Source organism: Neopsephotus bourkii, unplaced genomic scaffold (assembly GCF_033783945.1).
Source record: "Neopsephotus bourkii isolate Nb327-2 ecotype Australia unplaced genomic scaffold, CSIRO-AGI_Nbou_v1 NB_616, whole genome shotgun sequence".
Classification (NCBI taxonomy): Eukaryota; Metazoa; Chordata; class Aves; order Psittaciformes; family Psittacidae; genus Neopsephotus; species Neopsephotus bourkii.
The window spans coordinates 2,018,652-2,126,957 of NW_026901116.1; the positions used below are offsets into that span (position 1 = coordinate 2,018,652).

General features: G+C 44.0%; 2 protein-coding genes across 2 annotated transcripts; one reads left to right on the forward strand and one right to left on the reverse strand.

Moving 5' to 3' along the window:
• Positions 1-1,081: 1,081 nt before the first annotated feature.
• On the forward strand, positions 1,082-77,743 carry DNAAF9 (dynein axonemal assembly factor 9). The gene is made up of 37 exons (XM_061351975.1): positions 1,082-1,194; positions 13,067-13,146; positions 19,899-20,018; positions 20,795-20,919; positions 23,619-23,715; positions 25,209-25,315; positions 27,933-28,010; positions 29,756-29,854; positions 30,944-30,999; positions 32,137-32,272; positions 33,854-33,935; positions 34,843-34,879; positions 36,663-36,750; positions 37,162-37,238; positions 37,512-37,556; positions 38,278-38,323; positions 38,664-38,775; positions 39,645-39,715; positions 40,578-40,628; positions 41,420-41,507; positions 45,163-45,266; positions 48,809-48,955; positions 52,679-52,767; positions 52,993-53,091; positions 53,360-53,477; positions 55,039-55,127; positions 56,575-56,733; positions 57,837-57,962; positions 59,907-59,944; positions 65,404-65,539; positions 65,891-65,977; positions 67,063-67,169; positions 67,874-67,948; positions 68,119-68,321; positions 70,260-70,325; positions 71,104-71,197; positions 72,659-77,743. Exons 1-37 carry the CDS (start codon positions 1,109-1,111, stop codon positions 72,769-72,771), a joined length of 3,531 nt encoding a protein of 1,176 aa, XP_061207959.1. The 5' UTR covers positions 1,082-1,108; the 3' UTR covers positions 72,772-77,743.
• Positions 77,744-89,709: 11,966 nt separating this feature from the next.
• Positions 89,710-105,933, reverse strand: LOC133211501 (kyphoscoliosis peptidase-like). Its single transcript, XM_061351898.1, has 7 exons — positions 105,772-105,933; positions 102,140-102,788; positions 99,513-99,630; positions 98,731-98,848; positions 97,732-97,923; positions 96,373-96,563; positions 89,710-91,974 (listed from the first exon to the last, which is right to left on the reverse strand). Exons 2-7 carry the CDS (start codon positions 102,755-102,757, stop codon positions 90,656-90,658), a joined length of 2,556 nt encoding a protein of 851 aa, XP_061207882.1. The 5' UTR covers positions 102,758-102,788; positions 105,772-105,933; the 3' UTR covers positions 89,710-90,655.
• Between the last annotated feature and the right edge of the window lie 2,373 nt (positions 105,934-108,306).

The following is a 108,306-nucleotide window of genomic DNA, read 5'->3' on the forward strand; positions in this document are numbered from 1 at the left end:
GTGGAGGGTAACAAGAGAGGGGCTATGGGTGGTAGTGGGGGTGCTGGTGACTCACCTCAGATGGGATGCAGTGCTTTTGGGGTACAAGGATGCAGGGAATGGTAATTTGGGATGGGTTTACATAGAGGAAGTAGTGCTGGGGAGCACACTGGGGTGCTGTAGGGTGCTTGGGAGAGGCCAGGGCACAGCACCCCATGGGGCCTGAGAGTCTGGGGCAGTCCATGGGGCTCATGTCACGTCATCCCATAGGGTCCATGGGAGCGTCCATGGGATCCATATCACATCACCCCACAGGGTCCCTGAGGATGTCCATGGGAATCATGTCACATCATCCAATAGGGTCCCTGGGGGTGTCCATGGGATCTGTGTCACATCACCCCATAGGGTCCCTGGAGGTGTCCATGTGGTCCATGTCACGTCACCTCATAGGGTCCCTGGGGGGCTCCATGTCACGTCACCCCTCAGGGTCCCTGGGGGGTTCCATGTCACGTCACCCCATAGGGTCCCTGGGGGTGTCCATGTGGTCCATGTCCCATCACCCCTCAGGGTCCCTGGGGGGTTCCATGTCACGTCACCCCATAGGGTCCCTGGGGGTGTCCATGTGGTCCATGTCACGTCACCCCATAGGGTCCCTGGAGGTGTCCATGTCCCGTCACCCCCCAGGGCTCGGCGGACTCGGGCGAGCTCACTCACAGCGCAGGGGCGGTTCCGGTGGGGGCTGGCCGCGCCCATGAGCAGCGATGGGGGGGGGCACAGAGGGGCCGTTGGAACGAGCGCTGCGAGGGGGTGTGAGCAAGGAGGCAGGAGCTGCGCGAGCCCACGCCTCATAGAGGGGGGACCCAACCGAGCCCGGCCCTGTGTGTGGCCGCAGCTGTACTCTGCCGCAGAAGCCTTTCCGTTCTTCCTCCGTGTGAGACCCGCAGTAGCTCACGCTGAACGCTGCGCTGCCGGTGAGGGGAGAACGCGGGTAGCAGCGTGCGGGCTGTACCTCCGGTTCCCCCCCGCTTTGCGCGGTGGTGCGGTCCGGGCGGGGCGCGGCTCAGCTCCCGCAGTGCTGCCGGCTCCCTCTCATCTCCTCCCCTCCCGCCGCCGCTGCATCCCTGTCGCCATGGCGCTGTGCGGCCGCTCCGCGCTCCTCCCGCCGGCCCCGCGCCCCGCGCCGCGGAGACCCCGAGCCGCCAGCGCCTTCCTGAGGTAACGGGGGCCGGGGAAGGGCGGTGAGGGAGCGGCGGGGCTGACAGCGGAGGGCCGGGCGTTGGGCTGCATTGGAGCGGGGTGGGGTCGGGCGGTGAGCGGTGTGAGGGAGGCTGGAGGGGTTGAAGGGGCGGCATGGAGCGGGGTTGGGGTGTTAAAGGTGCTGGGGTGATGTGGAGGTGTTGAGGGAGATGTCGGGGGTGTTAAGGCGGCTTGGTGGGGATGAGCTGGGTGCTCAGAGCTGACGGCTGTGAAGGTGGAGACCGGGAGGAGAATAGGATGTTAAGAGCGTTGATGGGAAGGTCGAGTGGGTTAAAGGCTATGGAGGTGCTGGGGTAGGCTCGAATAGAGGGGTTGGGGGTGTTAAGAAGAGGTTTTGTGGCTTGCAGGGGCCATTGTGTCGTTTTGGGGGTATTGCAGGGAGATTTGGAGGTATTAAGGAGGTTGGAGTGGTTATGAGGGCTGGAGCTATGGGGAGAAGGGATGGGACGTCATTGGGGGAGCATAGAATCCCAGTCTGGTTTGGGTTGGAAGGGACCTTAAAGCACCTCCAGCTCCAGCCCCTGCCACGGACAGGGACCCCTTCCACTGGAGCATCTTGCTCCAAGTCCCTGTGTCCAACCTGGCCTTGAACGCTGCCAGGGATGCAGAGGGCACCTGCGAGAGAAGGGTTGATGGCCTTGAGGGGATGGCAGCAGGGGCCTGGCTTGACCCTGTGGCTGCAGGGCTTGTGGAATCCTGAATCCCACTGGAGAAGGGTGTGTGGGAGGCTGGGATGGAGCAGGGGGTGACAGGGGGACAAAAAGGGAGGTTTGAGGACTTTAAAGAGGGGCTGATCTGGAGAGATGGGCTTGGGGGGTGTTAGTGTAGGGAGCGAAGCCTGGGTCTGGTTTGGTAGGGAATGGATATGGGTCCACCTTGGAAGCAGGGAAGAAGGGCTCTTGAAAGGTAGGAATGCTGAAGTAGGGTAGGGGTAGAGATTTGGGAGGGGTGGAGGGATTATGGAAGGAAAGGAGATTGTATTTGTGTGGGCATCACTGGGTGGCTTGTGAAGAGGGCAACAGAAATAGAGGGGATAGAGCTGGACAAGAGGTGGAGTGCGGGATGTGTTAGATGATAGCCTTGGCTCGGTGAGATCTCAGGTGTCAGCTCAGGTATCCTTTGGTTGCTAGAGCTCTATTTCCTCCTAAAGATTCAAGGTGCACCCTTGTGTGTGTTAGGCCACAGTGTGTACCTGAAGTGTCTGAATAGAAACAGCCTCAAGGTGTGCCGGGGAGGTTTAAATTGGGTGTTAGGAGCAATTCCTTCCGCCAAAGGGTGCTCAGGCATTGGAACAGGCTGCCCAGGGCAGGGCTGCAGTCACCATCCCTGCAGGTATTTAAAAGATGTGTAAATGTGGTGCTTAGGGACATAGTTTAGTGGTGGCCTTGGCAGTGCTGCGGTTGGACTCAGTAGCTCCGAGGTCTTTTCCAACCTAAACGATTCCATGGTTCTGTTCACAAAGAACAACCCAGGAGCTGAAGTGCTTGTTGCTTTCAATAGTTAGAGCACAATACGTGGAAGTATTCACCAGCGTGAAGTCAGAGTAACTGGGAGATTGCATGTCCATTGCCTGTCAATTGCAGCCAAGCAGTTGGCTGAGCTACCTGGCTATTAAAGTGGGTCTGTGTTTGCTGTAGATTTTGAATTAAAAGACAAAACATAAAGGTTTTTCTTTTATATATATATGTGTATATATATATATATATATAAGAAGGGAACAAAAGCATTTACATTTCACAGACAATCTGCCTGTGCAATGAGAAACCCAGCCCTGAGAGAGAAATGGAGGGCGTCTGTTTGAAATGCATGAACATGGCTGTTCTGTGGTGGTTGTGCTCCTTCTCTGCCTGCAGCTAGAAACTGAATTGCTCATAAGGGGGCAGGAAGAGTGACCTTTTCAGGGAATTTTAATTTCACTGACTAAATGAACCTTGTTTAGAAGGAGCTTAGTATCTGTTTATAGCTGGAAAGCATCTATAAATTCGTGATGAGTAATGAAACACCAAGATGGTAAAACCAAGAAGAGCTGAAAGGGAAAATGGTTTCCACTCAAACCCCTTTCTTTACCAGTGATTTTTGTAATCTGAGATCCTGTTTCAGAGTTGACATGAGAACATTCAGACTCTGTGAACATCTGCAAGCTTTCGAGCTCCACAGGGAGATCCAGGCAGCATCTGTACTTTGGCATGTTTGCAAGAGGCATGTCAGCCATTAATTCTTTTTCCTCCTCAACATTTGTTCATGTGCAGTTTTGGGGGTGGTTTTATTTTGCAGGCCAGATGGAGGCAGGGAGACCAGTATTTGCAATAGCTTTCCCAAGCAGTCACCAGATAGCAGGCACTTAATAAAAATAACTTAGAACAAAACAATCCCCCTTTTCCCTACCCCCTCCAAAGTCCCAAACAGGAATGGAAAAATTCTGAAGACTATATAAAGAATAGAGATAATTCTTGGAGTTCTTCCACATACCTCAGAGTTTTGGTCTGCCATATGGTGTGTCAGGAGCTGGCGTTTACCAGAGCGATCCTCAGCGTTGTAGCAACACAAGAAAGAATGGGTTTAGTAAATAAAAAGGAACTGAGAGATGCCTGTTGTCCAAAAAGGGGATGGCTTTTTAGAAGGTGATGTCATGTTTCATGTGTCTTTGTTTAGTGGGGAGCATTTTCCTTAAGAATACATGCATTTCTGAACTTAATTTATTCAATGCTTTTGCTATATATCACCATCTAAAATCAAGGTGAATCTGTTTTATTTCATAGTGCACCCACCCGATTTTTCATTACCTTTACTTAGAGCAGGCAAATCCTCATTAGTTACTCACATTGGCAGCATAATACAGATTAATTCTCACTGTGTGTACAAAGTGAATGCTTGGGTTAATTTTTATGTTGTCTCTGCCTACATGCTGAATATTATCACACTCAAATCCATTCTGGTTTTAATCACATCGTGGTTAATTGTGTGGCTTTTCTCCTGTGGCTTCAGAGGAGCGGTTAGGGGGTGTTTGGGAGGTGGTACAGGGCTGAAGAAGTAGTTGTGGTTTCCCAACCAGTTTTATTAAGGGACACATCTGTATTGAAAGATTAACGGTTTGTATCCATGTGTTCCTTGTGTAATTATGCCGAGGTTCAGGATTTTGTAAGAGAACAGTTGCACCAAGCTTTTTTTTTAAGAAACAAGCTGTATTTAAGCCTTACAAAGAGAGAACTAATTGAACTTGCTGAAATACAGGAGGGTAACAAAGAGAAATAGAACCCATTCCTTGAATATAGATGGGTTTCTACAGTGTTAGGGACATAAGTAGCCTGTTGAGTGCCAGGCTAAGGCAAAAGAGGGATGTGGGACTGGATGGTTGATAGGAATAGAAAGGTAGAACGAGTGCTTGTGAAGGAAAAGCTGCCAAAAGAGAGGAGCAGAGCCATCGTATTAACTGAGCTGCCTATGGTGCTTCAGCAGGAAGCTTCACCCCTTTGTGATCCTTCAGTTTGAATGGATGGCATATCATCTGGTTTAGGGTTTTGTGGCTACAGTGGTTGTAGTCCAGCAGTGGGCTCTGAAAGTATATTTAGTCTTAAGGCACTGCAGCTTAACTTCTGATTTCTGCTGAAGTGCCACATGCTTGCTTTGTCTTTCTGATCAGAAATGGACTGATAGCAGAATAATTACACTTCAGCTGCTGGGCTTTGCTACTGTTTCAGATATTTTCTTGGGTGATAATGTTGTCATTCTTGCTAGTGTGCTGCAATTTAAGAGAGTGAAAACACAGACCTGGTGTTTGTAAATCAGCCTGTGGGAGAATGCATCAAAGCTGCAGGTCTAACTGGTGTGTATGTGTCTGTAGGTGATGGGCAACCTGGCATTTGGTTGCGTCTATGGAGGAACTTCATTTCGTAGAGGAGCCATTCTTTGATTCTGTGATTCATTTGCAGCCTATTAGCTGGTGTTGAGGTCTGATCTGGAGAGAGAATTTTTACAAGGGCCTGTAGGGCCAGGCCAAGGGGAATGGCTTCAACCTGCCAGAGGGGAAACTGAGATGAGCTCTTAGGCAGAAGCTCTTCCCTGTGAGGGTGCTGGCTGAGGCGCTGGCACAGGATGCCCAGAGAAGCTGTGGCTGCCCCATCCCTGGCAGTGTTCAAGGCCAGGTTGGACACAGGGGCTTGGAGCAAGCTGCTCTAGTGGACTGTGTCCCTGCCTATGGCAGGGGCTTGGAACTGGACGAGCTTTAAGCTCCCTTGCAGCACAAACCAGTCTAGGATTCTGTGAGTTGCTTATAGCAAGCAAGTCTGTGGAAGGGGTGCACTATTCAGTGTGGTTATATAAAATACCAGCACGGATAGTGGTGTTCATCTTGAATAAATAGTGCTACTGTTAAGATGTGCTGAAGTGCCAAAGATCTTGAAGAAACTTGTAATTTGCAAATAGAATCAGGCAGTCCCAGGTGTTTAGTAAACAGAGATCCGTGCTTGTTCCTACATGCTTTGAGGTGTCTGGATTAGAGTTGAATATTACTGTCCATTTCAAGTCAAGAAACAAAAGATTTGGTCCTATAAAATGCATGCAGCATTGAAATGTCTTCTTTTATGTCCCCTTTTAATATTTGCTGCTTACTGTTCCTAAACATGGCAAGTGTTTTTAAAGTTGCTATATTTCCTATTTATAGTCTGTATGTGCAATTTAGAGAAATCTTGGAAACAGCAGGAAAACTGTCATGTATTTTGAAGTTACTTTTGTGAGCAGTAAAACAGTTATTTTAGAGAGCTAAGGGGGGAAAAAAACAATCAACCAGACCCCAAACTATGTATGTTACTGTTCAAGCTAGACAGCAGTTTTCAAAGGAACTCCTTTAAAATGGAATTCCAAGTGTCTTGGATTCAGTCTGACTTCTTGTTTCTCTTTCACAAATACATTAAGATGGTGATAATGTCAAAGCGTGGGAAATCCTGGCCTTTAATGTAAGCAGACAGTAATAATGTCTCTGTTAGAAACACTGAGGTCAACAAAAGGCTCATGAAAAATAAACTGGATGTTTTGGGGCTGGAGTGGAAACAGATGGTGGTAGCAGCAAGTTAACGAGAAGTGAGATTTGGGGGGTGGGGGGGGTGGGGGAAATAAACTCTTTCAGCTTTCCATTTTATTTATTTTCCAGCTTTTTCTTCCTTAAATCAAGTCCTTTATGTTAAAACCAGTGTTCAATCTTGTCAACGTAAGGCTTTGCCCAAGCTGGCCAGGGCTGTCCCGTGTTTTTCCTCTTGTTCACTGCTGTTTCTCAAGGCTTCAGCGCGTGTGGGGTTTTAGAACTGGAGTCTTTGTGGGGGAGGAGCGTAACATCTGCCAGTATGGAGCAAAACCATATTCAGCACAGTGCAGTCACATCCTTTGTCAGCTTTGTCAACCCTAGCTGCAGCCATCCCAGCCGTATGGTAAGCCAGCCGTTGGGAATCCATCGGGAATCACTCCAGGATCAATGCTGTTATCATTGCTGCTGGATTACAGTGTCAAGGAAAGGAAGCTTGCACGCAGGCTAAATGCTAGCAACACTATATACAGAACCTATATAATGGCATTGTGGAAACATAAATAATATGAAAATGAAAATACTGTGGGGTATAATGTAAAAACTAATTCGTTCTTGATTGAGAAAGGCACAGTTGTTAATGTTGTGTTATTTGCCAACACACAGGGGTTGCAGCACCATGTCTGTTCCTAAGCTGTGACAGACCAGCCTGTCCGTAAAGCCAGGTACTTTGCATAATGAGCATGAAGACGTGCGAACAGATGAGCACTAATTCTTAGAAGTTAATGATTGTCAGTTATCTGCCCCCCTTTATTTGGCTCTAGTCCAAGATGAGCAGAATATCAAGTACCTCAATATCTGGTTTCTTAATTTACCCAAGTACATGTTATTGCCAGATGCTACCCCAAAGGGTGGCTTTGCTTTCTGTGCTGCCTTCAGCAGCTGTAGGGTCAGCTTGCTGATGTTTCAGTGGTTGAGTCTAGGATTCTATAGGGTTGTCTTTAAATTCTTAGGCTATGGTTAATTTGGATCCTTAAGTTGGTCTGGCTTGACACATGGCTTCGAGATTGGTAGTGCAAATATGAAGGCAGTGCGAATCATAGGATAGTTTGTTTTGGAAGGGACCTTAAAGCTCCTCCAGCTCCAACCCCTGCCACGGGCAGGGACACCTTCCACTAGAGCAGCTTGCTCCAAGCCCCTGTGTCCAACCTGGCCTTGAACACTGCCAGGGATGGGGCAGCCACAGCTTCTCTGGGCACCCTGTGCCAGTGCCTCAGCACCCTCACAGGGAAGAGCTTCTGCCTAAGAGCTCAGCTCAGTCTCCTCTTGGGCAGGTTCAAGCCATTCCCCTTGGCCTGTCCCTACAGGGCTTTGCCCCAAGCCCCTCTCCAGCTTTCCTGCAGCCCCTTTAGGCACTGGAGCTGCTCTGAGGTCTCCCCTTCAGGAGCCTTCTCTTCTCCAGGCTGCCCCAGCCCAGCTCTCTCAGCCTGGCTCCAGAGCAGAGCTGCTCCAGCCCTTGCAGCATCTCCATGGCCTCCTCTGGACTTGCTCCAACAGCTCCACGTCCCTCTTGTGTTGTTGCCCCAGAGCTGGATGCAGGACAGCAGGGGTGGCTGAGCCATCACTTTCAGCACTCTGGGCTCTTACACTAGCATAAGACAATGTAGAAATCGCATCTTACGTTCTAAAATGCATGCTGGGCAAATTCTCGCTTTGCCTGCTTCAACTTGTAAAGCCAACCTCACTGTCTGTGGTTCTCATTGGATAAGTAGCCTGCAGCTCATGTCTTGTCCAGGTCTCACTGAAGTCCAGGAGTTTGGGGCTTCCTAAGGAGGGCTTCAGTTGTGTTTTCAAACACAACTAATGCAGATTTTTCAGCAGTAAGCTACTGTAAAACGTGCTTATGGCTACGTATGTGGTGAATGTGGAGGCACATCTTCCAGGAAAGTGAGTTTATGCTGTTCTGTGGAGGTTTTTCTTCATAGTTTCCCTTTGAAATTGAGTTAACTGGGATCAACTGAAAAGTCAGTGCTCTTCTCTTGGTGGGGTGCTTGGTTTGGAGGCGGGAAGAATCATGGATATTTGTTCCCACCACAGTTGCTTTGTTTTTGTCAGATGACTGCTTAATGCGAAATGTAAGAAAATGCCATTTTTCCCCTCTCTGACTTTATCCGCAGCTTAGCCTGTATTGTTTAAAGGCATGTAGTGAGAATTCTAATTATTCTCCTCACCGTTTCTGAATGCTGCCTTTTTCCAGCCACAGAAGTCTTCTGTTCTTAATGTCAGCCTTTGAATATAATGATTTATACACACTGGAAATGATGTTGAAAATATTTTAATCTGTCAAGAAGCTTTTCTAAAGATTTCTTTCCCAGGAACTGCTGTAAATGAGGCAAGGAGACATTTTCTGAAGGCTCTTTAATATTAAGATTGAAATAATCATCTTTATGGTCATAAATGTAATGAAATAATGAATATATAATCTGCTGTGTGCTTTTTCCTTTTATGTCTGGACTGTCTCCTTAAGGAAATGTAGCATCAATATTCAACTCACTTGGGCCTGGAGCCCAAGTGTGTTGGGGAAGGGCTGAGGGACCTGGGGGGTTCAGTCTGGAGAAGGCTCAGGGGGGACCTGATGGCTGCCTCCAACTGCCTGACAGGAGGATGGAGCCAGGAGGGGCTGGGCTCTGCTCCCAAGGAACAAGGGATGGGACAAGAGGAACCGGCCTCAAGCTGCACCAGGGCAGGTTTAGATGGAGCTGAGGACCAATTCCTGCCCCAGAGGGTGCTCAGGCATTGGAACAGGCTGCCCAGGGCAGAGCTGGAGCCACCGTCCTTGTAAGTGCTCACACATCATATAGACGAGGCTGTCAGTGCCAGGGGCTAGTGGTGGCCTTGGCAGTGCTGGTGTAAAGGTTGGACTTGATATCATCTTCAAGGTCTTTTCCAACCCAGTTGATTCTATGATTCAGATTTTTTTTAGCAGCTTAATCTCCGAACTTTATGTATTTTTAAGGGGTGCACCAGAGTTATATCTGTGAAAGATGCTGGAAGTGGCTCTAGGAGAGGAAAATTCCTAATCTTAAATTGAAGCTTAACGAGGGAAAGAAATATCCAACCCGCAACAAATATGGAAATCCTTTCCTCCCCTAATTTCTCTTCCCCTCTCCCCTCCATCACAGTTTACTCCAGCACATCAGAAAATACTTTCACAGAGCTCTAGAAGACAAAAACATGGATTTTGCTTTGTTTTTGTCTGGTCTTGTTGCACAGGCTCGTAACACTACTTTTCCTTTTAAATGAGAAACAGATTTCACCAGATTTCCCTTTTGTTGGAGCTTCTAGTGTGCATTAGAAGTTGAAGATCTTAGGAATAATTTACATTATATCATGATATTTTTTAAGAAATGGGAGCATCTTTCCCCATGAATTTCTTACAAGGAGTTTCTGTACTTGTTCTTTCTCAAATCAAGTTCTAACTGTTCCTTTCTTTTAATAGTGCTAAGGGGGAGAATAATAGCAAAATCAAAGTGTATATTCATGCAGTGTTTATAATGCATAAGAGGTTTTAAAACCACCTTACAATCCAGCAGAACCTGTCTTTGGCTGGTGAATAACTTAAATGTGCCTCGAGAGTGAAGCTGAACACAAGTAGTAAAGGGATTGTTGTATCTTGAGAGGAGTTGAATGAAAATCTGCCTCCTGTGCCTGCAGCTTCAAATCCTTCATGATAGTTTTTTCTGATGACAGTTTCTTTTCACTCTGAGCAGAAGCAGGAAGATGCATCCTCTGGTATGGTAATTCTTTTAATAAAACTCTGCTTGCTGTGTCACTGGGGATGTCTTTGGACATGCTTTGGCACAGTCATCTTATTCCAGCCTTCACATAGTTGTAGAAGTGTGGGCTTCTCTTCAATAGAACTCTGCAGGGAGGTTGAGGAGCATTTTTCTTCCATCCTAGCTTTATACATAAAGCTGCTTCCATTTCATGTTTTTACAGAGGCTGTAGCAGTTTTCCTTGCCAACATCTGATCCTTAAATAACTGTAGATCTGTTTGCATATGGAAAAATTGACCAAGTCAAATTTGTTTATGCCCACAGTGAAGAGTCTAGGAAGTTTTTCTGCTCTGTCTTGCTTGCCGTGGTGGATAATCTGTCACATAGCTAGTCTGGGGCCCTGTTTAGTGGTGGGATGAAAATCTTCTGGAGTAAGATATAAAATGTTAAGTTGGGATAGCTGTGAGACTCAGGTTTTTGTTAGGTTTTGAAGAACTAATATTTAAAGATGCTAAAATGAGAAGCATGAAGTTGAATGCTTCTTTTACAGACTTCATAGTGTCACCTACATGAGCAGCAACATCTGAAAATACCTGAATCAGTGTCTTAATCATAGAATCCCAACCTGGTTTGCATTGGAAGGGACCTTAAAGCTTCTCCAGCTCCAACCCTTGCCATGGGCAGGGACCCCTTCCACTGGAGCAGTTTGCTCCAAGCCCCTGTGTCCAACCTGGCCTTGAACACTGCCAGGGATGGGGCAGCCACAGCTTCTCTGGGCACCCTATGCCAGCGCCTCAGCACCCTCACAGGGAAGAGCTTCTGCCTAAGAGCTCATCTCAGTCTCCCCTCAGGCAGGTTCAAGCCATTCCCCTTGGCCTGTCCCTACAGGCCCTTGTCCCAAGCCCCTCTCCAGGTTTCTTGTCAGCCATTATCTGTGTCTTTAATTTGTCTCTGTATCTAAGACTGGATTGGAATATCTATTCACACATACAATGGGCTGTGATACAGTACAGCATAAAAGATTAATTGAGAAATTTCAGGCAAAAAAAGAATTGAGAAATTCAGGCATCAAATAGGCAATCTAAAAACCTGGGGTGGTTTGCACTGATTTTGTATTTCCCATGAAAGCATCTTCAAATGTTTGTGTATTACAGTGGGTGTTCAAACTGTGCTTAGATGAGCTATAATGGAAACCTTTGGGGTTCAGTCTGTCTTTCAGAGGAAGTAGAGCATGATCATTTTAGCCTTACTGAAAAGATTGATTTGCTTTTTCCATGGCTTAGCTATGAAAATAGGAATACTTGTTGTTTGTTTGAGCTGATCATAAATTTAGCTCTGTTTAAGTGTTTCTGCAAGAGACATTTGTTTCTTAGAGCTGAACAGCTCTTAGTTGTATAAACAACACCGTTACAAGAAGACACAGTGATATCAGAGGGGAAGTTTCTTGCCTTCTCTGTGTATTAACACAAGCTCACAAAACGTTGCCTAGAAGCACAAATTATGTTGCTCACTGTCTGGCTGTTGTAGCTGAATGTTTTGCCTGGCTTAAAGACACGTATTGGCCAACTGAATTTAACTTTATATAATCAGCAATTCATTTTGTTATGACGATCTTGGCAAGCTTTGGTATTGTTTCATTTCTTTTTATTGTAGATTGTTACTGAAGATCATACTTTGGGCTTTTAATTTTCCCTGACTGTTCGTTTTAGAAAAATATAATAGATTTAACACAGAAATAATACATGAGAGAGGTGACATTCATCACAGGAAAATTATCTGGATATATTTCATGGAATTCCAAACTGGTTTGGGTTGGAAGGGATCTTAAAGCTCATCCAGCTCCACCCCCTGCTACGGGCAGGGACCCCTTCCACTGGAGCAGCTTGCTCCAAGCTCCTGTGTCCAACCTGGCCTTGAGCCCTGCCAGGGATGGGGCAGCCACAGCTTCTCTGGGCACCTTGTACCAGCGCCTCAGCACCCTCACAGTGAATGTTATGATTTAAAGTTATGATTAAAATTGTATGATTTCCTTGTGTTATTGGAGTTGTTTTGAGCTGTGGTTTCATTTCTGATCAGAAACCCACAAGTTCACTTTATTAACTTGTTTTGCAGACAAATAATTTTTTTTAAAGGTGTTCAGCTCTCCTGGATTTTCGCTTTTGTTGTGTTAAATGAGAGTATTGACTCTGTATTTTTCATTATGGACTAAATAATGTTCTAGAGAGTAATGGCAGATGTGATGAAGAACTATAGCACCTGAGGCTTAAATAGAAAAGAAAATCCTCTGGTCAGGAGATGTCTCAGGGTGCTTGCTAAAATTTCTTCCTCTTGTCTGTCTGAAAGTTCCCTTGGTTCTGCATTTATGTATGTGCTTGTGACAGTGACAGGGGGACCTGTTCAAGTCGTTGTACTGGTAAACAAAAGCATCACTGGGACACTGCAGGTTGCATGACACAGGCTTTAGGAGCTGAGGATTTGGGCGAGACCCTGCAGGTTTGTGAGTGCAGGTAGAGTCCTCTGTGCCTTCCCCCGTTCTTCCCTACACAAATATCACACTTTGATCTTGTCTGGGGCGTGACTGTATTATGTACTTACACAGGGTGGAAGTGGTCTGATGGTGCTGAACTGACCTTTTGGAAACTCCTTTTGGGGTGTAGGAGCTACTCAGTTTCTTGTCAACTTTCTGCTTGGGCATCACCTACCCCGTGTTGCTTTTCTTCTCTCATGGAGAAAGGAGCGTTGCTGGCTTGGTGACAGGAAACTTTTGCTGAAGGTTAGATACGAACAGGGTACTTGGCTTGAAGAGATAGTTACAGGTTCTAATCTTTCAGGGCTTCGTATTTCCTCTTTTAGTGGACAAAAAGTAGTAATGTGAGAATGGTTTACTATGGTGTCTAAATGTATTTCACACTGAAGAGACCCAAGTTGAAGTTTGTCCACTTAGTTTATATAATAAAGAAAAAAAGCAAGGTCAGCTCTTTAACATACCAAACTTGAGTACTCCAAAGCACTGACCTTAAGTTTGAATTCTCTTTTGCAGCTGCAGCCGCCTTCGAAACATTCAGAGCATCCTGACACAGAGCAGCAAATCTCAACCTGATGGAATCCTCTGCATTTTAGGTTAGTTTGACTTTTCTCTCCTTTTATTCTGACTGTACTGATAAAGATACCATGAGTTTTAGAAAGATGATTATCTCTTCCTTCCCCAAGGCCCAGCTCTGTTTCTCAGTGAATGGGCAGTTGTTGGATTGGCACACTCTTTTCTCCCTACATTATTCTTAAGCCTATTTACTAATTTCAGGCAGATTTGCTACAATAGTAAGAACATCGACATTATGAAGCCTTATGAAAATTCAGTGGCTGGAGAGATGAGAGAATCTTCATTAATCTCTAAATTGAAGGAGAGGTGGAGAGAATTTAGTCCATATCTATTTGGAGTAAACATTGAGCAGTCTAGGCAGTGTTTGCTTTCTGGCTGGTGCTTGGCATAAAAGCTCAAGACTGAGGGCACTTGTGTTGGAGCTGGTTTCCCAATGGAGGCGGGGAAGTGGAAAGGATTAGAAGATGCTGAGGTTAAGGGAGCATAGAAGAGACAGAGGAGCACCAAGGGTAGGGACCGTGGTGTACAGAGTGAGGTGGTGGCTGAGAAAGAGATACAGAGAGGGGGTGAATAATCAGCAAACTGGCAGAATTAACAAAACCTGAATTAAGGGGAGGGACTTCTTGCCTCAGTAATTCAAAATGCACTTAGAGCTGCATGGCAAATCTGGGATGCAGTTATGAGTCAAATGGTGGCATATACAGAGCATTTATGTGGTTTCAGTCCTTTGTTTCTTCTGGGGTTGGGGGGAAGGAGGGATATGAAATCCAGCTGCATGTGCAAATAGCCCCTAGGAAAGTAACAGTTTTTTTGTACTGCTTTAATATCATTTCTGTATGTCACATTGACTTGTTTCTTATTATATAATCACTATCAAGATATTAAAGGATAAATTAAGGAATGATGATTGAAATTCCGTAGAGAAAAGGACTAAGGAGTGATTGTTTAAATAATGTGTTACAGTTAAAGGTGGAGAAATCTAGTGTAGCCTGAAAGTGTGTAAAGACATTAAGAAATTGAACAACAGCCTTGGTTTTTTGGGTGTTATTTGGGGTTTTTGTTATCTTTTTTAACAATGTAGGAACAAAACTTGAAGAAACTCCTTTAATGCATGGCAAAGAAGTTGTAAATGTGTGTAACTTAGTTCTCTTTTGGTCAATGCTAACTGTGTGACATGACTGTCCCTATTCTCTAGGGTAAGAGTTTAAGAAGTCTTCAGCTCATTAGTAACCTTAAATCTAGGCCTGTAAGGTCACTATGTCAACCTTCCAAGGAAACTTAATCATATAGGGTAACGTAGAGTCATAGAATTAACTAGGCTGGAAAAGACCTTTAAGCTCATCCAGTCCAACCATTCCCAGCTCTGCCAAGGCCACCACTAACCCATGGCAATGAGGGCCTCATTTCCATGGTGTGTGAACACTTGCAGGGACGGTGCCTGCAGCCCTGCCCTGGGCAGCCTGTTCCAATGCCTGAGCACCCTCTGGGATAGGAATTGTTCCTCAGCTCCATCTAAACCTGCCCTGGTGCAGCTTGAGGCCGGTTCCTCTTGTCCCATCCCTTGTTCCTTGGGAGCAGAGCCCAGCCCCTCTTGACTCCATCCTCCTGTCAGGCAGTTGTAGGCAGCCATCAGGTCCCCCCTGAGCCTTGTCTTCTGCAGACTGAACCCCCCAGGTCCCTCAGCCGTTCCCCATCACACTTGTGCTCCAGACCCTGCACCAGCTCCGCTGCCCTTCTCTGGCCCCACTCCAGCACCTCAATGTTTCTCTTGTAGTGAGGGGCCCAGAGCTGAGCACAGGATTCAAGGTACAGCCTCACCAGTGCCCAGTACAGGGCAGAAAGTCACTGAGCTGGTCCTGCTGCCACACTGGTGCTGATACAGAAATAGTATACTTGGGTTTTGCCTTTGATGCTAGTTGAATTGCATAACATACATCAAGTTGTGCCACCTCACCACTGATACCGTGGTATTTCTTGACTATTGTTAACTCTGAAGCTGCACTAAGTCCCAAACAAAGAATAGTCGCTCAAAACATTGTGCAGCTCTGGGAAAGTATTACAGGAGAAAGGAATTGCTTTATGTAATCCTCAGTTTAATGTGGAATGTTTAAGTCCATGCATAAGACCATAGCTGTTAATAAAGAAGCATTTCTGCTATGGAATTATAGGAAGTGTGTTTTGTTACTAGTCTTGTGCTTTGCACTAATCTCTTTTATCACCCACCAAGGAACTGTTGTTGCCTAATCTAACCTGTCTAATATAGGCAGCAGGATTTTTAGCATAACTTGTGATTAAGCAGGCATGTTACTGTTACAAATGCATTAAATCTGTCTTCAAATGCTACCTTCAGGTGACAAAGAATATGTAGTCTTTTTTTTAGTTTTAGTCCTGTTGACTTGTATGGGAAACATAGGCATAATGGTGTTTTTAGACAGTCAGTGCATGTTTCGGTTTCACTTGTCTGTCTTTAATGACCAAGAGTTAACGCATTTCCTTCACCCCAACTTTTATTTAACACATTGGACTGTGAGATCAAAACAATATAAACTTCTATGGCTTTGCTTCAAGGTGGTTAATATTTACACTGAAACTGAAAACAGCACTGTGAGATTGCAGTGAGAGATGACAGTGGACTATAAGTATTGATACCTTTTATCCTCCCAGAAGGGCATAGGAACACATTAGGGGCTCTATCAGTAAATCTTTATCTTCTGTTCAAGTATGACTATTTCTTTAGATACCTTTTTGGTATTTTCCCCTCCATTATAATCCATCCCCCACAGAGCTCTTGCTCAGAGGATGTGGGAGAAACCTCACCAGCGTTTAGTACATTACACTGATTGCTCATCCCATTCCCTTTCCGAATAGAGACTATGTTAATGACTGTTGTGCCACTTAAAATCATAGGATGACAAAGTGGTTTGGGTTGGAAGGGACCTTAAAGCTTTTCTAGCTCCAACCCCTGCCACGGGCAGGGACCCCTTCCACTGGAGCAGCTTGCTCCAAGCCCCTGTGTCCAACCTGGCCTTGAACACTGCCAGGGATGGGGCAGCCACAGCTTCTCTGGGCACCCTGTGCCAGCGCCTCAGCACCCTCACAGGGAAGAGCTTCTGCCTAAGAGCTCAGCTCAGTCTCCCCTTGGGCAGGTTCAAGCCATTCCCCTTGGCCTGTCACTTCAGATGGCAGTTTCACAGCTGCATATTGCGTTTGGGGCAAATCTCTAAAGGTGATGTGTCCATTCTGCAGCCTCACCATCCTACTGCCTCCCTGGCGTCCCTGGAGCTCACGTGCCTGTTCAGTGTGTAATGGAACAACTGTTCTTTGTTTCCATACACAAGGACGTGTCAGGAGTGCATGGCTGGGACAAAACCCAGGACTCTTTACCTGCAGGCTGTGTTTATGTCAGCTTAGCAGCTGTTATATCTCAGACATAAGGGATGGCCGAGCTGAATACATCTTGCTGTGCCAAAGGGGAGTCTCAGCCTGCCCTTAGACCACTCCTTTCCTCTCTTTACTCCCCACATGCATTTTACATCAGTGCTGGTGGCTGATATCTTGCATCTGCTTCACTTTACTGAGCAGACAAAATTTCTTCCCCTCCTCTCTGTATTTGGCCAAACTCATTTCCTGCCAGTTTAGCAAACTGAATAGGGTTGGGTGAGCCCTAACTGCAGGAGAAGGAGCGGGAATGGCTCTTTGGACACCAGTGGGCTGTTGGACTGAGCCATTGTCTCGCTAAACCCTTGTGATGAGTTGGGAACAGGCTGGGAGTTACTAAACTCCTGGCTCAGCTGGAGGCAGGCGTGGGGGTTTCCTCATTAATTCCTCCCCATTGTTCCATGGAGGACTCCTGATATGCTTCTGGAGGTATCTTTGTCATTGTTTCATTTCCTGTTTATTTTCTGCTGACTGTATCTGTTCATTTAACTCCATATGTTTCTGTAGAATAGTATTAAAGCCTCAGTATGAAAGCTGCTGTACTGAATACTTAAAACCCCAACCAATCAAACCTACACAAACCAAGTGTTCTTCAGAGTTAATGCCTTTCTGGTAAGCTAAAGAGAAATGAAGGCTCTGGGGAGATCTTGGCACCATGTTCCAGTATTTAAAGGGTGGCTACAAAGAAGACTTTTACAAGGAGTCCCATGGAAAGGACAAGGGGTGATGGGCACAAGTTACTGCTGGGGAGATTCCAGCTGGACACAGGAGGAAAATGTTTCCCAATGAGAACAGTCAGCCATTGGGATAATCTCCCCAGGGAAGTGGTGACTCCCCAACACTGGACACTGTTAAGACTGGGCTGGACAGGGTACTGAGCCATCTAGTGTAGGTGATGCTTTGCCTAGGAAGGTTGGACCAGCTGATGCTTGAGGTTCCTTCCAACCTTGGATTCTAGGATTGACCTATCACCTTGCTGTCCCTGAAAGGGACTGTCCTCATTCCTCCTTTGTGCCAGATTATGTGCTCATCTGATTGCCTTCAGAAGTTGCCTCAGGCAAGTAATCAGTAAACCAGATTATCTTCAGGACATTGTATGTGCTGCTTTCTAAGGCTAGAGCTGATTTCAAAGAGGCTGATGTGTTTAAATGGAGTTCCCTGAAACAATGGGACAGTTGCTTCCTGGAAGAACTGAGTCTCCAGTCCTGATTATAACTAAAATCCCACCTAGAGACAAGGGCATTAGGACCACTATTAGTGCACTGAGTCCCAGTGAAATCTAGATTATATTTCAGCCCCAGTTTTCACGGGTTGGGAAACATAAATAAAGTAGGGACAGTGTGTTTGCTTCTTCTTTCTCTTTTAAACTGTATTTCTGAGTTCCCAGATCCAGGGCAGTCTGGTTATGCAGAATACTGTTGGTACAGCAACAGCATAACATTGCAGCAGGGGTTGAAAATGAGTGACTGGGATCTCTTTAGCTGAGTCTTATTGATTCGGACCCGAGTTGTTAATGGGCTGCTGAGGCTCTTGGTTCTCCCTTTGTCAAGGGATGCCCATGATCACACAGAATTGTGTCTTTTGTAAAGAGCATGCTCCAGGGATGCATGTATATATATATATATAGAAATGGAAGATCTGTGCTAGAAGTTAGGGTGGCTGATTTTGTCTCTTCTGTAGCCTCACACCATGTATTGATACCTTGGAGTATACATGAGTTCTCCAAAGGCCAGTTAATAAGCAAACAATGAAGTTTATTAAGATGTGGGATTCAGTAGCTGGATGCAGGCATGGCCTCTGGTTAGTACTTTAAAGCTGAAAGGTAGCATAAATAAAGGAATATCATTAGGAGTATCTAGGATTTGTTCCAACTTCTGCTAAATTCAGGTGACTTGAGTACTTTGGTTTCCGATGGTAGTCCTGAAACCCAGACATTCAGGCTGTGTTATTACATTATCGATGTACTGATCTTGCTTTGGACAGTGGAAACAGACCTTAACTTGTTGGCCACCAACCAAATGTATCCTAATACTACTTGGTAGGAAAGTTGACGTTACTGCTTATAAGATACTTTGAAGCTGTCGAGACTGGTGACCTCTGTCTGAGGTGGATGTCAAGGATCCTGCTTTATGCATAGCTTTACTTGTGGAGAAAGCTTGATTTATTCCAGTAGATTTAGGAGCTGTGACTGTCTTCCAGAGAGATGAAAGATACTTCCTGAATCATAGAGAACAGCTTGGGTTGGAAAGGACCTTTAGATCATCCATTTTCACCCTCCCTGCCATAGGCAGGAATGCCTCAGTCTAGACTGTGTCACCTAAGGCTTTGTCCAGCCTGGCCTTGAACACTGCTAGGGATGGAGCATTTACCACTTCTGTGGGCACCCTGTGGCAGCGCCTCACCACCCTCACAGTGAAGAGCTTCTTCCTTATATCCAGTCTAAACTTCCCCTGTTTCAGTTTGAACCCATCACCCCTTGTCCTGTCACTACAGTCCCTAATGAAGAGTCCCTCCCCAGTATCCGTACAGCCCCCTTCAGATACTGGAAGCTGCTCTGAGGTCTCCATGCAGCCTTCTCTTCTCCAGGCTGAACAGCCCCAACTTTCTGAGCCTGTCTTTATATGGGAGCTGCTCCAGCCCCTGATCATTCTTGTGGCCTCCTCTGGACTCGTTCCAACAGTTCCATGTCCTTCTTTTTTTGTGGTGTGCTTCCTTTCTTCTAGCATTTATCTTCTATCTCTTCACGCTCCAGATCTCCAAGTGTTCTAGTTTGATATTCCCAGGGCCCAGAAAAGGCTTTCCTTGGAAGCTGCTCCTCTACCATTTGTTTTGTCAGAATACCTTTTCATCATTTGTTAGAAAGCCTCACTGGCTTTCTGGTGACTCAGGGATTGCACTCTAATACCGATAAGATAATGTTTAATCATGTATTCCAAAGCAGGAGATTTAGGTCACAGGATTAGTTTGTTAGGAAGCTTCAATCAAGAACATATTAATTACAATGCATCCTGCACCCACACAGATGTTGAAGTTTGAAATGCTAAGATAAAATGGAACTTTAGTTGATGCAGAGCACAGCACAAAACTAGACTTAATGTTTTTAAAGCAATGCCCATGGATTTAGGTCAAAAGTGGAATTCCAGTGTGTGGCAATGACCTTGCAACAACTCCTTTTTTTCCTCTACCCTGTTTTCCCAGGGTGTTCATGTCTTAAGTTCCCATTGACTGTGTGAGGGAGTTAATACTGCTGTTTTAAAGGTTTTTTTGTGAAGGAGTTAAACCTTCTCAGGTGTAGCTGGGACACGTAACACTTCACATGGTTTTGCTTTTGCAGGAATAGATAGCCGATACAATGAAGGCTGCAGGGAACTGGCAAACTATCTGCTTTTTGGCTTGTATAACCAGTATAACAACGACTTTGAAAGAACTGAGTTTCCTGAAGAAGTTCTGGATGGTGAGTAATGTACTCAGACCTGTTCTTCAGTCTTTGTGGAAGGAGGGTGAGCAGAAAAAGAGGCAAAACTACAAAAAATGAAGATAAGTCTTTAATTGTGTATATATGTCTGTAAAACACTGCTGAAGAGCTCTTGTTTGTAAACATGTACCCCCAAATGTTCTAAATCTAAACAAATCCAGCCCATGATGAGGAGCCCTACTTCAGTCATGGTATGTACAAACACGTGTTAGCAATGACTGTGTGATCGCATCTCTGGAGTTCTAGAATACTTGAGCTCTTTTTTGCTTTAACATGTCAGCTTGTTTCTGTAACATTTGGAAGGTGGCAATCACCACGATCATAGATTATTATTCCCTTACATGAAACTTTGAATATCTACTCCACAGTTTTAGTTGGAATAACCTAATGTAATATCAGGCAAGAGCAGCTCTAGTTTCCAGCTGCATAAGTGCTGTGTTCAGGACTCCTCACTGACACTCTTGGCTTCTCAAAGGAGAGGCTGATGCAAGTTCTGTGCAAGACTTCAGAATAAACCCACAATTGTTCAGAACAGTAAGAAATGCCCTTGTGCTTAGAACTGTATGTGATTGCCAGCTGTTTCTTGTTCTTTTTGTAGGGAATGTGTATTCAAATAGTTAAACCATTTTCATTCATTGAGGTACAGCATAGGAAAAATGTTTTCTCTCCAGTTTCTGTGAGGGGTTTTTTAATGCCCGTCTAATTTTGTTGATGGAGGCTTGATGCTGGAATAATATTGCTTCTGCTTGTTACAGATATAATCATATTGATAAAGCCTGACAGTGTCCATCTGTACTGTAACCCTGTGAATTATAATCATCTTCTGCCATATGTGGCATACTGGCGGAACTTGCATTTTCACTGTCTAACTGAAAATGAGGTAAGTGCAACGTGAATACAGATGAGATTTGGTAATGAATTGATATTCACAGTGCAACTTCTTTGTAACATTCCTTCCTGAATGCTTTTTTTTTCCTCTTTTCTCTTCGTTTTCATACTCAGCAGGGGAGTGATCTGTGTATTAATGGATATTAATCATTTTACTAATGTGTGCTAGAAGAATATGGTTTTAATACTTTATGTTTGTTGGAGCATGAAGACAAATATGCTCCCCTCACCCACTAATTACTATTGTTTTGACATGAGTCAATGATCTTTTAATGAGGAAAAACATGTGAGTTGTGAGAAATGCAGACTCTGAATCAACTATTACAGTTGACAGTGAGATTTCCAATGATGGCCTTCTTTGCTACCAAAGTAGTGTTTTAATGTGGTGTTTGCCAATAGTTCATAGAACCTTATTAAGATCATCTAGTTCTAGCCCCCAGCCATGGGCAGGGACGTGTCACCCTAGACTGTGTTGCCCAAGGCTCTGTCCAGTCTGGCTTTGAACATTGCCAGGAATGGGGCATCCTTCCTAACAGTAAGAAAGAGTTTTATCTAATCTGAACCTCTCTTGTTTTAAATCATGTCCTTTGTCACACATCCTGCAACTGGAGTCCATTGTGAAGAACCTGGCTTCACCGTGTCAGTAACATTTCTGTGGATGTTTCAAGGCAGTTAGGAGGTCCAGCCATTGCTTCCTTCAGGCTTGTAGGATGAGTGCTTCAACCCTTGTGGTGTCCCTCCAGTGAACTTGCTCCACAAGAAGAACCAATGTCTTGCTTGTACATGGCTCCCAAAACTGGATGCAGTATTGTAGATAGACTCCTATGAGTGCCTCATAGAGGGGGATAAGATCTTTAATATATGAACTGCAGAGCTACAGGTTAAAGCATGCCACAGCAAAATCTGAAGCCTGGCTTCACAATTCTTTTCCGATGCCAAAATCCCTACTGAAAAGGCAGATCTTAAAGCGTAACTGGATAGTGGTAAAACACATGCATTTTGGAATGGAGAACCACACACCTTGCTGTTTGTGAAAAGGAATGGAAAAGTTTGATTTCTGAAGCTGAAAATACATTTACTTCATTGCTGCTTCTTCTGAATGAGCTGAATGATGCATTCCCAGCCACATTCCTAACGTATAAGTATTGCCAGGTTCCTAGATTACTTCTGAAAGAGAAACAAATAGCTATTGCTGTGTTAGGCTTTAAGTGCATCCTGTTTACAGGAGCATTGTCTGTAGTGGCCTTTAAGATTGGTTTTTTTCAGTGATAAAAATAGCTTTTGCTTGCTTTTATAAAAATGAAACCTAAAAAGCTCAGGGGTCATAAAAATAAAGCAAGCAAATGCCGTACCTGGCTCTATGCACCTCTTGAACCTGGCAAAATCTTCAACATCTCCTTTCTTTCTTCTTTTTTACTTCTTGGAAGAAACCCCCTATTATTAGCATATTTCAAAATAGCCAAATAAGATAAAGTACTGAAATCTGATGAATATTATATAAGCTTTCTGGGTGTCATGGCTGTGTTGTTTATGGACCGGGCTGTGTTTATGCAATCTGAGGTAGTGAGCAAGCCTTTAGCACCCTGCCAAAACCCAAGGTCTTACTCTAACAGCATTTTAAGCCTTGAGAAACTGGCAGTTGTTTGGGGCTTGGCTTGGAACTGGAACTTTGATCTGACTTCCTGGGATTGAAGAAAGAACGTATCTTGGAGGAACTGGGGCTGCATCTTCAATTCAGGCTTGTCTTAAAAGAGCTTGTTCTTAAAATAACTTGCTGGGTGTACCCTGAAGCTTGCAAGAGTTATATACAAGAAGTTTATAATTGGGTAATTTGCCTTGATATTAAGTTCAGAGCACTGTATATAGAAAAAGGAAGAAAGTAAATAGACAAAACACCACTACCTTCTGATCTTGTTCCAGAAAGCAAATGACTCTTGAAGTACCCAGTGGGCCTCAGCCTGTTGGTTTCAGACTTGCTGCGAAACTGTCCCTTTCCAGATAAAAATCATCAGTTTTAGGTTTTTGTTGTGTTCTAAAGATGGTTTTTGTGCGATTTGGCTCTTCAGTCTAGGTTTTACACTTTTCTGAGCTGTAAGTATGATACTTGTGCTTTGCTCCTGCTCTTCAGTCTACTGAAGTCTTCAGACAATTTCAGTCTGCTACTGGTGTGAAACAGCAGTGTAGTGGTGTTCCTTCTTTCCTTCTCCTTTTCCTATATCCATCTCTCCCTCAGACAGCAACTGCTTCTCTTTGCTTTTTCTGTGACCTGAGGAATATCTTTCCCCATGAAATGTGGCAAGTTTTTTGTGCCACGTCAGTTGGCATCCTGAAAATATCTTTTATTGTTTAGAAGTTGTCCATAATCCAGTAGATGATATTGAAAGACTTCACCAAAAGCTGAAAATAAAGTATATCGTAATGCCTTCATATAACCTTATTGAAAACCTTGCTCTTAAGTTTGGTTTTTAAAGAACTATTTCCATTGGCTTGAATAAATCACTGCTCTGATGGAGTTTCCAAAGTAGAGACTAAAGAGGTTCTTAAGCTTCTGGAAGCTCTAGGTGATATTTTAGTGGATTATGTGACACTTGCTATGTAATTGAAACAGTAGAATAAATATCCTCTTTTCTGCAAAACCAACAATTAATTAGGCATGCCTAATCACATGTTCTTTTCAATTACTTCCTTCAGTATGAAGATGAGGAAGTTGCAGAGGAATTCAAGATTTCCAGCTTTGTAGACATGGTTCGGGATTGCAGTCGCATTGGCATTCCATACAGCTGCCAAGGTAGGGTGGCTTGGTTTCTGCTCATAGTGTTTTAAGTGCTCTGCAGCATGCAAATCAGCAGCTTAGAGAGTGAATATTTCCTTGCCTTTGGTAAGAAATAACTATTAGTGTGTCAGTAGTTGCCTTTGAGCCTCTTTTTACTTAAGAGTTGAATTCCTTTCTGAAAAATGGAAGCTTCATCTGGAGGGTGAATGCTCACAGCATGACTCAATTTGCATTCAGAGAAGTGTGTTCTGCTGCTACACAAGTTCTCTGTTCAGATGGGCGCTCCAGATAAATACTTCTTTATGTAAGGAGAGAATAAACATTTCGTTATGCAAGGTTCCTTTTTTAGCACTGAAAAAACCAGGACTGCACGACTTCCTGTTGTGATCTCTAGCCAGCCTCACAGCCCCAACAGTGTAATGTTGCATTGTTCAGGGAGGTTTGCAGTACCCCCAACGGTGAATAATGCCAAAGCAATGCGGTACTTGTATTTCACAGTGCAGCGTGAGCATGTGGGGCTTTGTATGATTTATTGTGGTGAGGAACCTGAGTACAGTAGGTGAGAGGCATATCATAAAGGAAATGACTTTCTATTTTTGAATCATGGCAGTTCAAAACAAGCTGATTCAGTTTTTTGGTTCTTTTCTGTTTAATTCCTAATTCTTCATTGCATCTCTTGAAGAACGGGTGATAAGCTCTGACTGCCTGAAAAATCACTAACAGGTCAGAGCGTGGGGGAAGGATGGCAATTCTTTGCTGTGAAGTACCTCAAGAAGGTGTGTGGGATGATCACACCTCACTTCAGATGGTTTATGGCTGCACTGATGAGTACCAGGGAGAAGGAATTTCCTCTCCCCTAACTTAAAATTCTGATTAACAGAGGGATGATGGCTTTAACCTCCCAGAGGAGAGACTGAGCTGAGCTCTTAGGCAGAAGCTCCTCCCTGTGAGGGTGCTGAGGCGCTGGCACAGGGTGCCCAGAGAAGCTGTGGCTGCTCCATCCCTGGCAGTGTTCAAGGCCAGGCTGGACACAGGGGCTTGGAGCAAGCTGCTTCAGTGGAAGGTGTCCCTGCCTGTGACAGGGGTTGGAGCTGGGGGAGCTTTAAGCTCCCTTCAACCCAAACCAGTCTGGGATTCTATGATGATGACAGTATTTTAGGGCTGAACATCTGAAGAAATTGGGGTAAGCAAAGATCCCTGGTTTTTATCTTGAGTTTTGATGGGCACAGTTTTTCTAATAGTGTTGGAATGAGATTCGCAGAGACAGGATACCCTGTACTAGACTGATGGCTGGTAAAAAGGCATATAATCTGGGGTGTAGAGAAAGAAGTTTCTAGAAGCTACATACTTTACTAAACCCAGTTTTTCATTAGAGACTTTTAAGTTCTACAAAGACAGGATAACTGTGATCCTTTAGTAGAATCTCAGAACAACTCTAATATCACACAGCAAGTTCAACTGCCAGTGTTTGTGAGATGATGTTAAACACAGCAACATTTCTTTTTCAGGTCATCTGCAGATCTTTGACATGTTCATTGTTGAAAAGTGGCCAATAGTGCAGGCGTTTGCACTGGAGGGAATCGGGGGCGATGGCTTCTTTACAATGAAATATGAAGTGAGTAGTTACCTTTGTCCTTTTATTCCATTCGCATTCTGAAGCAAAAGTTGACTCATGGGATTACTTCCACTGGAAAGTACTGTTTGAGATCATCTCATCCTGACTCACCACTCAAGCTTCTAAGTTGGGTGATGTTTTTAAGGACCTTAGGCAGCTGAGTTCTGAATGTGCAGGGATGGGGACACCACACTTTTGCTGAGAGACTGTTATGAGCTGCACAGCGCTTGGTCCTGGCTACACAGTGATTGTTTGGTCATTCTCCAAGCCCCCTGTTGGGATTTAGAACTTCTTTCCTTATTTTCTAGAGCCTCCTGTATCAATAACAGAAAACACTTCTTTAAACTCAGCTACATGGGTATAGATCTTCAAGAGCAGTGCAAAAGAAGCTGATTAGATTGGTTAGTGACCAATGCCTTGAGATAAACAGGGAAAATAAGAAGTGACTGTGTTTCTTATGTCAGTTTTGACACAAGAGATGCATCTGCTTCTCTCACCAACATTATTTATTGTTAGGTCATCACATCCTGCTGAATAGGGCAACACTCAAGGTTTTGGATCATGTTCCTAGTTTTCATAATGGTTTGCTGTTCCATTCTAAGCCACTTCTGTCGCTTGACTTGCTCATTGATTAATTCAACTCTAGCAGCATCTTCAGAGGACAGCTTTGTATTTATGTACTTGTTTGAAGCTTCCCTTATTTAATTTTCTTGGACCTCTGTCCCAGAAATGCAGATGTCCTATTTTTCTTGTCACTCCTCCATTTTCCAGCCAGAATGTTCTTTGTCTGGCTTCTGACAACTGGAAAAGCCCCCAGGGAATTCATAGTACCATTGTTAAAAGTCTCATCACATGTAGTACTGTACATGCTTGCTCTGTAATCTATTATATGAGTGGAAGTGTGCCTTTCTGAGCACTGTACTCTTCACATTGATACCTTTCTTCATCCTTTTTTAATTCATTCTACTGCTATTGATACTTTTCTTAATGCTTTTCTTCTTTTAATTAATTCCATCACCAGTACTGTAATCATCATCTTGTATCAACCTGTCAATGCTTTAACTTATCTATGTAACTTATAATACTTTAATGGTTTTAATCAAACCATTAAATACTAAGCACAAATAGATGAGCATCCTTGTTGTGGTTGGCCTAAGTATCAGTAGCCTCTGAAATGAGTCAATGGAAATTTGACTGTAAATTCAAGAGTTGTTTGGGTCTTTAATCATCTTTGCCAATTCCCTTCAGCTGCTTTGAGGAAATGCAATGACATTCGTAAAGACAGAGCCTCTCCTATTAAACTGTGGGAGTTGCTTCTGTCTTTACAGCATTCTTGAAGGATTAAGAAGGAGCAATGAAAATTCTCAGTATCTAAGAGTAAGCCTTTTAGCTCTAGCACTTCAGCCAGTTCCAGCCCGAGTTGTTGCTTTCTGCCCCCTTAAAATCATAAGGGCATTTCAAGTGGGAAGTGGCATTCTTGACTCTTTACGTAACTGTTTATGCATGGTTGTCTGGTAGGCAGCTGCTGTATGTCACAGAAGGGGAGGAAAAAACAGTCTATGGGAGGAAGTACATTTGGGATCACTGTAAATGACCTATAAGTGAAAACTGCCATTATTAAAAGGGGGTGTTCTCAGTGCAGTTTTAGCTCCTCAGACAGACTTCCCCTCTGCTGTGCATTTTGTGCTGCTAGATTTGAAGGTAATCTAATGAGCCGTGCAATAAATGTGCTTCATAAAATGTGCTTTTGTTACGCTCTGTAGTATTTAGACCACAGACGTGGCTGCCCCATCCCTGGCAGTGTTCAAGGCCAGATTAGACACAGGGGCTTGGAGCAAGCTGCTCTAGTGGAAGGGGTCCCTGCCCGTGGCAGGGGTTGGAGCTGGATAAGCTTTAATGTCCCTTCCAACCCAAACCACTCTGGGAGTCTATGATAACTTACTCTGTTTTTTTTCAGTGCTTTAAGGGCTGTTGTTCTATTACTCTTGCTACAGAAATCAGAATTGCTCAAGATGCTGTAATTCAGACAATATTAGTGTGCCATTAGGTGAACTTTTAATCAAGTGAGTGGTGGGGATTCTGTGAATGCAGAATTTATTCAGGGTTAAGTTTCCCTTAAGAATATATTTTGGAACAGTGTTCTCATGCATTGTCTCACTACTTGGAAAGAGGTATTGCTGGTTGCTAAGTTCAACCAGCTTAGCCGATACATTATGCTTACAGAAAGAATTGCCTGGTGTGGAGGACAGCTAGCCTTAGAATCTGCTTCTTGTCTGTCTTGTCTCAGAAAACCGATCTTTCCCTTTTGCTTGCACCAGCTGATGCTATTCTTTGCTCTTAACTCAACTTGAAAAACTCTGTGAGATGATTTGTTTGAAAGGTGGAAGCAGAACTTTCCACATGGAACCCTCACTGAGGAGATGGGTCTTGGAAACCAGAGCACTGACATCTAGTCAGTTGTTTTGGGGCCAGTAGTGTAAAAATAGTGCTGAATTCAGTGTTAAGCAGGGCTGTTAGAGCGGGCAGTGTGCTGCAAGTTTGTCTGTGTGGCTTAAACCCGAATCTGTGCCATTCTTCAAGGTGTTTCTCACAGCAGCATGTTTAAAATCTGTTTCAGTTAATGGATGTCAGCGTTGATTTGTGGAAAACATACAGCAAGATGGATCCTGTTTCCTTGGAGGACCTGCTCTTTGAGGTAATGCAGGTGAAATACTCTGAATCAGCTGCTACTCTGTTCGGGTAGCTGCAGAGCAAAACTGATGTGGTTTTGTTTGCTTGGTTCTAATAGTGCTTATGGACCTAATCTACTGGCTCTGCGTAGTGTTGTTTGTAGGGTCTCTTTCCTTAAATCTATCATAAAATCTACAAAAAACTAGAATAGCTTGTCTTGGATTCCTGGAATTTCTTAATTTGCCTGAAATTCTCCTTAAAGTATTTCTAAATAGCGTGTGAGTAGTCTTCAGGTCATAGGATTATGTACAAAGAACAGACTGGTGGTATATTTGTGTGGGTTAATCCTCCTTCTGCAGCAGGGGTGGGGGGTAAAATCCACTTTAGCATACAGCCATTCTTCCCGGAAAAACCACTTCTCAGGATCGCTTTAAGTGGGTAACAGTGACACATAGTGGCTGAACTGATGCTTTGTGAAATACCAACAGCCAGTGTAAAGTGATTCTTCCTTTTAAAGTGATGCTCTGATCTCAGTGCTGGAGAAGAAAGCAATGTATGACTATTGGTACATAGGATTTTGTTGTTCATTTTTGTTCAGTTTCTAGCTTGGCAGAAAAATAGGATTTTAATATGCAGGAATTTCATCAGTAAGTATCCTTTGTGAATAAAATACTGGTAGTTCAGCCCAATTTGGTTGTTTTGTCAATTGCTGTCATGAAAATTAGAATATCATACAGCTTACAAGGCTGTCAGTCTAAACAGTCCCTCTCTAATACTTCACTTCCCTCTTCCTGTGGAAGTGGGGTAATGTTCAGGCCTTTTCTTGTACTTGGTAAGTCAACCCTGAAACAGACTTCTTTATCCTATTTTGAAGTGTTGAACCTGAGAGTCGTTAAATTGGCTTCAAATTTTCTGGGAAAATAAAGTAAAAAATGGGGTTTTCATACAACTTTGGTTTCACAGACATTGGTGATTTCAAAAATGACTTATTTTTGCAGTGAGTGTGCTCTTCTAAGTTATATGTGACAAGTAACTGAAAGGAAGCTTGAGAGCAGCCTAGTTCTATGAGGCTCCTGCTTTATCAGCATGATGCAACCTTTCTTCATTGATGCTTGGATTTTTATGAGTGCAGCTCTTACCTGTAATCGCCTTCTTGTTTTACTCTGCTTCAGTGAGGTGTTACAGATATTGCCTTTTCCACTTACCAATGGTCTTTACAAATGCAGATGAAGAAATATGACTGTCTACCACTTGTGTATCATGAGCTCCTGCAGTTCCCCATCCTGTTGCTCACTTTCTGCCCATAAGCTCATTTAACATCAGATACACAATATTGCAGAACCAGATACAGACCTAAAAATCAAAACTTAAAGTTGTCCACGCATTCAATTTGGAGATCTTAAGGGGAAACAGGAGGTTGGAGTTGGGAGTGATCTCAAACCAGTGTATTTCCCTAGGTTAAGAGCAGATAGTGCAAAGCTCTGGTCATTGCTTCTCTCCTGCCTTTTCTGTCTCCCAGAAAAACCCAACCCATAAACAAATAACCACACACACCTAAAAAAGACCCCTAAAACTCAGCAGAAAGTCCTTATCTTTTAAATCAGGTTTATCTTCTTGTACTTTCTGTTTCTTTGGGCAGGCTGTACTCTATACTACATAGTGAAATGTAATCTGTGTTGTTGTAAAGTAAGTTGGGTTAATTCAGTACAACCTGCAAACTCCTTTCTCTGATGTAACACTTCCCTTAATGTTGACTATTTTTTCTTGTAGGATTTAATGATTTTTGAGCACCAGTGGACCAAGTTTTTTGCTAATTTTGATACTGAAATACCTTTCATTCTGGAGCTGTCAGAATCTCAGGCCGGGGAGGTAGGCCTCCTTCAGTAATCCTTTGAACCCTCATGCCATCCTCACACAAGGAATAAGTATTCAGCATTGTAGTTTCTGGGTTTTAGTTTCTTATTCTCCCTGCCCCACGTCAGCTTTTATAGTCTGGGAACAGAAACCTGTTGTGTTCCTTTTCAGTTCACCATCCCACCTTATCTATCCATGGCTTAGCGGTGCCCGGTGTAATTCAGTTGAGTGTTTGTTCATTGATGGTTAAATTTAGTTGATGGATGTCTGCACAGCAAATACCTGTTTGTAGATAGATTGACTTTAATTTGGTGGAAGCTCTGGTATGTGCATTTCCAAACAAGGCTGCATGTGTCAAATCTCAAACATAACTCTGGGACTCCAACACAAGAGGGATTGTGGAGCTGTTTGAGCGTGTCCAGAGGAGGCCATGGAGATGCTGCGAGGGCTGGAGCAGCTCTGCTCTGGAGCCAGGCTGAGAGAGCTGGGCTGGGGCAGCCTGGAGAAGAGAAGGCTCCTGAAGGGGAGACCTTAGAACAGCTCCAGTGCCTAAAGGGGCTGCAGGAAAGCTGGAGAGGGGCTTGGGACAAGGGCCTGTAGGGACAGGCCAAGGGGAATGGCTTGAACCTGCCCGAGGGGAGACTGAGCTGAGCTCTTAGGCAGAAGCTCTTCCCTGTGAGGGTGCTGAGGCACTGGCACAGGGTGTCCAGAGAAGCTGTGGCTGCCCCATCCCTGGCAGTGTTCAAGGCCAGGTTGGACACAGGGGCTTGGAGCAAGCTGCTCTAGTGGAAGGTGTCCCTGCCCATGGCAGGGGTTGGAACTGGAGGAGCTTTAAGGTCCCTTCCAGCTCGAACCAGGCTGGGATTCTATGATAACTGATAGTAACATACAGCATGGGTGAAAATAGCACAGTAATTTTTTGGTAGTGGCTGTTGCTTTTTAATTATATATGAGACTTAATGGTGTTTGGATTTGTTCATAAAAGTTTAGGAGTTTTCTCAGAGAAGAATAATTTAGGTTTCTTCTTAGTGATAGTGAAAATATATCATGCTTTTTGTTCATTTACTTGCTCATCTGTTGTGTTTTTTTTTTTCTGCTTCACAGCCTTTCAGAAGTTATTTCAGTCATGGAATGATCTCAAGCCATATAACAGATAACAGGTATTGACTCATTATTCCCTGTGAAATTGTGCTGCTGTCACTAGTACCTCTATGTTATTTCTATATCTCTGATGCTATAATGATTTTAATTCCTTTGGGACCATCTCAGTAGATTGCATCTCATCTTTACATAGGGAAAAAAAATGTGCAAAGGCATTTCTGGGAAGGATAAACCAGTTTTTAATGAAATTTAGCGCTGCAGTTATTACATATAGAACATCAATATGTTTGAAACAATCCACTTTGTGCATTCTAGTATGATCAGTGTCTTCATGGTCAGATACCTGGTCCTTTCTTATGTGGTATTCTGTGATCTAAACAAACTCATGATCTTACACAGTTCAGTTGGTCCTATTTGTATGATGGTCTTCTGTGATACTGTTGGTCCTATTTATGATACTCAAACCCAAGCAAAATATGAAGGTTGAAAAAGTCAGTATGCTTTTGTTTGTCACAACATGCACAAGAACCAGTGCTTAAAATAGGGTCGTTAAAACCTAAATCTTAGCCAGTATAAGCTGAGAAATGCAGCTTTATTTTATTTCAGCATAAAATAGTAACTGAGAGAGGAAGGTTGCTTGTCCTGTGTTGCAAAACCAAGACTTCTGCTGTTTTGAGCTAAATAAAGGTTGCTTAGCTACTTGAATGTCTGCAGATTCCTCTTTATTTGGAATTAAACAGTGGAGTTCAATGTCCTTCATTGTTTTCAGCATCCTATGTTGTTTGCATTTAAATAATGAAAAGAAAGACCTTGACCTCTGCAGCTGAGTCTTGGGCCCAAAGCCAGAACTGCAACCAAAATAGTTTTGCTTAGTTCAACAATATAGTCATTTCAGGCTTTTTCAAGATGGTAAATTTTCAACTAGTCAGCTTCTCAAGGCAATTTACATTAAAAAAGAGAGGAAAAAAAACCCTTCTAATAGCATTTGGGAAACAGCCTTGAGATATTTAAAGCAGGTTTTTCTTTGGAACTTGGTCTTTTTGATGAAAACTTTTCTACAACTATAGTAAACTGCTTTTGTCCTACTCTCCTAAAAATCCAATAGTTGGTCCATCAGACTTGAAATCTTTGATTTTATTTGTTGTTTGTAAGTTTTCTTTGTATATCATGGTGCTGATCCCCTCTTTCCTCCTTAGCCCTAGCCGGCAGCCTTTCGTCCTGTTCGGTAGCCACTCAACTAAGGAAAACTTGAACTCTGGTAACTTTAATTTTCCATCAGAAGGACATCTGGTTCGAAACACTGGTCTTGGGGGAAGCACTGCAAAGCATATGGTAAGGCTTCTAAGTAGTTATCTGCTATGTTGAAGTAGTGTGCGTTTTCGCTGTATGCTTTTTGTGCCCTTAAAATGCTTACCTTCCCTGAGTTAAACACCCGTTTCTTCTTAGTATATACAACCACGTTACCTTAACAAGCAGTTTAAGGGACAAATTTCTTATTTCTCACTTTTTCCAAGATATATTATGATGGATGTTAAATCAGGGATCCCTGAATGAGTGAAAATACTATTTTCCCCTATGAAAAGACAACTTTTTATGTGGTGCTGTAAATATGTGGGATGGGGGAAAGGTTTTCATTAGGTCCTTTGTTCTAGCATTCCTTTATAAAGTAAAAATCATCCTGAAAGTAGCATATGATGTGCTCAATTCTGACACACAGAATCTTATCTTAATCAGCATTGTTTAGCCATTTCTTGAAATAGTCACGTTTTGGTAATGACTTTGTGAGTAGACACAGGGTACTTGTGTGTATCTACATTTCCATGTGTGCTTCAGCAACTGAAGAGTTCATGAAACTCTGCAACTCTTTGTGGTGTTCAAAAGCAATGTTAAGCTCAAGTTGTAAGATTAACTTGTTTCCATTTTCAAGTAAAAGCTTAGTTTTAAAACATATGATGAGGTCGATGGCTTGTTGCACGTAACTGGGGAAGCGACCCCAGGGAATTCAGATCCTCTGCCTGGCTGGGCTGGGTGCTTCAAGAAGGTAACTCACAGCGAAGGAGGAGAGGTAGCGTGGAGTTTGTGTTATGTAGTTCTCCCTGTGAGCAATTCCCATGGGCTCCGGGAGTGTCCATCAGTTGTGCGAGTCCAGAGTCTGTGCTGCTGAGGAGATGGATGCGGTTGAGTACAGGTCATCGTGGAGTGAGAGTATGATTGAGGGAGTGAGTTTATGATCTTGTTGTGACAACATTTCATGCGGAGATGCCTTAGGGCTGGATGGACGTGGGTATTCTGAACACTGCCTGTGTTGAGAGCCTGAGAAAGGATTGGTTTAGCATCCTGGTGAAATCTCATCCTTCATTTGCTACTCTATTTCTGTAAAAACACTTCAGATTTTGCTTTTTCTTTCCATGTTAACATTCCCATTAAGACTATTTGATATCTTCCATAATGCAAGTACAGTTTTATTTTGATGTACTTGCTCCGCTGTTGTCCTCAGATTCTGATGTTGTTCTTAAAAAGGTGGTTTATTTACAGGTACAGGTGATACTGTTTTAATAGGGTGTCATGAAAATAGTAAATAAGACCAAGTGCAAGCATAGTTTTGGGACCCTGACACACTTTCCTCTTCATGAAAAGAGCAGTTGACGTAGGAAATTGAACACACATTAACGCTTACGGAAGTCAGAGCTCATCTCCTTTCCAAAGTCTTTCAACCATTCAGGTCAAGTCAAAAGTGAAATATTCCTATGAAAACGTAAGTTGCTTTTTTACACTCCAGTTCAGTCTGTGTTGTACTCTTCCTGTAGTATGTCAGTGGTTAGAAGACTTAAGGGGAACTTAGCTGGTGGTTGGTTATGGCACCAGTTTGTTTTACTAAGGTCTTTTTGTATCTCATTACTTACTGACGACTAGGTAGTGCAGTGTGTATCTCCAAAGGGACCTCTGGCTTGTTCAAGGACCTATTTTTTTGGAACCACTCACATTCCTTTCCTGGGTAAGTACATTAAAAATGCCAAGCAGTGATCGAAGGCTGTTATTCTCTTTGATTACTTAAATCTGTAGCAATTAAAACATGGCTTTGACTCCTTTATGGTATCATTAGGGTATGGAGTGGTAGGTAATATGTAGTTCTGTATTAGTACATGAAACCATCATAGATCACTGTTCCTTTCCACATGCTACCTTCCAGTGTGAAAATCTCTCAGAGCTGAGTGTGCAGGCCTTTTACAACTACTACATAAATGTTTAAGTCCATTTTCCATACCTGCTAATAGAAAAACAGTCCCCCAAAATAGAATAATTCAAAGTGGTAGTTGTCAAATAAGCCTGCTTTATCTTTAATTTGAGAATATAATTGAGGATTTTTATAGGATAGAGAAAATTCTTTGATTTTTATCCTCTGGTTTGGGTCCAGTGGAGTGTGTTATAACAACTCTCTTCCCTAATGAAAACAAGCCATGTGAAATCTTTAAAAGCAATTTTCTTACACAGTTCAAATGCCTGCAGGAATCCATGGATAAAGTCAGTCTCCTTATCTTGAAAACATATCCAGCTCAGAAAGTATCTGAAAAGAAGATGTTTGGGGGCTTGCAAAATGAGAGGAATTATGGCATATTATGCTCTAGTTGTGCTTTTTCCTAGGCATCAAGGGATGGGAGACAGGATCTTTGTTCTGACCCAGTGCAGCTGATTTTAGGGGATGCAGATTTTAGTCTTGGCTGCGAGATGTACTGTCTGTACTGACACAGCTTAACCTGTGCTTGGTTCTATTTTAAATCTGCAGTTGTATAAAATACTGGCTAAATGTCATGTAAGATACTCAGCAGAAATGTTATGCCCAAGAAGGTCTGTGTAAATGCTTCTGAAAGTGCTTAAACCAAACACTTTTGTCTTCAACACAGGAAATGACAACGAGATCCACAAGGAAGCTGAACAAATGTAAGCTGCCAACTTTGTATTATGGCTTAATTCTTCACTCTTTACCTGGTGGCAGTAGGTCAAAGCTGCTTTTAGTCAGCAGTGGCTGTTGGCATTTGCAGAGCTACACTTTGATTTAGCATCATGTGAATATTAGAGGGCCTCAGAGGCAAATTGCTCATTGAGGGTTTCAGTGGAGCAGACTAGGAATTGTTAGTGTGATGTTCCTTCTACTGTACAGCAAAGTATGCAAGGAAATATTAGCAAATTTTGTTTGAATTCTTGTATCTTAACACTTAAATGGCTTTAAAATATACTTTATATATACTAAGGGGAAAGTATCTGTAACTGAATGAGAGAATGTTCCACTGATAGAAGTCAAAGTGATTTTTTTAGTTTCAATTAAGGTAAACAATGTGTTAAATTTATAATGGCTAGTAAAAATGCCAGCAGGGAACACTGAAACTTGTAAAGAAATTTCACTGTATTAAAGGATAAAGTAATTTCACTGTATAAAGGATAGATAGAAGTTAACTTCTGAGTTCTTCTATTAATAAGCAGCAAAGCTCCAGCACATTTTAACCTTCGCAAAACAAGACTTTGTTTATCCATGTTGATGTCCACTTCTTTGCATGTTGTAGATACCTGTCGAGCTTTAAGAACGTAGTGGATAACCTGCTTTGGTACTGCTCTCAGTCTTGATAAACCGGACCTTTCCTTAGAGATTTTGTCCTCCTTGCTCATTAGGATGATTTTAGGAGCCTTTTTTTGCTTCTGCAGTGGGGCAGGATAGCAAGAGATTGAAGATGTGTCAGAGGGAGCTGATGATGGTTACCTTTCATGCTAAGTACTGTTGACTTTTGGCAGTTGTGATGTGGTCCTCAAAGGCAAAAAAGTGAAGTTACCAGACCGCCCTGGCACAGGTTGCCCAGAGGAGGTGTGGCTGTGCCATCCCTGGAAGTTCATGGAGAGGCATTGGTGCATTTTGGGCCATGTTTGGGAGCCTCAGATCCTTCTTTCCATCCCTCAGAAATGCTTTGCTTATGGTGCATATAGTTTAAATGATGTATGCTTCTCTCTCCTCCCTCCCTCAACATCTGGCAGTTGCAGAGGAGCAGTGAGAGGAGTGAAAATTGGGGGAATTAAGACTGTTTTGTTGATCTGCTTGCCTTTGTGTTCCAAAAGACTGGTTTGCTTTGGTATCTTTTTCTTTTGACATTGCTGAAGGTGCTTCAATCTGTTTTCCAATTTTGCTTTGTGGAACGTGGGGCTCCCATTCTGTTCTTGTTGGAGTATTTAGGATGTGCTCCTCAACACAACTGCCACGAAAGTCAACAATAAAACATTGGTTTTTTTCCTTGATTGATGAGATCAGGGATACACTTGTGCCACGAGGTTTTTCCCCCAAGATATTCTGTAATTCAAGCAATTTAGTTGCTGTAATTCAGTTTATTTTACTTGAAAAGGTTGAATATAAAAGTATGAGGGTGCTGAGGTGCTGGCACAGGGTGCCCAGAGAAGCTGTGGCTGCCCCATCCCTGGCAGTGTTCAAGGCCAGATTGGACACAGGGGCTTGGAGCACCCTGGTCCAATGGAAGATGTCCCTGCCCGTGGCAGAGGGTTGGAGCTGGATGAGCTTTAAGCTCCCTTCCAGCCCAAACCATTCTATGATTTCTACACTTAATTCATCAAGGACCCCTTCAATATAGGAGCTGTGTTATGGGAGGACAACCAGCTCCTTTAAAACAGGGGAGGAAGAAAACTCTATCTGTCTAGTAAATGTTGTGTTTGTATCTCTCTTCAGTACGCTGTTGTCGCAAATATATACTGCTGTTGTAGAGGCTGTGCTTGCTGGCATTGAGTGCTATGCTAAAACTTCCACTGAATCCAAGGTAAATGAAGCACCCATTCTGTACACTGTCCTTGTTGATTTGGATTGCTTGCAATGTAAGATTACATGCAAACCAAAAGAAAACATAAAATAGATGTTTCCATCAGCTTCATAACGTTAATGGCATTAATACTGTGGCCTCCAACCAGTGTCTGAATTCTGTTTAAAACAGAGAAATTTCAAAACATACCTAATTTTATCCATCTCCAATTATTTTTCCATCCTTCATGAGTTTTCACAACCTTATAGTAAGGAAAATCAGTTACGTGAAAGAACAGATTTTAGCCTGGTGCATCAGTGTGTTGTTGTCTAGTATGTGGTCTCCTGTTTACCATATGGGTACTCCTGTGGTGGCTGGGATTTGGGAGTGTAGGAAAGGAGATTTTATTCTCTATTTCCTTTTTTTTTTCAGGCCAAGGAAGTGGCAGAGCAGATGCTAATGTCTGTGTTTGATACCCTTCATTTAACCCAACTTAAAACAGCACTGCGGTATGTATTATCAAGTACTTATTGGTGTATTGTGTTGATGTATTAGCTTCGTTGAGGGGAAAACGTATGTCAAATATTAAGTTTAAAATGAACTTGCCTGGCTGCCAAATACCAGGAGTTTGCTTTTTAAAGCCATTATAATAACTCCATTTATCTTTTCCTCCCTTTTTTAATCGCTTCAGCGGTTATTTTGCTTTAAATCTATTCTTGCTTTTCTTACATATAGAAGAAATATAAACTCCATTTTTCACCAGTACAATTTCTCTTTTACAGCTCCAAAATCACTTTTCAAATTCAGGCTGTGAATAATCTTGGCAGGTTTGTATCATCATCTTACACTTCTTGTTATGAATTAGTGGGTTTAATACAGTAATAAGTTTCTTTTTCTTGTCTTGGAACTTCTGAGGAAACATTGCATTGGTTATTTCAGGCAAGATGTTCTGAATGGTTCTGTGTATGAGGCAGTTTAATCATTTCATATCTGTAATCCTGTGCAATCTTAAAAACATCTAAAATATCTAAACCAACTGGGCAAATCAATTTTATTTGCTGTTAGTGAGCAGAAGCAGCAGAAACTTAAGAGTTTGCTTCTAACTTAGTTGATACCATAGAGTCATAGAATATTTAGGGTTGGAAAGAACCTTAAGATTGTCCAGTTCCAATCCCCCTGCCATGGGCAGGGTCACCTCACCCTAGACCATGTCACCCAAGCCCTGTCCATCCTGGCCTTGAACACTGCCAGGGACAGAGCATTTATCACTTCTTTGGTCAGCCTGTGCCAGGGCCTCACGCCCCTCTCAGTAAAGAACTTCTGCCTTTGATCTAACCTGAACTTCCCCTGTGTAAGTTTGATCCCATCACCCCTTGTCCTGTCACTGCAGTCCCAAGCTTGTGTTTTTTTTAATCCCCATCCTGTGTAATTGACTGAAATGGCCTACACAATCAAGAGTTTATTTGAAAAATGCAATAGCTTTTTTGGCTGCTGTGAAGTGGCTTGATGATCTAACCTTTAAATATTTCATTATCATTACTCTTCTAGAATTACTCCATTAGATAATGAGGACAGCCTGAGTTTGATTAAAACGGTAAGTAAGCTGCTCTGTTCTGATCATACATTTTATTAGAGAATTGAGCTGAAATGGCTTTGTTTTTAATGGGACATGCTGAAGTTTTTATCTGTGTGAATACAAATATAAGGGAGAGATGAGAAAGATTCCAGGTACTGAAACAAGGTAAGATTGAGTTTAACAGGACGTCAGGCAATGCAATTTAGAATACAATATTAACATAGAATACTGATCTCAGACTTTCCACCCAATTTAAGAGTGTTTCAGGAGATTTAAGACAAATGGATTTTGTTGCTTCAATTGAATGTTTCAAGTTGTGCTTTCTCTTCCTTTCTCTCCAACTGTTTGATTGCTATAGGCGTCGATGATGGTATTTGACATTCCAGACTTGCTCACAGGAAAAGGATGCTTGGGATCTGTTGTCTTTTCAGAGTCCTTTCTAACATCCCAGATACAAGTAAAAGAAAAAGGTACCTATTTTAAATGCTAATACCCGTGTTGCAGTTCTGACAGCTTTGATGTGATGGAAGAGCAAAAGGGCTTCCGATTTTTACTACTATTAACATTATGGTTTTAAGGCTTTGGGTTCGTTAAAAGTGTGTTAGCTTGAATATCTTAAGTGTCAGGTTTCTTTCATTTCACTTAAAAGACTTCGTGGTTTATGGCTGCTTTGTGATACAGCAGGGCTGAGGTGTGAAAAATTCAAGTGTAATAGCACCCTTCCTGCGTTTTCTTCAACCTTAGTCACTGTTTTCTACTGTATGAGGAATTTCAAGTAGCTCTTTTCCATCCCTTTTGTAAGACTCAGTTTATACAATAGGTTTTAATTCCAGTTGCTTTTTATTTGGAAAAGATGAAACGGAGGTGAAAAAGGATATGATTTTTAGGAAGCTTGGGTTTGGAACATTGAAAATACAGGATACTAAGGAATTTCCCTAACTTCAGACAAATGCATTATCTCCAGGTTGTTTACATGTGACAAAGATATATATTGGGGTTGTCTGAGTAATATGTATGAACTCTTGTATCCAGGCAGGCTGTGGGTTTTTAACCACGGGAGTTGGAACACTCTTGCTAGGGAGGAATGCAAAGGAAGAAGCTATATGCTAAGACCAGAATAAAAGCAGGGTTTCTTTAGCATCATGTAGCAGCTCTGTGCATGTTACAGACCAAGACCAGGAGCTAGCCTGCTGTGAAAGCTTCATTTAAACACTAATATGTCCTTAAAATGATTTGATGGTTTCCTAAAGGAATTTCAAGTCTTCAAAGTAACTCATTTAACAGTCTGGAGGATGTCAGTGGTATTACACTACTTTGCTTTTCATTTACTCCCCTGCAGATGGCAGCATTAATTCAGAAACCAGCCACATAATACTGACGGCACCAATCCCAAGATACGCTTCTTGGCTGGTTAGTACACCAAAACTTCTTTGAGTTTCTTCTATACATACAGATTCACAAATGAGAGCGTGTTATAGAAGTATGGATGTATGAGGAAAAAAACGGAACTTGGGCATTGAAACATAATATTACTATATTAATACTATCCTGACTTTGAATTGGGGCATGGAGTGAAAAACTAGTAAGTAGAAACAGGCATCTGGTTTCATTCACAGCACGAGTTTTAAATTATTTCATTTTCACCACTTCAGTTTTTTAGCTGTGTAAAGGCCTGGGTGTTTTTCAAGTACACAGTGTGACTTGTGTTTATTGTGGATCACTGCAGTGTCTGCCCCAGCAGAGAGCAAGGGCTGCTTCCAGACCTCTGATGTATTATGCTGCATTAGAGGTGTAATTCGAATGAGTTTTACGAGGTTAGGCAACATTGTGCCTTTGGCAATCCATATTTAAACACTTTAAGAGTAATAAAAAATAAGACTGAATGGAATACTCTGTGTCAATTCAATAATATTTTAGTCTTCAATGGGGAATATTCCCTTGAATTTCAAGGCCAGGTTGGATGGGACTCGGAGCAACCTGATCTAGTGGAAGGTATCCCTGCCCATGTCAGAGGGTTGGGACTGGAGGAGCTTTAGGGTCCCTTCCAACCCAAACCAGGATGGGATTCTATGGATGTGTTTCAAGGAACTCCTTAGGCCCCAGGGTAACACAGTAACAAGAGCACTGAACTGGCTGAATCCCTCTACTCTCAGGACTTAAACTGTTCACAGTACTGGTCTTGTTTGCCTTCCATCTTCTTTAATGCTTTTTATTTAACATCAGACTTGCTTTATCCACTAATAATACAAATGGAAACTCTTTCTGGCTGCAGGTTGAAGATAGTGATGTGAAACTGTCTGAAAAGGCACAGCATATATTGAAGGTAAAATGAATTCTTTTTGTTCAACTATAGAAGTTACACTTGCAAGAGCCAGTGGTTGGAAAATCTTAGCTGCTAGTCATAGTGGCTTTTATTATGCTTGTTAATCCTCTTCTACTTGCCTGTTCTACCCTGTTTCTTTCGAAGTTTGACCTACCCAAAAAAATACACAATGGGTGTAAAAGTTTGAGTCATTTCAAAGAATGATAAAACCCAGGAGCAGAAAGGGTTCTACTAAGGCTTGGATTTCATGGAAGTCTTGCTGAGTATTACCCATACAGCCCATGTGTTCCAAAAGAACACCCCAAACTCAATGCCATTCTAGATGCAACTTTCTTTTAACTTAGTTAGCATGCTAAATGGCTAAAGGAAAACACTGTAAGCACTCTGAAAAAGAAAAGAATTTGGGATCTGGGAACATCTTAAACCACATGAGTTTCACATTTGTGGTTTCATTTGTGGTTACCAGGAATCTTCATTATGAATAGATTTATTTTCCTGTTATATACTTTTAGTTCAGTGGATTGACAATCTAAAAACAAAAAGCTATGCCTTGTGGTTGTGACAATAGCTTGTAACTTAATAGCTACTGGCATAAAATGGGGAGAGGGGTGTCATTTGATAAATGATCCTTTGACGTTCTGTCTTTCACTAGTATTTCTGTTTAAAAGTTCTAACAGATGCTGGTTAAAAAAAAGTCTTTTCTCTTGAAGCAAAAGCATGAGAAAATATTCCTGCCTGGATTACAGTCCTTGATCCATTCTGTGATTCTTCTGTTTGTGTTTTCTGTTCAGGAAGACAAATCTTTTCTGGGCACTTTACTCACCGGAGGTGATGGAGCATATATTTATTCTAGCAATCCACAAGCCAAGCCTGCAGAAGGTGAGGTGTGCTTTATTGTTTTAAGTTGATTATGGAGTTGTTCACCTTGTCCTTGTTTTGTGTTTGTTTTGTGTTTTTTTAAACATGAATGATGCAGAGCTTTGGGATTTCACACGTCTGGTGAGCCTACCTATTCTGTCTTAAGCTTTCTTTCCATTTGCCTTTACAATTCTCTTGTAAAACTCCATGTCTTACTTTTGTACCCAATCTCTGCTTAGAATCATAGAATGATTTAGGTTGGAAAGGACCTTAAGGTCATCCAGTTCCAACCCCCTGCCACGGGCAGGGCCGCCTCACCCTAGACCATGTTGCCCAAGGCTCTGTCCAATCTGGCCTTGAGCACTGCCAGGGATGGGGCATTCACCCCTTCTTTGGGCACCCTCTGCCAGTGTCCCACCACCGTCACAGTAAAGAACTTCTTCCTTATAACCAAACTGAACCTCCCCTGTTTCAGATTGAACCAATTATCCCTTTTCTTGTCGCTACAGTCCTGATGAAGAGTCCCTCTCCAGCATCCTTGTAGGCCCCAAATCACTAGCTCTAGAAGAAGGATTCCTACTAGGGCCATAGGCTTGCTTTTCGAGGCACATGGAATTCTCACATGATTGACAGTGAGGCTTTGCAGATCTAGAAGATGGCATTTTTTTCATAGTTAACATTCAAATCATGCAGAAACTGACTGGTTCTGTCCTTAATAGACCATGTACCATATGTTCCTTGCCTTTTCTGTACCTTCAGGAACATTAGGTTGGAAAGATAGGGCATTACAGTAGTGACAGGATGCCGTGGGCTCCCGGCTCAAGAAGCGAAGACAAATAGGTACCTTTTGGGCAATGTGACATGCTGCCTGTGATGTAGGAGGAGATTGGAATGATTTCTTTCTAAATTTATTTATGGAGTTGTGTTCGTTGCTCCTAGCAAAGCCTCCTCCTGGAGTTGCCGTGCTGTCCCAGGTTTTTACCATTGTCATTTTCATTTAGGAGCTGCAGTGCATGTTAGCGCAAATGCTGACTGTGTTATTATAGAAACCCAGACTGGTTTGGGTTGGAAGGGACCTTAAAGCTCATCCAGTTCCAACCCCTGCCACGGGCAGGGACACCTTCCACTAGAGCAGCTTGCTCCAAGCCCCTGTGTCCAACCTGGCCTTCAACACTGCCAGGGATGGGGCAGCCACAGCTTCTCTGGGCACCCTGTGCCAGCGTTTCAGCACCCTCACAGGGAAGAGCTTCTGCCTAAGAGTTCATCTCAGTCTCCCCTGTTCTGGCAGGTTTAAAGCCATTCCCTTTGGCCTGTCCCTACAGGCCCTTGTAAAATGCTTGGACTTTGTCCTTTTCAAGTTCAGTCAAGTCACTGCTTTATGACACAAGATTACTAGCAGCAGTCTTAGATCACTCCTCCTCTTTAGGTCCTTCAAGAACTTAAAAGTGACATGAATATCACAGTAACTAAAGACAATTTGGGAGGTCTTTTGGGAGGGGTTTCCCTCACTCCACAGCCTTGTATGCCCTGCTTTGCCTTCAGCCAATAGATGCTTCTTAAGGCATAGTATTTTTATATTCCACTGTACAGGGAATATGCAGTTGTTACAATACTGCTGTACTTCATAAGAGAACTAATAGATCAGGTCTTAAGGAGAGGCTCTTCACCATGAGGGTCGTGAGGCACTGTCACAGGGTGCCCAGAGAAGCTGTGGCTGCCCCATCCCTGGCAGTGCTCAAGGCCAGGTTGGACACAGGGGCTTGGAGCAAGCTGCTCCGGTGGAAGGTGTCCGTGCCCGTGGCAGGGGTTGGAGCTGGAGGGGCTTTAAGGTCCCTTCAACCGAAACCATTCTTTGATGCCATGGTTCCATGAATACCTGACATTTAAGCGCTCAGATAAGCTGACGATCTTTACAGAGAAGCCTCCAGCTTTAATGTTTTTGCAACAGTGCAATGTAGTCTTGAGGATAAATAATGATGTACAAGGCAATTAAAAAGCAGCCTTCACAGAGCACAATTTGCTTTTGCTCTCTTTGAACAGATTTTACAGAAAGGTTAGTGCAGAATAATGTATTTAGCTATTTTGCAATACAGTGCTGTGGGCACATAATTCACTCAGTAAATAACTACAGAATGGTGAATTACTGGTTGGCTTGGTATTCTTGGCTTGTGGAAACTGGCTCTATGTGTCCTGGTGGAGCAATTTCCCTATTTTGGGGAGATCTGTGAAGTTAAAGTTTTGATAACTCTTGGGCTGGAGAGGTGTAAGTAGGTGGTATAAGGGCTATGATGTAACACTTCAACGGGGGAGATATTCTCTTAGGTGTCAAGTGCAAATGAACTTGATCTCGTTGCCTTCCATGTACAGTGCAAGACAGTTTGCTGTGCTCTAATTTGGGCTTGCTGAGGTTGCAGCTATGTAGTCTGGCAAGGATAGGTGTAGAAGGTACTGCCAGACAGGCACTCATGTTCTCTCCCTGTCACTTGTGTCTGAATGTGACAAGGTACGCATTCGTGACTAAAATGCATCAGAAAAGCTCAGGCTGCTGAATCTTTTCCTTTGTGTGTTAATATATCTGCTCTGTTAGGGATTTTTGTAGGACGAACTGAACTAAGTCAATTAGTCTGAAACTCTCTTTTGTGATTAATCGCTTGTGATTAAACGTACAAGTAGTATAGGAAGTTCTTGATACAGTCTGCTGGCTCCCATGTTAAAGGAAACTGGGTTAGTTTGGATTAATTAATATGGTTTTGGCTTGCTTTTCTGTTACAAAAGAATGCACATCTCTGATGAGGCCCGGGCACAAGTTGCCCAGAGGCCAACAAGAAATCTGGAGAGGGGCTTTGGACAAGGTCATGTAGTGACAAGGGGGAATGGCTTTAAGATTAAAGAGGGTAGATTTAGCTTGGATCTTCGGCAGAAGTTCTTCCTTGTGAGGGTGCTGAGGCGCTGGCACAGGGTGCCCAGAGAAGCTGTGGCTGCCCCATCCCTGGCAGTGTTCAAGGCCAGGTTGGACACAGGGGCTTGGAGCAAGCTGCTCCAGTGGAGGGTGTCCCTGACTGTTGGAGCTGGATGAGCTTTAAGGTCCCTTCCAACACAAACCAGTCTGGGATTCTGTAAAGATTCTGTTTCATATCAAACTCTTTTTCATTAAAGTGAAGCCTTAATAGTGAACAGTTTTGAAGACCTTATTCTAAGTTGCCATTTCAAGAGGGAAAAGTCTGAGTTTCTTTATTATTTCTTCTGAGCGTCCTTTGGTCGATGAGCTACATGGGCAGTCATGTTTAGCTACATGTTTTAATTACTTCACTACCTGGCTTTGCTTTTGTTCTAAATGTAACTCTGAGCAATGCCAGTTCTTTTCCTCTTGTACAAGAGGAAACGGCCTCAAGCTGCACCAGAGAAGGCTTAGGCTGGATATTAGGAAGAGTTTCTTCCCCCAAAGTGTGCTCAGGCATTAGAACAGGCTGCCCAGGGCAGTGCTGGAGTCACTGTCCCTGGGAGTGTTCACACACCGTGTAGATGAGGCCCACAGTGCCATGGGTTAGTGGTGGTCTTGGCAGTGCTGGGGAATGGTTAAACTAGATGATCTCAAGTATCTTTCCAACCCAGGTGATTCTGTGATGCTGAAATATTGAGATATAGCTAATCTGATATTTTTTCTTTCAAATTCTAGGCAAAGTGTACTTCTTTTCAGATGGCATTCTCTTTTCTGATCCCCACCATGGCAGCATTTCCATTTCAAAGAACCATATGAGTTCCATTTCCTTCTATGATGGGGTGAGTATTGCATTTGTTCTTACTGTCATTAATTTTTCATCAGTTTTTAACAATACTTCTTTAGGGTACTAGCACAGAGCTTCAATTTCAGTTGCAGTTCTCCAAGCATTAAAGTGTGATAACTGACTCAAATCTCCACGCTTTTAATATTGATTAGCTTAACCACTTAGTGATGAACTGAACTGTAAGGAGGATGGAGTTTTGTATTAGGCTGAGTTACCAATGTGTTCTTAATAGTGTGGAAAATGGCTTGTTATTAAAAATTGCAGAACATAACATTCATAGAGTATTGAGCAGTTTTAGGTGATGGATAGCAAAAAGTTCAAGCATCATGGAGTCATGTGTGGTGTTGGAGGGTGAAATGCTGCCTTGTATTCAAAATACATTTAACCTTCAGACAAAAGCTCGTGGCAGTGTATTACTTATCTCTGGAGAGGTCACGAGCGGTGTCTGTCTACTGTCCTAGAGCCTTGTGTAACTGACAGGGTGAAGGGACTGACTGGTTCATGCTGAGAAGTGAGAAGAAAAGGCCTGTTCCATGTAATAACACATATTCTGAGTTAGGGGTGGACTTTGGATGCTCCTGTGGTCAACTTTTATCACTTGGCCAACTTGCCAAGCTAATGTTTTGGTCTTCTGGCTTAGTGGGAATTGAGAATTAGGCTAAAGATGGCAACTCATCTTATTTTTTCCTCTCTTCAAGGCAGACACACTGGGTTAGCTATCACTTTTTGAGAATGGAAAAGACATTATTTTGGTTGGTTATTGTTTCCTAAGCACTGACAAAAAAGCTCTAAAAATCTCAGTTTCCTTTGGTTTCTATTTTCTTCAGGTACAGTATTACACATTTGTTCAGTGACCTCCAGAAAGCATTGTGTTGCTATGATTTCATCATCTAACGGAGGAAACCAGTAAAATACAATCAAAGTGTGTGATTCCATTGATATGAAAACACAACAGTGAAGAGAATCTTACCTTAGCTGCCTTTGCTTGTATATGATATTGATTGCCCCGTGGTAGTTTAAGAAGCTATTTTAACATTGACCTTCCTTCTATTGTTTGAGTCAAGACACTCACTTTCATGAAACTAGCTATTTATGGGGCCTGGCTATCACTCCTGAACTGGTGCCAGATTTTTGTGTAAAGCTAAACCTTGACAGAGAGCATTTGATTGTTCAACTGACTTGGCATAATACAAGGGTGGAGAGCTGAAAATGTTCAGAGGTGACAGGAGAAGAAGGGTAATTGTTAGTCTGCTTTTTCCTAAAGTTATTGGAACAATATTGATGGAAAAGATAGGCTCATTTAATGCTAGGATTAAAGTAAAGGGTACAAAGGCTTTAGGGATTCAAAGGACAGTTTCTTAGCTGCTCTGTCTCCATGCCTGCTAGGTACTTCTCTTTTTAACTTGAAAATATCTGCACTTCTGCCTCCAACACATGCTGCAGGCTTTCTAATCTGAGAAGCTGGGCACCTACCTTCTGCTTGAGATCCTGAAGTCCGTGGAGCTCATAGACCATGAGAGCATGGAGGACAGGGTAGATTCCTCACAAAACTGTAATATGACGGTCTAAAGCAGAAACCATCCCAGTCTTAGCAGAGTCACACATAAATGACCCATCTTGTAGGGCAGCACTATTCAGGCTTAGCACCAACCATCCTGGGAGTGAAAGAAAACCCAAGAGGCTCCATTGCCACCCAGTCTCCAGACTCCTGGGTTTATTTGTCTATCTTCTGTAGTTGTTCCTAAAATCATGGAATCCTACAATAGTTGGGGTTGGAAGGGAGCTTAAAGCTCCTCCAACTCCAACCCCTGCCATGGGCAGGGACCCCTTCCACTGGAGCATCTTGCTCCAAGCCCCTGTGTCCAACCTGGCCTTGGACACTGCCAGGGATGGGGCAGCCACAGCTTCTCTGGGCACCCTGTGCCAGCGCTTCAGCACCCTCACAGGGAAGAGCTTCTGCCTAAGAGCTCAGCTCAATCTAAGTTCAGTCTCTGTAAACTGTATCAAGGCATCTTTACTGTGTAGGGCTTAAGATGCCATGTGCTTAGCTTTAAGGTTTTACTCAAGACCAAGTATTTCAGCTTGTAAATAACTGATTCCAGCCCTCATTTTGGCCATTTATTAAGTGAAGAAATATTACTGAGTAATATTTAGATTTCACAACAGCACTTAACATCTTGTAAAACACTGAACTGGGTTTTTTTAACCTAGTGTCCATGAGGATTATTGCTGCTGCTTTTCAGCTTTTTCCAATTTATGGAAGCCTAAACATTTTCTAGGAGGAGGAGCACACTGTTGGGCACTTCACATGCAGATTGCAGCATGGATGAGTTGGCCTTTTAGTCACTTCTTATGAAATCTGTAAGCTGTCCTGCAGGATCCGGGATCTGAGGACCATGTTCTGAAAACCATTTCTTCTTAAAAGAAATTGTTCTCTTATAGGAGAACATTTTTGCATGTTCTTCTGTAGCCTCAATGACTTTGAGAGGATTACTTCTATAATTAATCCCTCAGACAGGAAAGGGTTGAGATTCTCTTAGCAAATGTCCCTGAATTGATACCAGTTGTTATGTAAGTGTTCCCCAACTTGTGCTTTTTCTTCTCTAAAGTTAGTAAGTTGAGTTCTTTGCTCACTTCTCCTCTTTAAAGGGAGATGGATGTTGCTCAGTTCTGCTTTGAACTCTGCTTTCCTGGGATGTTTCATTTTGCTCAATTGTACTGTTTTTCTACTACTTTGGTGTGAAAATAGCTACAGGTCAAAGCTTAAGCATAAATTGCTTCAGAGTTGCATATAAATGCCCATCTTGAAACCCAGAAAACAAAGGGTTCTTGTTGTTTTATTAGACCAAAAATGGGACAACCAGAGTTTACTGTTACTAAGGGAGAGTGATCGTGAGGGCTTCAGCTTTCTGTTGGTGAAGACATGATTCAGGTGAAGAAGCAATAGATTTAGTAGAACTTGTGCTCATTAAAGAATGAGAGGAATGGGATGCTTCCAACTTGCAGGTGACCTACACTTCAAATTACAGGCCTGATAGTTGAGTTTCATTGCAGTATGGCTCCTTTCAGGTCAGAAACTCAAGAAACGATAGAAAACCCAGTTTGCAATAGCACCATAACATCCTTCTAATCTTTTTAGCTGATATTGAATTCATTCTTCCAGGGTATTCGTGTCAGAGATGTGTAGGTGTAGATGAAGGTGGCTTTGTTGTGAAAGAATAGCAGAGGAAAGGGCTCAAGGTCTAGTTTTGGTGGAGGGAAAAGAGTAGATGTTAAAATGCAAGCTTCTCTTTTTGAGGCAAGACAAGACTTAGGTGCTTAAGACAATCTCAGATGCTTTCTTTAAAGCTGTAAAGTAGAAAGTGAGGATTCCTGTCAGAGGCTACAGTTGGTCCTTCTACTGCATACCTGTGCTAATGAATGTTAGGTCTTTATGCATGCCTAGCTATGACTGTAGTAGTTATGATCTCTGCTGTTTCATGTATTAAGCCTTTTTTTCACTTTCAGTAACTGTTGTCCTGTTTCTTCCTTTTCCAGGATTCAAGCAGTATTGTTGCTGCTCTCTTCATAGACTACAAAAGCTCCTTGCTTGCTCATCTGCCAGTTGAATTCCATACCCGAGATAACTTCCTGATGATTGCGCTTTTCCCCAAAAGAAAGATTTATAAAGCTTTTTATTCACAGGTACAGTAATAAAAGATTGGTTTGGGTGCACAGGGGGGGACCACACGATTATTCTTTGTGTTTCAGATGAAGGGTGAATTTGTTGATGTCTGTCTTATCCCCTTCTTTCAAATGTAGTTAATTTCTCTATTAGTTGAGCCACTAAATCTTGTCACTAGGTAAGTAAATACAGACAAGCTTAAAATTCAAGATGTTTCTTGCATCAGTCTTCCCAAGCAAAACCTTTTCCTATATCTCAGCTTTTCCTGTGCTCAGTGAACAAGAAACAGCATAGAGAGGAAAATGGGCAGTTAATAGTGAGGAAGCATCAAGTTAGGAAATACATTGAGAACCTCCTCTTTGAAGCTGGATGGGATTTATGGAGGGTATTGAGAGAAATGGCTTGATGTGATTTTGAGGCTGCCTATCTTGTATATAAAATCAGGGTGTTGCAGGAGGAAGGACAGCTACAGATAACTTTTTCAGTAGTGGTAGATAACAAGGGCAGTAGCCATAGACTGCAGCTTCGAAGACAGAGACTGATTGTTAGGAGGAGCTTTGTGCAGTGAGTGGAACAGGTCACCCAGACAGTGAACAACCCCTTTGAAGTCATGGTTGATCTGTATTGCCATCAGCAGTCCTGGGTAAGAGTGGAAGGTGGGTCTGGAGACCTTCAACCAGGAAGTCTGATTCCCTGCGTGACCTAGAGCATCTGCCTTGCTGACTTGATATTGTCATGGACTGGACTTGCCCTACCTGCCCAGTCTTTCCAATGCCTAAAGAACCAACAAGAAGGTTGGAGAGGGGCTTTGGAAAAGGGCCTGTAGGGCCAGGACAAGGGGAATGGCTTGAGCCTGCCAGAGGGGAGACTGAGATGAGCTAGAGGAGCTTTAAGGTCCCTTCCAACCCAAAGCAGTCTGGGATTCTATGATTCTATGGAGCATGATTGCTCTTCATCTTAGGAACTTGCATGTATGAGAAACTTAAACTTATGTATGCATTTCTAGTGATTTTGTTGCTCGTTAAGCTTAATGCTCTCCATGTGCTTTCATTATGTCTTCTGAAGCCAGTGAGTGCTCTAGCAGCTTGTTTTCTAGTAGTTGCATTTTAAATGTAGCACTGGTGTATAATTGGCTACAGCAATTGTATGTAGTGGCAGAGTTTCTATTGTGTTTTTTTGTGGTTAGACACATTTGGATCGTGATCCTTAGGGAAGTTTTGTTTAGGTCTCTAAGTATCCCATATGGTGTTGTATTATTCTCTGAGTATATTGGCTTTATGCATTGTAATGCAGAGGCTTTTAATAAACATAACTTTATAACAATAGCACTTTTGAGGAAACGAGCCTGGAAATTTTAGGGCTTCACAAGGGGTTTGGTGTATGCTCCTGACACTGGACAGGGAAAGACCACCTAGCTCAGTGAGTAGTCCCCACTGCTAGCATTAATGGTACCATAACATTTCTGCTCCTTCTATTTGAAGTGTTTAGAATCCTCCCACTGTTCCAGTGTGTGAGCGGTTGGAAATGGTTGGTTGGTTTGTTCTTGAATTTTCAGCTTATTTTATTGGGTCTGCTTTTATATATTTGGGTGTTTTGTGTCTTTTCCAATTGCTCTACCAATAGACATCCTTGAGGTAGTCAGAAATTTCGGTCCTATTCTTTCTGACTTATTTGGCTTAATAAAACTAAATCCTTTTACTGTATGCTTACAAAAAGTTCTGTTTTCCTCTAATCACTGTAATACTCTTGATCTGTTTTTTGGCTGTAGATACTGTGTGTAGTATCTGAGATGAAGGTAGTTGTGTCTTGTACAAAGGCAATATAGTTCCCCCTTCTGCAGATGTTCAGAGATACCCTGGCTGTGCCTTTACTCTTCAGTGGCACTTTGAATTAATGGAAGTGCTCATTTTTTGACCAACTCCTTCAGGTTGTTTCTTTTGTACTACCAACTGATACTCCATCTGATTCCAGAAATGTTTGAGTGCTCATGCTTGCTTTCATCCTTACCTTCCTCCTATTCTTTCTGCTTCTTCCATTCTTCCTGTTAGATGTATATTTCTATGAAGCATCTCCTTACTATGTTGACTTGTCTCCCACCTTAGTTCCCCAGAATGCTCTCAGTTCAGTCTATGCCAGATTCATTGCAAATGGTGTCACAGGGCATTCCTTAAGCAACTCTGCTGGTGAATATCCCTATCCTCCTGCTGCTTTTCTTCAGTGCTATTTAGTCAGTGTTACGTATTTCAAGGCCAGGTTGGACGGGGCTTGGACCAACCTGGTCCAGTGCAAAGTGTCCCTGCCTATGGTCAGGGGTTGGAACTGGATGAGTTTTAAGGACCTTTCCAACCCAGACTGTTTTAGGATTCTGTGATATATTCTGTAGTTTTATTCACTTTCTCTAATGCCACAGCAGCTCTTTTCTCCAATGTTCATTTAGTTACACAAAAAGGAGCAATTCATTTCCATTGTGCTCTCTCTGTCTGACCTGTGTTTTCCCTTCTAAAGAATACATCCTTCTGTTGACCACTCCTTATCATCCTTTGTAGGCATTTTCCTTCATCTCTTTTGTGTGCTTTGAAGTGGTTCTTTGGTTGGTTGCGTGCATCATTCTACGCAAGCAATAATATCTTTGTTAATAGAAAAAGGTGATTTTATTTTGATGGGGTTTTATCTCAGTACCCTTGTGTTTAGGATGCTGATTTGTTAATGGAAAGCAGTCTTTTCCCCCATAATTGTTTTGTCTTGCAGCAAATTATTGTGAAGAATGACAATGGCTGTTGCCTTTACTTATTAAAAGAAGGGAAATACCGAACACTTAAATGACTGTGTGATTCATCTGAATCTGATTTCTAGGTTCAGAGTTCCATTCATATTAATGTGACTTGGCTGGAGCAATAGGATGTGAGCCAAATCACTGTTCCCTAGCAAAATGAAGGGCTCCCTTTTCTTTTGCAAGGAAATAGAATTTGTTCTTAAATTTCTAGAAATGGTTGCTGCAAACTTACCCCATGAAATTACAACACTACTTAGACTAATTCTGCTCCTGCTGTGTACAGCAGTTGGATGTGTTGGGCTTGTTCAGCCTGGAGAAGAGAAGGCTTCAGGGAAACCTTAGAGCAGCTCCCAGTGCCTAAAGGGGCTGCAGGAAAGCTGGAGAGGGGCTTGGGACAAGGGCCTGTAGGGCCAGGCCAAGGGGAATGGCTTGAACCTGCCCGAGGGGAGACTGAGCTGAGCTCTTAGGCAGAAGCTCTTCCCTGTGAGGGTGCTGAGGCGCTGGCACAGGGTGCCCAGAGAAGCTGTGGCTGCCCCATCCCTGGCAGTGTTCAAGGCCAGGTTGGACACAGGGGCTTGGAGCAAGCTGCTCCAGTGGAAGGGGTCCCTGCCCATGGTAGGGGGGTGGAACTGGATGAGCTTTAAGGTCCCTTCCAACACAAACCACTTTGGGATTCTATGATTCTGTGAATGCTTTTCAAGGAACCCTTTTGTTCCCAGGGTAGTTAGACCATTTCAGTAAAGTTACTTTTTAAAGCAGTTTCAGTGTAACCAAAGAGAACCTTACAAAATGTGATCTGTGGAGACTTCTTCCAGATTTTGACTTGTTGCAGCAAAACCAGTATTGCAACATACTTAATGGCTAGTAAAAATGCATGTATTTATTTAGGGCAACAAAACCAATTCCTAAACAAATTCAACCCAGATTTTGCAGAATAATGGCACTTATGCATAGGTCTGGTTTGTTCCAGGTTTTCTCTTCGTGGCAAAACCAGGCAAACTCAGGATTATCTTTAAGGGTTGTTCAGGAAGAATTCCTGTCTGTGGATCAAAAGAGAATGTAAGTTCATGCCACTAACTGCAGTGCAATTGTACATTAACCATGTGCTGCAAACCGTAAACTGCTGTCACTCACTGAAGGTTTTAATGATGCAAAAAGGAATTGTTGCAGTCTTAGTGCAACACCGGCTTTATTTTTTTTTTGTACTAGTTTTGTGTGATTTAAAGAAGATAAATGTCTAGGTTTCTCCTTTAACCAACCAGTTCATTACTTTGCTTGTTTCAGGCATTCCAATGTTCAGAAACTGTTTAATTCCTTGCCTTTTCCTTCTGGAGAAAGATGCAGGGAGCTGAAACTGTCTGCTGCTCTTCCAGAACTGGACAGGTGAGAAATGATTTTTGGTTTTAGGACATCAGAAATAATACTAAATTATTTTGGTAGATGTATTGTTCCTCCAAAAATTGCTTATTAAATAACTGTCCTTAGATACTTTTATTGTGAGATGAATTATTTTGTCTCTAGGAATCCTCTGTTTGACCTTTTAACAATCTTATTGTTAAAGACAGTTAAAAACCGTTGGGAAATCACTAAAATATGAATGAAATCTTCTACTGTTGATTGTAAGAAAATGAAATTTTTTTGCTTTTGGAAGGTTTGTGCAACATTTTACAGTCAGCAGCATCAGTCACAAGCCAGTCATGAGAGCACATCTTCCTATTGTACTGCAGCAGTCTGACATCATTCCTGACAGCAAAGCAGAAAGTGATAAGGTAAGGAGGCAACTCAGCAACACTTCCTAACCCTAGTATGAAATCTGTGGCTAATGCTCTGTCATCTGTTGCAAGTAATGTAGTAAAGTACTGATATGTGTTTAGCTTCCTTCTCCACTACGACCAGTTCACACTGAACATTCTTCAAGTCTATTTATTAGAATAAATTGCTCTGCTTTCCTGATTACATTACTAAGTTTTTTCATTGAAACAGTCTTTTGGAAGTACTAATGGTCCTTCAGCCTGATAAATCAGAGGCAGCAAATGAGGCACAGTTGTTCGAGTGAGCATTTTTCTCTCATGTCCAGAGAGAGTGAGCCCTCGAGCAGTAGCTTGTTTTTATGAATTGCTGAATAATTTAACTGAATTGTTCTCTGGAACATTAAAGTCCTTTAAATAGCATAGAGATAGCACATGATATTTAACATTTGCTGATATTATCTGTAGAACACTCGGTTCTCTATAGGGGCAACAACAATTGTCAAGCTAAAGGAGTGCTTTAAATAGCATTTTCAGAGAAAAATGCTTCCTGTTAACTCTCCAACATTTGAAATCTGCTGTAAGCAAGAAAACAGAGTAGCAGGAATGCAGTTCCTGTCTTTGTAGCAATATGGTGATAGGCTACCTGGGGTCTAGCACAGAGACCAACCATACTGACACTTAAATGAAGTATAACGTAGTAAACTCTTATGAATGTTTTAAAATCTGTTTTTAAGGTTGGTTTAACTGTGTTCTGTATGTTTAAAATTAAAAGACAGGTCTTTATGTAATACCCATACCAAATTCTACATAACATACACTTAGTACTCTGATTTTTCTGGGTTACTTCTCTGTATCTATTATCATGAATACTCATTTTCTGTGTGCCTTCTGAAAGAAATTTGGAGGGTAGGATACAAATACTCTGCAGATGGGTATCTTCAGATATCCTGTATTTAGAAGCCAGGAAGAGGTAATTTGTCTGTTAGGAGCAGGTTCATACGCAGTGTGATGGCTGGTTAGCAGTGTGACAGAATTTCTTAAGCCAGGTTCAGCACAGAGAGCTGTTTTCGCCTACTCAAAATGCAGCTTTGATGAAACAAAGGAAGTTTGCACAGAGGAAGACTGGTTCAGTGTTGCAAACCTGGAGTTGCTCTTTGTGTTTGACAAGGCTGTTTCACATTCACCATCCCTTTTGAACCCATTTTGCTCAAGTACTGTTCTCTGTATTTGAATGTACCCTTTTCTTCATAGCAAACATAACCCATTTGCTGTCTTCTGCAGTGTTTTCTCTGACATTTGCAGTAATACTTTCATTGCAGACTACATTTTAATGTCAAGTTTTTCATAATGCTGATTGCTGTATTTGTTAATTATCCTTTCACTGTATTAAAGGTATGAAAACCAAGATAAAACATCCTCTAAAGCCATGCATACCTGAGTAATTGCATAAACACAATTACAGTTCTCTATTATCTTGCTGTTTCTGTGTTTATTCTTAAGGTTTTATGTGTGTATGATCATTGTAACTCACTTCTGATCTTCAAATTACCCCCCTTCTCACCTGGTCCCTGTCTTTTAGGTGGTTATCACCATTATAACAGGTCTTCCAGGGTGTCGTTGCAGTGATCTGTGTGCTTTCCTGGTGACTTTTAACAAGGAGCGTGGCAGGTTTGTACAGTTCTGGTTTTACAGTCCAAAGTACTGGTCATACGAATCACTAAAGAGTTATTCAGCATGAAGGACATTAAGCTATTAATATTTCTTCATGTTGTTGATGTCTTTGTTTTATATCCCAGTTCTAATTTGTAAACAGATGTGTTATAAGAATAAATTCAGTAACTATTATGAGACATCTTAACTTAGTTCTGCATGCCACACTGTAGGGTAAGGTTTATTCAGTTCATTTAACTGTTATTCCAGGTAGATTTACCCTTAGATTTTAGGTATTTAGACAAGAAAAATAGCACAGGAGATGGGGTATTTCATGTTAAGAATACCACAGGTATTGCTGTAGATTTGTGATGTATGTCTGGAACTATCACTGATCCTACAAACAGTTGGAATCATAGGACCACAGCCTGTTTTAGTTTGAAAGGGACCTTAAAGTTAATCCAGTTCCAACCCCCTGCCATGGGCAGGGACACCTTCTACTAGAGCAGCTTGCTCCAAGCCCCTGTGGCCTTGAACACTGCCAGGGATGGGGTGTTCAAGTTAAGAATAATCTTAGAAGGGCTGAATGAATCCTGCCTTAAGCAAGTGTGGAAGCCCTCACAATTTGAAGGAAACAAGTGAAAAGCTTCCATTTATTGACTTGTGGCAGAGAGTCTAAAATGCCTTTTTCTTGGAAGAAAGGCTGCTACCAGTCCTTACCATGCATTGTTCTTAATCTGACCTGGTTTCTATTCTACGATAGCAGGAGATACAATCAGGACATGTGTTGTATGGCAATAAGATAAATATGGGGTAGGAATTTGCAGTTCTGTGTGTTTAATACAGCTTCTGGAAAAGAAGAAAATGAATAAATTCTTATCCTGTTAAATCTTACAGCCAAACACTATAGTGTTTAATCTTTGTGATAATCTGGAGTGGAGGTTTTTCATGTTGCTTTTAACTCAGTGTCTTGATATTAGCAAGTTGATTCAGGGCAGTTTTGTGGTTCTGTTTTTAGGGCAGACATAAGTTGACTTTTGAAGGTTCTGTAATAATACATCTCATCATGTTTTCCTCCAAATGTCAAGGTTACCTTTCATTTTTGCAGTGAAATACTTTCATGCCCAGAGCATTTGAGCTGGGTTCACGTACCTTTTTGTTTACTGCATCACTAACAATGGTCAGAATTGCTCATATGATGAGCTGCTTGAAGATGCTGTTGAACATTGTTTTATTAAGAAACAACAGCAGAAACCCCACAAAACCTCCTGTCAGTGATGTAAAGAATGTGCTTATGCTGGAAATGATAGAAAGCCAAGTAAATTCATTTTTCCCATGTAGAATAAGAGATACGGAATTTCAGGGCTTGTTGAACGTATTTTTGACCCATTAGTTCAAAAGAAAACGAAAACAGTGCTATTATGTCATAAAGCATAAACTTCTTCCCTTGTGTTCTGTTCTTCAGGTGGATAGTTTATAGGCAAACTATGGATAGTCCTGAATGCTTCAGTGCAACCCACTTCCAACGTTACCTCTCCAGTGTCCTGGAGGCTCAGCAGAACCACAGTGTCCGTCAGTCTGCTTATACTAAGAAGAAGAAGCGTCTCTTAGTGGTCTTGCAAGGGTAAATGTTTGAAGCTCTTTGAACTGTTGTATAGAATAAGGGAACTTCTATTCCCTTCCTTATTTCCAAGGCACTTCTAAACTTCTGTATCACTTTGAGGCAGGCAAATTTCTGTGCTATAGCATAGCACTCAGCGACGTGTGTTTTACACATGTACTAAATTCAGCTTTTCTACAACCTCTTAATTTTATTCCTTGTTACTCCATTGCAATAAAATTGTCCGTAGTCCTCCTTTGGAAGGAAGGACTGAATTTAGTGGTTCTTCCCTACTGGGGAGATTGACTGTGATTTTTGACTTCTCAAAAGAGGTCTTCTTGCCCTTTCTAGCTACATAGTAGGCTGTTGCTAAATGGAACTTTGTTTATTGGTGCAGCTCTGTGTGTTTTGCTTTTGGATTTGAGGGCTTTTTCCCCCCAGAGGTCCTAGGTAGAGATCAATTTGCCCTTCAAAGGGTGGTGAGATTTCTTCATGCTGGTTTTCTGTTTTCAGAGACTGCTACAGTACTGACTGCCTGTCTTTAAAGCCATAGATTTAGATGAAGGCAGTAGAATCACAGACTGGTTTGGGTTGGAAGGGACCTTAAAGCTCCTCCAGCTCCAACCCCTGCCATGGGCAGGGACCCCTTCCACTGGAGCAGCTTGCTCCAAGCCCCTGTGTCCAACCTGGCCTTGAACACTGCCAGGGATGGGGCAGCCACAGCTTCTCTGGGCACCCTGTGCCAGCGCCTCAGCACCCTCACAGGGAAGAGCTTCTGCCTAAGAGCTCAGCTCAGTCTCCCCTCGGGCAGGTTCAAGCCATTCCCCTTGGCCTGTCCCTACAGGCCCTTGTCCCAAGCCCCTCTCCAGCTTTCCTGCAGCCCCTTTAGGCACTGGAGCTGCTCTAAGGTCTCCCCTTCAGGAGCCTTCTCTTCTCCAGGCTGCCCCAGCCCAGCTCTCTCAGCCTGGCTCCAGAGCAGAGCTGCTCCAGCCCTCGCAGCATCTCCGTGGCCTTCTTTGGACTTGCTCCAGCAGCTCCACGTCCCTTTTGTTTTATTTCTTACTAGATGTTGGAATGTGTCATTCTGTTTCTCTGAAACCATATTTCTTTTTTTTTTTTCCTTACAGGTATACTGATGTTATTGATGTTGTGCAGGCTCTGCAAACTCATCCTGACCCAGATGTGAAGTCTTCCTTTATCATTGGAGCAATTAATACTTGTGTGGAGCCACTGAGTTGCTACATGGAACACAGGTATACTTTAAATATATTAATTAGTTTGAAAATGGATATGTAAGTTTGAGATGACTTTTATAATAATTAGAGATATGATGGTTAAATGTCATTGAACTGCCTTCAATCTCTAGGTAATCCGTCTCGGATGAGCTTTGAAGTGCTGTTTGGTTTATAAGGATGACACTTGGTTTTCACCAGGTGTATGATACATAGTAATAAAAGTTTGGCTTATGGAAGAATAAGCACAGATTGTCATTAGCATGCTGCTTAAATTTACCTATAATGGGTAAGGACTTCAAAATCTGGATAGTTGACTGTCCTCTTGTGTGCTTTTAAAAATCATTCTTTTTATGATCTTTATTTAAGTATGATTGAAAATTGAGATGTGATCTCAGTTTAGGTTATCGATTGTATCACTGCTTTTGGGTATTAAATGAAGACTTTACAGATTTAAAACATGGAAGCAGTCCCAAGTTTAGTGGAAGAGAATGACAAAGCACGGAAGCAAAAGAATTGCAAGTATTGAAGTCTGATATCCTGGGTTACTGCAGAGGCAGAGGGTGGGGAGGAAACAGTGGCAAAGCCAAGTCACTGACATTTTAAACAGAGTGGTTTGGTTGCTGTTTCATAGTATATATTCAGCAAACATGGAGCTAATTTCATAGATCCATCTCTAAAATAGTCATACTCAAGTTTTGCAATTATGCCCTTCAAATGATTTCATAAAAGTAAGTTAAAGCAGTTACAGTTTTGGGAGTTCTTAGCTTCAATTCTGTTTGTGCTAAAACCGTGCTTCACAGCATAGAGGTGAACTCACCAATAACTTAATGGAAGTGTGTTCCCTAAACTTCCTAGCTGTTTTTAGAACACTAACCAATGTGCTTCTTGTGCTTTGCACTACTCAATAAATAGATGTTATTTTACTGCTTTTTTTGTCTCCATTACAAAGACTGTAAATAAATAACAACAATTACATAAGGTATTGGTGAATTGCTGCTGGAATGGTGCTTAAACTTCTTCATTCCTAAATTATAGGAAACACAAGTTCCATTTTTAGGTTTTGGGGGTATTTTAAGCTTACTAATGTGTTACTGTTCATGGTACTGAGTAGTATTTACAGCAGTAGTAGCCTGCAGTCCTTTGACTAACATTGTTTGTCTCCTCAAGTGCAGTAGCAATTGAAGGAAGAGGCTTAGCTTATGCCATGGGCTATTTGTGTCTCGCTTTGAAGTTTCTCCTGATAAGAACTTACCAAGTAGCCACATACTGCCAACGACAAACCTTTCAGTTGGGAAGCTTTGGCGAGTTCACTGTGAGAATCCAGAAGAGTGATTTTAATGATTGACTTGAGACTTTGCAGTCAGGAAAGTCAATATCCTTTCCTGTCTCAAAGTTCATTACTGTAGAGCTTCAGCTCTCTCATGAGCCTAGGATGGAGCTCTTCCCTGTGTTGAATAGCACACCAGGGCAGGCAGAGGTAGTTGAAGAAGGACTCTGCAGCTTTTGTTTGCATGGTAAAGCTCATAAAAATAGTTGTCACTTGTCTGACACGGTACCAGCAATTGGTATGATGTGTACAGAAAGTATTGTGCACATAGAGCCCTTCCATAAAGAGTTCCCAGCATGTCTGGAAGGCACAATTCTTTAGGACAGCTGAAAATTCCTATTGTTTTAGGAGGAATTGAAGTAATGTTGAAGCTTTGCTGTCTTCCTACAGTACAGAATGGATTGTGTGGTGGGAATTAGCTCTTAAATGCATTAAAGAATTAAAACCATCTACAAAACTTAAGTTTTGCAAAACTGAAAGATGTAACCTGTGGGGATGTTCCAGTTACATGGAGTGAGGAAAGGGAATATGAAAATGGTTTGGATACGAAATCGTTAGCTGTCGGTGTCCAAATGAATGTAAATGCTTTACTTAATAATATCCATTCTTGATACATGAACTTCTGCTTTCTTTAGGCTTCTTTTTCCTAAGTTCTTGGACCAGTGTTCACAAGGTATGTGTCACTTCTCTTGACTTTGAGCTATACAGAACAAGTAGCTGAGCCATATGGCCAAATAAATACGCTGTAAATGCATATAGTCAAAGGATCATAATAAACTCTTGGAGGTAAGAACCATCTGTGCAGAACAGACAATCTCTGCCTACACTATTAAACATCACAGCCACCTGGAGAAGATGTAAGACTCTGGAGCATGATGCATTTTGGTTGTCCTCATCTGGAGGATGGGCTTCTTAAGACCATGAGTTAAGCTGCTTATCTTGAGCTGCTGTAACTCATGCTATGTTGTTAATTTAGGAGGAAAATGGACTGGATTTGAGTTCTAACATCTTTTGGGGCAGCATGAGGAAATGGAGCTTTCTTTTAATTTCTGCTATTTTAGAAAGGGGAAAAATGAGCTGCTTACTTTGTTCCCCGTATCCTCCTCTTAATGCAGTATAGAGGATCCTCACAGTGTTCATTTGACATTGCAGCAGACAAAAAAGCTCAATTGCAGAAGAGCTGTTTCTTATCTGTATATTTAGTTTGATATCCTGACTCTGAGATGAACCATTGGCTGCACCACTCTCCTTGTCAGGCTTGGAACTTAGAGCTGGTGTTAGTCTAAGTTGGGATATCCTTCCTCCTGACACATCATCAAATAAGTTTCAAGAGCAGAAGCAAATTCGACTCTAGCACATTTACAGTTGTTTTTAACACTTGTGTAGCTGATTCACAACATTAAAACCACTGTGTGGGATCTGTGCATATATACGAGAACAGATCTCTCCAGTCAGATAATCCTTATTTTGGGCAGAGTATAAGCTGAGGCTGAAACTGGATAGACCAATAGCAGTCGAGTTGGTTTTTAGTCACTATTAGACTGCAGTTACTGCAGCATGACTTGCTGATCTTACACTCACATCTTCCCATGGTGAACTGCAGGGCTGCAATTGTTGTGTTTGTATTGAAATGCAGTTGTCAGAGTTGGGTGCTGCACTTTTCTGGTGCCTGTTTAGATTCCTTAGTGCTGTTTTGCTGCCAGAATTATGCCACCTTTTATTCATGAGTGAAGGGAGCCCAAAAGTATGAAGTTGTGAACAAGCACGAGAGTATGTAGGTGCTATTGTATAGATCATAGAATCATGGAATAGTTAGGGTTGGAAAAGACCTTAAGTTATCCAGTTCCAACCCCCCCTGCCATGGGCAGGGACACCTCACACTAAACCATGTCACCCAAGGCTCTGTCCAGCCTGGCCTTGAACACCGCCAGGGATGGAGCATTCACAGCTTCCCTGGGCAACCCATTCCAGTGCCTCACCACCCTCACAGTAAAGAACTTCTTCCTTACTTGAACACTGCCAGGGATGGGGCAGCCACAGCTTCTCTGGGCACCCTGTGCCAGGGCCTCACCACCCTCACAGGGAAGAGCTTCTGCCTTAGATCTAACCTGAACTTCTCCTGTTTCAGTTTAAACCCATCACCCCTTCTCCTGTCACTGCAGTCCCTAATGAAGAGTCCTTCTCCAGCATCCTTGTAGGCCCCCTTCAGATACTGGAAGGCTGCTATGATCAGTGTTTTATTCTTATTTGGAGAAAAATCTTGGTGCTACAAATTGGGGAACTGTGCTATAACTGGGCTATAACTATCATTGTTATAGCCATGGGTGAAAATGAAGAGAGCAGGAGAAGGTTGAGAGTGAAGAATATAACAAATAATAACTACTGAGAAGTTCATGGTACACAAATGCCCTTTTTGGTTTATGTCAGAATAAAACCAATAAATACTCAAATCTATCTTCTTTTCAAGTCCATTTGTTCAGACCTGATTGGATGAGCATTTGTCATTGTTCAAGGAGGAACTAGAAGCAGCTTAGAAAAAGCATAGCTAATTCTCCTATGGTCCAAGGACTGAAAGAAGGGAATGATATTGGTGGTTAGAAGAATATTCTGGCGGTGAATGGTTTATGCATGTTGCAAGGTTTTGTCATCTAGTTTTCAGATACAAGATGTGACATTAGATAGCCCAGAGGTCTGTTTGTGTGAAGTGAATTGTTTCACATGAATAGAAGCAATTTTTGTGTAAAAAGTTCTAAGGGGAAAAGTATGCTTTGAACTGGGATGGGGTCTGCTCTTAAACCTTCCAGACAAATGCACAATTGTATCACAAGTGAGGTAGATAATTTACTTCTGCATAATCAAGAATTCATTTCTGATGCAACAATAGCAATATTTCATAGGATCCTGGAATCCCTGGTTGGAAGGGACCTCAAAGATCATTGTGGTCCAACCTTTCTAGGCAAAGCATGACCTACACCAGATGTCCCAGCACCCTGTCCAGCCCAGTCTTAACGATGTCCAACACTGGGCAGTCACCACTTCCCTGGGGAGATGATTCCAGTCGCTGCTTGTTCTCAGTGTGAAGCATTTCCCTCTTGTGCCCAGTTGGAATCTCCCCACCAGTACCTTGTGCCCATCACCCCTTGTCTGACTAGTGGGACTCTTTGTCCAAAGGGAGACTCCGTCTGCTTTGTATGCACCATTTAAATACTGGAACATGGTGACCAAGGTGTCCCTGAGCCTTCTCTTCTCCATGCTGAACAGTCCCAGGTCTCTCAGCCTTTCCTCACACATTGCCCAGCCCTTGGATCAACTTTGTTGCCTTTCTCTGGACCCTTTCTTCCCATCCACATCTTTTTTGTACAGCTGGAACCAAAACTGAACCCAGTATTGCAGGGATGGCCTGACAAGTGCTGAGCAGAGTGGGATATTTAGTGAGGCATTCACTTTGAGAGATGTTTATCTTACTGGCTTTGTGTGTTTTGAACCCCAGTAACTACCTGGCAAATTTTGGGAGTGAGCATACTTTCAGCCTTTTGCTGCTGCTTTCCATGTCTGTTTATTGCATGGCTTTCTCTGTGCTGAAGGGGTACCTATGCATGTTATCAACATGACATCATTTTACATGAGTTGCACTTTGCAAAGCCACAAGACTAACAGAGACAGAGGAGGATCAGGGATGACTGATCAAGCCTTGAGCAGAGTGACCAATTTTAGCAGTTTTGCTTTGTCTCTCCTTTGCATACTTGCTTAAACCTTCATAAAGATCTTGCCAGCTGTGTGCTGTAATTTCCTTTTGTCTCCAAATATCTTTTCCTCTTCTTTTTCTTGCACAGAAGCTGTAAGATGACACCTCACTAGTCTAAGTAATGTACATGCCTAATTACATTGGCATCTCTTGTGTATGAAGTTGTTCTGCAGATTTAGACATCACCGTTGTTAAATATACCCATTGTACATTTAGGAGCAAAGAGGATCTGCTATTCCTATAAACCATGCTTACTTTAAATCTATCCCTCCTGTTTCTATAGTGCGTCTATTGAACATGCGTTCCCCAGGCTGCAAATACTGCTTTCTTTACATGAGTATATAAATAAGGAATTAAACAGAAGTGGGTGGTCTTCAAAATGCCATAGAAACAGAGGTGACAGTGATAATTTGAATAGAAGAGGTCGAAATTATTTGTTACTGAAGCTGTGTAGGCACCTTCCAGTTCTCAAAGCTATTTTTCTTCTGGATTACACTACCCGTGTTCAGTTATCATAGACTGTTGCTTGCCAGCACAGGGCCAATTCTTGATCAATACTGGCACTTGCCAGATTTATGCATAGGTATGCATGGAGCTGAAGCAGGTTCCCTGGCTCTGAGTGTCTTCTGTTACTTCCAAGCTTTGTGTGGGAGTTTATAAGCAAGAATGACAGCTGGTGCCCAAAAGCTGTTCCCTTAGACAAGCACAAATGAAGCAGAGATTGGTGGAGAAAGAGCATAGGTGGTGAGCATGAGACAAGGTGCACAGGCTTCTGATTTCCTCAATGTTTTCTGCCTTGTATCTTTTCCTTAACTGTAAGCTTTGCCAGCTTAGTCCTTGATGAATTACCTGGTGTTTCTAACTGTAAATGCTTCACAGCATTTATGTCACACAGTCCTTTTGCTATTCTGTGCCAGCTTCAAATGCCTGAAGGAGCTACAAGAAAGCTAGAGGAGGGGCTTTTAACAGGGGCCTGTAGGGACAGGACAAAGGGGAATGGCTTTAACCCACCAGAGGGGAGATTGAGATGTGATGAGAAAGTATGTTTTTAATTAAACATGACCTTTAAATCAATATCAAGTTTGGGGATATTAAGAAAACCCCACTGCACACATAGAACACCTACAGTGTGGTTGTTGATTACCTTATTCATACTTCCCATCTTAATTGCATGGTGTACATAATTATTTCAGGCATATGTGTGACTGAGAGTTCTATGCGTGCTTGTTGCTGTTATCCTCCCACCCCACCTCTCTCAAGAGCAATTGTGTAATAGAGAAAACATGGATATTTCCAAAATTGGATTGGAAACTTCTGGGGGAGATGAAAAAAAGGAGAAATATTAATGAAGGAAGCTTGCTATTATTAAAATTCTAGCTTGGAAGGGTCAGTGATGCAAGTGACAGTGACTGGGAGGATGCGGTGTAATTTAGGTACCCCAGAAACATTTGGTAGAGAGATTTCTGCGTTGTGCAGCCTCTGCAAGAAATCGTGTACTTTAGTGACTTCTGTAAAGATAGGGAATAACTCTAAGGAGCGGGTCATGAGATGAGCTTCATCACACATTCTGCTTTGAATAGTGATGAGTTGAGCCTGGAGAAGACTCCAGAGCAGCTCCAGTGCCTAAAGGGCCTACAGGAAACCTGGAGAGGGGCTTGGGACAAAGGCCTGTAGGGCCAGGCCAAGGGGAATGGCTTGAACCTGCCCGAGGGGAGACTGAGCTGAGCTCTTAGGCAGAAGCTCTTCCCTGTGAGGGTGCTGAGGCGCTGGCACAGGGTGCCCAGAGAAGCTGTGGCTGCCCCATCCCTGGCAGTGCTCAAGGCCAGGTTGGACACAGGGGCTTGGAGCAAGCTGCTCCAGTGGAAGGGGTCCCTGCCCGTGGCAGGAGGTTGGAACTGGAGGTGATTCCATCTTCAAATCTTGGAAAGCTTTTGCTTAGGAAGAGTAACCATTGAAAGAGATTTCAATGAAATCGTTGGCACTAGGTGCAAGGTGAAGGCACACTTCAGTCTGAAAAAGCTGAGCCTTTTGGGGAAATGGGGCTCAGGACAAATAGTGATCCCATTGTTTTTCTCTGTTATCTTTTTTGATGTCAATCCTTCTGTGTATTGAATTTGCCAGAGGCTTTAAATCTTAGTGTTTTTCGTTAAACTCTTCCTCAAATTGATTCTTGTATGAACTTACTGTTTTAATTAATTGGTTTTTGTGATTGATTGAGTCTAAATTGCTTCTGTTAGATGAACCATTCCTTGCTTGTTGTCTCATTAGTAACTTTAATGTAGTGAGATGGAAGGAAAATAAGAGGAGAATGTTACATCACGTAATTGTTTAGCAGTCACTGTTGCATACCTGACTTCTGTAAACCATCCTCTGATCTCCTTCCACAGGCCTGGTGAGTAACGTGGTTTTCACAAGTCACGCTACCGAGCAGAAGCATCCACTCCTCATGCAGCTGCAGAGCCTCATCCGAGCAGCAAATCCTGGTGTTGCCTTCATCTTGGCTGAAAATGGAGTTGTGACTAGGTAATGTTGATCACTGTCCAGTATTTGTCACTTGGGGCAGATTGGGACACTTAGAAACCTGTATTCTCTTGTTTTACTCTGGTAACTTACGCAAAGAAGATTTAAATTCTTCTCAATTGCTTCTCATGCAAAAGGCATCTTCCCTTTAATTTATAGTCATATAAATACAGGTTTTAGGAAACTTATTTTGTTAGCAGAGTATGACTTACGTTACTGTCACACTAAGGGAAAAATACTCTTACTGGGACTAAAATACTCTTTACTGTGACTAATGCTCTGTTTTATGTAAGTAGCATACAGATAGCAGCCATTTTATTGAACTTAAGAATCTTCATCTTTATCTCTTCATAGGAATGAGGACATTGAATTAATTCTCTCAGAAAGCAGTTTTTCAGATCCTCAGATGATGAGAGCTCGGTATTTGATGTACCCTGGCTGGCAAGTATCTAGGCTGAGAACTATTACAACTATTTTTCTAATTAACTTGAAGATTAAAAAGTCTTACTAACTTAATTTTTATGTTTTTATCAAGACTACTCATTTGGAACAAGCAATAGCTTTATAAATCACTTTTAAAAGAGAGCTGATGAGTTTGCTTAGTAGATACACGATTGCTGTCCTTTTATGGGGAAAAGGATCCTTTCTGGACACCATTTAAATGAATGGCAAAATTACTGTTGCTTTTCAGAAGAATAGAAAAGAACCCTCTGGGAATAAGCTGGGAAGGATTGGGATGGGTGAGGTCAATAATGACTGGAGTAATTTCATTCTGACAGCTATTCAGCCTTACTGGAATGAACTTGCTATGTCAGCCTAGCTATTAACGGGACAATTATTCATAAACCCCAGCAACGTTATTGACAGTCTTGGCAGAGGTAGAGGCCACAGTAATACGTGGTACCAAGCTTGCCATTTAATACTGAGTGATATTTTGCATGGTTCAGGGTTCTTTACACATCTTGTTGCAGTTATCTGCGCTGCACCTATTTGGCAGAAAATACAAACCTGTCAGGCTTCATAACTGCTGCCTGACTGGTTTCTAGTTAGGTTTATAGTGCTGGAAGCACGATTTATTTACCATGCCTTGCCAGCCCTCTGTGTATGTGTATCTTTATTCATAATGCTTGCTCAAAATTGGATGCAAGTAAAGCACCTGAAGTAAATTGGCACAAAACTCTGGATGTCAGAGCTGCTTGTGGATTGTGGGAGCCAAAGGGAGAGGGAGAAAGAAAGAAAAGAAAGTATTTAAAGCTTTTAGACAACAGTTAATCTATTTGATAATCATAGAATGGTTTGGGTTGGATCATCTAGTTCCAACCTGCTGCCATGGGCAGAAACACTTCCCACTAGACCAGGTTGCTCAAAGCCCCATCCAACCTGGCCATAATATGCAAGAATAGTATGTAGATAGTATGTAACTAAAGAAAATGGCAGCAAAAAGAGCATCATTGGAGTCCTGGGTGCTTTGAACAACCTAATAGTGTTAATATCCCAATAATAACACAATATTATTTGTCTTTAAGGTATGAAGGCAAATACGGAGCTGGGTCTGTCTTCCCTCCAATGGTTCAGATCTGTGTATGGTTTAACCGTCCTCTAGAAAAGACAAGATTTGTGACCAAATGTAAAGGTACAGATGAACTTTGACTGAGTTGATTGAAATCCAACTTGGAAATACTGATGAGTAGAGGGGAAGGAAGGCACTGACGTAGCACAGTTATTTAATTACTGCTGAAGTAAACTTCTAATTGAAAATTCAGCTTTCCTTCCTTCAAGTCCAGTAAATCATCCTCTTTAGTGTCTGCTCTGGGAAAATGACCCATGATTTTGTTCAGCTGAGAAGCTAATTTAATTTGGGGTTTCTAGAGACACTTATCTTCATATGTTAGCTTTTTATTTTGTGTTTAATTTTATTTGGTGGTGTTGAAATAGTTTGTAAGCGACCATTGGCTTCTACATTTTATACCAAATAATGCTTTGTAGTTACTAGAAAATAGGCTCAACACCATGTTAGGCTGCTAGAATAGATATATATAATCATGCCTTTCCTTCTTTCCATAGCAAAACAGTGTTAAGGAGCACCAGTTTACTTTCCATACACACTGTAAGCCTTCATTAAGCCAAACACGTGGTATTTCCCACCTACCCCATAGCAAAGAAATGAGAACGTATAGAGATTCCTCCTTGGAATTAATAGAGATGTTGTGTAGTGGGGCTCTGGAGGGCACTGCAGCTTTGGGATGTGCGTTAGAGACCTGTAGTATAGGTCTGACCAGAAGCTACACCAAGAAGGAAAATAAGTGAGATAATCTGTTTGTCTTCTGTTTCAAACAGCGATTAAGTCATTGCTCAAGCCGAGTCCTTTCTCTGGAAACATTTATCACATCATGGGCAAAGTTAAGTTTTCAGGTAAGGGTAAATTACTACGTAGGCATTGTCTTGTGATTGCATCTCTCTCTCTCTATATATATATATGAACACTTTTTAATGGACTGTATTCTTTCTACGCCAACGTGTTGATGTTAAATTAGATCAGCATTTATCAAGACGTTTTCTTTCTTGCCTCTTCTCCTTGTTAGATTCTGATAAAGTGATTGAAGTCTGTCACAACACATCATCTAATTCACTAAGCCTTGTGCCTGTTCAGGAGGGGCCAACTCCTCCTGATTCAAGAGGTGATAACAGAGACTGCAGCAGTCAACAGGAGTGCTTCCTTGTGTTCGTTGGCTGCTCTCTTAAGGAAGAGGATATAAAAGACTGGCTCAGAGAAACAGCAAAACAGGTTCGTGGGCATGCTTATGTTTGTTGAGTGTGATCTATTTTGTATTTCTTACCAAGAAAAGGAGGATTCTGAGTGTCTGGATGAAACTTGAGGGGGTTTAAAATCTCCTTTGTCCTCTACCAAGGTGTGTATGATTCCAGGGTGTAAATGTGTTTCAGAAAGAGGGGTAATAGTTTGCAAATGTGCATTGTAATTTGTGTATTGTTTTAATATCTGCTACAGCTTATTCATGGATTGAGCTGCTCTTGAACACTTGAGCAAATGGAGTATGTCCAGAATAAACACAAGATGATTTAGCTGAGACGTGATTGCCAAAAAACTGAAGTGTAGTATGAAATAAATCTTGAAGTACCTGAACGCTGCAAAGCTGAAAACTTGTTTTGATTCACTAAATTAAACCTTATTGGAATTAATCCACTGAAATGGAGGGTAGTTCTTTTCATTTTTGTCTGGCTTAATTTGTCAAGTGTGCAGCTATGTAAGACTTTTTCTGCATGGCTAATGTACCCAGGCGATAGAAGTTGGAGTAGCAAACAGGGAATATGCACATCCTAAGAAGCCTAGAAGGCATATTTTGCAGCTTTGGTTCTTGCTAACTTCACATTGTGAGCAGTACAACCTGACCAAGAGTGCAGGACAAGATGGTTCACTGCTACATAGCCAGGTAATAGCAGCAGGCGTTACATTCACCAGGCTGCCCATCAGGGTCTTAAGAAGTGAGTCCTGATTCAGAAATACACTTGACAGAAACTGTTCAACCATGCAAACAGCATATTTTAGCATTCCGGTTGGAACATGAGCCTCTAGTTCCAACTGTGCCTTTTGGTGATGCCCATTTTGGAACATGTATTACTTAAAATGCTCATGGTTACTTTATGGTTTAGGATTTGCAGAGTATCTCTAGAAAGTTGTGTAGGAAGGGAAAAAGTTTCCTCCACATCTTTGTTGGAGTTGTTTCTAAGCATCTTCAGGTTCTTCCCTCTGTTCTCCTGGCAGGTTGTTACTTGAAGTACACATTTTCTGTGATGGTATCTCATACTCTGTACATATCACATGGGTAATAGAGGGAGAGAAATGCTTTTGGCATTTAAGGAAGCTCACTATGCAATACTATTTTAAGTTTATGAAAACTTGGAGCTAAAATGCTATCTCAAGTGTGAAGCTGAGCAGTTGAAGACTACAAATAGTCTTTGCACAGTCTCACTGTTCATGGCTAATTCAGGGTTTCAGATTGTTCTGAGAATTACTGCATGCTACTTGAAAGAAAAGAGGTATGAAACTCCTCAGACTAAAAACTAGGTTGCTTTTCTGTTCCTGTGCCAGTTTTCTTCACTTTTTGCAATAAAGCTTTATTGAGATTTTTGTTCTTTAAGGTACTTTTAGAATTTGACATTTCTACAAGTGCTTTATGTAGAGATCACTTGATTTGTACTTTTGTTTGCAGAACAAAGTTAAGTGCATTGATGTAATTGAATAATTCTCACTAGAAACCCAATTTTATAATACATGCTATTAAAAGGAGTAAGTGTATGCTGGGCTTGAGCGTAATAACATGTTGATCATAGATTTCACTACCATTATGTGCAATTTTAAGAAAGAAATTTTCTGGTTTGTGGTTTGGGTTTTTTGTTTGTGTTTTAAATGTAATGAAACTGTAGGATTACATTGTCACTCAGAAGGTGTGTGTGTGTATATAGAATCATAGAATGGTTTGAGTTGGAAAGGACCTTAAATCCCATCCAGTTCCAACCCCTGCCATGGGCAGGGACCCCTTCCACTGGAGCAGCTTGCTCCAAGCCCCCGTGTCCAACCTGGCCTTGAGCACTGCCAGGGATGGGGCAGCCACAGCTTCTCTGGGCACCCTGTGCCAGCGCCTCAGCACCCTCCTTATCTGTCTGTCTGTGTATCTATCTAACTGGGGTCTAATTCTTCATACAGAAACCTCAGAGAAAAGCCCTGAAAACCAGAGGAATGCTAACCCTTCAGGAAATAAAAAACATTCACGTAAGTAGAAGCAATTAATAGCAAGCCTTTCTTTTGGCTTATTTTCTTTAATATGCATTTGTATGATAGAGCACCTCCCATACCTGCCATAACAAGTGTGCTAAGCATTAAATTATTATGGCACTTACTGTCTGTTGATATACTTGAAACACAACTGAGGCTGTCCAGGAGGCATTTGAGATATAAATCTTGGTGTTATCTCAGAGCTTCAAGTTGGCTTCAAGTAGGAGGAGATGCTATAGAATCATCACAGACTGGTTTGTGTTGGAAGGGAGCTTAAAGCTCATCCAGCTCCAACCCCTGCCACAGGCAGGGACACCTTCCACTAGAGCAGCTTGCTCCAAGCCCCTGTGTCCAACCTGGCCTTGAACACTGCCAGGGATGGGGCAGCCACAGCTTCTCTGAATGGTGGACAAGTGCATGCTTTTCGTTACTATAATGGTCTTTCCCTGTGTTTTCTCCCTTTGCTGTGCTGTGCAGGTTAGGATCCCAAATGCCTAATCCTGCCCTCATCAACTGGCTTTTGGTTGTAAGAGCTGGAATTGGTTTCCTAAGAGTTTGGCATGACTATGGGTAGTGTTGCTGCCCAGAACTCCCTTAGTCTCTATGGTTGTCATTTCTCATGCTGTCTTTTATAGCCAGGAGCTATACCTTCCTCCAGGGCTGTTAAAGTCCTTCTGCTGAGTTTTTCTTTTATCTATTTAAGTTTGTTAGGACTGTCTCTAAGCAATTCTGAGCTTTAAATGTTTGATGTATGCTGTATTCTTTCTTAATATAGGTGAAACGCCACTTGGATCCACTTCCAGCTGGTTATTTTTACAACGGGACCCAATTTGTGAATTTTTTTGGTGACAAAATGGATTATCATCCATGTATCCTTTAAAATGGGGGGTTCTTTTTGGTGAGGGCTTTTAGGTAGGCAACAGGCTATGCAAATCTGAAATGCAGAGTGTCTAAGCAGATGATATGGTAACGAGCCAGTTTGATTTGCAGGTGGTAATGTGAAGTGAAAAGTTTAGTTCCTTCAGTCTGTGCATGGCTACTTGCCATTCCGAGCTAACTGTTAAAACACTTCAGAGATAGGATCTAAAAAGCAGAGTAGAACCAACCAAACAATTCCCCAACTGTACATGAGCTCACACAGAGCATAATTTATGGACCACAGCTTGTCAAAGAAATCCTTTTCAAGCCAAATAGTGCTGTAATATTGCATAATGCCTGGTCATGACTAATAAAACTTCCAAATGAATATAATCTTGTGTGCAGGCATGTGCGTGCACACACTCAAGTCAAAACAATGGGGGTTCTTTTAGGTTTTACTACAGAATCCTGTTCTTCTGCCACGTATTTTGTGGTGAAGCTGATCTTCAGTGATTGCTCTCATTTTGTATGAGGGAAACCTTAGTGGATGCACTGCAGGAATGTTCTGAACAGAGTGTTCAGTTAGGTGGGGAGGTGCATCTATTTGTTATCACTTTTAAAACTCACTTAATCAGGTAAAACTTCATTTTAAAACCACTTCAGCATAGCAGTGATTTACTGACCAAACTGTGGCATATACACACTTGTAAATGCGCTGTCCTTGCTGGTCTTGCTTGGTGTCAGTGGACAGAGCATGAGCTAAAGCTGAAGTAGGATCTTCTGCATTTCTTTCCAGAGATTTGGCAAGAAACACCAGAGTAATACTAATGTTCCAGTGGATTCCCATTCTCCTTTCTTGTTTTCGTAACTTCCCATTGTTTTTTGTCTTTGTTTCATTATCGTTTTCAAATTTGGTTTTCTATTCCAAGTTTACTTTTCACTTTATCTTGGACAAACTTCACAAAAATCCAAGTGGATTCTGTGATTCTGTTTTGGAATAAGAACAAACAGTTGTTTTCTGTGTCTGGTGGGACAATTTTAACTTCGAAACCACCTCCTACTCCTGGTAGAGTGTCAGAAAATAGTCTTAATAGTGCACTTTGACTTCAGTATGCACCATCTTGGTGTCTGGCAATAAAAGATACAGGCACTGGTTGACCACTTTGGGATGATTTGAATGTGGGGCAGAGATTTTTCAACTTCCACTTAACCAAAATAGTTGTAAGCATCTGCCAACCTTCTGTAGTTTTGCTGTTCTTATAGTCTTCCTCTTGATTGGGAAATGTCTATTGTGCAACTCCATTATTTCCCAGTAACACAGGGTAGTTGTGGTTAGGTCTGACTGTGGGACTCCCAGAAAGTAATACATTGGATTTCTGCTTTCAGTAAGTGTTCCTGAACTGATACCTCTTTCCAACCTGTATGTTCTTTGCTATCTGTATCAATGTTTCTCCTTAATGTTTCAAAATCAGTGATGGACCAATTCATGAACGATTACTTGGAGGAAGCCAACAGGGAGATAGAGAAGTACAACAGAGAACTCGAAGAACAAGAGTATCATGATCTCTTTGAGCAGAAGACATAAGCATGTGTATTGGGTGCGTTTTCTGAATCACCTACTGTCAGTAACCAAAAATGCTGTTGTCCTTGCTAGAAAATTAAGTGTAATGACAGTTTTCAGCACTCCTTTTGAAACTTAAAGAGATCATTCCTGTAAGGTTGGCATTTTAATATGGTAACTGCTTAGCTGTTTGTACTGTCAGGTTTGCTTCCACTTCACCTTAATTCCAGACTGTAAAAAGCATCACTTGGAATCTCTGGCTAGTAGTGGAAACTTATCTAAAAGAAGAAGAAGAAGAAAAGAAGCAAAACTGTATTTCATAATAGGTCAGAATGTAATAATGGAATTGGTCTGTCATGCAGGTAATCAAACCACTTTAATCTCTGGGTGTCCCTTGAAACTTGTTGCACAGGAGCAGTGGGATCAGTATGTGGAACTGGGGGATGTTCCTAAAGCGAGAAATGGGGGGAACATTTAAAACACTCGGAAGAGTACCCAATCCCACAGCTGTTATGGTGTTCCCTAAGCGAGAAATGGGGGAATGCTTCAAAAACTTGGAATAGTGTTAATCCCACTGCTGTTACAGTGTTCCCAAAGCGAGAAATGGGGGAATGCTTCAAAAACTTGGAATAGTGCTGATTCCACAGCTGTTAGGTTGTTCCCAAAGCGAGAAATGGGGGAACATGTAAACTCAAAGAGTACCTAATCCTGCTGGTGTCAGGGTGTTCCCAAAGCAAGAAATGGGGGAGTGCTTCAAGAACTTGGAAGAGTACCTAATCCCACAAGTGTTATAGTGTTCCCAAAGCGAGAAATGGGGGAACAGTTAACAAACTTGGAATAGCGCTAATCCCACTGTTGTCAGGGTGTTCCCAAAGCAAGAAATGGGGGAATGCTTCAAAAACTTGGAGTAGTGCTGATTCCACAGCTGTTAGGGTGTTCCCAAAGCGAGAAATGGGGGAACAGTTAAAAAACTTGGAATGGTGCTAATCCCACTGCTGTCAGGGTGTTCCCAAAGCGAGAAATGGGGGAACAGTTTAAAGACTTGGAATAGTGCTAATCCCACTGCTGTCAGGGTGTTCCCAAAGAGAGAAATGGGGGAACACTTAAGAAACTCAGAAGAATCCCTTAGTCCCACTGCTCTCACAGTGTTCCCAAAGTGAGAAATAGGGGAACCTTTAAAAAACCTCAGAGTGCTAATCCCACAGCTGTGAGGCTGTTCCCAATGCGAGAAATGGGGGAAACAGTTAAACTCAGAAGAGCACCTAATCCCACAGTTATCACAGTGTTCCCAAAGCGACAAATGGGGGAATACTGCACAAACTGGGAAGAGTGCCTAATCCCACTGCTGTCAGGGTGTTCCCAAAGCGAGAAATGGGGGAACACTCAGGGATCTGTGTTTTTCTGAGGCCCTCATGTGTCTCACCCCCTCTACACAGTTTGAATCTGCAGCTGAAATTTTGGCTTGTCTAAAGCAAAGATGTTCATAGATTTCAGGGTGAAACGAGGTAAGTGGAGAGATACCTTGTTTTCTACCCAGTTATTGGTGGGCTAGAAAACACATGGCATGAGTGCTGGTAATCTGCAACTTGCTGTTGCTTAGAAGCCTATCTCTGAAGGCTTATTTCAGCACAAGAAAACTTGAGCAGAGCAAGAGACAAGGGAGATTCTGAAGCTGAAGATTTCCTTGTTATGAAAGTGACTTATTTCCAAAGGTAAAAAATATCAGAAGATGCACTTGAAGTATGGAAAGAACTTGTTTGGGAAGCTTTCAAAAGAGTTTGCACGTTGTAGCATTTCACTAAACTGATGCACCTGGTTTTAAGTACTTTACAAGAGAACCTTAATAACTGCTAAATAATATAATAGGAATTCTGGCAACTTGTCCTTTAACCTAATTTGCTACAAATTTCAGTGAGATTTCATAGCTCACCACTGAAGGATTATAAGGTAACCCAGCAGCTACTTAAAGGTAATTATTGAAGCCTGTTTGAATAATCAGATTATTGTAGCCATGCTGTGTGTTGAGAATGTAATCCAATAGTCCAGGAGGAATTCTTTATTTTCATATTCCTTTGCCTTAGGAACAGCTCAATCTGTTAATGCGACTGCAACTTTTTAGTCAGATGTATGTAATGCGGTAAGAAGTGGGATGAGTAATTCCTTACAGTACACTTAAAATACTTGTAACATGCCCATGCAGTCCCTTTCTGTGGCAGGAAAATGGGATTTAACTCCTGCCATCAAACCTAAGGCTAGATATAGTTTTATGCTTTCCTTAAGAGATGTATTTTTTACCTTTGGAATATGAAATGGCTGAAATTTCAATAACTGAAACACCTTTTCAGGTAGACTTCCAGTACACGTTGCTACTAGCTGGCTCAGCGCCTGCGCTGTGGTAGTTGCACAGCACAGAGGTGGAATTCCAGGTGCTGCAGGTTGGGATCTAGCTGTTGATAAGGTTTCGTTCCTAGCTTTCCTTCTAGATTTAAGAAGCTGTCTGAATTTAAGAGTTAATTTTCGTTTTGATTTTGCACACCACGAGACTTTATGAACTACTTGTATCCTGTTCAAGTACAGTTAAAAGCCAGCGGTTAGTTTGTGTTTCTAGGCTTTGTGGGGTAACCCATATTACAGGTATAGAGCATCATGATAAGGCTCGTGAGTTTATCTATGCATGGCTATACTTTAGTCTTAAGATACTGTAGTGCCTAGTAGATAAGTGTAGCTAGCAGTGAATTGGGGGGGGGGTGGGGGGGGGCTAGCAAGTGGTTTACAAACTAAGTACAATTGGTTGCATGTAACTATTGATTGAACCAGGATTATTAGAATAGAAAATCCTGGTCGTAACACTGCAATAAAAAGGGGCATTAGAAAATTCTTCACAAATTCTAGTTCTTTACCAGTAAACTTAGTGTAAACCCAGTGTGCTCCTTTCCAGTCCAAGTTATCTAATCTGCAAAGCCATATTTCTAGACTAGTGGTATGACTATGTAACATCAGAAGAAACACCAGTGATTGGGACCATGGGCATGTCAATGCTTCGTCCCAACTCCTAAGTCAATATCAGAGTAGATTTAAGTGCAATTGACCAATAGATGAAGATACTGTAGCTTATTTTGCTCTGCTGAACTCTTTTTAAGAACTCCTGTTTGTGCAGCTCTCAAAAAGAAATGTTGAATGGGGCTGATGCATCCGGGGCTGGTGGAACAAGTTCTGTTGAATTAGGAGTTGCCCTATGAACAAAAAAGAAACGAGTATTCCAAAATTGGCTGCTACTGTGCAAATGGAGCTGTTCCTTAAAAACTGATCAGAAGGGCTCGGAACAAAGGCCTAGTATACTTCTATACTGTACTGCATGCTATATGGTAATAGCTGTGTATTAAGAAGACCTTTCACCATACTGGTACTACTTCAATTCATATATTTTGGTATGGAAAGAAATTGATTACCTCAATTACTGGTGGGTTGCTTTTTTTCCTTAGTTTTTAACTGTGACTTTAAAACAGGGAAAAAAAAAAAAAGAGATGCTGAAATAGTGAAACTGTGACAATGATATCCTTTAAACATAGTAGTGCCTTGCAGGTGACCCCATTTATTCCCGAAGCATACAGTAAATGGGTGTCATGGGTTGTATTGCTTGTACCCACTTTTTGGTTTTTAAAGGAAAAACAGTTTTGGTGAAAGGACTTAAAAATTAACCTAGTGAAAGAATATTAGCACAAATGGTTAAACTGTATTAAAGAAAACTCTTTGAGGACTACAATGTGTGAATGCCTGATGCTGCTGATAGTTTAAGAGCAGTTGCTGATTATTTTGGAGCTCCTTCTAACAATCAGCAGCACTTTTGTTTTTGTAGAAGAGGGTAACTTTTGTACTCTGGTGGGAGAGTTTATACTGTACCAAACCCCATCTATTGGGTAATCTGGTTTCCTCACTCTTGAAGTTAAGGTGAGGATCGAGATACTTCTAGTTTTGAAACTCTTTTTAGCTACTGTACTATTAAAACCAACTAAAAGCACCATTTCTAAGCCACAAATGTTTGGATACAGAAGAAGTGCCATTACACTGTTCCTTTCTGTTCACTGTACTCTGGAAATTGGTGACAGTTATCATTGTGTCCAGGCATTTCTGATCTGGTGAAGAAGTGCTGAGAGTCCTCAAGGGGTTTACGTGCTTTGCTGACCTTCATGTTAGCAGCTTGTGGTGGTGGCTTTGTTATTTTCCTCACCAAGAATGAGTGCGATCAGGAGTTACTGAAGTTATAGGGAGAACAAAATGTGATAAGCTTAGGAGAGGAACGTGTGCAACTGGATTCATCCTGCAATCTCGGAGTATTTTACCTTTCAGCTGTGCAATTTGGTAGTAGTCTGATTTTACACTTTGCAATTAACAGAAGGGATTGCAGGGAGGGTTTAAGTTGCACGTGAAAGTTCCCTAATAAGTTTTCTTTTATTGTTATTATTATTATTATTATTATTAATTGAAACTTTTCTGAATTTGCACAGATTTAAGCTCTGGAATACGTTGGTATTCTTAAAAGGGAAAAAAAACCCCAATTGCAACTAGTAGAGTGAATTGTAAGCTGTGAGTTGGTAGAACCGCGTTGTTCATCTAATTTTAGATTGTTTAAAGATGTACCTCAGAAAGGTAGTGAGAAACTGCTTCATTTTGACACAAGGGTCAGACACTCGTGTAACACTTCTCACTTTACAATGTGCCAAAATTCACTTTTATACTAGTTCTCAATGCTTTAATATTTGCAACTTTAAGTTAAGAATTTGTCTTTACAAACACTACTGTAACTTCAGTTAAACTGAACGGTGTGATTGAAGCTTTTGGCCTCTTGTATTTATTACACGACTTGATCCAGTAAATATAAAATTACCTTTCCATTTATTTTTGTATTGTTTTACATGTTTATACCGGCAGTTCTGTGTGACTTTTACACCTGTAACTCAGATGTGATGGAAGGAACCAATAAACAGTATCCATCTGCTGTCGGTCTTTGACTCCTTTAACAAACTATTTCCTATCTCCTAAACTTGAATTTTTAAGCTTTTTAAGCAGTTTTTTTCTCAAATGTGATACTTTTCTAAACTGGTGGAAAGGAGATTGTTTTTCATTCAAACTAAATTGTGAAGAATTAAGGATTTAAGGTTGATTTTTGTTTTTTTTGGGGGGGAGGGTTTATTAAGCTGCAATTTTAAGTTTAGACCTTATTTTTTTGGGTTTCTGATTGAGTAAAATGGAAAATTCATAGGAGGACGAGGAAGAGGATGCTCCCACTCTGGGGAGACCCCTGTGCAGTCCTGATCCAGCTCTTGGGCAGCAGCACAAGAGGGATGTGGAGCTGTTGGAGTGAGGCCAGAGGAGGCTGGAACTGGATGTGCTTTAAGGTCCCTTCAACTCAAACCAGGCTGGGATTATACAAGTCAGGAAGAGCAAAACCCTCAACTAATACAAAGATTGCAATGCTTTAAAAGGCAATTGATGATGGGGATGCCTGCTCCTCGACTTTCATTCCCCAAACAGAGCTCAGTTAGATTTTTCTGGATAAATCTTATCCCTCAAGTCAGGGATTCAGTCGTGTTCCTTGGTCTCGGTTACCTAAATTTGGTGAGTCTGATGCTGTCTGCAGAGATTTCCATTCTGCTTCATTTTACACAAGCTCCTCTACCTTCCATTGTAAATGCCTCTGGAATGTCTTTGCCTACATGTCCATAGCTTCATAAATTAAACTCACTTCATTAGAGTAATGAGTTCACAACAGGAATTGCACATAAATGGAGCACTTGCCAATTGAATAGCTCTGGGTTTGGCTCCCATTGTACATTTTCAACAAGGTGCTTGTGTGATCTCTCCTATTGAATTTGCTTAAAATAAACCTTTGGGGTAGTTTGATGTCTTGGTAGGAAAGAAAACACCCAATGGGCAAGGCCTGGAGGATTTCAATGGCTTTATTGCTCCAGTTCAGGCCAAAAAAAAGCATGGAAAGTAAAATGTGGGTGAGCCATTCACGGCTAGGAAATCACTGAGCACACAATGTATTGTATAGATCACTGTAAACCCGCCCGACACGAGTAAAACAGGAAACTTCTAATAGTGAAAATTGAGCCTTCAGTTAACCCCACCAAAACTCTTCTATTTTCTCTGTGTTATCAAAGTTAGTTCAATATTTGCTTTATATACATCCTGTTCCGGACTTTGACTCCTCTATGTAGTGCACCTTCCTGCCTTCTAATATCTGATTTATTACATACCCGTTTCTCTTCTAAAGCTTGAGCTTTGCCTGCTTTAACTCTTTATCTTGTCTGCAGAGCTGGTTTTGTCCATAGTCTTTTCCTTACACTTCTGCTTTGTGAAGCACTGGAGAAAGAGTAACTGAGGAGCTGGAGAAGCAGGGAGGCGATCGGGATGGTGTGGATGGGTTGCAGGATCTTCTGGAGAGAGATGCACAGTATCTAATGTGGCTTGTGTGCATCAAATCAGGAGCTGGGTGGGTTTGCTGGGTTGCCTATGAAGTGAAAGGGGTGCAAATGTGCATTATGTGCTCAATGTCCAGCTGCTGGAGCTTGGACTGTAGGAGCATGGGGGAGAAAGCAGGTCCTATCCTCACATGCCCACCTTCTACCTCAGTCTGCTCTTCCCTAACACCCAGTGTTGGATGTGGAGGTTTCATACACCATCTCAGCAGTGGTGTTTGGATGGGGATTGCTGCCTTCCCAATGCTCTGGGGCTATTTGATGTCTGATTCTATTCACAGGCTTCACCTCGTTGCAGGGACATGAGGAGGAAGCGCTTTGCTCGAGGTCAGGAGGGATGTCACCAGCAGACAGGGAAGGTCCCAGAGGCTGGTTTGATGCCGAAGACTGTTGAAAGATGGGTTTCCTGTGCAACAATAGAGAATTCTGTTGTTTTTCCCTATGGAACCTCTTGAGATAAGGGCTGGAGTTCATCCTGTACCAGCAGACACATCCCTTCTCCCTTTGTTGGCACAAAGAGCACGAAGACAGAATTAGCCTCTTCTATGCCTGGTGCTGTCAGAGGTGACCTGCCCCTTTCTGGTGTGTTCCATCCTTGAATGGACCACAGGATGCTGTGCATCTACCGAACACATCTTCATGTGCACTGGCAACTGCAGATGCCGTTAGCAGTTGCAGTGGATAGATGACTTCTGCTTTAGGATACAGTAAGAGACTTGAAATTTCAGGAGGGAAGTTAAGAAATGGCTTGCTGACCCTGGTTGTGGCTGGCCCCATGTACAGAGAAAGAGAAGGCAGCACCAAACATGCTCACAGGGAAGCAACTTCACATCCTACCAGGCCTCTCAGCTAGTGGTGCAGGCTGGGGCAGGGATGCAAGAGTGGATGCTCTTGGCTTTCTGCTGGTGAGCAATGGTTAGCACCCCTAATGGTGGATGGCTCGGACCTCTTTCCTCTGCTAAAGCATCCGAGTTTTGTGACCCTTGAGCCCTTCCTTCAGGCCCAGTTCAGGTTGGCCAGGGGCTCAGAGGTGTTACGGAGAATGGCAAAGCTACAAACCATTCCTTAAGGAAGAAGCTCTTCCCTGTGAGGGTGCTGAGGCGCTGGCACAGGGTGCCCAGAGAAGCTGTGGCTGCCCCATCCCTGGCAGTGCTCAAGGCCAGGTTGGACACAGGGGCTTGGAGCAAGCTGCTCCAGTGGAAGGGGTCCCTGCCCGTGGCAGGGGTTGGAGCTGGAGGAGCTTTAATGTCCCTTCCAACCCAAACCATTCCATGATTCTATGAATGAGAGATATGGGGGACCAGTGATTTTGTGGTCGTACCTGATTTGTGTTGGAAGGGACCAATGGAGATAATTCTCTATATAACTACACCTTATATAGAGAATATAGAGAATATAACTACCCAGCACCTTGTAATAATCTTAGCATGAGGCCAAGCCCAGATCAATTCACCCAAGCAAGCAAAGTCTCTGCCTTGATTCCCCTTGCAGGAAAACCCAATGGTGCTGCTTTGCTGGGTTTGGGAAGGAAAAAATGTTGGAATTCATTGCTAGAATTGAGGTAGGAGCCTGCCTTGGTGCTGCCTTTTTGGGATGGACATAGAAACACAGAATGGTTTGGGTTGGAAAGGACTCTAAGAGTTCCAGGCAGTTCCAACCCCCTGCCATGGGCAGGGACACCTCACACTAAATCATGTTATCCAAGGCTCTGTCCAACCTGGCCTTGAACACTGCCAGGAATGAAGCATTCACAGCCTCCCTGGGCAACCCATTCCAGTGCCTCACCACTCTCACAGTAAAGAACTTCTTCCTTATATCCAATCTAAACTTCCCCTGTTTAAGTTTAAACCCATCTCCCCTTGTCATGACACCACAACCCAGAGCAGCAGTGAAGGGCAGAGCTCACCTGGAGGTGTGGAAAAGGAAAGGAAACCTTCCTGTAGGAGGAAAGGAGACCAGAAATGTTGCAAGCCCAGGGTGTTAATTAGGACAGGATTATGGCATTGGGATGCAGGGGGAATGTCTTTCCATAGGGCTGGAACCATTCTCCCTCCTTCAACCACACTCATGCTGCAGGTTACATCCCTCCCAGTTCTAAAAGGAGCCCTCTACCTGATGCCATGGGGCACAATAAGAGAAGATGGACACATCAGCATCCCCCAGGCTATGCTAAACCCTGTCCTGAGCTCGCCGGTCCCTCTGGGACGCATGGAGTTGTTCAGTGCTCGCATTGCTTCTGGTTGCGCTGGCTCACAGACAGCGCTGAGCTCGCCCGTCTGCTGCTTCCTTGGCAGCCGCCGAGGGTGGGGAAAGAAACAATCGTTTTCAATCAAAGCTTAATGTGTGCAAAGAGCAGCCCGGAGCATCCCTTTGGCAGCTCCTGCCGTGCACCAGGACGGCTCTTTCCCCCCCTGTCCCGGGTCAGCCTTGTGTTGCGAGTGAAGAGCTCTGACTGATTGTCTGCAGCAAGTCTGCCGTGGCCATGCGGCTCCTGCTCGCCACAGAGGTGCTCTCAGCCCCTTTGTGCCTCCAGCAGTCCTGACGTTTCGAGCACAATGTGGGCACTGTTGCAGACAAGCCTTCAAAGGGTGAGATGTGACAATGCTGAGTTTGGGGCTTTTGGTCTTCAGCTTTCCCACTGCTGCCCAGGCCAGCAATCTCACGCAAATCCTACTACAGGATGCTAAAGGTTCAGTTTTTTCTTTGTGATCTGGACATTTGAGAGGTTTCTAATTGCTTAATTCCCTGTTTTTCCGCTCTGGATGTGCAGCTGACCATGCAGTGCTGCCCCTACCCATGTTCTCTGTTGTTCCCAGAGTCCCCTGCCACGAAGTACAGGGGTTGCTGGAAAATGCCAAGCATTGAAAGCAAGAGGGAAGCTCAGGATGATTTCAGCTTTACCCACGGAAGACATTCCTTATGCATTGCAGCAAGACTTGAGGCTGTCAGTCAGCCCTTGAAGAGTTCACTGATAACCTAAGCTTGCAGAAAGCTGGTCTCAATCTGTCAGCCAGGGCATCCCACCGCAGATTAATTTGGGTAACTTCCTCGAATTGGCTTTTTCTCTCTTTTTTTTCCCTACTTCTCTCTGTAGACCAGAATCCTCCAATTAATTACGTATCCCAGGCAGCCAGATTTCCTCTTTCATTGCAATGGAAGAAAGGGAGCTGGTGGACCCTATTTGAAACGAAAAGCTGCTGGGGTCTGGGGGAAATGATGGTTGCTGGTTCAAAGTACAGCCCTGCTGTGAGTTCTTTGTGCCTTGGCTTCGTCACCAGCTCTTTGCTGCTCTATCATGCCTGGTTTACTTGGCTTGTCTGGTAGCACCAGGGTTGGTGAAGGCTGCCCTTGTCTTGCATGGCTTTGTCACCCTTTGGGTTCATCCTTCCTCATCGGAAGCACGTTAAAGACCCATCCTTCTCCCCATGGGTCCATTCATACAGCAATGCCACACAGGGGTGGCTCTGATCACTTCTGCTGTGTTAGAGACCTGAGTTTAGCCCCAGTGCTGTTGCAGATCTGTCTCTATGGGAGGAAAGCAGGAAAGAAAGCAAAACAATGGGGAAATATATTGAGCATCTCTCCTCTCTGGCTTGGAAAGAGAATCTCAGCTAAAGAAGACTCTGAGCGCCAAATCCCTTTTACCAGATCCAGCTTTCTAGTTACCCTACAAATGATGTAAGGAGGGGAACAGCCTCAATTCAGTGCTATAAATCCAGGTCAAAGCCCTCGAGAGACCCCAGCCTGTGTCTGAAGTTCATGTGGAGCTTCAGTTCCCTGCATGGAGCCATTCCCTCAGAGTATTGCAAGGCAAGGAGCAGAGGTTACCCTGTTCTCCCAAGTGAAGATGAAAAGGTAGGAGGAAGAAAGCACAGCCTCTTTGATGGCAGCTATTTGTGGGATCTGAGCTATGTTTTGTTCCCATTTTGAGATACCTGAAACATTCAATGCAGGCTGGCTTTGGGGAAGGCTTGGGGAAGAAAAAGAGAATGAACAGATTCAGCACCTTTCTAGTAAAGAGATACTGGAGTTAAAACTGACTTTATGTACTACACAGGAGCTGGCACCAGGACAATAACACGACCATTGGAAATGGAGCCCCAAACCTGCTCTCCCATCTTGGGATCCCACCTTGACCACAGAGGACCACGTTGCACAAGGAAATGATCATTTCTGGAGAAGAAAACCCTAATAGCTATGATCAAAAGTCCTTTCTGCTGTTTATACAACCTTGGTGACCAAAAGGAGTCACTGGGGAGGGTTTTCCCTCGTCCTGTCTCAGCTCTTGGGAAGAAGAAACCCAGCACATGTTTTGGTGTCCTTGGAGCCTAAGCTTAGAAAGGGTCCATCAGGGCTAAAGAGCCCAAAGAAGAGGTTTGCTCATCACTGGCTCCCTTGTTGCTGCTTCAGCTATGCCAGGCTCTTCCCATGAGGTTTGTGGGTGCTTGGTCCTTATTGCTGGATCGTATTCAGCTGTGCATCACTGGTCAACCTCATAGTCATGCCAAGTAATGAGAGTGCAACGTATCCTCGTCCAGCCAGAAGGGGGCCTATAGGGATGCTGGGGATGGACTCTTCATTAGAGACTGTAGTGACAGGACAAGGGGTAATGGGTTCAAACTGAAACAGGGGAAGTTTAGATTGGATATAAGGAGGAAATTCTTTACTGTTAGGGTGGTGAGGCACTGGAATGGGTTGCCCAGGGAGGTTGTGAATGCTCCATCCCTGGCAGTGTTCAAGGCCAGGTTGGACGAGGCCTTGGGTGCCATGGTTTAGTGTGAGGTGTCCCTGCCCGTGGCAGGTGGGTTGGATCTGGATGATCTTAAGGTCCTTTCCAACCCTAACTATTCTATGATTCTATGATCACATGCAAGGACCAAGTCAGTTCTTACCATTCCTTACTATTTCACTATTCCCTGCCTCAAGGTCAGGAGACCCTGCTGCAGCTGACCTGCAGCAGCACTGCTGTATTCCCCAGCAGGGATGGGTTTGGCTACCAGCATCCTCTTTGCGATCTCTTTTGAGCAATTTGTGGTTCAGCTCAGGAGCTCCTTGCAAATGTTGCTGAAGAAATGTTCCATCAAGAGTCAGTAGGAATAATGGAGAGGCAAACTTGGTGCCTGCCAGGGTGGGGACTGCAGGTTGCTGAACACTGGGAAGATTAGGCAAGGTGACCATCACTGTATAGCTTAGGTCTTTCCACTTGCACTGGCTCTGACTTCCAGCAAGGCCTTGGTGGACCCAAGACATCAACTGCAACAAAACCCTCAAGACAAAGAAGTTAATGAGTGAAATCGAGGTTCATAGTAAGGGAGAATCAAGGGAGACCTCAGAGCAGCTCCAGTGCCTAAAGGGGCTGCAGGAAAGCTGGAGAGGGGCTTGGGACAAGGGCCTGTAGGGACAGGCCAAGGGGAATGGCTTGAACCTGCCCGAGCGGAGACTGAGCTGAGCTCTTAGGCAGAAGCTCTTCCCTGTGAGGGTGCTGAGGCGCTGGCACAGGGTGCCCAGAGAAGCTGTGGCTGCCCCATCCCTGGCAGTGCTCAAGGCCAGGTTGGACACAGGGGCTTGGAGCAAGCTGCTCCAGTGGAAGGGGTCCCTGCCTGTGGCAGGGGTTGGAGTTGGATCAGCTTTAAGGTCCCTTCCAACCCAAACCAGGCTGGGATCCTGTGACGTGTCTGCAACAGCTCAGGTGGCCTTCAGCAAAGGCAGCTCCTTGGATCTTCCCAGGGCTGAGGCTCTGTTGCAGCAGGGTCTAGGGCAGAGCTGGGAGAGCTTCACTTGTCCTGGAGGTAACTTCCCAGGAGGCAGCGGCTTCCACATCCACCAAGTGACGGCAGCCAACCACTGGAGCATCTTATCCCGGGGGATCTGGATGTTTCTTGGCTGCAAGGTCTCTCTGGAGGGACCCATCTTTCTGCACTCAGGGTTTGGTACAATGGAGCCCTGTTTCGTCTGAGGAGCTGCTGTCAGCACACCACCAGAAGAAAGAGGGGGAATATTGCTTCCTCTGGGAAATCACAAGAGCAAACCCCAAGTAACCTTGGTTACTGTGCTTTTATTCATGGTGCACACAGCAGCTGACAGCAGAATTCCTTTTCTTATGGACGTTTCGAGCACGCCATGTACCCGCGGATGGAAACCAGCACAGCCAGGGCAAGGAAGGCATTGGTAAGACAAGTAAATGTGATGTAATGGTTCTCTCATCGCTCCAGTGCTCTTGGCCAGTCTCCCCTAAGGAGGCCAGCTCCAGTACAGTGGGAAGCTGTTGTTGCTTCTGTTCTTGCCCAATTTAAGTCCTGCGGTGATTTGTTTTTGTAGCTCCTGGTGATGAACCATCTTTGGCTGCGGTTACGAACATGCTAACGAGGTGTCCATGGTTGGATGGCTTTGTAAGAGGGTTTGCAGCTTAAATCCTTAATAATGTGGGATTTGGGAGATATGTTTGCCCAGTGCTTAGCCTAATCGCTTGGTTCTGTTGTTATAGAAATGCCCTTTGTTGCTTTCCCATCAGCCTTTGGCTCTGGAAGGTCTCTCTCCTGTGTACAAAGTGCTTGTTCATCATTTCCACCCTTACAGTGGGATTTCCACAACCAGAGCCACCTGTGCTACATCCTCATGCTCTCTTTTGGGATTTTCCAGGTTCATCTTTCCCACTCTGCTCTATCAATATCTTATCCCTGGTCTCTGAGGAGGACGGTGCCTCCATAGAGGTCTATCTCCAGCCCCTCTTGCATGCCAGCCTGCAGGAAGCCACAGCCAAGCTTCCTCTGAAAACTATCTTTAACCCCTCATCCTTCCCACTCGTTTTCCCTGGCAGATCCTCAGGGACTTGCTGAACAAGATTGTTCTCACTTACACATCTCCTGTGACTGTATGAAAGAGCTTAACTCTGCTTTGAGAAGCACACTTCTTACATATATATTCTTGTCTGTACCCATCTTTTTCTTGCATCTTTGCCATGAAATCCCTGTTGTGAAGCCAAAGAGGAAAAGTTTGAAATCTACTTGATTCTTTTACTTTGTCTTCCCATATTTTAAAGGCATTTGGGCAATAAGGACTGGTTTTCCTGGCATATTCTCTGGCCTCATTGACCGAAGTGCAGCAGTTTTTGTACTGTTCTGATATTCGTTGTGGGACTCACATGGCCACGCATAGGGATTTAATGTGATTTGGTCTTTCAAAGACATGAATCCTACCCCATATCCAAGGTATCCCCACAGCTGGATCCTGCCCTCAATATAGAACCTTGAAGAGCAGCATGGGATGCAAGGATATCCACGCCGGAGTTGAACACATGTGGCTCATGCCATGCATGAACATGCAGTGCACATGTAGCATATATGTACAGCCAAGACTTGCTCCAAGGGTGGAAGATGCATTGTTGTATTGCCGTGATGACTTACGGTATGATGGCATGACCTCCTGATGGAGAAACCCCATGCACATGTATGAATTGGGGATACAATCCACCCCAACTGTAGCATACAAAAGGGAAAGCTTTAACTCATCCCTGGCAGTGCTCAAGGCCAGGTTGGACAGAGCCTTGGGTGCCATGGTTTAGTGTGAGTTGTCCTTGCCCATGGCAGGGGTTGGAACTGGATGATCTTAAGGTCCTTTCCAACCCAAACCATTCCATGATATGATCCTCTGTCCTGCTGTTTATTTGCTGCAGTCTGACACCCAACCACACATCTCCATTTGTTTCTGCCAACTCCAACGCCCTCACTCCCCCCTCAACACACTCATTGAAGTCCAGATACAGACTGGAAGGGATGTTCATCTCAGGTTTTAATAGCACAGAGGGGAAGAAGCACAAGAAGAAGCCAAAAAAACCCCACAATTTGCATGGACACCTCAACAATACAGCTTCATTGTATAAATTCAACCTGGACAACTGTTAACATAAGTGACACTAACAACAACCAAAACACACGTAAAGCTGAAGAGTCTGGGCACAGTGCTTGGTGGGCATTGGTCCATAGAGGAAGATAAAAGCTCAATCCAGATGGTGACTGCTGTCCTACCATACCTAGGAAGGACATGCATTTTTAGGATGCAGGTTTCTGATTCAGTCCTTCCTGGTCTTCCCTGCTCTGGCATTGGTTGTAAGGGAGTCTGTCAGCCAAGAAGGGTCTTAGAGTTGGGTTCAGTCTTCTTTTGGGTTTATGTGTCAAGTCTTTGTATCAGGGGGCTACGGGGGTGGCTTCAGTGAGAAGCTGCTGGAAGCTGACCCCAGTGCAGCCAGGTCCAAGATGGGCCCACCACTGGCCAAGGCTGAGCCCATCAGTGATGATGGCAGCACCTCTGGGATGCGGGATTTAAGAAGGGAGAACAAACCTGACATTGAAGTCAGAGGGAGGAGTGAGAACATGTGAGAGGAGCAGCCCTGCAGACCCCAGGGTCAGTGCAGGGGGAGGCACCAGAGCAGAGGCTCCCCTGCAGCCCGTGGTGCAGCCCATGGTGAGGCAGCTGTGCCCTGCAGCCCATGGGGGCCCATGGGGGAGCAGAGGGTGCCTGATGGAAGCCATGACCCCATAGGAAACCCATGCTGGAGCAGACTCTTGTGGACAAATGGGGAGAGGAACCTAGAGGGATCCCCAAGCCAGGTCTGTTTATCCATGATGGTAACTGGTGAGTGATCTCTGTCCTTATCTCAACCCATGAACCTTATGTTTTCTCTCCCCATCCAGCTGAAGAGGGCAGTGATGGAGCAGCTTTGGTGGCCACCCATCATCCAGCCTGGGTCAAGCCATCACACTCCTGTTTGGGTTTTGGCCATCCACAGTTTGATGCATGCCTGGATGCCTCCTAATGACTTTTTGCACTAAGTTTCCTCAGAACTAGGTGTGTTTTATAGCTGCAGGTATCTCCTGTAATCTATCTTTACCTCATTTAATCCTGCTGGGCAAAGGGAGCAAGAGCAGAGGAGACACAGGGCTTTGTTCTTCTGCTTCCCATTGCTTTTTTCATGAGTGATGCTTGCCCAAAGCTGTTATTTTTGGAGAGCTGGTGCTCCTGTTTATTGTGAAGGCTCCTGGGGCCCTGGGTGCAGGCTTTGAGCTAAGCAAATCTAAATTAGAATGACATTTCAAACACTTCCGTGCTATACCCTAGTGTGCATAGGGAGGAAATATGAGGAGATTGACTTCAGATGCTTCAAGTAAAAAGCCCCTTGTGGGAGTACCAGTAAAGTTCTCAGCTCCTCCAGGTAATTATATTCTGACATAAGCTGTTTGGATCCCAATTGAAGGTAACTCTAATCTGGACTTTGTTATGATGGATAAAGATGAATTCGTCACTGGAGCTGGAAGCTGGGCTGTCCTTGGAGGCTTGTGATCATGACCTGCCTGCTTCAGTTTGGGCAAAGATGGGACAGCTTCAGCTAACAACGTGTGTGTGTACACACAGGTACACAGAGGGGCTCAAGAGGGTCAGAGCTGATAGATGTTAACAGCAAAACTGGAGAGGAGGAGGACACGGAGAGGAGGGTGGCCATGGGACCTGGCAATCGTGTCACTTATCAGATGGTTTTGTTCACCAAGGCAAAATGCTTCCACAAAGCACATGCAAAAATAAAGGCTTTGGGAGCCTGCTGGGTCTGAAGATGTGGTTTCACTACTGATGCTGCCTGTGGAGAATGAAGTGGTTGGGATGCACTGAGGAGGTCTGGAGAGCTGCAGAGCAGCATCCCCTTGTTAAAGGAGCATGGTGTGGTCAGAGGACCATTGGGCATCTCATCATGGTACAGAGATGCATGGTACTGAGCTGTTGGGGAGAGTTTGGAGGGCAACATCAACCACCAGCAGCTTTCCAGGCTCTGAATTTTGGGGCTGGGCTCTGGATTATCTGTTCAGCCTTGCAGGGAGCAGATTTTCATTGTCATTTTTCATTATATTTCATTTATATCATTATTTATTTATGTCCTATTTCATTTATAGAAGGCCACAGAAGAGAGCCAAGTCATGTACTTCTCTTTCACTTATCCATCCAAACGGATGGCCTATGTGTAGCACCCAGAACATTGGTCCAAAGTGAAAGATCTAGGTATCTGCACTTCCTGAATTGTTGTTTAGCACCACAGGCAAGAGTTCAGCTGACATTTACCACTGCAAGTGCTTCCCTTAGTTCAAAGTAGTCCTTAGGCTTTGTTTTTCAGAGGAATCTTCCAACATGTCAGTATAGTTCCAACAAGTCTGGTGCAACAAGTGGATCCTGATGTATTAGCTGCAATACCTGATTTCCAAACCCATAAATGGTTCAAATCTGCTTGAATTTTTGATACAAGGCAAATTTACATTGTTAAACCTGAAGAAAGCAGACCCTGTTGCCCTGCTATCTTTTGCATAGCATCCAGAAATAACCTATAGTTCTGGTTCTTCTTTATCGAAGTCCCAGATGAAGTTGGATGGAGTTTGGAGCAAGCTGCTCTAGTGGAAGGTGTCCCTGCCCATGGAAGGAATTGGAACTGGATGAGCCTTCCAACCCAAACCAGCCTGGGGCTCTATGAGTCATTATTGCAGCCAGAATGCCCACTTCAAGCATCAATCCACTGCAGGCATGTGGAAGTATTTCCATGTGTATCTTCAAGCTCATCAATGTATGAACATTGAGTTTACTGTCAGTAGGTTGGTGCCTGTGGTGTCTTGCCGCCTGTGTCAGAGCTTAAGCGCTTTCTGCTCAGTGATTTGGCTCAGTTTTGGTTACAGAGCTGATTTCTTGACTGTTCCTTGTCTTTGTTTCAAGCCCTTAATGCTCTTAAGTCCGTATATCTACATGTCCTCCTTGATAATGCAGACCTGGAAGATGTTTTGAAGACATAGATGATAAAATACAGCACCTCTTTCCTTCCTTTCCCCTTTCTTCTGCTCAAGCACAGAGCATGAGAGCAAGGAGCTCTCATTTCCTTTACTAGATATTTCTGTTTTCCAAACCTTGCTCCCGTCTGAAGCTGTTGGCTCCAGTTTGGGCTCTTTTCTTTTGCTCTGGGTTGTTTCGGGGTTGTTGTGGTTGTTATCCTCTCAAGAGAAAGAAACCACGCGGCTTTCCAAGCTCTTGAATAGGCGTCAAGTACAACATTCCAAGCAATTATTCAAGCTGGTAATAAGCAGTGAGACATCCTTCCTGTAGAGAAGCTGAACAATGGTCTCCTCGGACAGAAGCAAAATATTAGGAGCCTTCCATATGTTGCAGTTGATTTATACAGCGGCAACAGCTCTGAGTGGGATAGGAGGTCCCAGTGAGTATCTGGATATGCTGCGGGAAGAAAAGCTCTGTGGGTTTCACCCTGACATGCCATAAAGTTCTGGGAGGTTTGCCCCCATCTCCTCAACATCCTTGTTTTGAGAGCATTTGCTTCCTTCCCTGGATTTTTTAGCCCTTTCCATCACTTCCCTGGCTTTTTTAGGCGATTCCATCACTTCTCTGGTTTACCCCGAACACCCAAGGGGAGCATTTGAGCCATCTCCCACCTCAAACACCAGGAGGACCTCCAGGGAAGAGCAGTGCTGGTTGAACTTGGCAGCCAGTTTGACTTGTGTCCCTGCAGCCCCGGTGAGCACATCCCCTTCCCACACCATGTTTGTGGTCTGCTGCAGCACCGTCTTCTCTTGCCCAAAGACCACAGCTTGGTTGGCTTTTGGTACCTTAACCCTGAACCTGACCCAGCTCTGCTCTTGGAGCACCCCTGTGCGTGGCTCTAGCAACACGCACCCTGTCCTCCATAAGCTGTAGACCCTGGGGAAGGGAGGCCAACTGGGATCGGAGAAGCAGCGGATAACATAGTCACAAATATGGACAAAGTCCTTGTGGTCCTTGCTTCTCCCATAAAGCCCCACTTTATAGACGCCTGACTCAGGGAGCACAACACACACACTGACTTTATTCCTTAGGTGGGTGACCAGGACGTATCTCTCCAGTGGGTACTTGGTGCTGATGACTTTGTCCTTACTCAAGCTGGCGGCCACCTCGACATCAGTGGACGTGTGGAAGGTGATGTTGCACTTCCCCACCTTGGTGGTGATGATGGGGGCTGAATGGCTGGGGTTGGAGAGGCCATGGCTGCTGGAGCTGATCCCGCTCCCGCAGTGCATGCTCAGCCCCAAGGGGAAGAGCTCGTTCTGGTTGATGGGCCTTGAACAGCGCATGAGGAAATTGGCCACGTTCCTGAATGTGATGCCTCCTACATCCTTCACGAACACAGAGAGCCGGTAGTAACCCTGGAAAGGGCAGAGCACATGGCAGCTGAGCTTGTCCTCCTCAGCTTGAGCAGCCAGGCATTTCTTGCTCAAAGCAGTGTCTAAGTCTTTATTAACCAGCTCATACATAGCAAGCAAGGGTCGGGATGTCTGGAGAGTCAGGAGCAAAGTTCCCTCTGGTGCAATAAGCATCTCCCCTTTGTGGCTGCTCTCCTTGATGCCAAAATCTCTCAGCCTTTGGTGAAGGCCCCAGAAACGAAAAGGGTTTTCGGGCAGTTTCTCCCTATTGTGTGGCTCCAGGCATTGGATCTGATAGGAGCACACCCAGTTGTAAGGGTCCTGAGAGTCAGCGTGACGAGCAAAGATCATGAGGTCAAACAGGCCCTCGGTTGGGGGAGTCACCTTGATGGTCATCCTGTTCTCAGACATCACCATCATCCCATGATCTGTGCTTACATCCTCTTCGGTTGTGGTGCCCTGGAGTTTGGAGAGCTGGTAGGTGAACTCTGTTGGGTGCGTGCTCCCCAGCATCACTGACACCTCCCCATGGGCTGCAAAAGGTGAACAAAACACCTTTTACAACCCCTTCAGCAGCAGTAACACATTCACTTTTACAGTGTTGAACCAGATCATCTACAGGGCAGACAGAGACCTGATTTTCCTTCTTTTTGCCTCTACCTTCTCCACCTTTTACCAATTTTTAACTGCTGCTGGAAGAAGGATGATGGTATCACTGGATCTGAAAGGGACAGGGCCAAATAAGTATTTGGACCTGAGACACCTATAACTATTTGGACCCTGAGACATCTGAAACTAAGCTAATGATGTCCCATAGAGGGTAACTCTTGCATGGCTTCTTGAGCTGGCGTAACTCCTCTAAGCTGCAGGTCTTGCACTGTGGTGTCAAACCAATAAAACAGCTGGGAGGATCAAACTAACCCAGCCTGGCTGGTAGGAGATCCCACATCACTGCCACAGTTTTAGGAATGAATTTTATTTTCCCCATTTATTAGTATTAAAATACTTTTCCTGAGTGTTTTCTTTACCAAATCACAGAAATCCACAAACTTGGAGTATGTGTTAACCATGGAGAAAAGGAGAGCCAAAGGAGAGGTGCCCTGGTATGGCTGCCTGGTGGTGGTACCATGGTTGGTAGATAAGTGCTGGGGCTCTTTCCCAGTGACTTTTGCTGTTTGGGTGGACATGTGGCAGTGGGGTTGGAACTGGATGATCCTAAGGTCCTTTCCAACCCTAACCAGTCTATGATTCTGTTCTATGCTCTCCTGCTCCCTCAGGTTGAGCACTGCACGTGCCTTCAAACCCAATCTGAGCCCACCTTCACACCCAGAAGTGGAGTCGTGGGGGCCTTGGTTTCACTCCCACCCTCCATGTTTCACATCTTGCTGCTTACAAGCCACAGTAAGAGAGGGCAATTCCCTGTGCAACAAGCACTCCCAAGGGATTGCCATCTGCTGCTGGGCAGAAGGGGCACTTGGTTGATTTTGCAGTGGAGATAGGGCAAGGTTTTGCAAGCCCTGAAGAAGGGACTGTGTAACCAGCAGACAGCAGGCTGCTTTCAGCACGTGGTGAGCTACATCATCCCATGTGAAGCCACAGGTACTGGGGCTTCCTGGCTGGAAAACCCTGGTTTAATGGTCCTTTATACCCTTTTTCTTGCAGGTTTAGATGAAAGCATGAGAGAAGTGGCCACAGCAGAACAAGACTTTGAGTCTTTTTGCCCTGGAAGGATCCCAGAGCTCCTCACAGAGCCTGGCACTGGCATAGAGATGCGTGCTTAAGGCCACCATCCCAAAGGTCTGTGCAAATGGAGCCTGCACATCATTACCCAAGGTCCCAAGTGCCCAAGGATGGCTTGTCTCCCATCCAGAGTGTGGGGCTGCTCTGCATCATCCCATCCTCACCATGGTTTTGCTGCAGAGAGGGTTGAATAGAGCAAAGGCACTGCAGGAGCCCATGGCTGGTATCAGCACCCGTGCTGTGCACAATGCTCATTTGTTTTGGGTGCTAACACAGAATGACACAAAGACTCCAGCTTCATGCTGAAAAAATGGTCCCTTGTTAATTATTAGATTATGAAACGGGTTTCATAATCTAATGAAAAAAGGGGGGGGGAACGACGACATGGACGACACAGCTCTTTTTTTTTTTTTTTTTAGTTAATTCTGTTTGAATCTGGGTTTTTTCATTGTTTGCCCCACAGTTTTTGTTGGTAGGTTGAAAAAGAGACGTGAAAAGAATGGGGAGGCTGGCTTTTATTTGTGCCTCGCCTGTTAAAGCTGTGACTTGGCTCACACAGTAAGTGCAAACAATTCTCCCCTGGCAAGTGTTCAGTGGAGACATTGCTGATGACAGACTTTATTAACTGCAGGTTTGCCTGTTATTAAATTCTCCCTGTGTTAGTTTCCGAAGCTGCTGGCCTGGCCGGCTGCATCGTGTTAGGAGCTTGAGGAAGAAAGAAAAGAACAGAACATTGTATGCACCGGAGCCAGCGATGGGGAGATAGGGAAAGCCGGCGATGCATTTTGCTTTGGGAAGGAGACCCAAGGAGATAATGAACGGCTAGGTTTAAAACAAGCATTTCTTTGTTTTGTTGGGCTAATTGAAGCCATGCATTAGAGATTCCTGGTTTCCAGGTGAAGCTGGGGATGTGTTCCCACGTCAGCACACTCAGTGCTGCAGGAGGTCAATGTATGTTGCATTAATTGTTTGAGGGGGAAACCACCATTAAAGACAGGCATGGTTCTAATTTCTCAAAGCCTTGTTTAAAAGGCTTCCCTTCCCCTCTCCCACCCTAGCTATTGTATCTACAGCATGCCACCAATGACTGCCTTCTATACAAAAACCCCTATCTTATATTGTCTTAGTTCCATAGGACTCAATGCCTTTCACCACTGCTCCAGCCCTAACAGCATGGACAATATTAGCAGTTCAAAGGGCTGTGTTTCCAAAGGATGGGTGCCAAGTATCTCCTGAAAATCAGGTCCCCTCACAAAGTGTCCCACCTTCAGCTCCCATCAGTTGTCTGTGGGAGGAATCTTGGCGTTTTAATCAGATGGGAGCTGCTCAAACAGGAGAGAGCAGGAATTGATCCACAGTAGCCAAAGAGGAAATACAGGCTGACTCTGTACCAAAGATCTAAAGCAGCTTTGCAGAGATTGCTGTAGAAGTTTAAGTGTGCCCTGTAAGGTGATGGCTTAATTCCATCAACCTAGAACAACACAACCGTGATTTGCCTCAACAAAAGCAGATGTCTGGTTTGATTCACAATCAGGGTTTTAAGCACACTTCTGATATGGGGCTGGTTGTTCAGGTGAATTGCAGAGGTTAAACTGTCCAGGCTAGGTCCAGGAATACAGTTCATTCCCTCCCTCTTCTAATGCAAAAATCTCCTTTTATCTCAGATTTGGAGGTAAGAAGGAAAACTGCCGGTAGCCAGCCCAGCTTTGTGAGTGTAGGGACAGGAGTTCCTCTAGCCAAGGGGGTCTAAAAGGAGGGATGTACCTGGGATGTGCCAGGTAGGTTCTCTTCTATGACAAGACCAAGCTGGATGGAGTCAAGACCAGGTTGGACACAGGGGCTTGGAGCAAGCTGCTCCAGTGGAAGGGGTCCCTGCCCGTGGCAGGGGTTGGAGCTGGAGGAGCTCTAAGGTCCCTTCAACCCAAACCATGCTGTGATTCTATGATCAATCCCCAGATCCATTTTGGCTCAAGACAGCAAGTGGCCAGCAAGGATCTAAAGCACTGAGCTGCTTCAGGGCTTCACCCCTTTGACTTTTAGCTATCAAAAGCTGGGTCAGGGAGGGGAGGGAATGATGAAATACTTATTTTCCCTTATTCTCCCCTTCGGGCTTTTGCACCACCACTAATGATGTTTGCTGAGAGCCTATGTTTTGCAATTGACCGCTTTGGCACCCAGATGAAGGGGCTGGTTGCACTATTGATCTGTTTTTCCTCTCAGACCGCAGACACTGTGCTGGTTGGGTTTATTCCCTGGAGCCTCCCTGGTGACCTGGCCCTGAAAGGGGTTTCTCCAAGTCTTCATTCCTGCATTTGCCACGTAGCTGCTGTGTGACCTTGAGCAGAGGTAGACAAAATCCCCTCCACAGGATGCTCTGAGGTTCTGCACTGGGGATGCACTACAAGAGCTTTGCAGCATTGACCTTTCAGCATTCCCAAGTTAAGTTGATTTCCATATATCATTTGCTGCTCCAGAAGTGCATGATAACCCATCTTAACAAAGCCCCAGCACCCAAGAAACACTGGAGGAGTTTGATTTCTGGGACCTCTCCTGGTCCAAAGCTTTACAGTGTGCCTGCTCTGTCACATTTTCTGCCAACCCAACAACTCCCCTCAGTCTGACATTGCTTTATCTCTTGATAAAATACATGGCAGGAAAAAAATCCATATAATCCTGGGGCTATCTAAAGGAATGGATGGATAATGAATGTCCAGGTTAGGAGATCATGTGTTATCCAACCTAAAACTACAATCAAGGAAAACCAAGTCCACCCCCTCCTTCATGTTCCAACTGGGACATGAACATTTGAGGCCGTGCTTTATCTGGGAGTCTCTCTCCCCAGCTTCTGAACACGAGGAGAACTCTATCTCAGGTAATGTCAAAGCTATTTTGCTACTGTTGGTGAATGTTGATGGGAAAAGCCAGGCACAAAAGGGCTTAAGCGATTTGACTCAATTAACTACAATTTGCAAAGCCTAATTCCCAGTTTACTAATCACAGCACCACGCAATGGCCGTGATTTCAGAAGTGGCTTAAATCTGTGCTTCTGCTCCATTAGATGTTAAACATGTGCATAAAAATAGACAGATGGGCCACTTCTGGAGGAGAAATGCTTTCCTGAACACAAACTAACTTCTTAAAAGCAATTGAGCTTTTATGTAACCCGAATTAATCCCTCGCTTTGTATTTACCTGTTTTGAGGAGGGAAGTGTTTGGAGAAAGGAGGGAGAGCTGGAGTCTGAAAAACTCTGATGTTTTAAACACTCTCTGCTCAAAGTCTTCCTGCAAGACGGGGGGCTGCAGAAGCTGCCACTGGGGGTCCTCTGGCCAGTGGCTCTCAATGAAGTGCTCAGGGTCAGTAAGGAAGAAAAAGTCATCGTGCCTGCAAGGTGAGAGGAGAAGACGCTATGGAAGGAGCAAGAAAACCCTTGGCATCCCTAGTAGTCGTGGTGCATCACTGTAAGGGAAAAGAGCTCCCTCCATACCACCAGGGCTGCACCAACATCAGCAAGGGAGGACCAAGCTCTCATTTGACATTTCATTCTCTGCTGTCCTTATTTTCCCCATAGAGCTGAAACTGCAGCTCCCAGCCCTGTACCAGAACTCGACCATATAAGCTGCAGAGGGGTGATTCCTCTACCAAGGCCTGTCACTTGAGGATATGTTCCAATACAATGTTTGATCTTGCTTTAAAGCTTTTCCAACAATTTAAATATGATTTAAGAAACAAAAATGCAGCTTGGTTACAGATTGAATGATCTTAACCTGATTTCCCCTGCTAAGGTGCTGGCTTAGCGGATCAATGTACAGATTCCTCCTCAGCCTTGTATTGGGGTCATCCCATGAAGCCATTTTGCATCTGTTGACCTGAAGGTTTTAAGGACTCTGTGATGGACCCACAACAAACTGTTATCTCTGCCAGTTGCTCTAGGTGATGTTTCATTCTCTCTCTCCTCTTTTCCCCATGCTCATCTAAAAACAACCCACACTCACTGGTGTTTTAAGCTGTTCTCAGCAAGATAATTACCTATTAGAAATTGCACAATTATTTCATTATGCATTATTAGAGGGAAAAAAAAAATACAATCCCATAATGCAGTTAATGGGAATTATTAAATTGTACAAATAAATTTCATGAGAGTCATTATTTGCTTAGCATGGGCCGAGAAATCTCAAGTAATTACATATGGAGCCACATCAGAGCAAAGTTGCTGTGAAAATGAGGATTTGTTCACTTCATAAGTGATACTCATTGCAGATTAAAAACAAGTTGCAGGGGGGAAAGTTATCATCTGACAAGTTACTGCCCCAGCTCAGGGAATAAGGCACTTAATGGAGGTGGATACATGTGGCTGGTCCACGTTTGCACGAGGTCCCTGAGCACCCATCATTGCTGAGGATGAGCAGAATAGGTCGTTCTGCAAGTAGCATCTAGGAGGGTACTTGGAAACAGGGGCTCAAGGGATGGTGAACCCACACTTTAAGGGTGAGCCTTGTCTGTTTGTGTTGGGGACCATGTCTCATGCGATGCTGGGGCAGAGGGGTCTTACCTGGGTATGAACAGCCTGTTCTCTGCATCCACGGTCCCTGCGCCCCAGCAAGCATCCAGGAGGCACCACTGTCCTTCCAGCTCCACCGCGTTCCACATGTGGCTGCTCTTCTGCTGCTGGCACCACCGGCCTCCACGGGATCCCGGGATCCGGCCAAACCCTGGGACCTGCACGCAGCTCAAACCTGCTTCCCTGCCCAGGAGAGTCAGCATGGGAGGGAGCTGCAGCCCACGCACTGCTTTGGGCTTGCTGCCCTGCAGAGCAGCCCAGCCCTCATGGTGAGGGCAATCTCCTTCTTAAAGCCAGGGCCCTGCTTGTGCAAGTAATGGCCAAATGCAGCTTGTATCTAGCCCCATGCTTTCCCCACAGCTACTCCCAACCTTCATCCTTCCTATCTCTGGTCCTGGTTAATCTGTCAAAGAGATATCATAGAATCATGGAATGGTTTAGGTTGAAGGGAGCTTAAAGCTCCTCCAGCTTCAACCCCTGCCACGGGCAGGGACCCATTCCACTGGAGCAGCTTGCTCCAAGCCCCTGTGTCCAACCTGGCCTTGAACACTGCCAGGGATGGGGCAGCCACAGCTTCTCTGGGCACCCTGTGCCAGCGCCTCAGCACCCTCACAGGGAAGAGCTTCTGCCTAAGAGCTCAGCTCAGTCTCCCCTCGGGCAGGTTCAAGCCATTCCCCTTGGCCTGTCCCTATAGGCCCTTGTCCCAAGCCCCTCTCCAGCTTTCCTGCAGCCCCTTTAGGCACTGGAGCTGCTCTAAGGTCTCCCCTTCAGGAGCCTTCTCTTCTCCAGGCTGCCCCAGCCCAGCTCTCTCAGCCTGGCTTCATAGAACAGATATGCACTCCTCCATCCAGAGTCAGAGAGAGGCAGCTGCTGTGCCTGGGGATGTGGCACCTAAACGATCCTGGTTGTATGGCAAGCCCCATTCCAGATGTACATCCCCACCTCAGCTCTTCAAGGGGGCAGGAGAAGAAAACCCAAGGTGAGTTTTACCTGCACATTTCCTGGCACAAATGGGCATAACCAGAGCACACAGCTCTTCCTGTTTGCAGGACCTCCTCTGGCATGTGAATCTTCTGAGACAGTCCCAAGAATCCGTTCACATCATATTCTAGGAAAGGCAAAATACCATGCAATTTCAGGCTTATTATTTCCTAAACAATCCCATTCCTTCTCCTGCCCAACCCTATTTCTCTGCTTACCCACGCTGGAAGCCATGACTGCTCTTCTATCCATTATTATCCAAGAGCCTGACAATTCCCTATACGAGCAAAGAATTGCCAAAGCCTTGGGGGAATTGGGTTCCCAGCTCATGTAAAAAGCCTTTGTGCCATTCAACTGAGGTACAGTGACAGTCACATTGTCTCGCACACATGGATGTAGTAGGGTCAAGCAGCACAAAGCGACTGCATTGTGCTGAGATTCCTTGTCCCCAGATGACTGCTAACAGGCTTAGTTCAGCCTCATCAAATGCACATTGTCAACAGCCTCTGGTGGTGCACCGGAGGCAGGTAGGCTTTGCTGGTGTCTCCAAGAGGCTGGACCCACGTGCCAATGAAGCAAGGTGCCATTTCCAGGATGAAAGATGCTATAGTGGGAACCAGATCCTACTCCAGGCACTTCCCTGAAAGGGAATCACTCCAGCTCATTCAACAGCAACAGGAATATTGTGGAGTCTCTGTTCTGCAGGGCATGAAGAGCCTAAATCCAAGCGGTGACATGAAGAAAGGACTTGTCCCTTCTCTTCAAAAGCATTGGGACCAGGCTTGACTTACCAATGTTGTGGCAGAGCCAGAACCATATTGCCCGCATTGTCTCCAGTTTGCTCTGGGATTTGGCAGTGATCAGGGGAATGATGGCCTGGATGGATAATGTGGAGTGCCCGGACTTCAACTGCAATGGAGAGGAAGGGTGAGTTAGAGGGAATCTGGGTGGGTGACGGCTCCGTTGATGGATGGCTGCTCCACATGGTGCACTGGCTGGTAAGAGAATGTGCACCACAAAAACCCCAAAGCTGCATTTCCCACCCCAGAATTTAGAACTGAGAAATACCATTCGTGGTGGAACAGGGTGTTTTCCCATTTCCCTAGGCTTTATAAATACCTGAGGGCTGGAGGAAATGAAGATGGCATTTCCCATTCCTTTGGAGCAGCTGGTTGGGATGTACAGTGCCATTGCTCTGGTGCCCTCCCTGTCCAGATCAGCATGTCCTAGAGGTGGGTCTCTCCCAGTGGTGCTGCTTTGCAAGGCTTAGCTAAGGACAGCAGCTTTCCAGCCAGCACTGATGAACACCCAGTGTATTCATGCAGAAGAGTCACACTTGTGACCCACTTGCTCTTCATGAGGCTGTGCAACCTCACTCAAACCCATGCACCAAGAGTGGACAGATTTCTTGCTCTTACCACTACAATTTCACTTTTTAATCCATACCTGACCCCAAACAAAGCCTTTCTGCCCCTTTCCTCCCATTCATGCATTCCCTTTTCTGGGCTCTTCCCCTCTTTGTAATAGCACATTTTTAGCAGCGGGCTTTTCTTTCAGTGAGTTAAATATAGTCCAGCTCGTTTCTCCAGCGTCCTTCCCCTGCTGTTTCATTCCTCAGTGATTTTCCTGCCCCAACCATCTGTGAGATAGCTTCACAGGGATGGAAATATCTTTCCTTTTTTTCCTTGTGGGAAATGTTGCTTTTGTAGTGGCCAAAGATTTTCCTTGGTTTAAAAACATCAGTACAGTCAGGAGAGCACCTCGCTCAAAATGATGGTGCTTACACGAGGTTGTTACCAGTGTGCCTTTAGTAGACAAACAAACAAAGGGACTTATTCCCAAAGGGATAAAAACGGTACTCAGACATTAAATACCTAGTTACCTTCTTCCCCGTTTGCACATCTTGGTCCAAATTCAGCCCAAGGCAATGCTATTCTTTGTTTCAGAGATGGTAAAAGTAGGTCCTAGACTGAGAGTTGCAATGTTCCCAAGTGATCCTGGTCCTGGCCATGCCTGAGAACCCTGGGTTGGAGCATCTTAGGTTGCGTTAGCTGCTGGCTGCATCAGTGTGTTTGGAGTTTAAGGATGGAGCTGTTTTCCCCAAACCCACCCAGGCAGTGCTCCTGACAAGGCTTTCTCATAGGGTCAAGATGGATGCATGCAAGCAGTCTGCAGGCTACTCCCAAATGGCCAGGACACAGGTTCAGCTCTGTGCCTGCACTGCCTGGGGCAATCCCATCACCCACCGTCTCCGAGGGGACTGGCAGCAGGGCTTGGTGTATGGGAAAAGGGACAAAGTATCCCCAATGCACTGCTGGCCAAGCAGCGGTCACCAGAGGTTCAGTTCCCTACTCATAGGTGGTCAGTAAACTGCTTTACTGCTGCTCTTGGCACCAAGCATTCGTGGCTCAGAGGAAGAGCTGAAGAGCACCAGGTTTTAGTGCAGCCAACACTCATAATAAACAGGGAAACAAGTTGTTCCCATGGCTTCCCTCTGCCTTGGAGGTCTTTTTGGTTGTTTATTATCCTCTTTTTCCTATCTTCCAAATCCCTCCCCCTCTATTCTCTTCAATAGAATAGGTAGACTCTGAAATCCTCAAGCATCCTTCTTCCCAAGGGAGATTAGCCTCAGGCTAGGTACAAATTACAGTTTTCAACAATAATAGAGAGCACAATTACCCTTGTGCCTCTTCACTCTCCATAATGAGCTGACCTGTAAGCTGCAAACACTGCATTGGTTCAGCATTCAGCTTAGACAAATCCTGCCAGCCCTGAACTGCACATGGTTCAGGTAACAGGAAGGAACTGGAGAATTCCTTCTGGGCTCCTGAGCATCCACAAAGTGGGAGAGATGTATAACTGCAAACAGCCTGAAAAGAGGACACCCAGCTGATGCCTCCTGCTTGGGCTGCCATAGATATAAAGGGGTTGGTGGATGTGGCCAGACCGTGTGGTTATTGCTGGCTCCATGTGCAGGAAGGATGCTGGCTTACAAGCTGCCAGGCTAACTAAACATACCCTGGGGTATCCTGAGTCCCTTCATCTCCCCCTTGCACCCTTTCTATAAGGTTTTCCAGGACCCCCCTACCACACTGAGATCCTGTCTGGGACAAGATCCTGTCCCATGGTGAAACCAGACTTTATTCCCAGTTTTGCATGATGAGTTGCAGCAAGTGCTGCATATTGCAGCTGTGCAGGAAACAGGCAGCAATGGGCCCTGGGTGAGCAGCAGATCTTGAGCAGTAGCACAGCAACCTTTGCCCATGGTTATGACCAATTCTCAGCCCTTGTGAGACAGTCTAGTTCTGCTGTAAGGCACCACCTTGTCACTGTTGTCATCAGAGCATACAGTGAAAGGTTGGATATGGATCTGCTGATGGCACCATCTGTGTTCATGCTGAAGGACACCAGGACCTACCTGCTGGCTCACATGTAGGACATGGGTGTCTATGTGGCTGAAAACCTTTGAATCAGAGAAGAAATCTCTCCTGGTCTTTCTCTGGGGACTTTTAGCCTGCTTCTCTCCTCCCAAGATGCTAGGGCCTTCCTTGGGATGCAGGGCTGGAGAGCATCTTCCTGCGGTCATGGGTGACTTTTGGAAGGAAGGTTCTTTGCTGCTGTTGTTCACTTTGTTGGCCCAAAACGTGAAAACTGCTTTGGAAGGGGAATCCTTGGGCTCATCTCTTGCTTTCTGTGTAGCTGAGCCTTTCTTTAGCACCCCCTCCTTGTTTGCATTGGTGACTCCAGGAGGGAGTTTCTCTGAGGTCGTGCAGCTGATCTCATCAGAACCATGTCCCGGGGGAAAGTTGCCATTACAGACATCTGACATCCGAGCTTCCCTCCAGTCAGGCAGCATGTTTGCTGTCTGGGGTGGCACCGTGGTTCCTTCGTGGTTCTTGGGGTGGGCCTGTCTCGATGTGCTCTGGGTTTGTTCTTCATGGTGGTTGCCATTCCTGGAGCGACAGGAGGGAATGGTCTCGTTTGCTTTGATAGTCTGGGATTTGGATGACTTGCCTCTGTCATAGCTGGTCTTCATCTGGGTAAGCGGGTGATGAAACCACGGAGGCCTGCGGATGGAAAGACAGATGATGGTTTCAAGAGAAGAATGTGCCCTGCACTGATTGCTTCAGAGCCTGCCTGTCTATACGGTTAATTACAGCAAATCAGGATTTGGCCAGCTGGGTTTACCCCAAAGCACTCATTTTTCTCCTGATTCCAGAAGTAAGGTGTGATGGAAATGCCACAGAGAAGCTCTTGGCCTGTTTCAAAGTGCAAATACTCTTTTGGGGAGGGGGGAAGAGGAATAGTACAAGATACGAGGTGGGATATGAGCAGTTCATCTTTGCACTGTAAGGGAATGGGAAAATTAGGGTTATTCCTTTCACAAAGAAAAGCAAGGAGACGTTTAGATGTGTCAGAAGGGTCTGCAAGTGAGTGCAGAGAATGGGTGGGTGCCTCAGTTTCTCTACATGAAACTAGGGCTAATCACGCAGTATTCCTCCTTGCCTCCAGGGCCAGGAATCAAGGAGAGCAAAGAACTACAAGAATCAGTGTTTTGGTGCTTCAGAGGGGTACATCTTCCAGGAAATCTTTCCTTTAGGAGAACTCTCATCCAGGATGTTTTTGCTTTGCTCAGATTCTCTTCTGCCATTCAGGTTCTGCATTAAAATGTCATTCTCTGCATGACTGCTTTATGCTGGAAATGCAGGTGTGATGATTTAGAAGCGTGTAGGAGGAAAACGTGAACAAGTAGAAGGAAAGGTGCAATCCAGGATTGATGAGGGCTTTGGGTTAACGCTGTGGGGAGAGCCAGCCTCTTGCACGCCCTCAGCATCTGCACGGCGCTCGTTGGCTTTATCTTGGTTTAGCTTCTATTTGGCTGTTGTTGTTTTTAATCATAAAATGACTATTTGTGCAATGCAAACAGCAGAGCCTGCTGTGAGCCACTTAGTGCAGCCCAGAAATGTCACTGTCTGCATTCATCCAGCCTCTCCCATGAGGAGGCAGGCTGGGTTTTCAATACCGCTCTTCCAGGAAAACGGGATGTCACTCATCCCTCTTTTTGTTACCTTGGTTTTCCCTCCTCATTGCTTGAGGACTGCAAAGGTAGGAGCAGAAGGGCTATGAGATCATGACCCTTATTCCTATAAGTACATGCACGCACATTCAAATGTTGAGATAATGCAAACAGCATCAATACAGTGCTGGATGCGTGGATAACCAGGGGATGCCCCAAAAGGGAGGATATCCCCTATATAGGTATATGGGATGTTCTTTGTAGGACAGCCATATCAGAGCTAAACCACCCCACTGCCACTAGGTTTTTGCCCAGCCCACCAAGCCTGTGCATTCTCTATATAATCCCAGACTACCTCCGAGCCCAAAGTGACTTGCTTGTGCCCTGCTGTTTGACACATTCAAGTTGTCTTTGTGCGTATGAGCTGCAGCTGCTGCTGGGCTGCTCTCCCATCCCCAGACACCTCCTGTCACAGGCAAAGAGGGGTTTTGTCTGCCACTTCCTAAGTGAGCACCAAGAGGCCACTTCTGAACCCTCCGTGGTCGTTACCTGATGTGAACCGGGGCATGGTAACTCAACACAACATAAATCCCAGCAGATGCCAGAGGCCTTTCTCCGCTTTGGCAAAGTGAACCCCATGTTGGAGGGCTGGGGGGCCCTAAGCCAAGGTTTTCCACAGCTGTGCTTTCTGTGCTGCTTTCCCGTATGTCATTTGGGAAGGGAGCAAATAGCTTGGGACCCTGCCCATGGCAGGGGGGTGGAACTGGATGAGCTTTAAGGTCTTTTCCAACCCTAACTATTCTATGGTTCTGTCACTAGGGTGGAAGATGAGGTCTTAGAAATCTGGGAAAACTCAGTTTTCCCCAGATGACAGAAAATACACAAATCCTCACTTCCCTAATTTTATTGCTTAACCTGAGCACTTTCCCTTGGGTTTAAACTGAATGTTTTATTTTAAATCCATGCCACTTCTGTATTTATGGCTTCAAAGAAATGTAAGGCAAAAGCACCACTTTGATATTAGCCTAAAGAGTTTCCTCTCCCCATGACTTAATCACGATGCTTCACATGCAACCCCTACCTCAAGAATCCCTAAATCACTGCTTGCCAATAATCAGAGAAGCAAATAGCAGGGGACTGCTGCTTCCTACTGTCCCTAGTGATTTAATCCATGGTTGTAGACAACAGTTCTTTGAGAGCATTGATCTTAGTGTAACCTCTACTTGCAGCTGCAGGTTGGCCAGTCCCTTCCCCACATCCCATAGTGCCCTGGAGATGGTAACACGTTAACCCATGAAACCCCAGCTTCGGAGGGGATGTTTCACCCCAGGGGTACCATTGCAGAGGGCTCAGGCACAGAAGGAGAAGGGCTGGCTGCTGCTGGGGTTTGAATAGGAGAAGGACCCCTTGCTTTCCCAGGGATGGGTGTGCTATCAGCAGGCTCTTGACTCACATTCTCAGGCAGGCATTTAGCTCCAAGCAGACACATGCAATTTTAAAGTACCCCAGACAACATTAATGCTGCCAGCTCATGCAGCTTCAGTGTTGGGAGCACAGGAACTGCTGTCTTTATGAGCAGTAACAGCAGCTTAGAGGTATAACAAGTTGGGTGGAAAACCTCCACAACACAAAGAGAGACCATTTGATATCTCAGCAGCATCCCTCCCATGGTAACCAGCCTGGCAGGGGGTGGAGAGGGGAAGGGAAATGCCCTGGGGAGTGCTGAGCTGGCAGAATAACTCTTGGGGTGCAGAGGTTTAGGGATGAGGAAGGTAGAAGTGGTCAGGAGACAGCGAGAGGGCAATAAGGAGGCCACCAAAGCAAAACCATGGCCATTCCACATGGGGATGTGTCACTTTGTCCTGCTATGGTACAGGCAAAGAAGTAGATGGGAATAAATGCAGAAGGGTGATAAAACCCTGGGGAATTATCTCCATTGTGGTGACAGGACCAGGAGAGACCCATAGCAGCGTGCAAGGGGGCTAACGTTAGAGCCAACAAAGCCTTTGCAAGATGGGGATGTTCCTACTCACCCTGCTCACACGCAGCCGTAGCTCCCCGAGGTTTGCAAAGGGCAGCCCCTCGTCCCTTTTATACACGTGCCGAATCAGGGCCATCTTTGTGTTCTTGTCACACCTTTCTAATGTCAGGAGGGCTAAAAATACTGCAAAGCGCCGCTGAGCAAGGGAACATCGCTGCTGCCAACCCAAGGCTCTGCAGGCCTGGCACTCCTGCACAGCATCAGGGCCAGGCTGTATTTACAGGAGGGAGAGGGCAGAGATAAGAGGCCTTCTCTTATCGGCAGCCAGGCTTTGGCAGGGCAGCAGTGGCTGGCTTGTGTCCATTGCCCCTGCCTGGGGAGGGCAGGCGATGGGTTTGGGTGTTTCTGTAGGGTTCTCTAAAGTGTTTCTGCCTTGGTTGTGTGTTTCTGGGCACCTTTCAGGGTGTTCCTGTAGTGCTTTGAATTTCATCATCCTGGCTTTGCCTTGGTAGGGATGTGAGGAAAGCCAAGAGCAGAGTTATCTGGAGAGTTTTGAGGTTGTCTCTCTGCTCCTCTACTCTATAGCATCACTTGGACAGATCTTACTGCCTTATGAGATGCTCACACCACCTTTTCCATCATCTGCATCTGCTCTGTCTTATTGCATCCTTAGTTTTCCCAGTCTTCTGCAAAATTCCCTTTACCATTGGCCTGCATCTGCAGGATTGGAAGGGGAACTCTTGATTCTGGCTTTGCACAGGCTGCTTTGCAGCCCTCGTCTTTTGCTTATTACACTTGGAAGTCCCCAGTGCTCATCCTGATTAAGAGCCCTGTTACAGAGGTGTCCAAGAACTTCAAACATGGCTGTTGGAATATTGTTCATTATTATTATCTATGTTCCACTAAGTGGCATCATCTCCCTTGTTTCTATTCACTCCTCATAACGCTGTCTCCAAATATTCCAAACTTTCTTCATCAAAAAGACAGGAAATAACAAGGGAGGAAAAATATTTGCCAATGGGATGGATTTGGGGATGGAAAAAGAAGAAGTAAAAGACTTTGGAGAAGAGGAGAAACACCGCATTTAAACTCCCCCCAGATCTTAGCTCTCTCCCTTTACCTGGGGTTTGGAAACCACAGCATTCGGATGCTGCAGGCTCTCGCTGGCTCCCTTCTTGGTGCAGGGCTGGCTCGGAGTTGGATGCAGTGGCCACCACACCCGGCTGCTGGAGAGCACAACGTGTCATTTGGGTCCCGGCAATGAAACCTTTCTAATTAGCAGAAAATGGCTTCAAAATGAAATCTTCACAGCAAGTGGGGTTTGGCAGCCTGGGGCTGGCAGAGGAAGCTCCTGGGTCTTGTGGAAGGAGCACGAGATGCCATAGCTCGAAGATGTTTCCAGTTATGTGAGGCTATTCATGGGTCTGTTTTGCAATTGCTGGTCCTGTGCTGGTCTCTACCCAATCCAGAGACCTACTGAAACACTGCAAAAGGCTCTGTAAGGCAGAGCACCCCATGGCTAAGGTAGTTTTGAAGCCAAGGTATGAGTTCATGCCTCTAGGCAGACAATCTGGCCATGGTGGAGCCCACTGTCAATGGGACCCTGGTTCTTTAGTCTGGGAAACCAGTGGCATCTCACCTAGGTGCTGGTCACCTCCTTCCACTGGCTACATAGATTTGGCTCATCCATGCTCACCAATGAGACAACTAAGGTGAGGCTGAACTTCGGTCTCTGGTATGCAGCAAGTTGTCACTGTCCTTGCTATGGGACTCCCTTGTTAGATGATGTTCACAGGGTGAATTAAAGCTTTTGCAATTGAAATAGGGGTAAAACCCCACACCAGACCGAACAGTGATGAGCCAGTATGAGTTGCCATGGCTGGGCAGCTCTATTGACCATCAAGCAGAGGCAAAGGGGGTTTGCAGGTGTTGTGTGAAAAGGCAAGGTTATGGGGAGGGTGTGAAACAGAGGGATGAGGCCTTGCTGTGATTGCGTTCGGAGGCTTTTCTCAGAGAGACGGGGAAAAGATGAGGGGTGATGGGAACAGGTTACTGATGGGGAGACCCCAGCTGGGCACAGGAGGGAAATGCTTCACAATGAGAGCAAGCAGCCATTGGAATAATCTTGCCATGAAGTGGTGGATTCCCCAGCGTTGGACACTGCTAAGACTCGGCTGCACAGGGTGCTGGGCCATCCAGTCTAGGTCATGCTTTGCCTAGAAGGGTCGGACAAGGTGGTTCTTGAAGTCCCTTCCAACCTGGGATTCTGTGATTGAAAATAACACAACATTGCTTGGTAATAGAGGGTGAACGGGGTGAGCCTGGAGATGGAGCTGGGATCAGAGGTGAGACAGGAGAGGGCAGAGACGCCTTAGATAACAAAGGCAAATCACTCATTGCCTCCTTACGCAGGGGCAAACAGTGCAAACAGAATCAGGATACAGGAAGAGTTAACTTGACCAAGGCAAGGAGCTAAAAATACCCTTGCAGAGAGGTATTTTGCATGGACAAGTTTGCATCAGAGAAGCCCAATTGAGAAACTGTGGCATTAACCCAGTGTGGAGACAAGAGCCTTGATGAGCTGGTG

Bases quoted from the DNA above. Each gene is read 5' to 3' on its own strand.
- DNAAF9 (XM_061351975.1), top strand. From the start codon at position 1,109: ATGGCGCTGTGCGGCCGCTCCGCGCTCCTCCCGCCGGCCCCGCGCCCC. The intron at 41,508-45,162 runs GTGAGGTGTGCT...TTCAAATTCTAG, and splicing joins ACAAGCCAAGCCTGCAGAAG to GCAAAGTGTACTTCTTTTCA. The intron at 57,963-59,906 runs GTATACTTTAAA...TGCTTTCTTTAG, and splicing joins AGTTGCTACATGGAACACAG to GCTTCTTTTTCCTAAGTTCT.
- LOC133211501 (XM_061351898.1), bottom strand. From the start codon at position 102,757: ATGAAGACCAGCTATGACAGAGGCAAGTCATCCAAATCCCAGACTATC. The intron at 99,631-102,139 runs GTAGGTCCTGGT...TCTCCATTGCAG, and splicing joins TCCTACATGTGAGCCAGCAG to TTGAAGTCCGGGCACTCCAC. The intron at 96,564-97,731 runs GTAAGACCCCTC...CTCACCTTGCAG, and splicing joins AACAGGCTGTTCATACCCAG to GCACGATGACTTTTTCTTCC.